The sequence below is a fragment of the Rhinoderma darwinii genome, chromosome 9, assembly GCF_050947455.1.
Source record: "Rhinoderma darwinii isolate aRhiDar2 chromosome 9, aRhiDar2.hap1, whole genome shotgun sequence".
Lineage (NCBI taxonomy): Eukaryota > Metazoa > Chordata > Amphibia > Anura > Rhinodermatidae > Rhinoderma > Rhinoderma darwinii.
The window spans coordinates 17,338,849-17,483,027 of NC_134695.1; the positions used below are offsets into that span (position 1 = coordinate 17,338,849).

General features: G+C 43.2%; 2 protein-coding genes across 3 annotated transcripts; both read right to left on the bottom strand.

Moving 5' to 3' along the window:
* Positions 1-609: 609 nt before the first annotated feature.
* On the bottom strand, positions 610-28,849 carry TUT1 (terminal uridylyl transferase 1, U6 snRNA-specific). The gene is made up of 10 exons (XM_075837313.1): positions 28,690-28,849; positions 25,717-25,907; positions 17,020-17,223; positions 8,152-8,266; positions 5,995-6,281; positions 4,274-4,461; positions 4,078-4,187; positions 3,804-3,926; positions 3,626-3,718; positions 610-2,162 (listed from the first exon to the last, which is right to left on the bottom strand). The coding sequence occupies exons 1-10, from the start codon at positions 28,793-28,795 to the stop codon at positions 1,093-1,095; spliced, it is 2,487 nt and encodes an 828-aa protein (XP_075693428.1). The 5' UTR covers positions 28,796-28,849; the 3' UTR covers positions 610-1,092.
* Positions 28,850-39,702: 10,853 nt separating this feature from the next.
* On the bottom strand, positions 39,703-110,272 carry MTA2 (metastasis associated 1 family member 2). Of its 2 annotated transcripts, none has more exons than XM_075837315.1 (18): positions 110,105-110,272; positions 60,668-60,735; positions 60,490-60,583; positions 58,352-58,469; positions 57,842-57,905; positions 57,656-57,773; positions 57,305-57,407; positions 57,083-57,182; positions 56,778-56,966; positions 55,567-55,641; positions 55,426-55,484; positions 55,258-55,355; positions 55,006-55,145; positions 53,036-53,264; positions 52,860-52,949; positions 52,643-52,767; positions 51,840-51,994; positions 39,703-40,203 (listed from the first exon to the last, which is right to left on the bottom strand). In XM_075837315.1, the coding sequence occupies exons 1-18, from the start codon at positions 110,130-110,132 to the stop codon at positions 40,035-40,037; spliced, it is 2,022 nt and encodes a 673-aa protein (XP_075693430.1). In that variant the 5' UTR covers positions 110,133-110,272; the 3' UTR covers positions 39,703-40,034. The 2 variants fall into 2 exon arrangements, with proteins under 2 accessions (XP_075693430.1, XP_075693429.1); XM_075837314.1 differs by lacking the exon at positions 110,105-110,272 and adding an exon at positions 79,486-79,583.
* Between the last annotated feature and the right edge of the window lie 33,907 nt (positions 110,273-144,179).

A 144,179-nucleotide genomic window follows, 5' to 3' on the forward strand; every position in this document is an offset into this window, starting at 1 on the left:
GAACGGCTTAGATTCCATGGTCGCTTTTGACCGCGGCCTCTAAGGGGTTAAATGGGCAGGATCCTGCTCGTCTCAGTGAAGCGTCGGCTGTGTTATACAGTGGATAGCCGCGTGGTATGGAATGGGCTCGAACGCGAGCTCGCCCCATACCCGGCTATGACGTAAGTATACGTCGGGAAGGTGTTAAGCGTGTTTTTATTATACTAAATTTCATATCTAGTTCAATCTTGATATTTGTTTGTTGCATGTTTTAAAAGGCCAACTCTCCCATTGATGTGCATGTAGGGCTCAGATTCTCATATCTCATGGCAGCACACACTGTGCAGCTTCAAAGACAACTAAATTCTTATATACATGGGCTACTTCAACGGACTATGCCAAAAAGACATTTTTCTTTTGTATATTTTTTTTCTTTAAATCTATCCATGCTTTCCCCTGAAACCATCCCCAAATTTTTAAATGAATACATGGACCTGATAGGGCACATTGACAAGGCTGTGTATTCTGGCCCTAAGTGCAGAACTGTTTTCTTTCCAATAAGGATTGGTATTTGTATCTAATGACTACATTACTGCAAAGTATCTAAAGAAAAAACAAAAACACACCAAACAGTTTTACTAACTTTACGCTAAGAGTGAACTCCCATGTGCAACTTCAACAGATGAAATACTGGTAAAAACGTGTCAGTTTTATGGTCAGAACTTCAGGAACAAAAACAGACAAAAACAATTTATATTTATATACAAATAAGACCTTATAAATCCAGTTCTGGCAAAAAACATCAGTTAGCGTGCTATAAGACGTAACTTACGACAAACAACCCCCATGGCAAGCATGATCGATACCCACTTCTGCTGCTGAGGTCATCACAGACACTCTATCCTGAGACAGGAGTTTGTTCACCCTTCTTCCATATAGAAGGGGGGCCAGAACTTCCCGGATGGATCCTCTCCTCCTTGTTTGCTATTGTGTAAGGCGGTAGAACCCTGCACATGTTGACACTGCCCACAAAGAAATAGAAGGACACAACACTGCATGGCAACAACAGGGGCTGCCCTAATAAAGTACACCACTTTGGACGTAATCTTTCATTCAGTCTCTACCATGTAGAACCTCTTTCACCATACGAGGCAAAAATATCTTTAGAAAGTGGAAAAAGTTGGCACTACAACCATAGTCATCAGAATCTGGGGAGAGATGCAGTTGTGCATTTCCGTCACTGTCCAGCTGAGTTTTTACGGTTATCTGCATTAACGGCTTGCCACCCTCTATAGTGTCTGCAGCCAAGGCCTGTGACACCGCAGTCTCCAGCTTTATGCCCTGCGCCAATATGCCCTGCATGTTCCTCCGCACCTTGCGCCTGCCCCCCCAGACCTGGTGCCAAACGTTTATCTTTATAGAGAGCACGCCTTTTTCTGTAGAGCCTTTGGGGATTTGGGATGCATTCCCTTTGTCAAGTAGAGCTTTCTCTGACATGTCTTTCTGTTGTTCGTTCACACAATCACTGCTGGAATCCTCTATCCTCCTCTTTTTTGGGCTTATGCTCTGTATTTCCTCTGTGCTTTCCCATTTTCTTTTATCCTGAATTCCACCTTCGTTCATATTTTCCCCTTTTATCGGAGTTGATTTATCATCAATGATGAGCTCACCCACACTGGGCACCTCATGGTCATTTTCCTTACTGCTTTTGACACAGACACCATCCTTACCACTACCCTGTTCATAGCTACACAATAACACCTCTACTAATACGATCTTCACGGCTAAGAAAACATCTTCCAATGATGCCTTTCCAGTAGAGATAGAAATGTCTGTCCCTTCAGCCTTCTCCCCTTCAGAACCTGAAGGCTGTATTAATAAGGTAATGCCCCAGGGGCGAGATGAGGATCGTAGCTTGTATAAAGGCGAGCGGCAAGTCTTTGCAGCAGCTGAGCACTGAGTGGAGAAGCGGCGAGCTATCCGTGAGCTAACATTACCACAGACGTTATGATTCAATTCAAATGGATCCTGAACATTAAGGGAGCCAACACGGAAACCTTTAGTCCAGAGAGGTGGAGGTGAGGAAATAGGAACGTGAAAAAGAAGGCCATCACGGGGGCAGAGAATGTTTGAATGCAAGTCCAGAGAAGAAAAATAACAAAAAAACTCTGAAAGTAGACAACCTGGGAAAAACAAAAATATTAAAAAGATTATATGGCTGAAAGATTTAGCTTGAATGCTGTAGAGGTTTTAAAAAGGATGTCACGGATTATGTTTTTTAGTTAGTTCTCTTATACATTATAGAAAACAGGATGGGTTCTCCGCTGTTCTTATGTGTAAGGCTGGCGGCATCCCATTTCCGCAACAGAATTCTGTGCGGAAATTTCGTAGCATTTACAGTAGCAGCAAAGTGAATGAGATTTAGAAAATCTCATGTCCACGATTCCGGGGGAAAAAAAAAATTAAAAAAAACGCAGAAAAGTAGCGTGGAAGGTATTTTGAAGTGCGACTTTCATTTCCGCAGCATGTCAATTTAGGCCAGGTTCCCACAGGTTGGAAACGCTGCGTAAAACTACACTCGGTACAGTCCAACGTGCCGCTATGACAATGACCGGGGGTAAGTATAAGCTTTTTTTTTTATTAATTCGAAATTAAATAAAAAACGTTTTTTCTCATTTGCGATTTTTGCGGTGGAAGTGCAGCATTTCCACTGCAAATAAACGTAACACTTGGCTATTTGTTGCGGGTTTTACATCTCCATTAAATTCAATGGGAAAAACCTGAAACAGAAGGTTTCGAATATGCAACGAATATGCAGCATAAATGGACATGTTGCAGATTTAAAATCCGCACCCCAGATCAATTATGAACGTTTTCGCTGCATTTCTTTCCCGCAGTGCGCATACGATTTCTTTATATCTCATCCACTTTGCTGCTACTGTAAATACTGCGGAATTTCTGCACAGAATCCAGTTGTGGAAATGCCGCAGCGTTAACACTCTCTATGCTGCGGGTTTTGTGTGGAGATGCTGCATGTTTGGCCCATGGACTTGAATGGGGAGAATAAAATTCCCCAACAGATTTGTTTTGTTGTGGCTTTTACATAGGTTTACGCAGCGGAAATGCAGTAAAATCTGCGGGAGCACCAATACTGTGCTATAATCAATGCTTAACACTAATTCTGCTGGTAAAACCGCAGCGTTTCCGCAGGAATTAGGTGTGGATTTCCGTGATAGATTTACCAGCGTGTTTTTGAGAGTCAACTGCAGAATTTCTGTTGCTGAAAATCTGCAGCGTATCCTGTGTGTGGGTGCATACCCTAAGAGTATGTGACACGGTCGCTGCCGAGAACCCCACCCTGGGCAACTTACGGGTGTCCCTCTACATTGGACAGGCTGAGATGTACGGACTGAGCGCTGTTGCATTATTTATTTGAGAATAATCCCGGACAACTTGTTTAAGAAACAACTTTCATTTTGGAGCTAAGCTTTTTATGAGGAACACCGTAAAAATGGCCTACATTCTTACACCTGAAATCCTACCAGTCTCTTTGCCAAAAATATGACTATGAAAATGACAAGGATAGCAGTGTGTATCTGAAGACATCATCTTTATAGAAACAGACAATATGTTAATATTAACTCACTCAGGCTCTGCAGATTTTCACTGACTGGGAATTGAGTGCTGTCAGAGGCAAAAGAACAGTCCCATCCGTCAACCACATGAGGGGCATTATCCACTGCAACGAACAACAAACAAGATGGCGTCTAGAACAGATCTCCCCGTCACAACGCACATACAGTAAATGGTTCTACAAAACTCACCAGCAATCTCTCGCAGATGACGGAGACTAGGAATTACTGGAGGACTCCTTGTTTGTAAGAAGAAAATAACAAGCAGCGTCAAAGCATAATTATTCAGCAGTGGTCCACCCCCTAGCGGGTTACCTGGAAGTCAAAATGAGAGAAATGGAGAACATGTCAAATTAGCAACAACTTGTATTTGCAATTATCCAATTTCAACACAACCCCCAAGCTATAAACCTATGATATTCTGCATGTCTGTTTTTTTCACATGTCAACTTCTATTCCTCCTCACCTGCAATCTCCTGTACCCGGGCCCAGTATCGCAGAGTGTATACAAGTTGTGGCACCCGAGGGTCCAGATCAGAGCAGAGGCGCAAGTATGAAGAATTGCATAAAGCAAGCCTGGGTGAGAATAGAAAATATATTAATTTAAATCAAGACTAGCAGATTAAGAAAGAATGAAGTGAGGGCATTCATTTGTGTCTCGCCTGTTGTTTAGGGTGATATCTCCCCTCAAGCCTGAGGTCTTGTGCTGAAAATGTATAACTGGACGCCGTGCAGAGGGAACACTCTGCACCCCATGTACACCAGGAACACACTGCCTTAATACTCTCCCAACAACATCAAGGATCTCTTCTTGGGAAAGTCCTTGCAACGACAGTCCAGGGGTTATATTCTGGAAGGCAAACACTGTTATAGTTAAGAGCACATGTTTCTGATTTACCAACCAGACTACCAGGACTTGTATGTGGATTCGCAAACATGCCCTACTGATGATCGAAGACACCATTTAACTGTAGAGAGTAGTAGAAGATGAGACATCCACATCAACAGGCCCACAAGCAACGCTGAAGTTTAGTAGGCCCGTGGCTGTAAGATGCCGTGGGGAAAGGCGCCTGCTAAAGGCACAATTCACATATGAATACAACGAACAGAGTGCATGCATATGTAAATCATTTGTATGTGAAATGTTTATCAGATTACCACAGTGCTGTGGGACTAAGGCTACACTCACGTGTGTGTGTGTGTGTGTGTGTGTGTGTGTGTGTGTGTGTGTGTGTGTCACGCACTCACAAAGCACATTTTTATATTTTTTGAACATTTTCAAAATCTAATTGATGTGCAAATCACACACCGCACGCGGATGTGCATCCGCGTGCAGTTCGTGGTTTTTATCCACCCATTGACTTCAGATCTGGATAGATTGTTACCTACTGGCAAGGGTGTAGCGAAATATTATACAATAAGCAGGGAAGGTTTGTCCTTGAGTGTTAGAGAGACTTCATTCACTCTGGAACACCTTCCTTGTCGCCAATCACTTGCTTATGCCTGGTTCTGGAATTAGTGGCTGGTTGAGCCATACTTTTTAATCAATACAATAATAAACAATTTCTTAATCGTTCTTTCAGGCGGTGAATCCAATATAGGACTTGCAGTGAGTTTCACGCAGCAGACTCTCACTGCATGAAAACCCACGCATGTTTCAACGGTCCCATTAAAATCAATGGGACTGTGTGCTGCTCGTGATTTCCATGCGCAGCACACGGACGTTATTCACACTCGTGTGAATGGGCCCTAAGGCTCCTTTTAGACCGGCCAATATGGGCCGTAAAATCGAGTGCAGATCAACGAAATCGCTCTCGATTGGTGCACATTTGCTCCTTTCACAAGGAGTAATGATTGGTTATGTATGGGGACAAGTGATCATTACTACCATCATGTCGGCGGCACATCTCCCTGTTTAATGCACCTTTAATGCTTTATGGGCAATTTTTATATTTATTTATTATTATAATTTATTTTGTTTTAAACCTTCCCCTCTTTTTTTTTTAAACCTTCCAAAGTTCTATTGTTTCTCCCATCCCTGGGTTGAACTTGATGGACATATATGTCTTTTTCAACCATACTATGAAACTATGCAAGATGTAAGTCGGATATTGCCACCAAGTCGTTTTAATGTATTCTTCAGCCCACATGGCATCAAGTAAACTACACGCCATCCCTTTGAGATGTCAGACCCAAGTATGTCTGCACATGCACAGAAAGAACAGCGATGGTAAACTACCTGATATGGGTAGATTTCTCAATCAGCATCAGCCTATGGTTAATCTTATTTCTGCTGTATGACAGAATCAGTTAAAGAACGATCTAAAATCCGTAAGAAGCGCAGACTAAAGACATAAATGACAATAGATACAGACAATCTCACCTCATCATCATCATCATCATTTTCAAGCTCTTCTGTAACTTCCATGACTAGTTCTTTTTCATCTTTCTTGGGAGATGTGTCTTCCTCCAGTTCATCATTATCTTCTACCTGATTTTCTGCATCTAAATCCTTGCCTATAATCTCCATCTTCACTTCCGCACCCTCATCTTTTCTGTCCATGTCGTCTTTTTCATTCTTATTCTCACCAAGCTCCAGATGCAAATCCAAGTCACACCCACTGATTTCCAAGCCATTTACAGAAGAACCAAATGGCAGAAGCAGACAACCTGGCAATATAGGTAAGAGACAGACTAAGCCAAACGAAGCAAGTATGTATGTACACTACCGTTCAAAAGTTTGGGGTCACACAGACAATTTTGTGTTTTCCCTGAAAACTCACACTTATATTTATCAAATGAGTTGCAAAATGGCTAGAAAATATAGTCAAGACATTGACAAGGTTAGAAATAATGATTTTTATTTGAAATAATAAATTTTCTCCTTCAAACTTTGCTTTCGTCAAAGAATGCTCCATTTGCAGCAATTACAGCATTGCAGACCTTTGGTATTCTAGCTGTTAATTTGCTGAGGTAATCGGGAGAAATTTCACCCCATACTTCCAGAAGCCCCTCCCACAAGTTGGATTGGCTTGATGGGCACTTCTTGCGTACCATACGGTCAAGCTGCTCCCGCAACAGCTCTATGGGGTTGAGATCTGGTGACTGCGCTGGCCACTCCATTACAGATAGAATACCAGCTGCCTGCTTCTTCCCTAAATAGTTCTTGCATCATTTGGAGCTGTGCTTTGGGTCATTGTCCTGTTGTAGGATGAAATTGGCTCCAATCAAGCGCTGTCCACAGGGTATGGCATGGCGTTGCAAAATGGAGTGATAGCCTTCCTTATTCAAAATCCCTTTTACCTTGTACAAATCTCCCACTTTACCAGCACCAAAGCAACCCCAGACCATCACATTACCTCCACCATGCTTGACAGATGGCGTCAGACACTCTTCCAGCATCTTTTCAGTTGTTCTGCGTCTCACAAATGTTCTTCTGTGTGATCCAAACACCTCAAACTTCGATTCGTCTGTCCATAACACTTTTTCCAATCTTCCTCTGTCCAATGTCTGTGTGCTTTTGCCCATATTAATCTTTTCCTTTTATTAGCCAGTCTCAGATATGGCTTTTTCTTTGCCATTCTGCCCTGAAGGCCAGCATCCCGGAGTCGCCTCTTCACTGTAGACGTTGACACTGGCTTTTTGCGGGTACTATTTAATGAAGCTGCCAGTTGAGGACCTGTGAGGCGTCTATTTCTCAAACTAGAGACTCTAATGTACTTGTCTTGTTGCTCAGTTGTGCAGCGGGGCCTCCCACTTCTCTTTCTACTCTGGTTAGAGCCTGTTTGTGCTGTCCTCTGAAGGGAGTAGTACACACCGTTGTAGGAAATCTTCAGTTTCTTGGCAATTTCTCGCATTGAATAGCCTTCATTTCTAAGAACAAGAATAGACTGTCGAGTTTCACACGAAAGCTCTCTTTTTCTAGCCATTTTGAGAGTTTAATCGAAACCACAAATGTAATGCTCCAGATTCTCAACTAGCTCAAAGGAAGGTCAGTTTTATAGCGCCTCTAAACAGCAAAACTGTTTACAGCGGTTCTAACACAATTGCACAAGGGTTTTCAAGTGTTTTCTAATCATCCATTAGCCTTCTAACACAGTTAGCAAACACAATGTACCATTAGAACACTGGAGTGATGGTTGCTGGAAATGGGCCTCTATACACCTATGTAGATATTGCATTCAAAACCAGACGTTTGCAGCTAGAATAGTCATTTAGCACATTAACAATGTATAGAGTGTATTTCTGATTAATTTAATGTTATCTTCATTGAAAAAAACTGTGGCTTTTCTTTCAAAAATAAGGAAATTTCTAAGTGACCCTAAACTTTTGAACGGTAGTGTACATTACAAGTGCTGTAAAGGAAAAGTGGAACAGTTGCCAGCAGCAACCAACTAGATTACAGCTCATGTTTTTCAGAGTCCCTTTTCTAAATGAAAAATGCAATCTTATTGGTTGATAGGGGCAGTAACTCTGCTTTTCCTTTGCACCAGTTTTGATAACCCGTGTTATAAAACTTTAGTGACAACCATTTCCTGACCTGGGAAGAACTCAGTAAATGTTTCCCGAAGTAAAGAAAGCAACAGTTCCCGCAGACGGCTCTCATGATGAGATGGGGAGCAGAGAGAGACAACGTTTTTCATTTGATCCCCTACCTTGAAGAGATAAATAAGAATATAAAAAATCAGTACAGCAAGCATGTATGCAAAACATTTGTATCAAATAATAAAGAGTTAATATATAGTTTTAATATTGAGCTATCACTATATAAAACATCTATACAGAGTGAAGTGAGAAAGATGGCTACATTATGCGGTTTGTTCTTTTGATTTTGTTGAACTGTTTTGTTTTTTGCCAAAGTCAAACCTATTTGGTAATAGAAGCAAAATATTCAAAAAAAGACCAACAATACTGAAAAGGTACAGGATTTATAAGACGGGGATTTTTTTTATTATCAAATTGCAACTTATGGGCTCCTTGTGCCATCCTTGCCACTTTTGTGGAAAAGGGCTGTGACTTCGGAGGAAGGGGCTGTGGCTACTACTGCCCACAAATTAGAATTTACGCCAGAAAACTAGCGTAAATGATAGTGGAAAGCATTATATAAGCGATCAGTAGATCGCATTGCGAAGTCCCCTAGTGGGACGACAAAAAAAAAAAAATAATTTTTAATCCGTTACATAAAGTTTACGAAAAAACTAAAATAAATAGATTACAGTAAAAATAAAACCATTTTTTTCCCCAAAAAGTCATTTTATTTAGTAAAAGTGTAAAAAAAAGTAACACATACAAATATATGTTACCACCGAGATCGTAACGACTCAAACAGGTAAACGCATTAATTAAACCGCCGGGTGAACGGCGTCCAAGAAAAAAACCAATGAAATAGTTCATTTTTTTCTCCCATTCCCACCATAAAAAATTAAATAAAAATCAATAAGTCCCATGCACCCCAAAATACTACCAATGAAAACGACACCTTGTCCCGCAAAAAACCAAGCCCACAAATGGCTACATCGATGTAAAACGGGGAAAAAAAAAAAAGTTACAGTTCTTGAAATGCGGTACATTTTTTTTTAAAAGGGTTTTTGTTTTGCAAACGTAGGACAACATAAAACCTCTACATATTTGGTATCCCCATAATCGTGCCGACCCATAGAATAAAAGGTAACATATTATTTAAGCCGCATAGTAAACAGCATAAATTTATAACGTGAAAAACAATGAAGGAATAGCAGTTTACTATAAATTCTTTTTACTATAAATTCTTTTCTAAAATAAAGTTAATAAAAGTTAACCAATATATTATATGCACCCAAAAACGATGCAATTAAAAAATACAACTCGTCCCGAAAAAAACAAGCCCTTATATGCTACGTCGACAGAATAATAAAAAAAAAAAAAAGTTACGACTCTTAGAAGGCAACAGTGAAAACACCAAAAATAATCCTTGGTCATTAATGCACAAAATGGCCTGGTCATTAAGGGGTTAAAGATGCTTTGACACATTTATTGTTAAGAGTTTTCTCCAGCATTTCATTCTATTAAGACCGGCGTATGAAACGTCAGTCTTAATAAATTGCCCCCAAAAAAGGTTAGTAGAAAAGAAATGGAAAAAAAGCTGCTAGATAACAGAAAGATTAAAAAAAATAAAATAAAAAAAAAAAAAAAAAAAACCTTAACCCCTTCCCGCTTCTGGACGTACTATTAGGTCATGGCAGCTGTATAGTTCGCGCTCCATGACCTAATAGTACGTCTCGGGAGTAACGGCCGTTTCGGCCGTCCTCTCGACACATACAGGAGCTGTGACAGCTGCTGTCTCGTACAGCAGCTGCCGCACCTCCTACAGCGGGGACCGATAGCTGTGTACCCGCTGATTAACCCCTTAAAAGCCGCGTTCTATAGAGATCGCAGCTTTTTAGGGGTTAAGCTGCCATCGCCGGCCTGCTACACGATAGCGGCCGGCGATGGGGACTATGGCAACCGGACACCAAACAATGGCGTCCGGCTATGCCATAGACGGAAGCTTAGTGGGTCCTGACAAAGTCAGGACCCACTATGCTTGCTGTCAGTGCATGTAGTGCAGTGTATTAGAATAGCGATCAGGGCCTCCTGCCCTCAAGTCCCCTAGTGGGACAAAGTAATAAAAGTAAAAAAAAAAGTAAAAAAAAAAAGATGTGTAAAAATAAGAAAATAAAAGTTTTAAAAGTAAAAATCCCCCTTTTTACCTTATCAGTTATTAATAAAAATATATAAACAAACAAATAAACTATACATAATTGGTATCGCCGCGTCCGTAACGGCCTGAACTACAAAATTATTTCATTATTTATCCCGCACGGTGAACGCCGTAAAATAAAATAAACCGTACCACAATCACAATTGTTTGGTCACTTCACCTCCCAAAAAATGGAATAAAAAGAGATCAAAAAGTCGCATGTACCTAAAAATGGTAATGATTGAAACTACAATTCCTTACACAAAAAATAAGTCCTCGCACGGCTTTATTGATGGAAAAATAAAAACGTTCTGGCTCTTAGAATATGGTAACACAAAAGTGAATTATACTTTACAAAATGTATTTTATTGTGCAAACGCCATAAGACATAAAAAACCTATAAACATCTGGTATCGCCGTAATCGTATCGCCCCGCAGAATAAAGTGAATATGTCATTTATAGCAGATAATAGTAGAATTGATGTTTTTAGTCACCGCGCCACTTAAAAATAGAATAAAAACTGATCAAATAGTCGCATGCACCCCAAGAAAACTACAATGAATTCCTCAAAGGGTCTAGTTTCCAAATTGGGGTCACTTTTGGGGGGTTTTCCACTGTTTTGGCACCACAAGACCTCTTCAAACCAGACATGGTGCCTAATAAAAAAAGATGCCTCAAAATCCACTAGGCGCTCCTTTGCTTCGGAGGCCGGTGCTTCAGTCCATTACCGCACTAGAGCCACATGTGGGATATTTCTCTAAACTGCAGAATCTGGGCAATAAGTATTAAGTTGCGTTTCTCTGATAAAACCTTTTGTGTTATAGAAAAAAATGGTATAAAAAGGATTTATGACCAAAAAAATAAATGTAAATTTCACCTCTACTTTGCTCTAAATTTCTGTGAAACACCTAAAGGGTTCATAAACTTTCTACATGCTGTTGTGAATACTTTGAGGGGTCTAGTTTCTAAAATGGGGTGTTTGATGGGGGTGTCTAATATATAGGCCCCTCAAAGAAACTTCAGAACTGAACTGGAACCTAAAAATTAAATAAATTAGGCAATACTTTGCTTCTTACATTATACTGATAATGAGCCGTGCCCACCCCGAGATGACCCCAGTTTTGACCGTTTGTATAAATGGAGACCCCTATTAGACCGTTTCAGTGCCCGGTTTTCCCAAGCATACACCCCCGAGAAGTGTATTTCTATTGAGGAGTCCTTGGTACATTTTAAAGGGAGGCTTCAATTCCGCCAGTACCTGCCGGGTAAGAGGGCAAGGTATGGCGTGAAGATGTATAAGCTGTGCGAGAGTGCATCAGGGTATACCTACAGATTTAGGATATATGAAGGGAAGGACACCAGTGCTCAGCCCCCAGAATGCCCCCCCCTTAATGGGAGTTAATGCAAAAATTGTGTGGGATTTGGTGCACCCACTGCTGGACCAGGGTTACCAACTCTACCTGGATAATTTTTATACCAGCATCCCGCTCTTCAACTGCCTCGCTTCCAGAAGTACTGCGGCATGAGGCACTGCTAGAAGAAATATGAGAGGCCTCCCTAAGACTCTGCTTGGGGAAACGCTCAGAAGGGGTGAGAGCAGGACACAATCTAGCAGCAACATATTGTGTGTCAAGTACAAGACAAGAGAGATGTCACACCAGTACCCAAGTACCTGTACGAGGTATGAGTACAGAGACCCCCAAACCAGACTGCATCCTGGACTACTATAGGTACATGGGAGGGGTGGACTTGTCAGATCAAGTCCTGAAGCCCTACAGCGCCATGCGGTGTGGTATAAGAAGCTGGCCGGGCACATCATACAGATGACATTGTACAATGCGTACGTGCTACGTCGATGTACAGGCCAGAGGGGAACTTTCCTGGAATTTCAAGAGGTGATTATCAAGAACCTAATCTTTAGGGACCAAGAAGGGGGGGGGGGCACCCAGTACTTCTGGAAGCGGGGCCACACACATCGTACCAGGGCAACACTTTCCAGGAGAAGGTCCCCAAACTGGCAAGAAGGGAAAAAGTCAAAGGTGCAAAGTCTGCTATAAGAGGGGGATAAGGGAGGACACAATATATCAATGTGACACGTGTCCCGAAAAACCAGAGCTCTGTATGAAAGAGTGTTTTCAAATGTATCATACATCCCTTGGTTTATAATTTACCCCAATTTTACTTACCCTGATGCACTCCACACAGCTTATCCCCCCTCGTCTTTCCCCTCTGGGCCCTGCTGTGTGCCCAGGCAGCTGAAAATATCCACATGTAGGGCATTGCCGTACCCAGGAGAACCCACAGTACAGTTTATGGTGTGTATGTCTCCGGTCAAAATGCCACTACACCTCTAGATGAATGCCTCAAGAGTGTAGTTTTTAAAACGGGGTCACTTCTTGCGGGTTTCAACTGTACTTGTACCTCAGGGGCTTCTGCATACATGACTACGCACCAGAAAATCCCCAGTAGGCCAAATGGTGGTCCTTTCCTTCTGAGCCCTCCCACGGGCCCAAACGGCAGTTTATCACCACAAATGGGGTATTGCGGCACTCAGAACAAATTGCGCAACAGAATGGGGTATTTAATTTCTTGTGAAAATAAGAAATTTTCAGCCAAAACTACATATTATTGGGAAAAATTTATTTTGTTTTAATTCCCAGCCCAATTCAAATAAGTTCTGTGAAAAAACTATGGGGTCAAAATGGTCACAACACCCATAAATGAATTCCTTGAGGGGTGTAGTTTCCAAAATGGGGTCACTTCTGGTGGGTTTCCATTGCTTTGATACCTCTGGGGCTCTGCAAATGCGACATGGCACCCAAAAACCAATCCAGCAAAATCTGGACTCCAAAGAACACATAGCGCTCCTTTCATTCTGAGCCCTCCCATGGGCCCAAACGGCAGTTTATCACCACAAATGGGGTATTGCCGCACTCAGGACAAATTGGGCAACAAAATGGAGTATTTTATTTCTTGTGAAAATAAGAAATTTTGATCACAAATGACATTTTATTGGAAAAAAATGACATTTTTTTAATTTCACAGCCCAATTTAAATAGGTGCTATGAAAAAACTGTGCGGTCAAAATGGTAACAACAACCATAAATGAATTCCTTGAGGGGTGTAGTTTCCAAAATGGGGTCACTATTGGGGGATTCCTACTGTTTTGGCACCTCAACACCTTTTCAAACCTGGCATGCTGCCTAAAAATATATTCTAATAAAAAAGAGGCCTCAAAATGCACTAGGTCCTTCTTTGCTTCTAGGGCTTGTGTTTTAGTCCACGAGCGCAGTAGAGCCACATGTGGGACATTTCTAAAAACTGCAGAATCTGGACAATACATATATAGTAGTGTTTCTCTGGTAAAATCTTCTGTGTTACAGAAAAAAAATTGAATAAAATTGAAATTCAGCAAGAAAAATGAAATTTGCAAATTTCACCTCCACTTTGCTTTAATTCCTGTGAAATGCCTGAAGGGTTAAAAAACTTTCTAAATGCTGCTTTGAATACTTTGAGGGGTCTAGTTTTTAAAATGGGGTGTTTTATCAGGGTTTCTAATACATAGGACCCTCAAACCCACTTCAGAACTAAAGAGGTACCTTAAAGAAAAGGCTTTTGAAATTTTCCTAAAAATATGAGAAATTGCTGTTTATGTTCTAAGCCTTGTAACGTCCAAGAAAAATAAAAGAATGTTCAAAAAACGATGCCAATCTAAAGTAGACATATGGGAAATGTGAACTAGTAACTATTTTTGGTGGTATAGCCGTCTGTTTTACAAGGAGATGCATTTAAATTCTGAAAAATGCTATTTTTTAAAAAATTTCTCAACATTTTGCAATTTTTCACCAATAAAAACTGAATATATCGACCAAATTTTACCACGAACATGAAACCCAATGTGTCACCAGAAAACAATCTCAGAATCGCTTGGATAGGTTAAAGCATTCCGACGTTATTACTACATAAAGTGAAATATGTCAGATTTGAAAAATGGGCTCTGAGCCTTAAGGCCAAAACTAGCCTGCGTCCTTAAGGGGTTAAAGAGGCTCTGTCACCACATTATAAGTGCCCTGTCTCCTACATAAGGAGATGGCAGGCTCAGACAAGGGCAGTAACAGAGAAAGGTCTATTAGTAGTATTGTTCCAGCCCTAGACCACACTCTCCCCTTATTATATAATGCACTGAGACCACTTGCTGAATGAGTAATCCTACGCGTTTCAGTATCGCTGGTACACGTGATACGTCATCAGGGATTAAAGTTTTTAAATTGTTTATGCCGGTTAGCACAGTTCTGTGCCGATACTCCCGGCGCGAGCACGACTCTAATGCAATGGCCGCACACGCGCCGGCGACGTTTCAGGGTAGCGGCGAGCCTCCTTTTTACCAGCCAATCAGAGCCAACTCGGACGACACTGAATCTAACTATACTAGTTATCACTAATCCTCTATAACCCTGGTCGCAAAGGATGGTGATGTTCTGGTGCGGCGATCGTTTGTTCTGAGATGTACTTAACCCATTGTACTGTATCTCCGTAAGTGTAAATATCCGCTTTCAGGTCTCCAAGGCTACCAGGGACGCCGTGTAGTCTGAGTTGGCTTTGATTGGCTGGTAAAAAGGAGGCTCGCCGCTACCCTGAAACGTCATGAGTGACGTGTCTACTTCGGATTGGCAGCTGGCCGAAAGTACGTCAGCAGAGGAGGGCTGAAGCCTGTTAAAAGACCGACAATTCGCCGGCGCGTGTGCGGCCATTGCATTAGAGTCGTGCTCGCGCCGGGAGGTAGTATCAGCACAGAACTGTGCTAACCGGCATAAACAATTTCAAAACTTTAATTCCTGATGACGTATCACGTGTACCAGCGATACTGAAACGCAAGGGGATTACTCATTCAGCAAGTGGTCTCAGTGCATTATATAATAAGGGGAGAGTGTGGTCTAGGGCTGGAACAATACTACTAATAGACCTTTCTCTGTTACTGACCACTTGTCTGAGCCTGTTATACATGAATCTGGGCTTTAAGAGCTTATTTTAAGAATCTATTAATAAAACGTATATTTTAATTGTTCTAATCAGGCAGTGAATTTAGAAATCAACGGAACGTAAGACTATATCAGTGTGCATAGGTATTTACATAAGGAGATCTAATGTAGGTGACAGCAGTGCTTTTTATTTAAAAAAAACGATTTTTACGTTAGGAGCGATTTTTGCTTTATGCTAATGAGTAGCTTAATGCCCAAGTGGGCGTATTTTTACTTTAGACCAAGTGGACGTTGTGCAGAGGAGTGTATGACGATGACCAATCAGCATCATGCACTTCTCTCCATTCATTTAGTCAGCGCATAGTGACACTGCGTTATTCACTATGTGCTGTCTTATACTAACACATTAACAATACTGAAGTGTTTAGATAGTGAATAGACATTCCACGGGATGTCTTCACAATCCCTGCACTTCGTTACTGCTTCTGTGGTAGTTACAGCAGAGGAAGCGTAATCTCGCTGTAACCTGTCATCTACAGCGTAATCTCGCGAGATCACGCTTCCTCTGCTGTAACTATCACAAACAGAGTAACGAAGTGAAGAGATTGTGAATAGACATTCCGTGGAATGTCTATTCACTGTCTAAACACTTCAGTATCGTTAATGTGTTAGTATAAGACAGCACATAGTGATCTAAAAGGAACCCTATGCGCTGACTAAATGAATGGAGAAGAGTGCATGACGCTGATTGGTCAGCGTCATACACTCCTCTGTACAACGCCCACTTGGTCTAAAGTAAAAACACGCCCACTTGGGCATTAAGCAACTCATTAGCATAAATCTAAAATCGCTAATAAAGTGGTGAAAAGAGATCGTTTTTTAAAATAAAAAGCACTGCTGTCACCTACATTATAGCGCCCAACTCTTTATGTAGGGGATAGGGCACTTATAATGTGGTGACAGAGCCTCTTTAAAATGTAGCTAAACGTTTGATAAACTTCTGACATGTCAGAAGTTTGGATTGGTGGGGGTCCGAGCACTGAGACCCCCACCAATCGCTAGAACAAAGCAGCTGAAGCCCTCGTGTGAGCGCTCAGCCGCTTCGTGTCTGTTCGGCTTTTTCCGGAAAGAGAATGTATCGGAGTACGGGCTCATAGACTTTCTATAGAGTCCGTACACCGATACATTTATTTCTGGAAAAAGCCGAACAGACACGAAGCGGCTGAGCGCTCACAGTAACGCTTCAGCTGCTTTGTTCTAGTGATTGGTGGGGTCTCCGTGCTCGGACCCCCACTAATCCAAACTTCCGACATGTTACTATGACATGTCAGAAGTTTATCAAAATTTCAGCTATTACCAATTTAACAATTGTGAAGAGCAACGTAGTCATAATTTAGAAAAAAAGAACGGATTGAAAACGAGGGAGGATGTATTTTTGCTAAACTATCAGGAAATTTCTAATTTTAGAAGCAATACAATTCCAATGATAGACAGGATCAGCGGCAGGGAAATCAGATTACCTGTGACTGCTCTCCCCAGCGCCATCAAAAAAATACAAGGAGGGAGAAGTATTGACATGATATTTGCCTGAACATAGCCCCTCTACAGTCTCCATTTACCGGCTATTGGAGCTGTAAGCTATAGATAGATAATGCCGGTTCTTTCCTCTTGTTCCTTGAACAAGATCTAGTCTTTCCCTTTAACACTCACATCAGTACAGCGCATCAGTTGTTTGCTCAGAGCTTCTGGATCAGGCGGTTGTAGGTTTCGGTGGGTTCCTCCTTTCTTATTTTTAAACTCCTTCTTTTCCCGTGGTTTCACCTTGAGACGATGACCTTCTAATGTAATGTCAGTCTGTGAAAGTACTCGGCAAACACCATCCTGGCTTACAAATTCTACAATGGCATAGAGACCCTAAAAAGTGGTAAACAGTGTTAGAAAAGGCACAAAACACACTTAACAACAGTCACTTTATTATTATTGAATAAACAATGTAACTTTCCACAGTATCAACCCCTTCCTGTCACTATTCGGTTTTTTTCATTTGTTTTCTCACCACCTTACAAAATTCAGAACTCTTTTTTTATTTTTCCATCAATAAAGCTGTATGAGGGCTTGATTTTTGCGGGACGAGTTATACTTTTTCATGCCACCGTTTATTACGTGACTTATAGTGTAATAGGAAACTGGAAAAAAGTCATTCCCTGAATGTTTTTATGGCGTTCACGTGCAATAAATAAAAATGACATGTTAACTTTATTCTGCGGGTTCATTCGATTACGGCTATACCAAATTTATAGTTTCTTTTTTTTTATGTTTTACTACTTTTAAAAATACCTGAGTTTTGTCGCAATATTCTGAGAGCCATAACTTTCTTATCTTTCCGTCGATTGAGCGGTATGAGGGCTTCTTTTTGCGGGATACAGGTTTTTTTTATGGGAAATTAAGTGACCAAAAGTCATTCTGGAGTTTTAATTTTTTACTGCGTTTACCATGCAGGTTAATGTAAACCTCTCACTACCCCATACATGTGCAGCTGAGTGCACCATGTTATAGGTCGCTGCATCACAGACCCTGTGGCACCTTGAATCACCGGTCTAGCCTCCACCGTTCTGGAGATATCCGTGCCGTTATGACGCCCGATATGTAAATTAGCCCCTGTACGGTCAGTGGGGCGTTCCTGGACATAGAAAGGGCAGGAGGGCGTGATAGTTAGCGCTCTGCCACTGTCCAATCAGCTGCAAACAGTGTTAGAGCAGCTTCTATTGTGTGATCTCTCTCGCGAGATCAGTCTTCTTATCACCGGGTGACAGGTGCTGGAGAGAGGAGAGCGCGTGCATACACAAATACACAGCAGTGATCCACAGCACAGATACCGAGGAGAAGCTCTCCTCCTCTCTCCCGCTCCTGTCAGCCAGTGATGAGAAGACTGATCTTGCGAGAGAGATCACAGCAGAAGCCACTAGGACACTGTCCGCAGCTGATTGGACTGAGTCAGAGTGCTGACTATCACGCCCTCTGCCCTTTCCATGTCCAGGTATGCCCCCACTGATAGTACTATGGTTGTCACGATACCAGAATTTGTACTTTGATATCGATACTTCGTGTAGTATTGTGATACTCGATACCAAAACGATACTTTGCTGATAATAATAATTTAAAAGAAAGTTCTTCCATTTTCTGATGTGAGGCATGTGGTGTCAATGAATTTTGAACCTACATGTGCCTCACATTAATAGTAATTAACCCCATCATGTTCCTCAGTCGTAATGGGCAACATTGGGTTAGTGTGTGAGATACATTATTGGGTTAATTACTATTAATGTGAGGCACATGGAGGTTCAAAATTCTACATTACAGCGCCGATCAGATTATGTAGGAGATATGGCAATAATAATCTGGTGACAGAGCCTCTTTAATGTTTATTGTAAAAAATGTGTGTGTTTTCTTTAACATTTTTTTTATTTTTAAACTTTAATGTACTGGCTTATATCTATATGCCAGTACATTAGCATGTGTGCTGATAGTACACAGGCAGTTGTTAGGACATACCTGAGTATGCCCTAACAGGAAATATGGTCAGACAGCCCTGGGGTCCCTCAATGGACCCTGGGCTGTCTGCCCATTTATGGTATGTCCCTCGATCATGTCACAGGGCACCCCTCCTCATTTTTCCCTTGAATGCTGCGGTCAGCTTTGATCGTAGCATTCAGGGGAATAGCGGAGAAGATAAGAGGTTTCTCCGATCTCCGCCGTTACATCTGTGTAATACACCCATTGCCACGCTTCTGACAACAAGAGTGCACGCGCAGTCAGCATGAGGTGATGCGGCCGGCGCTGCACTAATGGGCAGCGGTTGCCGCACTGAAGAAAGAACATGGAGGTGTTTTGCAGTGCGCCCGCCATATTCGGTCTTCAATGCCGGCGCTCATTAGTGCAGCGCTCGTCGCATCATGCCGAATGCACTCGCACACACTTGCCAGGAGCGGGACAATGACTGTATTACACAGCCACAGCCTTGCTGTATCTACATTCAGGCGCACAGCTTCGTATCGAAATACATGAATTAACGGTATTGAACCGTTTGAGGGTGCACGGTATCGAAATAGTATCGATATCTCGAGGCATCGTGGAACCCTAGATAGTACAGGGGCTAATTTACATATCGGGCATCAATAATAACGGCAACGATATTTCCAGAACGACTAAGGTTAGACAAATAATGCAAGGGTCCGTGCAGCAGCGCCGATAACATGCTGCACATGTAAGGGTAGTGAAAGTTTTTCTTAAAATCATGTTGAATTGTAATAGTTCAGACTTTTACGGACGCAGCAATACCAATTATGTTTATTATTAATTTAGCAAATATAAAAGTGAATGAATAGAAGAGAAACCTAAATCAAATCAATATTTGGTATGACCACCCTTTGCCTTCAAAACCGCATCAATTCTTCTAGGTACACTTGCACACAGTTTTTGAAGGGAATTTGTTCCAAACATCTTGTGATCTTCTGTGTATGTTGCTTCCCCAAATTCTTCTGGCTCTTCATGTAATCCCAGACAGACTCGATGATGTTGAGATCAGAGCTCTGCGGGGGCCATATCATCACTTCCAGGGCTTCTTGCTTCTTTACATTGAGGATAGTTCTTAATGACATTGGCTGTAAGTTTGGCGTCGTTGCCTTGCTGCAGAATAAATCTAGAGCTAATCAGACGCCTCCGCTATGGTATAGCATGATGGACAAGTATCTGCCTACATTTCTCAGCTTTGAGGACACCATTAATCCTAACCAAATCCCCAACTCCATTTTCTGAAATGCAGGCCCCAAACTTGAAAGGAACCCCCACCATGCTTCACTGTTGCCTGCAGACACTCATTATGGTACCGCTCTCCAGCCCTTCAACTTTGCCTTGTTTTCACGTCGAATGTATGGCTTTTTGGACGCAATTCTTCCATCAAGACCACTTCTGGCCAGAATTCTATAAACAGTAGATGGGTGTACCTGGGTCCCACTAGTTTCTGCCAGTTCTGAGCTGATAGCACTGCTGGACATCTTCCAATTTCACAGGGAAGTACGATGTGTCTGAACTGCTGAACTAAATTTCCTTGGCCAACCATTGCGTCTACAGTCCTCAATGTTGCCTGTTTCTTTGTGCATATTCAAAAGAGCTTGAACAGCACATCTTGAATCTCATCTGCTTTGAAACCTTTGCCTAAGAGAGACCTTGCTTATGCAGTGTAACTACCTTGTGTCTTGTTGCTGTGCTCAGTCTTGCCATGGTGGACCTGCGACATGAAAATGTCTTCCACAACCTCACCTATGTAGCAGAATTTGACTGTTCCTCATCCAGTTTTAAGCCTCCTACACAGTAGGGATGCACAATGCATCGAAATCTCAATACCATTTAGAAGCTGTGCGGGGGAAAACTATTCGATGCCACCAATTTATGTATTTCGATACAGAGCAGTGCTGCCGCACAGCTTAGTATTAAAATTAATGAAGAGAACATAGCGCGCGCACTCTACAGCACCCACGATGTTCTTTTCCTTCAGTACCCGCTCCGCTCGTCCTTAGTGCAGGCCGCGTCACAGTAGGAGGGAGGAACGCTCATCCCTCCTTTCTCTACCGCCACCAATGATAACCTGAGTATGTGAGAAGGGAGAGGGAGTGGAATGTCGAAAGCGGCACAGGCAGCTTGTGTGGAATCCGTTCTGCGCTGCATTGTAGTGACAGACCAGCCCCAGGCAGGTATTAGTTAGAACAGAGCAAAAGCTTGAAATAAAAGCACTAGAGCAAGCACTAGTATTTTTTGGCAGCCAGCATTGAGGAACATTGGGGTTAATGTGACCCACATTAACCCCAATGTTGCCATTATGCGAGGGAAATGATAGTCACTTATTAATGTGAGGCACGTGATGTTATGAATCTTGAACCTCCATGTGCCTCACATTATTAATGAACCCCATCGTGTACCTCACACATTAACCCAATGTTGTCCATTATGACAGTGAGCGAGGTACTTGATGAGATCTCTTACTATAATGGGCAACATTGGGTTAATCTGTGAGGGAAATGATGGAGTTAATTACTATTAGGGCTTATTCACATGGCTGTGTTTGATCCGTGATATACGGATCGTATGTCGCCTGCATTTCCCAGACCGAACACAGTTCAAGAAGCCGGGCTCCTAGCATCAGTTGTATACCTAAATGAAGAACACCACAGAAAAAATACCCCTGTTCATTTATTGTAGTCATCGATTTGACAAAATACATAGTGTCTATGGGGACTGAAGCATGGTAGTAACGGTGGAACCCGCTGAATAATAACAAAACCTAAAGTTCGGAGTCTGACACACCAAAATAGTAATTAAAACAAAGAAACTTTATTGAATACATCTAAAAATAAAGCATATATTAAAACCAGAGATGATTTCCACAGTGCAAAAAAAGACAACCAGATAGATATACACAATATATGCAAATACATAGGTAATGGGTGACATAATTTAACCACAGAGATAAATAATCAGCATATTGCAATTGTACAATGTATATTTAGAATTACAATACATAAACCGGCAAGAGAACCTGTTCAGCAAGCAACAAGATAATTTAACATATAATAGTATTTTAAATACATGTATATAGATCATTGCCCATCAGTAGAGCCATATGAATAAGGCAATACTACTATACAGGAGCAGGATGCATAGCTCAGTTTAGCCAAATAACGCAACACATATCACATGTCAAAATCAGGGCAGTGTCTGTAATGCCAGTCATAAGCTGAAAACGCAATAAACAATGAATATTACACTATAAATAGACCTTTTTGCTGAACAAATAGCATCTGCTGAAGAGGAACTCTTACCCATCTGTGACAGTCACCGTCTCTGGGGTGACACCAGAGACGGTGACTGTCACAGATGGGTAAGAGTTCCTCTTCAGCAGATGCTATTTGTTCAGCAAAAAGGTCTATTTATAGTGTAATACTCATTGCCGGTTTATGTATTATAATTCTAAATATACATTGTACAATTGCAATATGCTGATTATTTATCTCTGTGGTTAAATTATGTCACCCATTACTTATGTATTTGCATATATTGTGTATATCTATCTGGTTGTCTTTTTTTGCACTGTGGAAATCATCTCTGGTTTTAATATATGCTTTATTTTTAGATGTATTCAATAAAGTTTCTTTGTTTTAATTACTATTTTGGTGTGTCAGACTCCGAACTTTAGGTTTTGTTATTTTCCTAGCATCAGTTATCTATGATGCTAGGAGTCACTGCCTAGGATTACAGTCCAGGACAGTTTTCCCCCGGGGAGGCAGTGGTGTTTGGTATAATTGGTTAATCATACACCTGACTATAATACTGCAAAATTCATGACTTTGTGCAAGTGCACCTAGAAAAATTAATACTGTTTTGAAGGCAAAGGGTGGTCACACCAAATATTGATTTGATTTCGAATTAAAAAAAAAAACTTTTGATAAATTAATCCCCCTAGGGGACTTGAACCAGGGATTCTCACAGCCTCCTAAATAGGAGTACAAATATGGCAGACCCGGGGGCCTTCACTAGGCCCCCAGGCTGCCATGACAATCATCGACACCCCACCAAGCGGCCAATGGGCTGTCAGATGGGGCCGCCCCCTCTTTCTAACGGCTTAGAGGCTGCGGTCGCTTTTGATCATGGTATTTAACCCGTTAGTGACCGCCAATACGCCTTTTAAAGGCGGCCACTAACGGGCTTTATTCTGATGCATATGCCTTTTTACGGCACTGCATCAGGATAAAGTAAACAGAGCAGGGAGCGTCAAATCTCCCTGCTCTCAGCTGCTAGAGGCAGCTGAGGGCTGGGAGCGTCCCTGCACTGCCGGGTGAGATCGATATTCGTATCGATCTCACCTGTTTAACCCTTCAGATGCGGTGCGCAATAGCGTGCACCGCATCTGAGTGGTTTTGGAGAGAGGGAGGGAGCTCCCTCTCTCCCCACCGACACCCGGCGATAAGATCGCCGAGTGTCTGTGTCTCTAATGGCAGCCGGGGGCCTAATAAAGGCCCCCAGGTCTGCCTGGAGCGAATGCGAATGCCTCTGGCATGACCTAGCAGATGCCTGCCCGTTTTAAACGGACAGGCAGTAATACACTGCAATACAAAAGTATTGCAGTGTATTATAATAGCGATCGGAGAATCGCATATTATAGTCCCCTAGTGGGACTAGTAAAAAAGTGAAAAAAAAGTTTAAAGTTAAAGGAACAGTGTCACCACAAATTTTTTTTTAATATGTTAAAGATGTTAGTGCTTTATTAAAAACGTTTGGATTAATTTGTGTGTTTGTGTGTTACTTTTTCTTATTTTTTTAATTTTTTCTTCCCTATGGGGGCTGCCATTTTTTTTTCCATTTCTGTATGTGTCGATTAACGACACATACAGACATGGAATACGGCAGCTCCAGTCCCATAGGGACTGCGAACGGGGCCCGTTCCATCCACTAACATGTACGCCGCTGTGTGGGAACGGCGCATGCGCCGCTCCCACACAGTTCAATTTGAAATGCGCGCCGTCCGGCGCCATTTTCCTGTGGACCGGAAGTCGCGGCCGGACAGTAAGATTACTACTTCCGGTCGCGGCTTCCGGACTTGTGCACATGGAGCAGCGGCAGCAGACGGAGCGGATGGACCGGAGGGAGCGGCGGCGACTGGAGCAGGTAAGGGATTTCTATGTATGTTTGTGTTCAGTGTGTGTTTACTACTGTATGTAAACCTTCTACACTGTGTGTTAGCTCAAAAAATGGCGACACACAGTGTAGGAGGTTAGACCGTTCAAACCCCTCGTTTCTCCCGGCACTAGCCAGGATAAAGGAGGGGGGGATGCTGAGAGCTCACTAGAGCGAGGGCTTTTTACCCAATTTTGCAGCATAAAGCAATGTGGTTGCTTTACCACATGCAATGCTGCAATTTTGGGAATGGCTCCATCTAGTGACCAGCACTGGGAAATATTATAAATTAGAATCCAATTTATAATATTTCCTGACTCGTGAAAAAAAAAAAAAAAAAATTAGAACAATGTTTAATCACCTACACACTAATTGTTTAACTAAAAAAAAAAAAACATGTTTTGCTGGCTATGTCGACGCAAAAATAAAAAGGTTATAGCTCTTGGAATGCGACGATGGAAAAACGTAAAAAATGGCTTGGTCATTAAGGTCTAAAATAGGCTGGTCATTAAGGGGTTAAACAAGCGGGATCCGGCTCATTACAGTAAAGCGTCGGGTATTTTATACAACCGACACCCGTGTAGTACGGAGCGGGCTTAGCCTGTGAGCACGCTCCATACTCTGCTATGACGTAAATATACGCCATACGTCAGGAAGGGGTTAAGGCTAGGGCTATGCAGCGACCAAGCAGGCAACCAAAGATCGCTGTGTGCCCATGCGTGAATCGCATGTAATTGAAGTGAGTTGGGCAGCGTTGCTACCAGACAGTAACAAGAAATCCAAACCTGCAGTATTTCTTGCGACTGTTAGGTCGCGGCCAACCTGTGGATCACAACGTGGCAACATTCCCTTTTATTACGCGCGATGCACGCAGGGGCACACAATGATCATTGGCCATGTGACCTGTGCCGCTCTAGCCTTATCGAAAGAAGCAATCAGCCTCCAAATAAAAACACAACATCATGGGTGGTACATAAACTCCCTAAAAGATCATTAAATATTTAACCACTCGTAGACTTGATGTCAGCCCTGTGGATGCTATTAGACTTTTTAGCCTCCGGGTCCTGTACCTAGGAGAAACACACAGGCTTTTTTTTTTTTGTAAAAGCTTAAAAAGGGGCTGTCCCACGACAACCCCTTTGTTACTTTTCTATCCCGTCAATCAGACAGGTTATAAAAGTAAGAATGGTGCCTTTCCACTGACTTAAATAGGACTGTCGGAATTAGCCGATTAGTGCATTGCCTATTTCCAACACTCTCAAGTTGATGGAGGGGGACGGGACAGAACATACTTGTCTTCTCCCCAGCTGAGAACAGGTCCTAAGGGCTCCTTGTTCTCTGCAACTCTGGGGGTCCCAGAGATCAAACCTCAGCTGTTCTTACTTTTATAACCTGTGTGATTGAAAGGCTCTTTTCACAACTGTATCGTGGCTTTCATTTATAATGAAAGCCACGAAGCAGTGCCGGATCCATCATACGATGGATAACACCAGTGCCCATCAGACTATTGACTTACAATGGGATCAGTTGGCTTCTGTTAAGGTATCTGTAGGTTTGATGGAAAAAATAGCGATGCAGGCAATGCCATGCTTCCCATCAAGTCTGTCAGAATTTGTGATGAACATCCATTGCCTGAATGTGCAGGAGAAAATAAAATCAAGAGATGAAGTAAGTCCTTACCCGGTCTTTGTCCATCACAATATTCTTAACAGGGGATATTCTTTCAAGGACCTCTTTAATTTGCTCTTCGGAGGTGCCTTTTGAGAAGCCGCTGACAAACACACTACGCTCTTGCTGCTTTTGGCGCTTGTCTCGCTCTTCACACATTCGTTTATGACGCCGTCCCTGAAGGTGATCAGTGAGGCTTGGATCTGTAAAACAGACTTGTTAAAAACGCATAAAAATAAAAAAAAAACAAATGTCCTCAGACATAATATATAGCAATGGCACCCAAAACAATTGTTTTGTTGAAGCGGGAAGAAAAGTAACAAGTAAGACTCTGTTCACATACGCGTCGGAGGCTCCGTTAGAGGCCTGCGTCACAGATACGGCAGGGTTTAGCAGAGACAATAGTGCAGCATGCTGCGCTATTGTGTCCGGTAAAATCACGGATACCCCAACGGAAAGCCGCCGAAACCTATTAAAGTCAATGGGCTCCGTCGGCAACGTCCGTTGTGTAACGGAACCATTAGTTCCATTATTCCTTGATCTGCACCTCTGACAGAGCAGAACAAGGGAACAGAACAACGCAGGTGTGAACATAGCCTAAAGTAGAGGAAAAGGAAAGCAAGGGAAGAGGCCAGCAACAAAGCTGGGGAATAGAAGAATCTGACTACATATAGATGTCCGTGGTTTAGTATACAAAGCTGTGACTATAAGGGTATGTTCACATGCAGTGAGCAAAAACGTCTGAAAATACGGAGCTGTTTTCAGGCGAAAACAGTTTCTGATTTTCAGACGTTTTTGTAGCAACTCGTGTTTTCGCTGTGTTTTTTACTGTCGTTTTTTCAATGGAGTCAATGAAAAACGCCTTAAAAAACGAGCTGTCATTTTACGCGCCGTATTTTGACAGCGACGCGTAAAATAAAAGCTCGTGGGAACAGAACATCGTAATTCCCATTGAAAGCAATGCCCGATTTGTCTGAAACCACTGCATGTGAACATACCCTAAGAATGACATGATCCGATTGACCAAAGCACCTGTCATACCCCAGCAGAACTCAATAGTGAATATCATGTGCCATATACTATACAGCAAGTGTGTGTGTGTGTGTGTGTGTGTGTGTGTGTGTGTGTGTGTGTGTGTGTGTGTGTGTGTGTGTGTGTGTGTGTGTGTGTGTGTGTGTTGGGGGGTCAAGAAGTAATGCTTTTCAGTGTTTTGGCCACTGCAGTTGTTTACCTCAGAGCCAGATGTTACGCTGCAGCGAATAGAATTTTAGCCGAGAAAATTCGGTAATCCAGTTTCAGAAAAGAAAAATCTTATACTATGTTCTCATTTAATCTGTTAATGCCTCGCTATTCTCAATATCTCTGCTCGCACTCAGTGAATGGAAACCTTCATGGTTTACTTCCAGAGGAGGAGAGTCTGTCCGAGTCACGTAATCACACAAGACTTAAATTTAAAAAAAATCAAATGATTGCAATTGGTCTAAACTTATGAAACACCCCAAAACTGTCCAGCTCTGGCAGACAACGTGAATTGGTCAGTACACTCAGGGCCGGCCTTAGGGGTGTGCGACCTGTGCCTTTGCACAGGGCACATCACTCCAGCAGGTGGAAGGGTCTCTGCGCTGGCTCCATTCCACTGCTTGTTTCAGAAGTGCCCGGGCCCGGCGACTCAGCAGTCGCCTTTCCACCAAGGCGCTTCTTCACTCAGTGCCGTTGCTATAGCTGTAGCTAGCGGCGACACAAGCATGAGGGCGGTGGCACGGCGGTAGCAACGGCACTATAGCAGAGCAGGGAGGTATCTCCCTGCTCCGCTATCTACTAGCGCCACTGTAGCTCCCTGAAGGAGCGGAATCCCCCGTGTGGCCAGGGCTTCCGTTCCAGGAGCTCTCCACTTGATTTCTCTGTCCATATATGGACAGTGACATCAGGGGAAACTCCTGAAGCGGAATCCAAAATGGACACAGACGACAGGAGCTTCTCTCCTGGAGTGGAATCCCCGGTCACAGAGTCGGCAACGCTGTGGACAGGGATTCCGCTTCAGGAGTTTCCCCTGATGTCACTGTCCATATATGGACAGAGAAATCAAGCGGAACGCTCCAGGAGCGGGGATTCCACTCTTTCAGGGAGCTACAGTGGCGCTACCTAACACGGGGCCGTGTGGCGCTATCTACAGGGGGAATCTGTGAGTGGGGGGCTGATGGTCATTTTACTGTGAGTGGCGGGCTGATGGTCTTCAAGTGGTTTCCGCCTCTGACCTCCAATTGAAATTAATAGGAGGCAGAAAATACCTACAGCGCCCGTTTGGAGCTTTTTTTGCCTGCGTCTTTTGCATTCGCTTCAACGGGTTAAGAAAAATACGCAAAAATAAAGGTCAAACAACGCTGTCAATTCCTGAAGGAATTTTGAGGCAGATTTTTTTTGCCTTATAAAAAAAACGCTGTGTGGACATGCCCTACGAGCGGAGTGCTTGTTTTTAGCTGTTTTCGGTCTCTCAAAGTAATTTTTAGTAGGGGGGGCCCTGAGGAAATTCAATTTTTCCAGTGCTGCCTCAAGTCCGAAAAGATTGGGAAACTCTGTACTAGGCTACAGGATCACGCCGGCCTACAAAAGGATCCCGTCGTGGGAACGGGGCCTAGGTTAGTACAATTTTTGTTTTTGTTTGGGGGCACTGTATGGCACGATCTACAAGGAGGTGAGGGATTATGGCACGGTCTACAGGGGGGCACTATACTGTGTGGGGGCCACTAAGCGGACATTATACTGTGTAGGGGTACTACAGGGGGGCATAATACTGTGTCCTTGAGGGGGTTGTAATATATTATTAAACATTATTATACTGTATGGGGGCACTATAATTGTTTTATGGGGCATTTTTTTTTATAATGATTTCGATCGGGGCGCCATTTATCCTAAGGCCGGCCGTGAGTACACTGTATCCTGAGGTGAAATCACACCTCATGCTGACCCAGTCATTACGCCACTTACGGTTCGGGATGGTAACCCCGCACAAGAGGCACCGAAAGCCGCCTCGGTTAGTGGACTGTACATCCGAAGGGATGGGACTGCTGCCTCCATCTTCCACAGCCGCCATGGTACCAGACGCACAACGATGACGTCACCAGCGCTGGCTCCAACTTCCGGTGTAGACGTTCACGTCCGCCGCATCTGTATTTGGAGATCTCGACGTCAGGAATAGTCAAGCTGTAGACAGGACCAGCGAGGTGTGAGATAGAAGTCACCGGGATGTGCGCGAGTGTCAGACGGGTGGGAAATCTCTCCATCACACGTGCATGATGCGCACACCTGGGCTCAGAACTTGGGCTTTTCTTTGTTAGCTTCAGGTGAATGAATGTTTCCAGAATAGCACAGCAGAACATATATAGACACCATACAATATAGCCCACTCTATAAGCTCCACATGTGCCCTCCGAAAACTTTTGGGCATGCACTTGTTTTTTTTTTTTTAGGCCAACCTGCCCCAGCCTTGATTCACACACAGCGTTTTACTTGTGGTTTTTAGTACATCCCGATGTTATATGAAAGTCCATAGTAAAATATCAGATGCACTACAAACTGCATTTTGGTTTGTGGCGTTATTGAGACCATTTTGTGGTCAGCAGCGATTTGTTTTATTTTAGGTGTTTTCCTATAGGAATTTAAAAAAAGCCAGACGTAAAGCATGTGGACCATGACACTAAACGCATGCCTCCTTCACAAACAGAATTGTTCAGGCAATTTAAACCGCTGGTGTTATTAATGTACCATGCGTTTTGTACATGCTGCGTTTGGAGAAAAAAAAACCAAACACCAATGACCACATAATTGTATAATGCCACAAACCTAAATGCAGTCGTGGATAGAGCATTTACTATTTCACTATAGACTTTCATGGAACACCTGGCTGCACTTCAACCACTGTGTGTGAATCCAGCCTTATAGATGAGGACCACTGACACACACGGCTCTTTGGATTCACGTGGATGCGAGATTCTGAACTTACCATCTACATGGTGCAGCAGAAAGTGAGGGGTCAGACCAGGCGATATTCTTCCCAAACTCCAACTAGCCCGTATCCAGCCTCATCTGCTGCCACATCAAGATGCAACATGTCAGCTCACAATGCCATTCTGCATTTCAATTACTCATATAGTACATGGGTCCATCCCAAAAAATGTGGTACGCGGGTAATGCCACATTTCCCCCTCCAGCAGGAGACGGGCCCAGGCGCAGCTTTCAGATACTTGGAGATTTAGAAAAGTGGTTATACAGATGAGACAACCCTGATCAGCTCACATTGGCCGGCAGCTATTAAAATAGACATAGGGCTCTTCTACTACTTTCGTGCCCAGACAGTATTTTTAAACTTACAGTAGTAGTAATGCAGCGCTACAGTCTTCACCCTACCCACCTTCGTGATTTCTACCACCTGCTAGAGTGTAATTTACAGCCCTCCAGTGGCTGGTCACATGCCCACCCAGCGTATGTAAGATAAACTGCTGCCCTTAAAGAAGCTCTGTCACCAGATTATAAGTGCCCTATCTCCTATATAATTTGATCGGCGCTGTAATGTAGATAACATCAGTGGTTTTTATTTTTTTTAAAACGATCATTTTTGACCATGTTAATTTTTAGATTTATGCTAATTAGTTTCTTAATAGACAACTGTTTTTTACCAACTGGGCGATGTACAGAGGAGTGTATGACGCTGACCAATCAGTGACCAATCAGCGTCATACACTTCTCATTGTTCCAGCCCAGCTTCTTTCACTGCACAATCTCACTGTAACATTGGGCTGGAACAATGAGAAGTGTATGACGCTGATTGGTCACTGATTGGTCAGCGTCATACACTCCTCTGTACAACGCCCAGTTGGTAAAAAAACAAACAGTTGTCTATTAAGAAACTAATTAGCATAAATCTAAAATTGCTCATAACTTGGTAAAAAATGATCGTTTTTCAAAATAAAAACCACTGCTGTTATCTACATTACAGCGCCAATCAGATTATGTAGGAGATAGGGCACTTATATTCTGGTGACAGAGCCTCTTTAAAGAGGCTGTCACCAGTTTATAACTTCCCTATCCCCCTACCTAATCTAATCGGCGCTTTGAAGTAGATAACATTTATTATTGACCAAGTTATGAACATTTTTCAATTTATGTAAATGTTTTCTAAATACCCAACTGGGCGGTTTTTTTCTATTCATCAAGAGCGTTGAATAGAAAAGTGTGTGACGCTGACCAAATGAGGGCCATACCACTTCTCTTCATTCCAGCCCAGCTTGATTAAAGAGGCTCTGTCACCAGATTATAAGTGCCCTATCTCCTACATAATATGATCGGCGCTGTAACGTAGATAACAGCAGTGGTTTTTATTTAGAAAAATGATAATTTTTGACGGAGTTATGACCTATTTTAGATTTATGCTAATGACTTTCTTAACCCCTTCCAGCCGCAGCCCTTTTTCAGATTTTTTATTTTCGTTTTTTCCTCCCCACCTTCCAAAAGTCATAACGTCTTTATTTTTCCGTCGATATAGTCCTATGAGGGCTTGATTTTTACAGGACGAGTTGTAGTTTTTCGTAGCATGAAAACAATGAAATGAAAACAGCGATTCCTCCATGTTTTGTTTTTTTTAGCGCCGTTTTTTTTTTACGGAATTCACTGTGCAATTAAAAGAATATGTTAACTTTATTCTGAGGGTCAATACGATTACGGCGATACCAAATATATATAATTTTTTTCTATATTTTACTACTTTTACAAGTAAAAACCTAAGTGTAAAAAAGAAAATTTATTTTGTGTCACCAAATTCCGAGAGCCATAACTTTTTTATTTTTCCGTCGATTAAGTGGAATGAGGGCTTATTTTTTGCAGGATAAGCTGTAGTTTTTAATAATACCATTTTGGTGTACATGCGACGGTTTGATCATTTTTTATTTCATTTTTTGTGGGAGATGGGGTGACCAAAAAAAATAGAGGTTCTGGCGTTTACAATTGTTTTGGTTTTTTTATGGCGTTCACCGTGCGGGTTAAATAATGATATATTGTAATAGTTCAGACTTTTACGGACGCGGCAATATCAATTATGTTTATTTACTTTTTTTTTTTTTACTATGCTCTAGGGGGAAAATGGGGAAAAAGGTTTTTTTCCGGAAATAAATGTAGCGGTGTACGGACTCAATAGAAAGTCTATGAGCCCGTACTCCGATACATTTATTTCCGGAAAAAGCTGACAGACATGAAGCAGCTGAGCGCTCACACGAACGCTTCAGCTGCTTTGTTCTAGCGATTGGTTTGGGTCTCCATGCTCTGACCCCCACCAATACAAACTTCTGACATGTCACTATGACATGTCAGAAGTTTGTCGAACATTTAGCTACACTTTAAGGGCTTAATAGGTGCACAAAGATGGCAGACCTGGGAGCCTTCATTAGGCCCCCAGCCAGCCATAGCAATCATCGCGCCCACCCCCCCCCTCTCTTTCTAACTATTTAACCCCTTAATGACCAGCCTATTTTAGACCTTAATGACCAAGCCATTTCTTACGTTTTTCCATCGTCGCATTCCAAGAGCTATAACTCTTTTATTTTTGCGTCGACATAGCTGTATAAGGTCTTGTTTTTTGCGGGACAAGTTGTACTTTTTAATAGCACCATTTTGGGGGACATATTATTTATTGATTAACTTTTATAAACTTTTTTTCGGGGGGGGGGGGGGGAATAGAAAAAAACCTGACATTTCGCCACCCTTTTTCACGTCTTAAATCAACGGCGTTTACCGTGTGATATAAATAACACCATAACTTTATTCAGCGGGTTGTTACGATTGCAACGATACCAAATTTGTATAGTTTTTGTATGTTTTACTACTTTTACACAGTAAAAACGCTTTTTTTTCAAAATTATTTGTTTTTGTGTCTCCATATTTGAAGTGCCGTAACGTTTTTATTTTTTCGCCGATGCGGTTGTATGAGGGCTTTTTTTTTTGCGGGAAGACTTGTAGTTTTTATTGGTACCATTTTGGAGTAGATGCGACTTTTTGATCACTTTTTATAACATTTTTTTAAAGTCAGGATTCACAGAAAACAGCAATTTTTCCATAGTTTTTTATTAAATTTTTTACAGCGTTCACCGTGCGGGTTAAATAATGTTACAGATTTATAGTCGGGGTCGGTACGGACGCGGCGATACCAAATATGTGTAACTTTACTTTATTTTGGTTTTTTAATAGTAAAGCAGTTTGTAAGGGGAAAAGCTGGGTTTTTAATTTTTTTTCACTTTTTTTTTTTCATTAACTTTATGAAACTTTTTTTTCACTTTTTTACTAGTCCCACTAGGGGACTATAATATGCGATTCTCCGATCGCTATTGTAATACACTGCAATACTTTTGTATTGCAGTGTATAGTACTGCCTGTCCGTTTAAAACGGACAGGCATCTGCTAGGTGATGCCTCCGGCATGATCTAGCAGGCAGTCGCTCCAGGCAGACCTGGGGGCCTTTATTAGGCCCCCGGCTGCCATTAGAGACACAGACACTCGGCGATCGTATCGCCGGGTGTCGGTGGGAGAGAGGGAGCTCCCTCCCTCCCTCTCTCCAAAACCACTCAGATGCGGTGCACGCTATTGCGCACCACATCTGAAGGGTTAAACGGGTGAGAACGATACTAATATCGATCTCACCCTGCAGAGCAGGGACGCTCCCAGCCCTCAGCTGCCTCTAGCAGCTGAGAGCAGGGAGATTTCACACTGCTCTGTTTACTTTATCCTGATGCAGCGCCGTGAAAAGGCGTATGCATCAGAATAAAGCCCATTAGTGGCCACCGTTAAAAGGCGTATTGGCGGTCACTAACGGGTTAAAGGACGAGTGTCGCGGAATTATTATTTTTTTATATCAATTTGCTTTTAGTTTTTTATTTAAAAAAAAATTATTTATTTGTGTTTGTGTTTTACTTTTTAACTTTTTCTTCTCTATGGGGGCTGCCATTTTTTTTCCATCTCTGTATGTATGTGTCGATTAACGACACATACAGACATGGAATACGGCACATACAGCCCCATAGTGAATGCGAACAGGGCCCGTTCCATCCACTATGCTGTACACAGTCTGTGTGGAAACGGCACATGCGCCATTCCCACACAGTCCAAATTGAAGGTCTTCGGCCGAGCGCCGTCCGGCGCCATTTTCTTGTGGACCGGAAGCCGCGGCCGGACAGTAAGATTACTACTTCCGGTCGCGGCTTCCGGACTTGTGCACTTGGAGCGGAGGGAGCAGACGGACCGGAGGGAGCGGCGGCAGGAGCAGGTAAGTTATTTCTGTGTATGTACGTGTTTTAGTGTGTGATTACTACTGTACGTTAACCTACTACATTGTGTGTTAGCTCAAAAAATGGCGACACACAATGTAGGAGGTTTGACCGTTCAATCCCCTCCTTTCTCCTGGCACTAACCAGGATAAGGGAGGGTGGATTCTGTAAGCTCACTAGAGCGAGTGTGTCTTCTCAAATTTTGCAGCATAAAGCAATGTGGTTGCTTTACCACATGCCAATGCTGCAATTTTGGGAATTGCTCCATCTAGTGACCAGCACTTGGAAATGTTATAAATTAGAATCTAATTTATAATATTTCCTGACTCGTGAAAAAATTAAAAAAATGAGAACGATGTTTAATCACTTATACACGGTTTAACTAAAAAAAAAAATGTTCTAGCGACACAATACCTTTAAATGCTGCAGTCTCTATTGACCGCAGCATTTAACGAGTTAAACGAGCGCAATTCTGCTAGTTACTCTGAAGTGTCGGCTGTAACAAACAGCCGACACCGGCATCGTATGGAGCGGGTTCACTCCATGAGCCCGTTCCATACTTCCCAAACCCGACTTTGGCGTATGGATACGTCAAATGTCTGGGAGGGGTTAATGACCAACTGGGCGTGTGTTACTTTTTTGACCAAGTGGGCGTTGTGGAGAGAAGTGTATGAAGCTGACCAATCAGTGACCAATCACCGTCATACACTTCTCTCCATTCATTTACACGGCATATAAGTGATCTTATTAGATCACTATGCGTAGCCACATACACACAAATTAACGTTACTCAAGTGTACAGACAGTGAATATACATCACTACCAGCCAGGACATGTCTATTCAGAATCCTGACACTTCACTAACGTTTGTGTGTCATTTACAGCACAGCAAGCTTAATCTCGCAAGATTACACTGTAAAATGACAGCCCAGCGAGATCTCGATGTGCTGTGCTGTAAATGACACAAACATTAGCGAAGTGTCAGAATTCTGAATAGACATCACGTCCTGGCTGGAGGTAATATATATTCACTGTGAGGACACTTCAGTAACGTGTGTGTGTGTGTGTGTGTGTGTGTGTGTGTGTGTGTGCACATAGTGATCTAATAAGATCACTATAATGCCGTGTAAATGGAGAGGAGTGTATGACGCTGATTGGTCAGCGTCATACACTCCTCTGTACAACGCCCACTTGGTCAAAAAGTAAAACACGCCCAGTTGTCCATTGAGAAACTCATTAGCATAAAGCTAATATAGGTCATAACTCCGTCAAAAATGATCGTTTTTCTATATAAAAAAACACTGCTGTAATCTACATTACAGCGCCGATCACATTATGTACAAGTTAGGCCACTTATGTGGTGTCAACACTTTCTCCCGCAGGTCCTTCACCGGAGCGACTGAAGACTGAACAGAAATCGCCTCCAGCCGTGCCAGGACGTTTATCCGAATCTGCAGCCACTGGAGGCGGTCTGTTCAGTCTTCCGTCGCTTCGGTGAAGGACCTGCGGGAGGAAGTGTCGTCAGTGTGATCCTGCTGTTAATCAAGCTGGGCTGGAATTAAGAGAAGTGTATGACGCCGATTGGTCAGCGTCATACACTTTTCTATACAACACCCACTTGGTGAATAGAACAGTAGTTATCTACATCAAATCCCCTATTATAGTGGTCCCTAACCTTTTTTTGCACCACGAACCAGTTTGATGCAAGAAAATTTTTGTGGGATTAGTCAGTTCACACATTGCGTAAATACGGCATATATCTGTATTATAATACCGGTATTCTGCTGCAAAAGATCCGCAGCATAATACAGTAGCAGCAAAGTGGATGAGATAAAACAAGTCTCATCCATACTCTGCGTAAATACGGAGCGGAGAAAACGCTCAGAAATGGACCTGCGGTCCAGAATTTTATTCCACATCAAGTCGAGTGTATTTGCGTAAATGCTGCTTATTTGTTGCAGGTAAAATCCACAACAAATGGCAGCAGGGGCGTAGCTAAAGGCTCATGTGGAAGAATTCAGTTTGGGCCTCCCCAACACCACCAGACCCCTGCCTGTACCTATGCCCAGCCACCTTGCCCAACAGTCCCCATGGATGCCCCCCACAGAATAATGCTCCCAATAGCTGCCTCCACACAGTATAACACCCCCTCACAGTATTATGCTCCCCATAGCTGCCCCTACACCTCCCCAAACACCACCAGACCCCCTGCCCGCACCTATGCTCCGCCAAACAGTCCCCATGGTGGCCCCCACAGTATAAGCCCCTCCCCCCTTAGCTGGCCCATACAGTAAAATGCTCCCATAGCCGCCACCATATCAGCCCCCTACCATACCCAGTATAATGCCCCCATATGTGCGTAATAAAAAATAACATAATTACTCACCTATACCCGTTCCCACGACAGGTAGAGGATCCTTCTCCGGCCTGTGCTATGAGCGACTCGGAGCAGACCGGTGCAATGACGTCACAACATCACGCCTGCCTGCGTGGAGCCGCTCATGGCAGAGTGAATGCTGGAGCAAGGAGCTGTCACTCTTGCTCTAGCATTCCATTCACCTGTATGTGCATCCTCAGGATGCAGATGCAGTTGGAACTGTGACCAGCGGCAGTCACATGGAATGAAACATCATCCCAGGAGGCCGGCCTGGATGACATTAGAGGGCTGGCCTCCTAGGATGACTTTTCATCCCACGTGACCACCGCTGTAGCAATCTCCTGGGATGAAACGTCATCCCAGGAGGCCTGCTCAGCAGTTTTCCGCAGCGGACATTCCGGACGAAAACTGCACCATAGTTTGGTGGGTTTTTTTGCCCGAAATTCCCTGAGGCCACCGGGGCGGATACTAAATACCGCGCCCCAGTACGAAATGATCTGCGGCCCAGTGGAAATTCTGCTGCGGGAGAAACCCGTTCATACTCAACCCCCAACACAGACATCTGCTCCGGCCTCCCTGGATGATGTTTCAGGCCATGTGACGCTGGAGCGGGCACCTGGGATTCAACGTCATCCCAGGAAGCCGGACTGCAGGAAGAAGGAGGGTGTTCTGGGTAAGTATGATTTATATTTTTCTAACGGCGTTGTGATTTTTGCGGTCTAAATGCCGTGCTTACGCTGCAAAAGTCGCAATGCTTGGCTTTCGGTTGCGAGTTTTGCATCCCCAATGAATTCAATGGGGAAAACCCGCAACGGAAAATAAACTAAAACGCAGCATAAAAATTGACATGCTGCCGAATTGAATTCCGCACTGGAGACCAAGTTGACGTTTGCACGTTTTTTTTTCTGCAGCTTGGACATGAGATTTTCTAAATCTCATCCACTTTGCTGCTACTGTAAATGCTGCGGAATTTCCGCACACTATTCCGTTGCGGAAATTACGCAGCATCTACGCTACGTGGGAACCCGGACTTAGCGTTACCATTCAATGTACATGCAAGCTTTATGTGTTGCCAACGGAACAATGATACACATAGTGGCAGAGTATCCAGGGTCTGGACCAAAAGGATATTTCAAGACTGTCCAGTTTGTTCCACGTTCTAAAACCAAGCTAAGTGTCAGTTCACACTGAGTTTTTTTATGTGGAAAGCACTTCGGAATCAGGGTATAAAAAAAAAAAAAACTGCCAAAGTTACTCCCTATTGATTTTAAATGGGAGGCAGAGGCTTAAAACCCAGGCAGCTTTTGGCCGCTCGCAGGGAAAAAAAACAAAAACGGCATGCTCTTTCTTGCTGCGGTTTCCACCTCTGACCTCCCATTGACATCAGTAGGACGCAGATGAAACCTGTGGCGTTCGATTCGGAGCGCCTTTTTTTTTTTTTGCTGTGTTTTGCCCGCAGTCCTTGCATTAGATGCAACAGCAGTGTGCAAAAACGCTGCGGAAAAAAAAGCATGAAAACAACGCTGGCAGTTTAAAATCTTTTTTTCTGCCTACAAAAAGTTGTGTGAATTACCCCTTAGGATGAGGAGTCTTGACTTGTAGGTAAGCATAGAATATGCTTGAAACGTGAACAGGGCAATGAAGCCCGAGACATGCAGCCTAGAGCATAGGAGAGTTAAATCAACGATATATGTTCTGTATTCGCATGTATAAAATAACACCCCGCCCCCGCATCCAGTTTCAATTTCCTTATCCTGCCCCTATCGTTCTTGCCTCATGAGAGTGCAGTTACATCTAGACCCCATGATGACCCCAATAGAAGACCCTCCATTTTCAGCAGTGACGTGGTACAATTCATCTCAGCGTGGTATCCCATGCTTTCTGCGGTCTCAAGTCAAGGTTACGCTGCTTAATTCGGCATAGGGGGATCTCTTTTATACAGTCCAATTCAAAGTTAGCCAAATCTTTGTAGCCTGCTGCATTTTGCATTACATAGCAATAAGTCGTGGCTTAGAGGAACTGGTGGAGGAAAGGTAGCAGGAAAGTGAGAAAGAAGCTGGGGAGGAGGGCAGCGATCAAGTTAAAGAGACAGGAAAAACACGATTGCTGAGGCACTTGAGCTAGAGGTGAGCGATGGTATCCATTATCCCCAAGTCTGTATGACAGGTTATAGACAACACAAGTTAAAAATAGATTGAAAAGCAAACCACAGGATGTAAACATATTATGCTGTGTAATTCAGTGATAAAATTACTTTATATTGTCTTGTAAATAATAAAATTATTGCCATTGACTTTTGGGAATAGTATATGCTCTGTCACATAAAAAGTGTATAATGGTCTTTAAACATTGCTCTCCTGTAGGAAGAAAAATTCCAAACAAGAAACATGCAGTTACGGGTCATCTGGATAATTGGTGAAAGTCCTAAAAGGAACGAACTAAGGCCTTATTCACACGAGCGTATTTCACGTCCGTGTGCTGTCCGCTTTTTTTTCCACAGACACCACACGGACCTATGAGAATCAATGGGGCTATTCAGACATGCGTTGCTTTTCACGCAGCCTGTGTCCGTTGCGTGAAACTCACTGCATGTCCTACAGTATTTTGGTGCATTTTTGCACACCACGCAGGCCATTGAAGTTAATGGGTGCATGAAAAAAAAAACCTGGACAGCACATACATCATCCGTACAGTACACAGATGCCACACGGAACTGCAACGCAAGAAAAACACGGGTTTTTTTTACGAGCGCAAAACGGACATGCTCGTGTGAATCTAGCCTAAAGTTAATAAAAATATTGACCATTTTCTTTTGGCGTATAAATGCATGATCATATAACATTCCCATAACGTGGCATCTATGATAAAAGTACTGTTAGGGCCGGTTCACATCAGCGGTCGCTTTCCGTTCAGGGGTTCCGTCTGAGGTTTCCGTCGTGGGAGCCCACAACGGAAAGTCAAACGGAAACCACAGCTTCCGTTTGCATCACCATTGATGGTGACGGAAACATTGCTAACGGTTTCCGTTCCGGCAGGTTTCCGTTTTTTCGACGGAATTAATGGAAGCTGTGATTTCCGTTTGACTTTCCGATGAGGGGTTCCACGACGGAAACCTCAGACGGAACCCCTGAAAGGAAAGCCAACGCAGATGTGAACAGACCCTCACTATTGTTTGTCCTACTTTAGTTACACAGCCATAACAAACACACACCACCCTCCCCCGATACAAGCACAACACTTTCTTACTTTTTTTTTTTTCTTATTTTACTGGTGGACCTCAAACAGTTTCATTGTACAAAAAAAAAAAGCAAAAACTAAACAAAATAACAAAAATTTCATTGGGGACGCAAGCTGGGAGCATTAGAGCCTCCCAACAATTAGGCAAGGGAGTTATATGAAGAAAAATATATATTAAAATAAAGGACATGGGTAGAATGAAAGTGGGGAAAGCGAAAGAGCGAAAACAAGGCCCTGTCGCTGCTAGGTTGGGGGTGTATTTGGGAGCTGGGTATCAGAATGGGTGGTCTTTACTCCGGGTCCTTCTGTCCTCAAGTGAATATGCCAGCGAGCTAAGAACCGAGTGAGCAGTACTGACTAGGAAGGTTGAAGGGGGCAGAATTTTTTCTATAGGTGGTCGTTTGAGTCCCTTAGTCTTCCAAAACAATTGGTTCACTTGTACTGGCAGGATGGGGTGTAGTGAGGGAGGGCAGAAGCCCAGATGGTCGCGGGGGCAGTGGTAGCTTCAACTTCAGAGGCTGATTGGGACGTCTGGCAGCTCGGCGCATCTCCATATGCGATAAGGATTTTCTTAAGCATCTGTAGAGGAGACAATGACAACCAGAAGTAAACCAAAGATCAGCAACAATACAGGATTAGAATGTAACCTGACAATACTGAGCGATGAAATAGCAAATGTAACAGACCTGATCTAAATTACAGTAAAAGCTTTATTAACCCCTTCCCGTCGCAGCCATTTTTGGACTAAATGACAGAGCCCCATTTTTAGAATCGGACATGTGTCACTTTATGTTGTAACTTTGGAATGCTTTTCCCGTGACAAATTGTACTATGTCAGCGGTAAAATTTAGTCGATAAATTCATTGATTATTTGTGAAAAACACCAAAATGGCTTTTTTTTCTAAATTTTAATGTATCTGCTTGTAAGACAGATCGTAATACCGCACAAAATAGTTACTGGTTTACATTCCCCATATGTCTACTTTATGTTTGCATCATTTTTCGAACATCCTTTTATTTTTCTAGGACGTTACAAGGCTTATAAGTTTAGCAGCAATTTCTCACATTTCCAAGAAAATGTCAAAAGCCTATTTTTATAGGGTCCAGTTCAGTTCTGAAGTTCTTAGCTTTAACCCCTTCCCGACATTTGCCGTATAGATACGTCATGGAAAGCCAGTGCTTCCCGCATTTTGCCGTATCCATACGACAAATGCATGGCACCGGCTCAGAAGCTGAGTTGGTGTCGTCATCGCCCGATGTCAGCAGTGTATTACAGCTGACATCCGGCTGAAATGGCCGGGACCGAAATTAGTTTCGATCCCCGCCATTAACCCCTTAAATGCAGCTGTCAACAGTGATCGCTGTCGCTGCATTTAAGGTATTTGCAGCTAGACACCCCAGAAACTAAATTGCCAGGGTTCCGGTGGCTGCAATGGCAACCGGGGGCCTAATACTAGCCTCCCGGGCTGCCTAGCACAGTAGCCGTTCAGGCCCCACCTGTAACGGCAGGAACCGGAGCTAGCTCCGATCCCTGCCATTAACCCCTTAGATGCAGAGATCGCTGCATTTTAGAGGTTGCTAGCAGATCGGCAGCCCTGCCATGCAATCAGGGCTGCCAACTGCTGCTATGGCAACAGGAGGCCTAACAATGGCCTCCTGCTCTGCCATTACGGAAGCCAATTAGGCCCTGCCGGGAGGTGAAGCCTAATTGGCTTGCTGTCAGTGAATGACTCACAGATCTAATACATTGCACTACACAGGTAGTGCAATGTATTAGAAATAAATACATAAATAAGACAGTTTGACCTTCAAGTCCCCTAGTGTAAAATATAAAAAGTGTTAAAAAAAAAAAAGTTTAAAAACATTCACCATTAACTTTTTTTTATTGATATATAAACATTTAGTACAATAATTTGTGATTGTACACATAAATCCACAAGACACGTAACAAGACACACATGAAAAAAAAAAAAAAAAAATACAAAAAAGGGAGGGGCACACAGTATCTGCCAAGATATGCTTCACAACATACCATAAAATCTAGAATTGTTTTTTTTAATTAATATTTTTTTTTTCCCCCCGAGGTAACCAAAGCCAATACTGACAGGGTAGCTACCATAGAAGATAAAGGAAATCGTTTAAGGGAATTCTGTTTAATGAAAGTTTTTTCTATTTGTACCCATCTCTGCGTGGAGTCTAAAGACCACCAATCCCTCAGGGAGTCTGCAATTGCTGCCTCATGATATAAAGAAATGTTAGGGACTCCCAATCCTCCCTCCGAGGATGCCAAAAACATTGTTGACTGCGCTGCTCTAGGACGCTTTTTGGCCCATATAAAGTCAGATACCATAAGCTATACTTTCTGCAGCATAAAAATTGGGAATTTCATTGGAATGCATCTAAGTAAATACAATATTGTTGGTAGACATATCATCTTAAATGTGTGAATACGACCTATCCAAGATAATTCTAACTTATTAATTATATCCAAATCTGACTTAAAAGATATTAGGAGGGGCTTGGGATTTTTTTTTTATAGGAAGAAGGGTTAGAAAGGGAAATACCTAAGTATCGAATTCTAGATTTAGCCCATATAAAACCACAGATCTCTAATATCTGACTGTCCAGTCGGGGTGATACATGAATTGGGCGTATTACTGATATTGTAGAATTAAATTTATAATAAGAAACTCGAGATAATTGAGAAAGAAGGCCCATAACTGTGGGTAAGGAGTATAAAGGCTTTGTACACATAATAATAACGTCATCGGCATACAAGCGGATGTTATGAGATAGTGAGCCGACTGTAATGCCCTGTATATCAGGTGAACAACTAATGGCCTCCGCCAGGGGCTCCGTTATTAATGCAAAAATAATTGGTGAAAGTGGGCAACCCTGGCGGATGCCGTTCGAAATCTGATAATTGGGAGAACAAAATCCCGAGACCGGAACTCTGACATTAGGAGAGGAGTATAGAGACATTATAGCCTGGGCAATTGGGCCTTCAATCCCAAATTTAACAAGCACCGCCGCCAGGTATCCGCAGTGCATCCTGTCAAACGCTTTCTCGGCGTTAAGAGAGAGGAATACACTGGGAGTCCTGGAGTGTTCAGCCACCTGAATAAGATCAATCAGCCGGCAAATGCCATCTTTAGTCTATCGCCCAGGTACAAACCCGACTTGATCTGGAAAGATCAAAGAAGGAAGAAGAGTGTATAAGTGCAGTGCCAGTAACATTGCGTATAATTTAAGATCACAATTTAACAAGGAAATATGCCCAAAATGTTCTAATTTAGTGGTGCTTTTTCCAGGTTTGGGCAAGGTAGTAATAATAGCAGTCAAAAACTGGAAGTAGGTATGGAAATAATATTTTAGAAAAAACTTGAAAGTATTCATTGGGGAGACTGTCTGGTCCAGGTGCTTTATGAGGTTTACTAAATGAAATTACCTTTTGTATTTCTAATAGAGTAAATGGGGTATTTAAAAATTCTAATTGATCCTCAGAAACCAGAGGGAGGTTAATAGAAGATAAGAATTTTTGAATCTCTTCTAAAGAAGGTTGAATTATGCAGGGGTCATCTCGCAAATTATACAATTTAGTATTAGAGTATGTGCACACGATGAGAGGCTTTTACGTCTGAAAAGACAGACTGTTTTCAGGAGAAAACAGCTGCCTCATTTCAGCCGTAAATGCTCCTCCTCGTAATATACGAGGCGTCTGTGATGCTCGTAAATCTTGAGCTGCTCTTCATTGAGTTCAATGAAGAACGGCTCAAATAACGTTGCAAAGAAGTGTCCTGCACTTCTTTGCCGAGGCAGTCAATTTACGCGTCATCGTTTGACAGCTGTCCAACGACGACGCGTAAATGACAGGTCGTCTGCACAGTACGTCGGCAAACCCATTCAAATGAATGGGCAGATGTTTGCAGACGTATTGTAGCCCTATTTTCAGGCGTAAATCGAGGCATAATACGCCTCGTTTACGCCTGAAAATAGGTCGTGTGAACCCAGCCTTAGGGTGTGTTCACACGCTTTGGTTTCAGACGTAATTAGACCGTTGGAAAAACGGCTCCATTACGCCTACAAACATCTGCCCATTGCTTGCAATGGGTCTTACGATGTTCTGTTCCCACGAGGTGTAATTTTACACGTCGCTGTCAAAAGACGGCGCGTAAAAAGACGCCTGCATCAAAGAAGTGCAGGACACTTCTTGGGACGTTTGAGTAGTTTTTCATGGACTCCATTGAAAAACAGCTCCCATAATGTCCGTACAATATGGCGCAAAAAACATGAGTTGTTAAAAAACGTCTGAAAATCAGGAGCCGTTTCGCCTGAAAACAGCACCGTATTTTCAGACGTTTTTGGTCACTGCGTGTGAACAGACCCTAATAGGATGCGAAAGCTTCAGCGATTTTCATAGGGTCTCTGGTTTGTTCAGAATTTGAACAGTCTAGATAGTAAATTTTAGTTCTAATAGAGGTTTGTTTAATTCTTTTGGCCAACAGCGCACCAGCTCCATCTCCAATAGTATAATATTTTGTTCATATTTACAAAGTAAATGAGAGCGAAGGGCAAATCTCAAACTAGATCATTTTGAAGCGATATCAGTAGAAGGGGGCAGATTTATTTTGCTCCTTTAATGTGGCAATCTCAGTTATAAGGGAACATGATTCTTCTTTTCGTTTCTTTGACACGGAGGCTAGTTTTAACAGAATCCCCCTAATATATGCGTTGTTGGAGGCCCATGGTGTCTGATCTGAAACCTGCTTGTTATCATTAAATGAAAGAAATTCTAATAAACAATGTGATATCAATTCCACATTAGATTTAGATATGAGAAATTCAGACGCCACATAAAATGGAGCTACCGGAGAATGATGTTTTGCTAAACATAATAAAAGAGGGGCATGGTCAGCCCACGTAATATTACCAATAGAGGAAGATTGGCATAATGGAATGTTATTACAGTCAACTAGAAACAGGTCTATACGTGAGGACTTGTGTCTGGCAGAAATAAAAGAATAGTCTCTCAGTGGCGTGATGGGATCTCCAAATATCGTGTAGGTCAAATTCCAAGAGTAAGCGACCGAGTTCTTCCCTAGTTCCATCTGCTGATTAGAAATCTGGACTGTTCTACGAGACTGGCGCATTAAAGTCTCCACATAAAATTAATTGGCCTCTAGACAAATGGGTAACTTTTTTAAATATAAACTTTGCAGATCTCAATTGGGGCGTAGACAGAAATAGTGTAAAGCTTAATACATTAATACTACAAATTAATATAACATATCAACTGTCAGAGATGGTTTTCGAAACAGTAAATGCTACCGTATTTTTAATGGCAATACAGACTCCAGCTACCATTTCTTTCCGTTTTTCCTTTTGTACGTTTATACGATGTTCATTTGTATAATCTCTATTAAATATTCATACCCCATTTTCTCTGTTATATCTAAATAGAACCTCAGGGTTCAACTCTAAATAGTATTCGGCCATGTTTTACCTCTACTATAGAGGATTACTCATATACTGCTTATATTTAAAGCGTAACTAAACTTTCAATCAACTTTTTTTCTAGCAGCATGTGTAATATAAATATATTTTGTAATATACTTTATTAATGAATTTGGGCTCCTTTTTGTGTTATGTGTTTTAAATGGCCACTGACACTTTTCTACCACATTTTATTTCTTGTATTTCTCCTGTTGCTAGCAGAAATCCGTACATCGTTTGAATGTATCGGTGTACGGATTCTGCTGCCTATGAGTACGGGTGGGTGGTGCCCCCATCGTGACGTCAGGAAGGTCTCTGCCTCTATACACTACACAGTTCTCTTTAGTGTAACCTGCAGCAGCAGAGCATAGGGAAAAGACTGATGAGCTCTGCTGCTATACGGACTAGAGAGTGTGTGAGCGGCGCTTCAGTAGCAGAAGTGCAGGTCTAGCCCCCCTCACTGTCCCCTCTTCCCACTGTACTGTAACCGGCAGGGAGGGGAATGACCGCTATGTTCCTGTCCGGTGTATGGTATGTGTGAGAGGCGCTTCAGTAGCAGAAGTGCCTCTCACACACATTATAGTCCGGACAGTAGCAGAGCTGTCATTCCCCTCCCTGCGCTCTGCTACTGCCGGTTATAGTACAGTGAACAGGGGGAAGAGGGGACAGGGGGGGGGGCCAGACCTGCGCTTCTGCTACTGAAGCGCCTCGCATACACACTATAGTCCGGACAGTAGCAGAGCTGTCATTCTCATCCCTGCGCTCTGCTATTGCCGGCTACAGTACTGTGGACAGGGGGAAGAGGGGACAGGGAGCGGGTGCCAGACCTGCGCCCAGTGGCGTAGCTATAGGGGTCGCAGCAGTCGCACTTGCGACCAGGCCCCTAAGCCCCACTAATGCGGACTGGGCTGTACTGAGGAGGAGGAGCCAGGATAATCACACTGCCGCCCTCCGCGTTGTGTCAGGCTGCAGTGGTGGACTTCCATGCACTGCTGTTTTACTTCCCAGTCATTAGGATGAATTTTCTGTGCGCACTGGTCTCTGTGCCTGGATGATTCTCCCCCTTCCCTCCGGCAAAGTCTCAGGACACTGTAATCTGAGCTGCTAATTAGCATCAGATAAGACTGGGACTGCTCCGACCGACCCACGGTTTTGAGCTCCAAAAAGGTTGAGTTTCTTTTCCGTGGTCATTTGGAATCAAGAGCCTGGAAAAAAGATGCTCCTTGTATCGGGCTCTCCTGTGCGTCTGGTTCAGTAATTCCACAGAACCATTAGGGTATGTTTACACTGCCTTTTTCAGGCCGTAAACGCCAGAAAAACGGCCGAAAAAACTGAAGCAGAACGCCTCCAAACATCTGCCTATTGATTTTAATGGGAAAAACAGCGTTCTGTTAAGACAGGCTGTTTTTTTGCGCGGTCGTTTTGAAAAACGGCCGCGTAAAAAAACACTCGCGAAATAGAAGTGCAGGTCACTTCTTGGGACGTTTTTGGAGCCGTTTTTCATAGACTCTATAGAAAACAGCTCCAAAAACGTCCGTAAAAAAACACAGGTAACATTGCGAGTGGCTTAAAAAACGTCTGAAAACCAGGAGCTGTTATCCCTTGAAAACCATGCCGTATTTTCAGATGTTTTTCACTCAGCGTGTGAACATACCCTTAGATGGATTTCAATACATTTTTTGGACATACTAAGACAATAAAAGTCACTGCTGAAACGCGTTTCAACCTCGTGCTGAGGTCTTCGTCAGGCATATAACATTTTTAAAAAACGATATCTTAAATAGCCGTGTCCTATAGTTCACGCCCAGGGGAGAGTTCATTGTGGGAGTTTACTGGAGGTTCGTATATATTGTATTGTTTCTAAACCTTTTATTAGTTTCTTTGTGATTACTTTATTCGTAGTGTCTACTTGTTAGTTTTAGGATGCATCTCTCAATAGCGTAAAAAAGGCGCATATTGAGTATTGCACCGTATATTCCAATTTCTCTTGTTTATATTTATTTGTTTCCCCCCTCTCTCTCTCTCTCTCTCTCTCTCCGCACTACGTTTGTCAATAACTGACTATTTGGAGCGCAGATTTTGCTGGATTGATTCCTTGGCGCCATGTTGCCTGAGGTACCAATACAGTAAAAAACCCTGAAAGATGACTCCATTTGGTAAACTACACACCTTGTTTGAATTAACCTAGGGGTGTAGTGAGGGTTTTGACCCCACAGGTTTTTGTTGAATTTATTAGAATTGGGATGTGAAAATAAACATTTCCTAAAAGATTTAGTTCAAGCTCAAAATTTTGCATTTTCACAAGGACTATAGGAGAAAAGCACCTCAACGTTTGTAAAGCATTTTCTCCTGACTAAGGCAATACCCCATATGTGGTCATAAACGGCTATTTGGACACACAGCAAGGCTCTAAAGGGAAGGAGTGCCATTTAATATACAAGATCCGTTTCTTGACACCATGTCGCATTGAGCTAAGGTACCAGTACTGTGGAAGCCCCCTAAAAATTGCCCCATTTTGGAAACTAGATCCCTCAAGGAATTTATTTAGCGGTATTGTGAGCATTTCAACCCTACAAGCGTTTTGCAAAAATGAGTGCACAGTAGATGTTGCAGATTGAAAATTGCCATTTTCCACAGATATGCCAGTTTAGTGCCCAATGTGTTGTGCCCAGCTTGTACCACCAGAGACACACCCCATAAATTGTTAAATCGGGTTCTCCAGAATACAGTAATACCCCATATGTGTCATAAATTGCCGTTTGGGCACACTGTTCGGCTCAGAAGGACCGCGATTTTGATTGGTGTTTTACTGGTATTTCAGCTTATGTGGGGGGAGGGGGGCATATGTAAGCTGGACAGAGTACATCAGGGTATATGTAAGCTGGGCGGAGTACATCAGGGCATATGTAAGCTGGGCGGAGTATAATCAGGTTATATGTAAACTGGGCGGAGTACATCAGGTTATATGTAAGCTGGGCGGAGTACATCAGGTTATATGTAAGCTGGGCGGAGTACATCAGGTTATATGTAAAATGGGCGGAGTACATCAGGGTATATGTAAAATGGGCGGAGTACATCAGGGTATATGGAAGCTGGGCAGAGTACATCAGGGTATATGTAAGGTGGGCGGAGTACATCAGGGTATATGTAAACTGGGCGGAGTACATCAGGGTATATGTAAGCTGGGCAGAGTACATCAGGTTATATGTAAGCTGGGCGGAGTACATCAGGGTATATGTAAAATGGGCGGAGTACATCAGGGTATATGGAAGCTGGGCAGAGTACATCAGGGTATATGTAAGCTGGGCGGAGTACATCAGGGTATATGTAAACTGGGCGGAGTACATCAGGGTATATGTAAGCTGGGCAGAGTACATCAGGGTATATGTAAGCTGGGCAGAGTACATCAGGGTATATGTAAGCTGGGCAGAGTACATCAGGGTATATGTAAGCTGGGCAGAGTACATCAAGGTATATGTAAGCTGGGCGGAGTACATCAGGGCATATGTAAGCTGGGCGGAGTACATCAGGGTGTATGTAAGCTGGGCAGAGTACATCAGGGTATATGTAAACTGGGCGGAGTACATCAGGGTATATGTAAGCTGGGCGGAGTACATCAGGGTATATGTAAGCTGGGCAGAGTACATCAGGGTATATGTAAGCTGGGCAGAGTACATCAGGGTATATGTAAGCTGGGCAGAGTACATCAGGGTATATGTAAGCTGGGCAGAGTACATCAAGGTATATGTAAGCTGGGCGGAGTACATCAGGGCATATGTAAGCTGGGCGGAGTACATCAGGGCATATGTAAGCTGGGCGGAGTACATCAGGGCATATGTAAGCTGGGCGGAGTACATCAGGGCATATGTAAGCTGGGCGGAGTACATCAGGGCATATGTAAGCTGGGCGGAGTACATCAGGGCATATGTAAGCTGGGCGGAGTACATCAGGGCATATGTAAGCTGGGCGGAGTACATCAGGGCATATGTAAGCTGGGCGGAGTACATCAGGGCATATGTAAACTGGGCGGAGTACATCAGGATATATGTAAGCTGGGCAGAGTACATCAGGGCATATGTAAGCTGGGCAGAGTACATCAGGGCATATGTAAGCTGGGCGGAGTACATCAGGGCGTATGTAAGCTGGGCGGAGTACATCAGGGTGTATGTAAGCTGGGCAGAGTACATCAGGGTATATGTAAGCTGGGCAGAGTACATCAAGGTATATGTAAGCTGGGCGGAGTACATCAGGGCATATGTAAGCTGGGCGGAGTACATCAGGGCATATGTAAGCTGGGCGGAGTACATCAGGGCATATGTAAGCTGGGCGGAGTACATCAGGGCATATGTAAGCTGGGCGGAGTACATCAGGGCATATGTAAACTGGGCGGAGTACATCAGGATATATGTAAGCTGGGCAGAGTACATCAGGGCATATGTAAGCTGGGCAGAGTACATCAGGGCATATGTAAGCTGGGCGGAGTACATCAGGGCATATGTAAGCTGGGCGGAGTACATCAGGGTATATGTAAGCTGGGCGGAGTACATCAGGGCATATGTAAGCTGGGCGGAGTACATCAGGGCATATGTAAGCTGGGCGGAGTACATCAGGGCATATGTAAGCTGTGCGGAGTACATCAGGGTATATGTAAGCTGGGCGGAGTACATCAGGGCATATGTAAGCTGGGCGGAGTACATCAGGGCATATGTAAGCTGGGCAGAGTACATCAGGGTATAATAGGATGATGTAATAATGGGGAGAATGAATACTCTATGGATTGGGGTGGTACACTTTGAACCAATCCTTTATGCACAGGCCGGGTTTATTAGATATTATACAAAATATCTGCGCTCCAGTATTGCCTCATGTTGGACTTCTTCACGAGCCCTATAAGCTGCATCTACAGGTCGACCTGTGGGGTGCACCAAATGTCGATGTGGGGTATTTAGTGAAAAACTACTGGACCTAAAAAATTTGTCTGAACCGTCATTTAGCATCATTGCGTTTTGAGAGCCATAACTTGTTATTTTTCCATTGACTGAGCGGTGTGAGGGCTTGTTTTTTGTGGAACGAGCTGTCATTTTTATTGGTTGGGGTAACTGCGATTTTATCACTATTTATTACATTTTTTGGGAGATGAGGAAACGAAAAAACAGCAATGCTAGCACGATTTTGTTTTTTTCGTTTCTACAGTGTTCATCATGCAGTATAAACAACATGTTAACTTCATTCTGCGGGGCGATACGATTACAGCAACACCACATTTATATAGTTTTTTTTTTTTTTACGTTTCACTACTTTCCCACAATAAAAATACTCTTTTCTAAAAAAAAAACATGTTTTAGTGTCGCCATTTTATGACAGCCATAACTTTATTTTTCAGTTGATATCGCTGTGGGAGGGCTTGTTTTATGCGTGATGAATTGTAGCTTCTATTAGTACCATTTTGGAGTACTTGCGACTTTTTGATCACTTATTACATTTTTTTGAGACAAGATCACCAAAAAATTAAAATACGGTCATTGTTTTTTTTTTACGGTGTTCACCATGCGGTAAAAATAATGTGATATTTTTACAGTTCAGGCCGTTCCGAACGCGGCGATATGTATTATGTATAGTTTTTTTAGGTTTTCATTTATAAAGGACTTGATCAGGTTAACAGGGTGATTGTTTTTATTAGGTTAAACTTATTTATTTTTCTTTAACTTTTTTTTTTTTTACTTTTCTTCACTTTTTTTTCTTTTACACTTACCTGAGAACTTGAAGATCTGATCTTCTGATCCCCTGTACTATACACTGCACTACTTATGTAGTGCAGTGTATTGGAGCGGTCATTCTTCATCTGACAGTTAGCCTATTAGGTCCTGCCTTGGGCAGGACCTAATAGGCTTCCGTTCCTGGCCAACAAGGAAGCCGTTGCTATGCTTCCTGGTTGCCATAGCAACCATCGCCACCCGCAATCTCTGCAGGGGTGGGCGGTGGGGGTGTAGAGGAAGCCCCTTTAATGCGGCAGACACTGTTGACCGCAGCATTGAAGGGGTTAAATGGTGGCAATCGGCGGAAACGGCCATCGCCGCCGTTGCAGCGGGATGTCAGCTGTGTATTACCTGTGCCCGCCTCATCTACAGGGCGTGACTGTACGCCCTATTGCGGGAATGCACTGTAAATCAGGATGTACAGTCACGCCCAATAGCGGGAAGGGGGGTAAGGAGTTATCAGACAACAAAAAAAAAAACAACTGTATAACCCCTTTAATCTTGCACCATGGCCAGAAATCACAATAACCCTGCATGTGACAAAATTAGTCCCATGCCAGATTAACAGAAAATTCCGGTAGTCCACTGCAACAGTCCATTAGTCCTCATCAGCAAGTCCTTAACCTCCATGGTGGGTAATGGCAGGCAGAGGTGCTTAGCAGTAACGGTTTATACCCTGGTGTGGGCCTCAGACATACAGAATATTTGGGGCCTACATTACTAGCAGGAGCCTCAGAACATCTACATTCTGTAAGCCATGCTGGGTCTACACACTACATGACCAGTGACATTTCAAAGGACAACACGGCAAGTATAAACATGGTGTGTGTTTGTGGGAAAATTCCAATAGTCTGGAGATTCCGTTATTCCAGCACATCAATTGTCCTGAAGATGCCAGATTATCAGAGGTTTTCCTGGTTTCTACACAGACAAAAATGCATAAGTAATTCTAAGAACTGTAGTCACCTTGTGTCTTTAGTTGCCACAAAAACAACAGGATTAGGGGCATCAGCAATATTGAGTTTCTGCCTCTTGACATTGGGTTGATTGCTTGAACGGACACCAGATGAGAAAGAGCGACCATTGGCAGAGAATGGAGGAACTACCCCCACACCGGATACCTAAAAGGGAAGGTAACAGAAAATATAGTATAAAAAAAACGAAGAAAAAAAAAAAACATGCATAAAGGTGAAATAACGGGAAGAGAACAAGAACACAATCCTTACCTTTATTAGTGTGCACTACTTCATAGAGATTAAGAATATTTATACACGAATGTATAATGTTAAAATAAACTAAATGCTGAGAGGTTACTAATAGGAGGCCTAAAGTGTGAATTACTTTACAAAAAAAAACCTTTATGAACCTAAGTTGAAGCTCCATTTTATAGCCACTGTAAATATATGTTCTAAAATAAACAGGAACCGCACTAAGAGCAACTCCCTAATATCATATAAAGGGCTGCAGAGAAACCAAGCTCTGCGCTGCTGCCGTACACAACAGTAATACTAATAAATTGCAATACGCTGTGACTGGCACTGCATCAGGCTCTTCAAGCAGTCTTTTCACAGACTACAGGCTGCAGTAAGCTGCTTCCCACAGGGCAACAGCACAGAAACTTCTTCATAGCCCTGCAGGACTAGGATGTGTCGCTCCCTGAGATTACAAGAACATGGAATTGCCTTTACGTATGATAAAATTTGCACCAACAAGGATCAGAACTATTAAAAATATTTAGCAGATACTTCACCAGTAAACCCTTTACTTACTGCTTCAAATGCTCGTTTGGCGGGTAGTACACCAATACTACTGACTCTACTCTGACTCAGTTGATTACGGTTTATTGGAGTTTTTGTTCCACGAGGAGTCTTCGGTTTCAGTGGTGCTTGGGCAGCTAAAACAAAATAAAAGTTTAAAAAGATCATAAAAACCAAAAATGCACAAAACAAAAAAAAAAACTCAAAAAAAAAAATATCTGGTTCTCACCAAGTTCTTTTACAATGGCTGCCAAAGGTGGGCGCACCAAGGTAGTTATTTTCAGAGGAGCTTTAGATGCTTTCGGTAATCGAATGGAACCTAGCAAGAGAGTTTACCACGGTAAGTTGGAGAATTAGAAGGGGTGGTGAAAAAAAATCATGATACTTTGTACAATATTGGCTCACATTCGGCTTTAATGGAATTTGAATTGATTGGGGCATAGGGTCGGCGTGCAGCTCGCCTAGGCTGCAAGATATCTCTGCACATACGACGTGCAATGCGGGTTAATTTGGTCGTCTGCAGAAGAAACGTCTGACGGTTCTTTGCCAATAGCTTCGCGCGGTTTGCACTCGTGGTATATGGGGACAAGCTCTGAGCTTCAGGCCGAGACAGATGGCTACGAGGGTGGGCCTCCTAAAGTCAAGAGGAGAGAAACAAAAACAAAACTCCTGTTATAGCAGGTGTGAATCTTATTACGGACATCCACGTTCCCCTTCCATCCTTTGAGAAGGATTTTTCTCTTTTCTGATCAATTTCAATTTTGGCAAAATAAAAAATTATACATACACTAGTCAATGAATTAGAATATCAAAAAGTTAATTTCAGTAATTCAATTCAAAAAGTGAAACTCCTATTATATGGATTCATTACGCACAGAGTGATCTATTTCCAGCATTTTTTTATTTTAATGTTGATGATTACGGACACAGGGAATGAAAACCCAAAATTCAGTGCCTCAGAAAATTAGAATGTTATAGAAGCCCAATTTCAAAAATGACTTTTAATACCGAAATGTACAGTATCTGCCCTCAATACGTGGTCGTGGTTCCTTTTGCATGAATTACTGCATCAATGCGGCGTGGCATGGTGGCGATCAGCCTGTGGCACTGCTGAGGTGTTCTGGAAGCCCAGGTTGCTTTGATAGCGGCCTTCAGCTCGTCTGCATTGTTGGGTCTGGTATCTCATCTTCCTTTTGACAATACCCCATAGATTCTCTATAGAGTTTGGGTCAGGCGAGTTTGCTGGCCAATCAAGCACAGTGACACTGTAGTTATTAAACCACGTATTGGTACTTTTGGCAGTGTGGGCAGGTGCCAAGTCCTGCTGGAAAATGAAATCCGCATCTCCATAAAGCTTGTCAGCAGAAGGAAGCATGAAGTGCTGTAAAATGTCTTGGTAGACGGCTGCATAGACTCTGGACTTGATATAACCCATTGGACCAACACCAGCAGATGACATGTCCCCCCCCCCCAAACCATCACTGACTGGAAACTTCACACCGGACCACAAGCAACTTGGATGGATGCCCCACCACTCTTCCTCCAGACTCTGGGACCGAGATTCCCAATGAAATGCAAAATTTACTTTCATCAGAAAACAGGACTTTGGACCACTGAGCAACAGTGTTGGTCCACCGCATTATATCAAGTCCAGAGTCTACGCAGCGTCTACCAGGACATTTTCCAGCACTTCATGCTTCCCTCTGATGACCAGCTTTATGGCGATGCCGATTTCATTTTCCAGCAGGACTTGGCACCTGCCCACACTGCCAAAAGTACCAATACCTGGTGTAATAACCACAGTATCACTGTGCTTGATTGGCCAGCAAACTCACCTGACCTAAACCCCACAGAGAATCTATGAGGTATTGTCAAGAGGAAGATGAGACACCAGACCCAACAATGCAGACGAGCTGAAGGCCGCTATCACAGCAACCTGGGCTTCCAGAACACCTCAGCAGTGCCACAGGCTGATCGCCTCCATACCATGCCACGCCACATTGATGCAGTAATTCATGCAAAAGGAGCCCCGACCAAGTATTGAGGGCAGATACTGGACATACTTTTCAGTAGGTTTACATTTCGGTATTAAAAATCATTTTTGAAATTGGGCTTATATAATATTCTAAATTTTCTGAGGCACTAAATTTTGGGTTTTCATTAACTGTTAGCCATAATCATCAACATGAAAAGAAAAAAAATGCTGAAAATAAATCACTCTGTGTGTAATGAATCTATATAATAGGAGTGTCACTTTTTTTAATTGAATTACTGAAATTAGCTTTTTGATGATATTCTAATTCATTGAGAAGGACTAGTATATGGATGGAAACACAAACCCCAGATGTTTATGGCAAGAATGTTAAGAGACCTACCCCTATATTCCGAGTTGCACCTTCAAGCTGTGTCGGGGTTTTAAGTCCTCCATACTTCTTCCAATAAATCCAGCAAGAAGCACATAAGCGACACTGCATGTTGGGTGGACCCCATGCATACCACTGTGCCGAAACGGTGGCTGTAAGAGGGGGAAATGAATATCCGAGAACAAACAGCAATGGACAACAGCGAAATATGCAGAGAAAAACTGACAACCATAAGAATAGCTAGGAAGTGAAGAGTGAACTTACTGTGGCAGCTTTCACACGTTAGACCTTTCTGGAATCCAGCTCCATTCAGTCCAGGCTTGGCTCCGACAGAAATGATCTGATTGGGGTTGGGTTTGGTGCTAAATAGGAAAACTTGAGTTATAAGTACATATACATATATTATATAGGAAACAAATAAGCTTTACTCACTAGGTTGGGATGTAGACTTGTTTCAGTTTGCTATCTGCTTCAGCTGCCTTCAGACGTTTCTGCAGGAAGAACTTGGATGGTTAGAAGATCCTTTTCAAATTTAGTGTACAATTCGCTTACCTACAATTATACAGTTCTTACCTGCTGAATATATCTGTCTGTGGTTTTCCACATATAGTAGAATTGAACAATACTAGCCAGAGACTTCCAAGGCAGCTTAAGAAGAGGACATAAGGGCGTTTAGTTTCTATGTTTAAAAGACAGGTTAAAAAGAGTGACTGCACGTTCGTCAAACCTTTGATATGTCAGCAAGACATATCAAAAGTTTGGATCGGTGGTGGTCCGGAGACCCCCACTATTGCTGAAACAAAACTACAGAAGCCCTCAGCTGAGCACCCTGCACCTTCAGCTGTGATCAGCGCTCATCATTAGACTGAAGGCGGCTTACATAGAAGATCTATGTACGTAGTCTTCAGCTTGACAGGGAGCGCTAATAACAGCCAAAGGTGCAGGGCGCTCAGCTGGGGGCTTCTGTAGCTTTGTTTCAGCAATGGTGGGGGTCTCAGCATTCAGACAAGCACCGATCCAAGTTTTGGTACGTCTCTAACATATTAAAAGTTTAATCAAAGTGTAGATACGCTTTAAAAGAGACGGTCACCAGTTTATCAATTCCCCATCTTCTAACTAATCTAATAGGCGCTTTGCTGCGGATAACTACAGTGTGATATGTTTTAAAAACACGTTTATTATATTTGAAAAGTTATGAGCATTTTTCTAAATATGCCAACGTGGCTAATAGGCAAATAGGAGGTGACTCTTTTCACTCTGGGCGTGTAATGTTTTCTGTATGACTCTGTCCAATCATCATACAGCTTCTCCCCCTTCCCTGCCCAGCCACACATTGTGATCATATAGTATACAGCTTCCATTCCCGACTGTGTATTCAACTGGTGATATCTCCGGTTGTGTCACAGATAGAACTGCGATCCTTGTGTCATATGAAAGATTAGAAGCGCTCTTCTAGGTGGTCCACAGCCCGAGATATGGCTGTTTGAAGTGATCCCCCTTCCCTCCAGCTTTAGTTTCATACGGTGTGTGAAGCAGCTTCATGCTGATAGGACAGTGTCCGAGGCGGTGAGGAAGTTCCACCTCAAGAGAATCACTGCGGTCACCTCCCATTTGTCTAATAAAGGCTCATTTACATATTTTAAAAAATGCTCAGAACTTTGTAAATAAAGTTTTTTACAACAATTCACTGCAGCAAATCGCCTATTAGATTAGTTAGGAGATACGGAATTGATAAACCGGTGACAGTCTCTTTAAGCACATATCAAGGCGTTCATTGGACTTACAAAGTCTTGCCGAATGTCATTGAAATCCTTTCCGTATTTTTCCAACGCTTCCTCAAACAACATGGCTTCTGACGCAGACCACTCCTCCATCTCATCCCGGCACAGAACAGGACCTCCTTGAGGGACAAGAGTGGACATGGCACGAGCAAGATCATAACCATTCCTCTGTAGTGTATCCATTGCATGGAACTAGAAAAAGTAGCAGCAGAGATCAACACAAAGCTGATAAAAGAATCAGTATTTGCACAAATTTACTTTGAGGGGGGAGAAAAAAAAAAAAAGGAAGGAATGAACTTCATGCTAACCAGCGTGATGTCTCGAGAAGCAGCTGCTGCACTCATATGTAAACTTGGCTGTCTTATTGAGCTGCTGCAGTCCAATGCTCTTGCGAATGTGCCAACAGCTCTAAAAAGAGATATGTACAATAGTGTGATTAGGATAAGCGGCACTTGAAAGAGCAGATACCTAGCTTAACGGGAAATACAATGTCAAACAAATGATATAAGCATGAAAGTAAAATCATTTACCTAGCAACAACAAGAAATTGGTCGATTTGTCTGTCTGTCAGAGGATTCTCTGGATCCCACACTTTCATTTCCATTTTTTGTTGGTTTCGATTATCAGATTCACCTGAAAGACAAAGTAGATTAAGCTCTGGAAACTTACTAAAATGTCAGACTATCTACAGCTGCCCATATGTAAAAAATGGAACAAAACTAACAAACTGCAGGAGACAAACCTTATAAATGGTGGAAATAAATTAGGACTCAACCACCACGATTTGGGTAAATTCACACGTGGAAATAGTTGCAGAAATTTCTGCAACTGAAAATCTGTTTGTGAGTATACTCTTAGAATAGGAGTTTCTAGTTACTTACCCTCTGCTAACTGGTCAGGAATTTCTGCCTGATACTTGGAACCCACTCGTATCTCCCCTTGATCAGCCAACAGAGTCTTCTGTACTGGGTCAAACACCAGTGAATAGAAGAAGCAATCCTAAAACCACAAGTAGAATTAGTACAGCGTGACAAAAACTAACATAACAAATGACAAGATGAGATTACCTCTTTTTCCAAATACTGGCTCAGAAGGTCAGTCTCATTTAGCAGAGTTACACTACATTTACCCCTGTAAAAGAAAAAACAACAACAACATTGGTTGATACAAGTATACCACAAGATCTGCACCCCTCCCCTTTGTTCACTAATAATAAATAAAAGCACGTATCCAAAAGATAGAATTGTGTTATGTCATTATTTTAGGCAGCGCATAGAGAGGTGTCAATGGATTCCACTTAAAAGGGCATATCCACGTTTGAATACCATTTAAAACGTTTACATCAGGTATAATCTACCTGAAAGGTTGAGCAACTTTGCAAATACCTTACATTATTTATCTTGTACTAATCAGTAATAGGAATGTATTTATTATTGCCAATATTAATCCACAGTTGGATGGCGCAATTATCAGTAGGAGTAAGAATTGAAGATATAAGTGGTCATAGCATTTACGGAGGGCAAATAAAAAATAAATGAAAAAAAAGTGAGGTTACTGTGCCTTTAACATGCGAATACCTGATGTGTGTAGCAGGCAATGATTCAAACTGCCGGGATAGAAAGAGCTCGCGGTGTTTCAGCTGGTGTCTCGGTTGTTCGGCCACTGACGGCTGCTTAGACTCCTCCTCAAATTCCCCTGCACAGTGGCAGTAATGACGGGCAGTGTTAGCAGTAGACCATTGCAAAGTGATCATCAATACTAGTGGTACTAAACATAGAAAATAGAAACCAAGGTGGCACTTGGATGAATGATCCTTTACTTACCCATGCAACATTTCAGGAGCCATCCTCAAGCTTCTATGTGAGCTGAAACATTGCACAGAAAGAAAACAGGATCGTTCAACAGGAGTGCCGCCTTCGTTTCTAATTTCTGGATCACAAAGATACTTTGGACCGTCCTAGGCGGCATGCATATAGATGGTGTGATAGATATATATATATATATAAATAAATGTGTAACAAGGTAACAATCACATGGGCTAAATAAAGGAAACCTCACTTTGTGCCTGCAGCTCTTTACCAGAGTACTATTAAGAGCCATAGAAAATCCTAGCTTCTAACCATCCTATTATTATTATTTTTTTTTTAAACAGTATGAGCACATAGAGTGCTTACACCCAATATTCACATGGTCAACTAACATTGAAAGGACATTCTCATTTTGCACAAATTAATGGCATATCCACGGGCTCTTTCTGTAACTGTTGGAGACCTCAACTCTCCATTAATGTTAATCGGGAAAATGGCCCCGTGTGGATGCGCCATAAATGTACGAGAGGGGAATGCTCTTTAAAATTTTAGGAAGGCAAACCATGTCTACAGCTGAAATACAATGGGTCCAGCTGCAAAAAGGGACCTGGACGGGGGCCGCAAGGCTCCCACGTGGAGGATCCACATGGACATTATCAGTTTGGTATAAAAGCAAGAACTGGCAAGGCAACCACACGAGAATCGGTAGAAGACGACTTCATTCACATTTGCAGTGCAACAATTCAGCTCAGGTGTCTTGAGGCAAAATGTTGCACTGCAAATGTGAATGAAGAAGTCTTGATACCAGTGTGTTTGCTGCTGCCAGTTCTTGGTTTTCTACGTCCATGTACATACAGATATTTACATTGATTTCAATATAAGCATCTAGTGATCAGGGACAGTTTTGCAGGTTTAATGACAATTTTTTAGCAAGACTTGGTTAAAGAGGCTCTGTCACCACATTATAAGTGTCCTGTCTCCTATATAAGGAGATCGGCGCTATAATGTAGGTGACAGCAGTGCTTTTTATTTAGAAAAACGATCTATTTTCACAACGTTAGGAGCGATTTTAGCTTTATGCTAATTAGTTTCTTAATGCCCAAGTGGGCGCGTTTTTACTTTAGACCAAGTGGGCGTTGTACAGAGGAGTGTATGACGCTGACCAATCAGCGTCATGCACTTCTCTCCATTCATTTAGTCAGCGCATAGTGACACTGTGTTGTTCGCTATGTGCTGTCTTATACTGACATATTAACGTTACTGAAGTGTTTAGACCGTGAATAGACATTCCTTCCTGCCAGGACGGGATGTCTATTAACAATCCCGGCACTTTATTAACGTTTGTTTGGTATTTACAGCAGAGCAAAGCGTAATCTTGCTGTAACCTGTCATTTACAGCGAGATCTCGCGGGATTACGCTTGCTCTGCTGTAAGTACCAAACGTTAACGAAGTGCAGGGATTGTGAATAGACATCCCGTCCTGGCTGGAAGGAATGTCTAGTCACGGTCTAAACACCTCAGTAACGTTAATATGTCATTATAAGACAGCACATAGCGAACAACGCAGGATCCCTATGTACTGAGGAAATGAATGGAGAGAAGTGTATGACGCTGATTAGTCACTGATTGGTCAGCGTCATACACTCCTCTGTACAACGCCCACTTGGTCTAAAGTAAAAACACGCCCACTTGGGCATTAAGCAACTAATTAGCATAAAGCTAAAAATCGCCCCATACGTGGTAAAAATAGATCGTTTTTCTAAATATAAAGCACTGCTGTCATCTACATTATAGCGCCCATCTCCTTATATAGGAGATAGGGCACTTATAATGTGGTGACGGAGCCTCTTTAAGTCACAGTAAACATTACTAACTAAAAATATTGAGATTTATGAACCAAAACTTACTTGCATTACTGTCTGCTAAGCTGTTCAGACTGCTGGAGATATCTCTGCGACGGAACAGACAGACCACTTTGGCTTCTACATTACCATTCGCAGTCTACAATAGGAGGACGACACATTTTAGTCTTGTGCTGCTCAAAATCCATTATATAGAGAGAGTCCCTGAATGGAGTTCAATTACCTTGTTAAGCTCTTCTATTCTGCGGATCAGGTATGGGTTACTTGAGGAGTTTTCAAAATATACATAATCTGCAAAGACGACAAAGACTTTCATTTACATCTTTGATCAAAGTAATATTCCACGCAAACAACCTATAATGCACTAGCCATATAACATTCAGAAAGTGACAGTAACTGGTTAAACTAGATCTACACAATAAATCCAATCCCTACAACCTTACAATAAGCCCAACGCAGAGCAAGGTGGCCTCAGATATTACACTAAGGCCCTATGCACACGAACTTGCTTTTGCGGCCGCAATTACCCCGAAAATCCATGGGAGAATTGCGGCCCCATTCATTCCTATGGGGCCATGCACACGACCGTCAGTTTTGCGCGCATAAAAAACATGCAGCTTTTTTTCATGTGTTGCAGTTCCGTGTGCCATCAGTTTTTCATGTCCATGTCGGTGCACATTTTTTTATTTATTTTTTCTCTGAATTTCTTTAGCAACTGTTGCGTGAAACATGGACAGCACACCGATGACGTTCGTGTGCTGTCCGTGATTTTCACGCACCCATAGATGTTCCTTAAGCGCGTGGTCCGAAAACACAGACTAGAATAGGACATGCAGTGAATTTCACGCAACGGAAACTCACTGTGTGACAAATCACGCATGTCCGAATAGCTCCACTGAATTGCATAGGTCCGTGTGCTGTCCGTTGTTTTAACAGACAGCACACGGACGTATACAACGTTCGTGTGAATTAGGCCTAAGGGCATAGCTGCTTGTTTGAGCAGTTTAGCATTCCCTAAAACCTAAATGTTATTAATAGAAACAGCTCTCTAAAGATCATGCATTACGCTCATACACGAATCTCCATGGTCCACGTTTCAGAGCAAGTTCTGTTATCTACTGCATAAAGGACAGTGAGAAAAAGCTGCTGACTAAAACCCACCATAATGCAAGAACTTGTGCCATGCTGAACAGAGTTAAAAGCACAGATTTTCCACAAGAAAAGCAATACTGGTGAAACAAGGTGGGAAGAATCCCAAAATATGGTTGTATTGTTTGCACTAACTATTAAAGAGGCTCTATCACCACATAAGTGCCCGATCTCCAACATAATCTGATCGACGCTGTAGTGTAGATAAGTTTTTTTATTTTGAAAAACGATCATTTTTGATCAAGTCATAAGCAATTTTAGATTTATGCTAATTCGTTTATTAAAGCCCAATTGGGCGTTTTTTAGCTATTGACCAAGTGGGCGTTGTAAAGAGGAGTGTATGACGCTGACCAATCAGCGACATACACGTCTCTCCATTCATGTCCATTTGTACTCAGCACAACGTGATCTCGCGAGAACACGCTGTGCTGTCACATACACCCACATTAACTTTACTTAAATGTCTTGAGAGTGAATAGACATCACCTCCAGCCAGGACGCGAGGTCTATTCACACTCCAGACACTTCGGTAAAGTTTGCGAGGGACTTAAATAGCTGCAAAGCGTGATCTCGCGAGATCACGCTGTGCAGCGATTAAGTCCCACACAAACTTTACCGAAGTGTCGGGAGTGTACAGCAGACAATGGCTGTGAACTCATGCTCCTGAGGGACCGTCACGTTGTAGAAAAATAAAGCGCGTCTATATTTGTCCCAGCGCTATATGTGATGGTCCTGTGCGTCACTCGGACAATGTCATGTGCTAGCCTCCTCTCACTAGTCACACATATTGCTGCAGAGTATTCCCTCCATCCTCCGTGATTGTCCACATAATGGCCGCGCTCGGGTTACATGCAGTACATGACAATGAGAGCAGCAGCCGCTTGTTGTGATTGAGGGCTGAACACGTAAATGGGAGGCTGACAGGGAGGAGCAGCACAGTCGGGCTCCACATTCTTTTGTTCTCCTGCAGGGAAGCATACATCCGTGCCCCTGCCATGTGTTTCACTCTCTAAAGCGCTGGTGCTGGGGATAGCCTTGAACTTGGGATGGGTACGTACACGGCTGCTGAGCGTGTGTGACCTGAGGTAGATAGAATACCAACTCCATTCCCTGGAGTATATGAGCAAGTTCTCAATGAGAAGCATGCGGTCATTCACAGCGTGATCTCGCAAGATCATACTTTGCAGCGAAAAGTCTCACACACACTTTACCGACGTTTCGGGATTGTGAACAGACATCGTGTCCTGGCTGGAGGCAATGTCTATTCACGCTCAAGACACTTCAGTAAAGTTAAAGTGGGTGTATGTGACAGCACAGCGAGATCACGCTGTGCTGAGTACAAATGGACACGAATGGAGAGTAGTGTATGACGCCGATTGGTCAGCGTCATACACTTCTCTTTACAACCCCCAGTTGGTAAAAAGGTAAACACCCAGTTGTCTATTAAGAAACTAATTAGCATAAATCTAAAATTGCTCATAACTTGCTAAAAATTCATTGTTTTTCAATATAAAAAACACTTATCTACACTACAGCACCGATCAGAATATATAGGAGATAGGGCACTTATAATCTGGTGACAGAGCCGCTTTATAGAGGACACTTTTTGTTCACAAGATTGAACAACCGATACAATTATACCATCTGTCTTTTCTAATATTTGTAGGGAAAATTCACATTGGTAGTGTGAACAGAGCCTAGTGGACCAAATCTTAGACATTGATGCAACTGTTTTTATACGCTATTATAATAGTACAGCGGCCCTCCCAAGTGACAGCATCTTAGGTCACCTCTATCCATTTTCCTGTCGGGTGGCTCCTGGAACACAAGTCTTCAGTATGTGTCCCAGATTAAATACATGCAAACGCAATGGGGCTCTGCAAACAAACTACTCTACACGGCAAGTCAGGAAAGTTGTATAAAGCAGCAGATAAACAGTATCGATCACAGCGAAACGAGCGGCTACAATCCTGTCAATTATGACTCCGCTCCTATTAACAATACAGCCTTGTGTGCAGAAATGACAAACACTACAAAAGGTGTCAGCATAAAGACTGCACAGAAGCCTACCGGAGAAAAACACCAGAAAAATCGCCATATCTACAGCACGTGGCATTTTGATAAAAATGCCACTGACCCCAAAGACGCTAAAAAACGAAACAAAAAAAACCAAAGCTGTGTATGTAAACTTTTCTATATTTTACTATGGACTATGAAACTTGGATCCGATCGCCGTGTTTTTGAAAAAAAAATAAAAGAAATCTCGCAAAAAAGCCCATTGTTGACAATGGGGCGGGATTTACAGTGGTTGGACCCCCTCTAATTGCTAGAACAAAACAGGAAGTGGCCCTAGGAAAGTACTCATTTTCCAAGGATGGATATCCAGAATAGTCAATTTCAAACATTTTTTGCACTTCTGTGAAAATTGCAGCACAAACTCAGCAGCTGGCCAGTAGATTGTGATAGTTATCACAGAGAGAAGAATATTCAGGATTCCTGGTTGCATGGATCCTGAACGTGCTGCCAGTAGTATTCTACAGGCCCCTTCCAAACATCCATGTCCCTCAGATTTTCATACTATATACAGGAGGCCTTCATCTGCTGAAGCAGCTGAATATACACAGCCTAAGTCACGTTATTATGATCACCTCCTACTTTTGACATCGGCAGCGCGTAGCCCATGAAGGAAGTGATGTGTGGTGGGCAGGCTTGGTGGGTATATAAGGTGTGTGATGGGCTGTCTGAACACATATCACTCGTCATTGCCATGGGTAAAAGGGGAGATTTATCAGAGTTGCAAAAGGGGATGATTATTGGCTTTTGGGCCACGGGTGGCAGTATTCCTCAAACAGCACAGTTTGTGAACTGTTCACGTGCCGCTGTGGTGAAAGTGTATCATGAGTGGACAAATAGCACCGTTGGGAACAGACGTGGAAACTGTGGAACACCACGTGCCATTGATGTAAGAGGTGAACATCAACCACGAAGGTGCGTGAGGGTCGAACGACACACTACAACTGAGCAGCTCACCATGAAAATCAACCAGGGACTACCAGACGTGTGTCCAAAACAGTTCAGCGAACCCTACTCCATATGGGGCTCCGAAGCAGACGGATGGTCATTGCTCCTAACAAAGGTGCATGGGGAAAAAAAGGCTTCAATTTGCACTGCAGTATCGGAATTCTATGATGTCACGTTTTCGGTTTCAACGAACGGATGGACATTGGCGTGTCAGGCGAGAAACATCAGAGAACAAACACCCTGCAACCATTGCTGGAAGAACACAAGCTGGTGGCGGCACCGTTATGGTCTGGGAATTTTTTTTTCATGGCATGCTCTGGGCCCTCTGATCCATGTGGAAGGCACTCTGAACCGATTTGGGTCGGAATCCATCGTTGCAGATCACGTCCACCCAATTCATGGGGTTTGTCTTCACTGGGGCAGATGGAATCTTCCAGCAAGACAATGTGACACGTCAAACGGCTAGAAATGTCAGCCAGTAGTTGGAAGAGTACGACCAGGACTTCCAAGTACTTCTCTGGCACCCTAATTTTCCCGACTTGAACCCAGTTGAGCATCTGTGGAACCACCTTGATAGTCTTGTTCCCTCTATGGATCCTCCCCAAGCAAATGTGGTAGACACTGCAGTCAGCATGGCTCCAGATACCGAAGACAACCTACCAGCACCTTATTGAGTCACTACCAGCCCATCTAGCTGCTGCCCGTGCTGCACACAGAGGTTACTCTGGATATTAGCTGGTGGTCATAATAACGTGACTGTGTATTAATAACTCTGCACAATTGTAGTCTATGGCTACGTTACAGTATACAGGCATACAAGTCTGGTGTGACTAGACTACTACTAGTTATTTCTGATTCTTCTCTTATAATTTTCCTGACAACAGCAATCATGTAGAGCTTGTCACCCAGCTTTACCATACTTTTGAATGGCTAAAGCTCTGTTCGCATTACATTAGAGACCTACATCAGAGGTATATGTCTGGAGGAAACAATATATACTGTCAGAAGGCTGAAACATATCACACTGGATAGTTGCAGTTAGTACGGTTGAAAAAAAAAAAAAAAAAACACATGTCCATCAAGTTCAACCAAGGGATGGGAAAAGGGAAGGTAAAAATTTCTACACATAGGAGCGAATATTTTTTTGTTCCAGGAAATGATCTAACCCTTTTGTAAAGCCATCTACTGTCCCTGCCGTGACAGCTCCTGCGGTGACTATTCCATAGATTCACAGTTCTCACAGTAAAGAAGGCTTGTCGCCTCTGCAGGTTGAACCTTTTTTTCTCCAGACGGAGGGAGTGCCCCCTTGTTTTTTGAGGGGCTTTTACATGGAACAGGATTTCACCATATTTTTTGTATGCGCCATGAATATATTGATATAAGTTAATCATGTCCCTCCTTAGTCGCCTCTTTTCAAGGATAAATAAGTTTCATTCTTTCCTCATAACTTAGATTCTCCATGCCCCTTATTAGCTTCGTTGCTCTTTGTATTTTTCTAACTCCAGGGCATCCTTTCTATGGAGATCCTAACTGGAGCCCAGAACTGAACTGCATATTCTAGATGAGACCTCACTAATGCTTTGTAGAGTGGCAATATTACATCCCTGTCCCGCGAGTCCATGCCTCTTAATACACGACAATATCTTGCTGGCCTTTAAAGCAGCTGATTGACATTGCACGCTGTTATTTAGTTTATGATTTACAAGTTCACCCAGATCCTTCTCAACAAGTGACTCCCCCAGTGTAGCTCCCCCTAGGACATATGATGCATGCAGGTTGTTGGCATCCAGATGCATAACTTTACATTTATCTACATTAAACTTCATTTGCCAAGTGGACGCCCAAACACTTAGGGTATGTTCACACGAGGGCGTCCGTTACGGCTGAAATTACGGGGATGTTTCAGCCTGAAAACATCCCCGTAATTTCAGCCGTAACGGCATGTGCAGGCGCTTGAACGCCGCGTCCATTACGGCTGTAATTAGCGCTGCTATTCATTGGAGTCAATTAATAACGGCTCCAATTACGGCCAAAGAAGCGACAGGTCACTTCTTTGACGCGGGCGTCTATTTACGCGCCGTCTTTTGACAGCGGCGCGTAAATTACGCCTCGTGTGAACAGACAAACGTCTGCCCATTGCTTTCAATGGGCAGATGTTTGTCAACGCTATTGAGGCGCTATTTTCAGACGTAATTCGGGGCAAAAACGCCAGAATTACGTCCGTAAATAGGCCGTGTGAACATACCCTTAGTGTGTCCAAATCAGCTTGCATTTTACGAACATCTTCCATAGACTGAACTATATTACATAGCTTAGTGTCATCTGCAAAAATAGAAATAGTGCTATTAATCCCATCCTCTATATCATTAATAAATAAGTTGAATAATAGTGGTCCCAGCACTGAACCCTGGGGTACACCACTTATAACCGGGGACCATTCAGAGTAGGAATCATTGACCACAACTCTCTGTATACGGTCCTTGAGCCAATTCTCAATCCAATTACAAGCTATACTTTCTAAACCTAAAGGTCCTTAATTTACCCATTTGATGTCAACGAGGGACAGTTTCAAATGCCTTTTCAAAGTCCAAAAACACTATATTAACAGCAGCCCCTCTGTCTAGGCTTGCTTTGCCAACTTCTGTCCTTAGTATAACTGTGCTGGCTGTCACTTGTAATACTATTTTTTTTTAGTCATAATCCTGTATATAGTCCCTCAAACATTTTCCCCACGATGAATGTTAAAGAGGCTCTGTCACCAGATTATAACTGCCCTATTCCCTACATAATCTGATCGGTGATGTTATGTAGATAACAGTGGGTTTTTATGTTGAACAACGATAATTTTTGAGCAAATTATTAACAAATTTAGATTTATGCTAATTAGTTTCTTAATGCCCAACTGGGAGTTACTTCTCTTTACAACGCCCACTTGGTCAAAAGTTAAGTGTATGACGCTGACCAATCAGCGTCATACACTTCTCTCCATTTATCATCTGCACAGCGTGATCTCGCAAGATCGTGCGGTCACATACACCCACAGTAACTTTACCGAAGTGTCTTGAGTGAATAGACATTGCCTCCAGCCAGGATGCGATGTCTATTCACACTCCCGACACTTCGGTAAAGTTTCTGTGGTACTTACTCTCACAGCACAGCTTGACATCGCGAGATTACGCTGTGCTGTGAGTACAGATGAAAATAAATGGAGAGAAGTGTATGACGCTGATTGGTCAGCGTCATACACTTGTCTTTACAACGCCCACTTGGTCAAAAGTTAAGCAACGCCCAGTTGGGCATTTAGAAACGAATTAGCATAAATCTAAAATAGTTCATAACCTGCTCAAAAATGATAGTTTTTCAAAATAAAAACCACTGTTATCTACATTACAGCGCCTATCAGATTATCTAGGGCACTTATAATCTGGTGACAGAGCCTCTTTAACCCCTTCCCGCCATTTCACGTACAGTTACGTGATGGACGATGGTCTTTTCCCGCAACTCCACGTAACTGTACGTGGAACAGATGAAGCTGGCTCAGGAGCTGAGCCAGCGACATCACCGCCGGTTGACAGCTGTATGTTACAGCTGGCACCCTGATATATCGGCCAGGACCGGAGCTAGGCTCCGATCCGACCGATTAACCCCTCACATGCTGCGTTCAATAGAGATCGCAGCATGTGAGGAGTTTATAGCCACCAGCACCCCAGCAGCGTGATCGCTGGGTTGCCTGTGGCTGCAAAGGCGATCGGAGGGCTAATACTTACCTCCCGGTCCGCCAGTAACGGAATCCTCCTATGCCCCGTCGTCGGCGGGGCCCAGGAGGCTTCCGGTACCATCGGCAAGATGGCGCCGGATCAGCTTCCGGCTCAGAAGCTGAGCCGGCGTCATCAGCAGTGGGTGTCCGCTGTATGTTACAGCGGACATCCCACTGTAAAGGCAGGAACCGGAGCTAGCTCCGACTCCTGCCATTAACCCCTTCGATGCAGCGATCCATTGTGATTGGCGCATCCTAGAGGTTTGTAGCAAATAGGCAGCCTTGCCCTAACAATGGACTCCTATCTGCCATTACGTAAACGGATTAGGCCCCGCCCAGAGGCGGAGCCTGATCGGCTTGCTGTCAGTGAACTGACAGTTCCAATACATTGCACTACATAGGTAGTGCAATGTATTAGATCATCAAACAAACAGTTGGACATTCAAGTCCCCTACTGGGAATAAAAAAAAAAGTGTAAAAAAAGTAAAAATAAAAGTTGTAAAACATACAATAAAAGTTTCACGTAATAAAACACAATCGCCCTTTATCTCTTATCAAGTCATTTATTATTGAAAAAAATAAAGCCATACATATTTGGTATCGCTGCGACCGTAACAACCTTAACTATAAAAATATTATGTTATTTATTCTGCACAGTGAACGCCGTAAAAAAACAAAACACTTTGAAATAAAAAAGTGATCAAAAAGTCGCATGTACCCAAAAATGGTACCTATAAAAACTATAACCCCTCTCGCTAAAAACAAGCCCTCATACAGCTCCGTCGACGGAAAAATTAAAACCGTTATGGCTCTCACAACTTGGCGACAGAAAAAAATCCATTCTCTTTACAAAAGTTATTTTATTGTGCAAAAAGTTGTAAAACATAAAAAGTGCTATAAATTGGGTATCACCGGAATCGTAATGACCTGCAGAATAAAGGTAACATGTAATTTATAACGCGTGGTGAACGCTGTATAAAAATTATCAAAAAACAGCAATTCTGGCATATTTTTTTAGTTACCTTGCCTCCCAAAAAAAAAAAAAAGGATAACAAGTGATCAAAAAGTCGCATGTAGCCCAAAATGGTACCAATAAAAACTACAGCTCGTCCCGCAAAAAAAAGCCATCATACAACTACGTCTATGAAAAATTAAATTAGTTAAGGCTCCAATAAGCCAGGAAACAAAAATATGCAGTTGTGCGGGCCCGAGGGGAACGTTTCTTCCATTTCAAGTGGCGAATTATCAAGGCCCCTAAAATTAGGGAACCAGGAAGGGGAGGGCCCAAACAAATCTGCTGGAAGAGACGGTGCCCGTATTATACCAGGACAACACTTCTCAGCAAAATTCCTCAAACTGCAAAGGTGCGGAGTGCGGACCAAAAGGGGAATAAGTAAGGACCATTTATTAGTGCGACACCAGCCTGTGCAGAAAGGATTGTCACAGCGTAACACACATCTATGGATCATTTTATTGTTTTTTTTTTTACCCCATATGCCCCTTATATACTCCGGCCGGTTTACATGTATCCCCACATTATAAACGGAAACACCAGTAAGACTCCAAACAAAACTACTACAAGCAAAATCCACGCTCCAAAAGCCAAATGGAGCTACCTCCCTTCTGAACCCTACAGTGTGCCAAAACAGCAGTTTACTTCCACATATATGGCATCACCATACCTGGGAGAACCCTTTTAACAATTTTTGGGGTGTGTGTCTCCAGTGGCACAAGCTGGGCGCCACATATTGGCATATCTATGGAAAAAATCCCATTTTCACTCTGCAACATCGAGTGCACACCAATTTCTGCCAATCACCTGTGGGGTTAATATGCTCACTACACCCCTAGGTGAATACCTTGAGGGGTGTAGTTTCCAAAATGGGGTCACTTCTGGGGGGGGATCCACTGTTTTGATCCCACAGGGACTTTGCAAATCCGACATAGCGCCCAGAAACCAATCCAGCAAAATCTGTACTCCAAAAGCCAAATGGCGCTCCTTCCCTTCTGAGCCCTACTCTGTGCCCAAACAGCAGTTTATGACCACATATGTGGTATTGCCATACACAGGAGAAGTTGCTTTACAAGTGTTGGTGTGCTTTTTTTCATTTATTTGTTGAGAAAATTAAACATTTTCAGCTGAAACTACGTCTTATTGAAGAAAAAGGATTTTTTTTTATTTTCACTGCCCAATTCTAATAAAATCTATGAAACACCTGTGGGGTCAAAATGTTCACTACACCCCTAGATGAATTCCTCAAGGGGTGTAGTTTCGTGAATCGAGTCACTTTTGGAGAGTTTCCACTGTACTGGTACCTTAGGAGCCTTGCAAACCAGTGACATGGTGTCAAGAAACCAATCCAGCAAAATCTGTGCTCCAAAAGCCAAATGGCGCTCCTGTTCGGATCCTTGCCGTGTGCCCAAACAGCAGTTTATGACCACAAATGGGGTATTGCCGTACTCCAGAGAAGTTGTTTTACAAAATGTTGGGGTTCTTTTATTCCTTTAGTTGTTGAGAAAATGAAAAATTTTGAGCTAAAGCTACGTCTTATTGGAAAAAAATGTTTTTATCTTCACTGCCCAATTCTAATAAAATCTATGAAACCCCTGTGGGGTCAAAATGCTCACTACACCCCTAGATGGATTCTTCAAGGGGTGTAGTTTCCTAAATGGAGTCACTTTTTTGGTGTTTTCATTGTTTGGTCCCTTAGGGGCTTTGCAAATGCGACATGGTCTCCGCAAACCATTCCTGCTAAATTTGAGCTCCAAAAGCCAAATGGCGCTCTTTCCCTTCTAAGCCCTGCCGTGTGTCCAAACAGCCTTTTATAACCACATGTGGGGTATTGTTTTACTCGGGAGAAATTGCTTTACAAAAGTAGTGGTGCATTTTCTCTTTTTAGTCCTTGTGGAAATTAGAAAAAATTAGCTAAACCTACATTTTCTTTGAAAGAATGTAGATTTTCATTTTCACGGCCCAATAATTTCTGCAAAAAACCTGCGGGGTCAAAATGCTCACTATACCCCTAGATAATTTCCTCAAGGGGTATAGTTTCCAAAATGGGGTCACTTATGGGGGATTTCCACTGTTTTGGCGCCGCAAGGGCCTTTCAGACCCGACATGGTGCCTAAAATATTTTCTAATAAAAAGGAGGCCCCAAAATCCTCTAGGTGCTCCTTTGTTTCTGAGGCCTGTGCTTCAGTCAATAAGTGCACTAGGACCACATGTGGGGTATTTCTAAAAACTGCAGAATCTGGGCAATAGATATGGAGTTGTGTTTCTCTGATAAAACTTTGTGTTACAAAAAAAAAAACTGAAATTAATTTCTGCAAAAAAAAAAAAAAAAACACATTTGAAAACTTCACATCTACGTTGCCTTAATTCCCGTGAAACATCTAAAGGGTTAAGAAACTCTCTAAATGCTGTTTTGAATACTTTGAGGGGTGACGTTTTTAAAATGGGATGACTTAGAGGGTTTCTAATATAGAAGGCCCTAAAATCCACCTCGCAACTGAACTGGTCCCTGTGAAAATAGCCTTTAGAAATTTTCTTGAAACTGTGAGAAATTGCTGCTAAAGTTCTAAGCCTTGTGATGTCATAGAAAAATAAAAGGATGTTCAAAAAAAAACCAATGCCAATCTAAAGTAGACATATGGGTGATGTTAATTAGCAACAATTTTGTGTGGTATTACTATCTGTCTTACAAGCAGATACATATAAATTGAGAAAAATGCTAATTTGGGTGTTTTTCACAATTAAATACTTAATGTATCGAGCAAATTTTGCAAGTAACATAAAGTCCAATGTGTTACGAGAAAACAATCTCAGAATCGCTTGGATAGGTAAAAGCATTCCGAAGTTATTACCACATAAAGTGAAACATGTCAGATTTGAAAAAATTGGCTGTGTCCTGAAGGCCAAAACAGGCTGTGTCCTTAAGGGGTTAAACCCTTCCCGCTTTGGCCACTTTTGACCTTCCTGACCGCCTGATTTTTCAAATCTGACATGTTTCATTTTATGTGGTAATAACTTTGGAATGCTTTTACCTATCCAAGCGATTCGGAGATTGTTTTCTTGTGACACATTGGACTTCAAGATAGTGGTAAAATTTGGTCGATACATTCAGTATTTAATTGTGAAAAAAAAAAACCTTTGCATTTTTTGTAATCAATTTAAATGTATCTGCTTGTAAGATAGGCTGTTATACCACACACAATTGTTGCTAATAAACATCCCCTATATGTCTACTTTAGATTGGCATTGTTTTTTGAACATCCTTTTATTTTTCTATGACATCACAAGGCTTAGAACTTTAGCAGCAATTTCTCACATTTTCAAGAAAATTTCAAAAGGCTATTTTTACAGGGACCAGTTCAGTTGTGAAGTGGTTTTGAGGAGCCTACATAATACAAACCCCCCACAAGTCACCCCGTTTTAAAAACTGCACCCCTCAAAGTATTCAAAACAGCATTTAGAATGCTTATTAACACTTTAGACGTTTCACAGGAATTAAAGCATTTTTTTTTTTTGTAACAAAGTTTTACCAGAGAAACGCAACTCAATATTTATTGCCCAGGTTTTGCAGTTTTAGGAAATATCCCACATGTGGCCCTAGTGTGCTTATGAACTGAAGCACAAGCTTCAGAAGAAATGGAGAATCTAGAGGATTTTGGGGCCTCATTTTTATTGGAAAATATTTTAGGCACCATGTCAGGTTTGCAAGGCTCTTGAGGTGCCAAAACAGTGGAAACCCCCCACAAGTGACCCTATTTTGGAAACTATACCCTTTGAGTAAATTATCTAGGGGTATAGTAAACATTTTGACCCCACAGATTTTTTGCAGAAATTTTTGGAATTCGGTAGTGAAGATGAAAGTCTACATTTTTTCAAAGAAAATGTAGGTTTAGCTAATTTTTTCTCATTTCCACAAGGACTATAGGAGAAAAAGCTCCAACATTTGTAAAGCAATTTCTCCCAAGTAAATCAATACCCCACATGTGGTCATATACGGCTGGTTGGACACACGGCAGGGCTCAGAAGCGCCATTTGACTTTTGGAACTAGAATTTAGCTGGATGTGTGTGTGGATGCAATGTTGCTTTTGGTATAATAAAGGGGTTAATGAATCATGAATTTACCAATTTATGGATGTATGGTACACTTTGAAGCAATCTTCGATACACAGGCCTGGTTTTTCAGGGCAGGTTTCACAGTGGTAAATAGGGTCTTTTCTAATTCCCTTTTGGAACACACTGCACCATTTTTGTGTCCTTCTCTTCTTTGCAATTTGGGCACTTCACTGTGGAAAATGTTGCCCTGGTACAATACGTGGACCATCGCTACCAGCAGATGTGCTTGGGCTCTCCCCTGCCTGGTTCCCAAATATAAGCACCTGGATCACCACCTCTTGAAAGGAAGGTCCCTGTCCGGCCTGCACATCGGGATAGCACGTAAGCGTTATACATTGGCAGCTGTAGAATGCGCACGGCCAGCTTTTTGTACCGTCTCTTTGCTTTCCGTAGGGCTATAAGGCTTCGGTACTTGACCAGAGCGATCAACTCCGCCTATGTACTTATTGTGGCCCAGGATGCAATTTGGCTTATGGGTCACTGTGGTGGTACCTCGTTCAGGGAGAAGGGTGCTGCCACTGCCATCAATTGTGGTCAATCCCCTCTTGTCCTTATATTTGACGAACAGAATGTTCTCGCTGCATAGTTCCCTGCTCTCACCCCTTCTGAGGCTTTGGCTAAGCAGTGTTTTAGGGAGGTCTCTCTGATTTTTGCGCACAGTACCGCATGCTACAGTACTTCTGGCAGAAAGGCACCTAAATAGTGGGATGCTGGTATAGAAGTTGTAACCCTTGTCCAGCAATGGGTGTATTAAATCCCACATTTTTTTCCCACTAACTCCCAGGACGGGGTGGGGCGCGGCCTTCTTGGGGTTCAATAATAGAGTCCTTCACTTCGTAAACCCTAAACCTGTGTGTATACCCAGATGTACTGTACTCTCACATAGTTTGTACAATTAAATTTCATACCTTGCCCTCTTATTGGGCAGGTATTCGCAGAATTTAAGCCTCCCCTTAAAATTAACAAGGGACTCGTCTATGGAAATATATTTATCGGGGGTGTACACAAGTTTTTAACTGTGTCTGCGTGTCAAACACAGTTGAAAATGGTACCACCAGCAGGTGGCCTGGTGCAGATATATCATTTACCCTATGGTTTAATTGGCCCTGGCTTGGCATGCCTGAAGTCATGGCAGAAGTGCAAGAAAACAGTTAGACAGAATTAAGGCATTTCTTCATATAGCAGATACACTTTTCAAAAGTCAATTTTATTTCCATTCAGACTTGCACCTGATTTCCAGGACACCTACATAAAAGTTATCCGTGTGCACACTGTTTTCTTACAAGATCACCAACCACACATACATTTATACACAGCGAGCAGACAACCGGGCCTTTTAATACAGGAGTTATTTATCATGGAGTTGGACAGTGAAAATTAGAGCGAAGTTTGGCTTACGGACTCCACAGCCCTGAAAGGAACACATGCGAGATCTCCGTACATCCCTTCCAGTTAACGGTGCCATGTACATGGAAATCACAGTGATCAATGAAAACTTAGCCTTGTAGAATTAAGCGTTTTACACAGCACTTCTACATGCCAGCACGCTCTCCATAAATACTGGTACCACAGCACAGGCTGGCATTTCTCAGCTTCAGAAGCTTCCACCCCTGAAAACTTCCAGCCCTTGGATAACATTCTTCCTAAGATGGTTGTCAGCCTGCCTAGAAAAGCCCAATAAACAGACAATAGAAAAGGCCCTTTTACACGGGCCAATGATCGGGTGAACGAGCGCAGATGTGTAAACAGGGCAAAGATCAGCCAATGAATGAGCAAACGCACATTCAACTGTTGGCATCTTTTAGGCGGCCAAAAAAAAACGGTCTCTAGTCCGCAGCACATCTCCGAATGTAAACAGCGAGATGTGCTGCTGACATGAGGCAAATTAATGGCGAAGAACGATCACAGTAACTTGCTTGGAACGATCGCTGTGCTTTAAAAATGGAGCAAACAAGTGCCGATTGACAAGCAGTAATGTTGATCGGCGCTTGTTAAAGGTGGTTAAACACAAGCGATATCTGCACATGTAAAACCAGCTTAAAGGCTATGTAAACCTTTGCATACTCTTTTTAAAAAGAAATAAAACAACTTATCATGGTATTTGAAACAACTTTTTTGTATAAAAAAAAAAATATAAAGTTTACTTTTTGAGATATATCCTGGATCCATAGAAGCTGTATTTCACACAAACCCGAATCTATCAGGTCAGCAGTACTGACAGCGGTCCTGCATGTCCCTGACACACCTGTTCTAGATCAGATCTAAGGCCTCCTTCACGCACAGTACTTTTCTGGCGTTTTAACCTTTCAGGACCGAGCTCATTTTGGCCTTCAGGACCAGCGCTATTTTTCAAATCTGACGTGTATCCCTTTATGTGGTAATAACTTGGGAATGCTTTTACCTATCCAAGCGATTCAGAGACTGTTCTCTGATGACATATTGTACTTTATGTTAGTGGAAAAATTTGGTCGATAAATTTACTGCTAATTTGTGAAAAATACCAAAATTGAGAATTTGCAAAAATTATGATTTTTCGAACTTTAAATGCATGTGCTTGTAAAACAGATCGTAATACCACACAAAAAAAAATAATTCATTTTACATATTCCATATGTCTACTTTATGTTTGCATCATCTTTTGAACGTCGTTTTATTTTTCTAGGACGCTACAAGGCTTAAAACTTCAGCAGCAATTTCTCACATTTTTAAGAAAATTTCAAAAGGCTATATTTTCAGTGACCAGTTCCATTCTGAAGTGGCTTTGAGGGGCCCATATATTAGAAACCTCCATAAATCTCCCGATTTTAAATATTGCACCCCTCAAAAGTATTCAAAGCTGCATTCTGAAAGTGTTTTAACCCTTTAGGCGCTTCACAGGAATGGAAGCAAATTAAAAAGGTAAAATTTACAAATTTCATTTTTTGGGTGAAAATAAATTTGTAATACATTTTTTTTCTGTAACACAGAATGTTTAACCCAAGAAATGCATCTCAATATTTATTTATATGAAGTTTCTTAACCCTTTAGGTGTTACACAGGAATTAAAGCAAAGTGGATGGGAAATTTGCAAGTGTCATTTTTTTTTATTCGTTTTGCAGAAATTCTATTTTAATCCATTTTTCCTGTAATACTGAAGGTTTTACCAGATAAACACAACTGAATATGTATTGCCCAGATTCTGCAGGTTTTAGAAATATCCCACATGTGGCCCTGGTGTGCTAATGGACTGAAACACAGGCCTAAGAAACTAAGGAGCACCTAGAGGAGGATTTTGGGGCCTTCTTTTTATTCGAATATATTTTAGGCACCATGTCAGGTTTGAAAAGGTCTTATGGTGCCAAAACAGTGGAAACCCCCTAAAAGTGACCCTATTTTGGAAACTACACCCCTAAAAAGGAATTTCTAGTGGTAGTTAGCATTTTGACCCCACATGTTTTTTGCTGAATTCATTGCAATTAGGCCGGATTTACACGAGCGGCGGCATTTTGCGCGCACAAGAAAAATCCAAAAGATTCAGAGTGATTTCCCGCAATAGGCCGTACACTCATGCCCAAGCTTTAAACTGTCACTGTGTCAATAGACACTGTGACAGTGTCGTGATCGTAACGGTCAGAGGAAGTTGCAGAGCAGGTCTCACGGCACAGCACCAATCAGAATGGTCCCGTGCCGGCAAGCGCTGTGATCGGCCAGTCATAACCCTAATTCATCGAATACAGAAGGGTCGCTGGTCTGTTCTTGCTGCTCAGTTGGGGGTGGCGGTGTTTTTTTGTTTAAAAAAAACACAAAAAATAAATAAAAAATAGTAGCTGCACTTTGTAGTCAATTACTCAATATGGCCAAAAGATTCTTCTCAGCCGAGGAAGCATATCAAACAATGTTTACGGCATAAAAATGTACAAATTATGTAAAAGTCCAGCGATTACACCCACTCTTTTAGAGTTTATGAGGGGAAAGACTCCCATATAAATCCCCCTGAATGCCCCAGCTTCCTAGGAATTAGTGGAAAGATCGTATGGGATCTTGTTCATACTTTGCTCGGCAAAGGATATAATTTAGATCTGGACAACTTTTACAATAGTGTCCCATTGCTAAAAGTTCTCGTCCAGATCCACCTTGGTGTGCGGCACAATCTGGCAAAAATCAGAAGGGCGTCCCCAAAACTTTGCTTGGTCAGATCCTAAAATTAGGAGAGAGCAGACCCGTCTGCAGCGACGATCTGTTGCTCCTGAAATATAAGAATAAAAGGGACATCCTGATACTGACCAGTATTCATGACAGAAGTTGAAGCCTTGTCCCTGTACGCGGATCCACCACCCAAGTCCCCCAAAACATTTTGTGTACAAGAGTACAACAAATATATGGGTCGCGTTGACCTTTTTGACCAGGTTATAAAACCATTCAGCGCCATGCGCAAGACCTAGGTGTGGTATAAAAAGCTGTCTGTGCATCTTACACAGATGGCTTTATACAACACCTTTGTCCTCTGCAGATATGCCGGCAGTAGGGATACGTTCCTGCAGTTTCAGGTAAAAGTCATCAAGGCCCTGATATTTGACTAGGAAGGGGAGGGCAGTTGATCTGGTTCTCCCGTCAGCAGGATAATTCCCAGCCAGCATTAACCCACAGAAATCCCACCCCATAAAAAATTTGCTGTGTGTGCGCCAAGCAAGGCATTCATAAAGACACCACATACCAATGTGAGACATGTCCCACAAAACCCGGCCTGTGCATGAAACAATGTTTCAAAATATATCACACCTCCTTGGATTTTTTATTTACCGTATTTTTCGGACTATAAAACGCACCCAGGTTTTAGACCACAGAAAATTGTAAAAGTAAAAGATGAAATTTTTTCCTAAGAAAAAACTATTGGTTAAAAAATGAGCCATAACTTATATTTTTCCATCGTTTGAGCGGTGTGAGGGCTTGTTTTTTGAGGGACGAGCTGTAGTTTTTATTAGCATCAATTTTTTGGTACATGCAAATTTTTTTATTTCATTCTTTTTGACCAAAATACAACTATTCTCGGGTTTTACATTTTATTTTTTACGCCATTCACTGTGGCAGTCAAATAATGCTATATTGTAATAGTTTCGGACTTTTACGGACATTGCGATTTTTTTCATTTTTACATTGTGCTTGAGGAAAAGGTTGTTTTTTTAACTTTTAACATTTTTTTACACTCCTGAAAATCTATCTAACTTTTTTTCATTTTTTACACATTTTATCAGTTCCCCTAGGGGACTTGAACCAGCGATCATTAGATCGCTGGTACAATACTCTGCAATACATGGATGAGTTACAGAAACCGCGTAACTCGCTGAGCTACGCTGTTTCCATAACTCCCATAGTAGTGAATGGCAGTTACAGAAGCAGAATAGAATGCTACGCTGTTTCTGTAACTACTAATCAGTTCTTTGGGAGTTATGGAATCTGCGTAGCTTAGTGGGTTACGCTGCTTCCGTAACTCGACCATGTAACCAGGAAGTAGCCGGAAGACAGCGGAACCGGGTAAGATAGAACTGGGTTTAGGGGGCCCCATTCTAGAGATAGATGCGAGTCCCAGAGGTGGGACCCGCATCTACCTGACATTTATGACATGTCCTGTGGATATTATAGCAGATATTCCACAGCACTCTCTTGCCCAGACACCCTCCACCTCAATCTTGAAGAAAAGATGCAAATTCCTTGTCCAGAAATCTGATCCAAACAAACGACTGATAAATAAAACTTGAGGACAGCATCAATATGCCAAAAAAAATTATTTAGTTAATAAACTTATTCGAAAAATATCAATACAGCTACGTTTCGACTCTGCAGGAGTCTCTCAAGCATAAAATACATATGAAAAATGTGGGCTATAATAAATATATCTCCCATGAGTGAATACATCCAATCCTAAGGTATTACAAACACTCCTAAGCACATGTGAGAACAATAAGAGTAACACATATTACATAAATCAAGTGCTAAACACGGTGTACTTACTTATTGCATGTTGTAGGATGTCGCTGCTGCTCTCCAAGACACTCATCAGTCTCGGCGTTCACAATTAGTTACTGCGCATGCGCTAGCCTATAGCGATCAATGGACTTCTTAGTTCTACTGCGCACGTGCGGAGGCCATCTTGGCTACTGGCTAGAGCCCATACTACTGTGTAACTGCGCCTGTGCAACAAAATCACTTTCGGTGTTAGCGTTCGGTCGCCTAGCAACCTCATCTGTCAATCGCTGAGCCTAAATAACATATAGAGCTGAACATTAGAACTAACTCTTACGGCAGTATTATTCAAAAGAATCTTCATCTGACAATGATCTTCCAATAATAACTAGGTACTAGATTTATATATAGATTTAAGAAATATACCTCAGACTATAAAATCAGTAAGTCAATTAGGAGGAATAGAATATATAAATCAATCCCTACTAATATGTAGACAAATGTATGGCAAATAGACAGTTTGGAAGAGAGATCATAACATATTTGTTTATTAAAGGGAGATCAAATGGTTATATATCTACTATATTGTTAGTAATTTATAGTAGCACACTTTCGACCACCAGGTGGCGATCAGATCACCATCGAGTGGAATGTGTAAAAAAACCATCTTAAAGAGGCTCTGTCACCAGATTATAAGTGCCCTATCTCCTACATAATCAGATCGGCGCTGGAATGTAGATAACAGCAGTGGTTTTTATTTTGAAAAAAGATCATTTTTGAGAGTTATGAGCGCGCCCCCCAGCGCTTACACTGTCCGTAGCAGTGACACGCCCCCTTGCCAGTTCGGCAGACAAAGTACAAGACTGATCTCTCGCAAGAGCTGAAGAGATGAGCGCGCTCACCTCTCCACAGCTCTTACACGGTACGTAGCAGTGACACGCCCCCTTGCCAGTTCGGGTGAAAAGACTGATCTTCAAAGTTGAAGAGTGAGAGAGCGCACACTCTATCTCTCCTTGCTCTTGTGCTGTGGCTCTGTCCATATCGGATAGGACAGTATCACAGCCAAAGTAACACGCCCCCTTGCCAGTACACGCCCCATTGACTGTTCAGGGGGTTATTTAAATATCGGGCGCCAAATAGAACGGTACCGATATCTAAATAACGGAGGGAGGTAGACATTTTTTTTAAAGTGCCCCAGGGTTTTTGCAGCCCTCCCCATTACATGCTGCATATGTATGGGGAGGTGAAAGGTTCTCTTTAATATTAAATATTACCCAAAATGTTAATAAATGGATCTCATCTTATCGAACTTATCATATAGGGCCTTTCTTTGTTTTGTGATTTATGTAGAGAAAAATTATTGGAGAAAAACTAGTCTACTAAAAAGATTCTAATGACGCCATGTGATGTCCATAATCTTTATTTTTTTATTATAACTAATTTACAATACATCAAGTCCCTGTATGAGACCATTATCAATGTATGCTTCCTTCACAATTGGGTCCAAGTGGAGCAGCATCCAGACATCCTCAGACATGCGTGAACTATCTAGATTTTTTTTTTTTTTACAAAATAAAAACATAATTAGTGAGTGTATATACCCATTAAAAAAATGAAAGCGCTTAACTGGTTCCCGACCGCTGGCTGTGTATTTACAGCCAGCGGTCAGTGTCCTTAAAACCCGCGCCATAGACTATTTACGGCGCGGCTTTTAACTTGCTGCCCGAGAGATCGGGCAGCTGAATGTCGGGTCTCCAGCAGTCCGTGACCCTGAGGAGAAGAAAGAAGGAGCTTTCGCTGCTTCCATCTTCTCTGATCTCTTTTACACAGTGCTCAATGAGTGGAAAAAGATTGTGTAAAAGAAAAAAAATATATAAATATATATATATATAGTCCCCCAAAGGTCTTTTGTGACCTTTGAGGGACAGACCATAGTAATAAAAAAATAAAAGTGAAGTACAGTGCAAAAAAACACACACACACACACACAACACACACACACACACAACACACACACACACACACACACACACACACAGTGTGATTGTGCAGTGAAAGATGCTGGGCTGGAACAACGAGAAGCCCAACAAATAAAAAAAGGTCCTGAAGGCTCAAAATAGCCCGGTCCTGAACTGGTTAAAGAGGCTCTGTCACCAGATTATCAAATCCCTATCTCCTATTGCATGTGATCAGCGCTGCAATGTAGATAACAGTAACATTTAGTTTTTTTGAAAAACGATCATTTTGGGCTAAGTTATGAGCAATTTTATATTTATGCAAATGAGCCTTTCTAATGGACAACTGGGCGTGCATTGTGTTTTTAGCAACTGGGCGTGTTTACTTCTTTCACTGCACAATCACACTGTGCTGTGGATCATGCTGGGCTGGAACAATGAGAAGTGCAGGACACTGATTAGTCACTGATTGGTCAGCGTCATACACTCCTCTGTACAACACCCAGTTGGTAAAAAAGCAAAAAAACACGCCCAGTTGTCCATTGAGAAACTCATTAGCATAAATCTAAACTAGCTCATAACTTGCTCAAAAATGATCGTTTTTCAAAATAAAAACCACTGCTGTTATCTACATTACAGCGCCAATCAGATTATGTAGGAGATAGAGGCACTTATAATCTGGTAACAGAGCCTCTAAGCAGCAAGAATTGGCTCTAGCCATAGGTGCCTAAGGCGCATTCCAAATGAAGACCCTTAGGTTGTAAACCGTCTAACTGAAATATGAATTTTAATTCCTTTTCTTTCAAAAGTCTTTGTTTGTCCCATCCTCTACGCAAAACCGGTACGTGGTCTGAGTATTTCGATTCTATAAAGTGTTTCGCCACTGGCAGGTCAATCTGTTTTCTCTGTCTCGTACTCTTGCGTTTATTAATACCATCCTTTACCTCATTGGTAGTTTCACCCACATAAACCATACCACATGGGCAGGTAATCATATAGACCACAAAAATAGCGGCACATGTGAATCTACAGGGTATATTGAATATTTTGAATAATACTGCCGTGAGTTAGTTCTAATGTGCAACTCTATATGATATTTAGGCTCAGTGATTGACAGATGAGGTTGCTAGGCGACCGAACGCTAACACCGGAAGTCATTTTGTTACACAGGCGCAGTTACACAGTAGTATGGGCTCTAGCCAGTAGCCAAGATGGCCTCCGCACGTGCGCAGTAGAGCTAAGAAGTCCATTGATCGCTATAGGCTAGCGCATGCGCAGTAACTAATTGTGAACGCCGAGACTGATGTGTCGGAGAGCAGCAGCGACATCCTACAACATGCAATAAGTAAGTACACCGTGTTTAGCACTTGATTTATGTAATATGTGTTACTCTTATTGTTCTCACATGTGCTTAGGAGTGTTTGTAATACCTTAGGATTGGATGTATTCACTCATGGGAGATATATTTATAGCCCACATTTTTCATATGTATTTTATATAATGTGGATAGGTCATAAATGTCCTTCATGGGAAAACCACTATAAATGCCGCGGTCGCTATTCACCACGGCATTTAACTTGTTAAACGGCCAGGAACAGCGACATCGCTGTTCCTGGCTGTTAGAGCAGCGTGTCAGAAGCGGACACCTGCAGTGTATGGAGCAGGCTCAGCGCATGAGCCAGCTCCATACATCATCCCCTCCCCATGATGTGCCAGCACATCACGGGTTGGGAAGGGGTTAAGTAAGGAGCGGTCAGGGGGCCAGGCGCAGCCAGGTCCCTTGACTACCGACTATAAGACGCAGGGACTTTTTAGCAAGATTTATTCTTGCTAAAAACTGAGTCCTATAGTCCGAAAAATACGGTATTTATTCAGTATCCACCTTTTTCTGTCTCCAATATTGGCCATGACAAATTATTTCTTTTTTTACTGACCAGCCCCATGTAAAATTTGTAAAAAAAGGAACCTAAAAATTCTCACTATATCAAGAACCCGAGGTAGTGTCTTTCTCATCCAGGTTGCAAATCTGGGTGAGAAGAATAAATCCAGATGAGATTGGTTGTCTCAGCAAATCCATTTTTGCTGAGGCCTTTGATTTATTTTTTGGGCTGGACTTTATGGAGTAGTGGGTAGGTTGGTAGTGGGACCCGCCATTCCCTCTCCCTCCATTTTGGGTTTTCTAGGTTGACCTCCTTAGTTACCAAAATGAAAGCAACTCTTAGGGTATGTTCACACACACTATTTACGGACGTAATTCGTGCGTTTTAGCCCCGAATTACGTCCGAAAATGCGCCTCAATAGCGTCGGCAAACATCTGCCCATTCATTTGAATGTGTCTTACGATGTTCTGTTCAGACGGTCATTTTTTTTACGCCCCGCTGTCAAAAGGCGGGGCGTAAAAAAGACGCCCGCGTCAAAGTACCACCGTTCACTTCTTGGGACGTAATTGGAGCCGTTATTCATTGACTCCAATGAAAAGCAGCTCCAGTTACGTCCGTATTGGACGCGGCGTTCAAGCGCCTGCACATGCCGTTACGGCTGAAATGACGGGGCCGTTTTCTCCTGAAAACAGCCCCGTAATTTCGGCCGTTACGGACGCTGTAGTGTGAACATACCCTTATTAAACCCCTAGATGAATACCTAGAGGGTTGTCACTTCATAACTTGAAAATCCTCACTATACCCCTAGATGAATACCTTGAAAGGTGTTACATTACAATCTAAATCTTCTCACTAAACCGCTAGATTAATTCTTTGAGGGGTTTACTTTCCTAAAATGGGGTCACTTTTCTGGGGTTTCTAATATTTTGACACCCCAGAGCCTCCGTTTTCATGACACAGGGCAGTAAATGCCACCATAGTAGGCCTCAGATGTTGCATGGTGCTCTTTACCTTCTGAGCCCTGCCATGTTCTCAAACAGCAGTTTATGGCCACAAATTGGGTATTGCCGTATTCAGGAGAAATTGCGTAACAAACTGAGTGCTGTGTCTCCTTTAAACCCTTGTGAAAATGATGAATTTGGGGCTAAAGCAAAAATTTCAATTTTCTTTTTTTACTGCCCAGTCAAAAATGCTCACTAAACCACTTGAGAAATTCCTTGATGGGTGTAGTTTCCCAAATGGAGTCCCTTTTGGGGGGTTTCCACTGTACTGGTACCTTAGGACCTTTACAAATGCAACATGGTGCAGAGAAATCAATCCAGCAAAATCAGCGCTCCAAAAGCTAAATGGCGCTCCTCTTCTGAGTCCTGCCACAACATCAGTTTATGACCACGTGTTGGGTATTTCCGTACTCTGGAGAAGTTGCTTTACAAATGTTGGGGTGCTTTTCCTCATTAATATTTGTTGAAAAAAATTACACGTTTTGAGGTAAAGTTACATCTTATTGGAAAATAATTAAATTTTTAATTTTCACTGCCCAATTCTAATGAAATCTATGAAACACCTGTGGGGTCAAACTGCTCACTCCACCCCTAGATGAATTCCTCAAGGGGTGTAGTTTCCAAACTGCCGTCTTTTTGGTGGTGTTTCCTTTGTTTTGGCACCACAAGACCTCTTCTAACCGGACATGGTGCCTGAAATATAATCTAAGAAAAAGGAAGGCCCTAAAATCCACTAGGTGCTGCTTTGCTTCTGGGGCATTTCTTTCAGTCTATTAGCACACCAGGCCACATGCCGGATATTTATAAAAACTGCAGAATCAGGTCAATACATATTCAGTTGTGTTTATCTGGTAAAACCTTCAGTATTACAGGAAAAGTGGATTAAAACGGAATTTCTGCAAAACGAACAAAAAAAAAATGAACCGTGCAAATTTCCCATCCACTTTGCTTTAATTCCTGTGTAACGCCTAAAAGGTTAAGAAACTTTCTAAATGCGGTTTTGAATACTTTATGGGGTGCAGTTTTTAAAATGGGATGATTTGTGGGGGTGCCTAATAAAAAAAGGCCCTCAAAGCCACTTCACAACTGAACTATGCCCTAAAAAAATGTCCTTTTGAAATTTTCTTGAAAATGTGAAATTGCTGCTAAACTTATAAGCCTTGTTACGTCCTAGAAAAATAAAGGGATGTTCAAAAAACGAAGCCAACATAAAGTAGACATATGGGGGATGTTAACTAGTAACTATTTTGTGTGGTATTACTATCTGTCTTACAAGCAGATACATTTGAATTTAGGAAAATGCTAATTTTTGCAAATTTTCTATAAATGTGTTTTTCACCAAAAAAATATTGAATTTATCGATCAAATTTTTTCACTATCAAAGTACAATATGTCATGAGAAAATAATCTCAGAATCGCTTGGATAGGTAAAAGTATTCTAAAGTTATTACCACATAAAGTGACATGTCAGATTTGAAAAACGAGGCTCTGTCTTTTGGTCCAAAAGCAGCGGATGCGGGAAGGGGTTAAAGGGGTATTCCCATCTTGACAAAAAAATAAAAATAAAGCTCCTCAACTAAAAGTTATGCCGTTTTGTAAATACCTTGAAGCAGAGCGGTTTGATCGACATCAAGCATCTCACGCCCCCATTTAGAAAATATAACAAGCGGTAGCTGCGTTGGAAGGCTTAGAGGCTCTGTCATCACATTAGAAGTGCCCTAATGCCCTAAATCGGCTATGTAATGTAGGTGACAGCAGTGCTTTTTATTTAGAAAAACGATCTATTTTAAACCACTTTATGAGCGATTTTTAGCTTTATGCTAATGAGTTTCTTAATGCCCAAGTGGGCATGTTTTACTTTAGACCACGTGGGCATTGTACAGGAGTGTATGACGCTGACCAATCAGCGTCATGCACTTCTCTCCATTCATTTACACTGCACTAGCGATATAGTTATATCGCTATGTGCAGCCACATACACAAACACTAACATTACTGCAGTGTCCTGATAATGAATATACATCACTACCAGCCTGGACGTGATGTTTATTCAGAATCCTGACACTTCTGTAGCGTCTCTGTGAGATTTACAGCAAGGCAAACGTAATCTCTCGAGATTACGATGTAACCTGTCATTTCAAACGAGATTACGTTTGCCTTGCTGGTAATCTCACAGAAAAGATTCAGAAGTGGTCAGGATTCTGAATAAACATCACGTTCAGGCTGGTAGTGATGTATATTCATTATCAGGACACTACAGGAATGTTAGTGTTTGTGTATGTGGCTGCACATAGCGATATAACTATATCGCTAGTGCAGTGTAAATGAATGGAGAGAAGTGTATGACGCGGATTGGTCAGCGTCATACACTCCTCTAACAATGCCCACTTGGGCATTAAGAAACTCATTAGCATAAAGCTAAAAATCGCTCATAAAGTGGATTAAAATAGATCGTTTTTCTAAATAAAAAGCATTACTGTCACCTATATTACAGCACCGATCTCCTTATGTAGGAGATAGGCTACTTATAATGTGGTGACAGAGTCTCTTTAAAGGGAATGTGTCGTAGAAATAATTGTTTAACTAAAAAAATAAAAAAATATTTAAGTGATTACACATTGTTTTAATTTTTAAAAATGTTTCACAAGTCAGGAAATATTATAATTTAGATTCTAATTTATAACATTTCCATGAGCTGGTCAATAGAGGGAGCAGTTCCCAAAATTGCAGCATGGTCAATGTGGTAAAGCAACCTCATTGCTTTATGCTGCAAATTTGGGGTAGACACACTCGCTCTAGTGTCCTCACACAATCCCCCCTCCCTTATTCTGGCTAGTGCCAGGAGAAGGAGGGGGTTGAATCTTCAAACCTCCTACACTGTGTGCCGCCATATTCTGAGCGAATGCACAGTGTAGGAGGATTAGATACAGTGCTCAGCAGACAGTATAACACGAACATAATACACGCATCACATACACAAACAAATTACCAGCTCCTGTCGCCGCTGCTGCCTCCGCTCCTATGCCTTGCGCCTTCGCTTCCTTGAACATATGGCCGGAAGCCGCGGCCAGAAGTTGTCATCTTACTGTCCGGTCGCGGCTTCCGGTCCACATGAAAATAGCGCAGGATTTTGCTCTGCTAACGAGCTTCGTTTTGGTCTGTGTGGGTGCGCCGCATGCGCCGTTCCCACAGACGGCGTACGCTGCAGTGAATGGAACGGCTCCCGTTCGCATTCTCTATGGGGATGTATGTGCCGTATTCCATCTCTGTATGTGTCGTTAATCGACACATACAGAGATGAAAAAAAAATGGCAGCCCCCATAGAAAAGTAAAAATAAGAAAAAAGTAGAACACACGAACAGAAATAAATAAATTTTATTTTTTTATCATACTAAAAGCAATATGATAAAAAAAAAACACCTTCCCTTTAAAAAAAAAAAAAGTTAGAAAATGAATATAAAAAAAAAAGTATTTACATGATTAAACTAATAATTTGCAGTAGGTTTAATATTCATGAAAAAAATAAGCCTTCATCTGGGAATAACCCTTTAATGTAAAATTTTGCCGCACTACAAAAAGCACCACAAAGCGCTGTCTAAAACCACCACCAAAAACGCGGTGTGTGAATCCAGCTTAATCAAATGAGGGTTACCTGCAGAAGGACAATGAAACTAAGGTCATGTGTGGCAGAGAGGTGAAAGGGGGAAACTTGAAGTATACAGCCAGGTCTACACCTAGACTTTTTATAATGCTACTGATTCATTTTAACTATTAAAGGGGTTGTCCACTTCCGGACAACTGATAACCTATCAGTACGTACGGAGCCAGAAGCAGTTGACTCCGTACATTCAGCTGATGTGCAGCTCTGCTCCTATTCATGTGAATAGGGGCTGAGATGCAGCTTGGCCGCTATTCTGTGGCCGGTGCAATCTGCTTCCGGCATGAACGTCCAGTGCATGGAGGCAGCCGGAGAAGCAGATAGGTGTGGGGTCCGGGTGTCGGACCCCCACCTATCATATACTGAGGACCTATCCGGTAGATAGGTCATCAGTTGTCCGATAGTGGAAACCCCTTCAAGCTACAGCTGCAGGCCAAATAAATACATTGTGTTGCATGCAATCTTGTGGTCTGCAGCTGTCACTTTAGGGTAAGGGTATGTTCACACGGCCTATTTACGGACGTAATTCGGGCGTTTTTGCCCCGAATTACGTCTGAAAATAGCGCCTCAATAGCGCTGACAAACATCTGCCCATTGAAAGCAATGGGCAGACGTTTGTCTGTTCACACGAGGCGTATATTTACGCGCCGCTGTCAAATGACGGCGCGTAAATTGACGCCCGCGTAGAAGAAGTGACCTGTCACTTCTTTGGCCGTAATTGGAGCCGCTATTCATTGACTCCAATGAATAGCAGCGCTAATTACGGCCGTAATTGACGCGGCGTTCAAGCGCCTGCACATGCCGGTACGGCTGAAATTACGGGGATGTTTACAGGCTGAAACATCCCCGTAATTTCAGCCGTTACGGACCCCCGCCGTGTGAACATACCCTAAGGCCACACCGAGAGGCACGGACCTGGCCACCAGGCAGCCAACAACCGCGCCAACATCATGTTCGGAGTATCTGTCAAATAGCCTGTTAATGTCCGCACAAAACTGCACTTTACCTGTAAAATTGTGCGTCCCTAAAGGGTGTATTAATTAATGGCCGCTCGATTTTGCAGGTAAAAGGTTGCCAATAACAGGCGGTTTGACAGCCACATTGGGTCAGTGCCGCTCCATGTGGCCTTAGGCCCCATGCACCGGACCGTGCACTATTTACGGTCTGTAAACGCGGTGTGTCAACTGCATTTGCGAACCGTGCTCACAGTCATAAGTATAGGAGAATGCGAAAAATAGGACGTCCTATTGTTTGTGGGTCATTTCTACGGCCCGGACATACACTCGTAAATGTACGGGAAGGTGTCCGCGGACGATAAAATACTGACATTAATTTCTATCTGCAATCACGGATCCGTAATTGCAGATAAAAGATACGGTCATGTGGCCTAACTATAAGGCTCCATGCACACGAACGTGCTTTAGCGGCCGCAATTTCCCAGAAAATCCACGGGAGAAGTGCAGCCCCATTCATTTCTGTGGGGCCATGCACACGACCGCTTGTTTCCTCGGTCCGTGCATGGCCCAGGAGCCTGGACCGCAGAAAGAACGGGCATGTCTTATTACGGCAGTGTTCTGCGGTCCAGGCTCATAGAAAATAATGGACGCGGCCACGTGCACAGCTCGCGGGTGACACTCCACTGCCGGCTGACCCGAGAATCACGGCCGTGCACATGGCTATGGTCGAGTGCATGAGGCCGTGGAGTTAAAAATCAATCAGTAGTACTACAAAAAGTCTCATTGCAGTCCTGGTCTAAAGGGCCTTTTACCCCTGCCGATATTCTGCCGATGCAGCGACAATGACAATATGTCCCTTTTTTAACCCCTTCAGGACTGAGCCTGTTTTGGCCTTCAGGACGAAGCCGATTTTTCAAATCTGACATGTGTCACTTTATGTGGTAATAACTCCGGAATGCTTTTACCTATCCAAGCGATTCTGAGATTGTTTTCTCGTGACATATTGTACTTTATGTTAGTGAAAAAATTTGGTTGATAAATTCAATATTTATTTGTAAAAAACACCAAGATTTGGAGAAAATTTGCAAAAATTAGCATTTTTCTCAATTTAAATGTATCTGCTTGTGAAACAGATAGTAATACCACACAAAATAGTCACTAGTTAACATTTCCTGTATGTCTACTTTATGTTTGCATCGTTTTTTGAACATTGTTTTATTTTTCTAGGACGTTACAAGACTTAGAACTTTAGCAGCGATTTCTCATATTTTCAAGAAAATTTCAAAAGGTGATTTTTACAAGGACCAGTTCAGTTCTGAAGTGGCTTTGAGGACCTTATATATTAGAAAGTCCCCATAAATCACCCCATTTTGAAAACTGGACCCCTCAAAGTATTCAAAACAGCATTCAGAAAGTGTATTAACCCTTTAGGCGTTTCACAGGAATTAAAGCAAAGTAGAGGTGAAAGTTACAAATTTCATTTTTTTTTTACAAAATTAATTTGTAATACATTTTTTTCTATACCACAGGAGGTTTTACCCGAGAAATTTAACTTATTATTTATTGCCCAGATTCTGCAGTTTTTAGAAATACCCCACATGTGGCCCTAGTGCGGTCATGGACTGAAACACCGGCCTCAGAAGCAAAGGAGCACCTAGTGGATTTTGGGGCCTCCTTTTTTTTAGCATATATTTTAGGTACCATGTCAGGTTTGAAGAGGTCTTGTGGGGCCAAAACAATAAAGACCCCCAAAAGTGACCTCATTTTGGAAACTACACCCCTCAGGGAATTTATCTAGGGGTATAATTAGCATTTTGAACCCACAGTTTTTTTTGCTAAATTTATTTGAATTAGTTTGTGAAGGTGAAAATCAACTTTTTTTTCTGAAAAAACGTAGAAATTTGTAATTTTTTCAAGGAATAAAAGAGAAAAAACACCCCAATATATGTAAAGCAATTTCTCCTGATTATAGCAATACCCCATATGTGGTAATAAACTGCTGTTTGGACCCACAGCAGGACTCAGAAGGGAAGGAGCACCATTTGGATTTTGAAATTCTGATTTTGCTGGTATAGTTTTCAGTGCCATGTCGCGTTTGAATTGCACTGGAGGGAACAAAATAGTGGAATCCCCCGGAAAGTGACCCCATTTTGGAAACTACACTCATCAAGGAATTTTTCTAGGGGTAAAGTTAGCATTTTGACCACACGGTTGTTTTGCTGAATTCATTGGAATTATTCTGTAAAGGTAAAAATCGACTTTTTTTCTGAAAAAAGGTAGCCATTTTTAATTTTTACAAGGAATAAAGGCGAAAAAGCACCCAAACATTTCTAAAACCATTTCTCCCGATTACGTAAATACGCCATATGTGGTAATAAAGTGCTGTTTGGACCCACAGCGGGGCTTAGAAGGCAAGGAGCGCTATTTGGCTTTGGGAGCTCAAATTTAGCTGAAATGGTTTTTGGGTGCCATGTCGCATTTGCAAAGCCCCTGAGAGGCCAAAACAGTGGAAACCCACCAAAAGTGAAAATTACACCACTTAAAGAATCTATCTAGGGGTATAGTGGGCATTTAGACCCCACAAGTCTTTTGCAGGATTTATTAGAATTGGGCCATGAAAATGAATATCAACATTTCTTCCACTAAAATGTTGAATTTTTTTCAATTTTACAAAGGATAAAGGGGGTAAATGCACCCCAACATTTGTAAAGCAATTTCTCCCGAGTACGGCAATACCCCACGTGTGGTCATAAATGGTTTTTCATTAGAAAGTAATTAACCCTTTCTGGACTGATCCATTTTTTTCTTTTCCTTTTTAGTTTTTTCCTCCCCGCGTTCGAAGAGCCACAACTTTTTTATTTTTCAGTCAATAGAGCGGTATGAGGGCTTATTTATTGAGGGACGAGCGGTCGTTTTTATTGGTACCATTTTTTGGTACATACAACTGTTGGAGCACTTTTTATTACATTTTTAGCTAGAGCGAAGGTGACCAAAAAAACCGATTTTGCCGTTTTAAATTCTTTATTTTTCACGTGAGACGCTCCATACATCACCCCCCACACTAAGACATGCTATGTCGTGGTGCGCGAAGGGGTTAATGCGCAGCGCATGGTGCGGAGTGAAAATTAAAATTTTCCACTCATATGCCACTTTAGTGCACTATATGTTATGCCTAGTTTGTGCCACTGAAGACAAATACCTCATAAAATATTAACCGGGTTCTCCCGGGTATGGCGATGCCATATCTGTGGACGTAAACTGGTGTTTGGGCACGCTGCAGGGCTCAGAAGGGAGGGAGCGTCATTTGGCTTTTGGGGTGCAGATGTAGCTTGGTAGTTGTTCTGTTTGGGGTTTTACTGGTGTTTCAGTTTGTAATGTGGGGGCGTATGTAATCTGTGCGGGGTACATCAGGGTACATGTTATCTGTGCGGGGTACATCAGGGTACATGTTATCTGTGCGGAGTACATCAGGGTATATGTTATCTGTGCGGGGTACATCAGGGTATAATAAGAGGGTATAATAATGCAGTAAATAAATAATAATCCGCAGATATGTGACCGGTGTCGCACTGGTAAATGGCGCCCGATCTTATCTGCTTTTGGAACACTCCGCACATTTTGCATCGCCATATTCTGAGAGCCAGAACGGTTTTATTTTTTCTCCACCGGAGCTGTGTGAGGGTTTATTCTTTGCGGGACAATCTGTAGTTTTCATTGGTACCATTTTGGGGTACCAGAAATTTTTTTGATCACGTTTTATTCCATTTTTTGGCAAGCAAGGTGACCAAAAACCATCAATTCTGACAATGTTTTTTATTCGTTTTTTTATGGCCTTCACCCTGGGCTATAAATGACCATTATACTTTATTCTGCGGGTCGATACGATTACAGCGAGACCAGATGTATATAATTTTGTTATGTTTTGCAGCGTTTGTGCAATAAAATCACTTATTTATAAAATAAATACATTTTTGTGTCACCCTATTCTGAGAGCCATAACGTTTTTATTTTTCAGTCAAAAAAGCGATGTAAGGGCTTGTTTTTTGCGGGACGGGATGTAGTTTGTATTGGTACCATTTTGGCGTACGTGCGACTTTTTGATCACTTTTTATTGTATATTTTGGGAGGGTTGGTAACCAAAAAATTGTGATTCGGGCACTGTTTTTTGTTTATTTTTTTTGCGGTGTTCACCGTGCGGGAAAAATAATATTACAGTTTTATAGTTGGGGTCGTTACGAACGCGGCGATACCAAATATGTGTACTTTTTTTAACGTGTTAATTTTTTTCCTATAATAAAAGACTTATTATAGGAAAAAAAGCATTCTTTGTTTATGTCACGTATAACTTTTATTTTTACACTTTTTAAAAACATTTTTATTATCTTTTTTTTACTTTTTTTACTTGTCCCACTAGGGGACACTTAGACTGGCAGCTCTGATCGCTGCTGGAACACATTACACTACACACGTAGTGTAATGTGTTCTAACTGTCATTGTGACGTAACTGTCACACTGACAGGAAGCAGAGGAGGAACGGCCGGAGGCTGATCCTCCGAGGCTTCCGTACATGGCAACCCGGAGGTCATTGTCTGGCCTCTGGTTGCCATGATAAGGATCGCCAGCCCCCGCAAATACATGTGGGGGGCTGCCGATCCGCTGTAAACCTCTTCGATGTGGTGATCGCAATCGACCACCGCATCGAAGGGGTTAATTGCCGATTTCAGCGGCGACAGGCCGCTGATCGGCAACGGGGAGAGCAGGGCTGACACCCTGCACAGTTAACCGCCGCTGCGGTGTAGCGCCGCGCGGCGGTTAACTGTTAAAGCGCGGACGTAACTGTACGCCAAGGTGCGCAAAGTTACTGCTCACCTGGACGTACAGTTACGTCCAGGTGCGGGAAGGGGTTAAAATAATAAGATCAGCAGATGATCGAGCGTTTGCTCGTTCATCGGCTGATCGCTGCCCTGTTTACACAGGGCAATTATCGGGAACGAGCGTTCTATGAACGCTTGTCTGCCCGATAATCGCCCAGTGTAAATGGGCCTTTAGAAATCGGTAGGTAAACAAGACAATACGGGTGGCAGTCACACGTGGCGTATTTTCCTTGTATTCTGCAAGGCAATGTAAGCCTATGGGAAAAATAATTAGTAACGCAAAAAAAAAAATTTGAATTCTGTCTTGAGTTGTGGAATATTTTTCCCGTTTGACATTACACAGCTTTCTGTAGTGTTTTTATGCTGTGGAAAATACAAGGCAAATACGGAATGTTTGACTGCACCCCAAGGCTGAAAATCTTAAAAGGAGTCACTTTCAACAAAAGGATGGCAGTAGCCAGGAGAATAGAACCCATTACATAACCCACAAACATCTAATCGATATGCCATCAAAGTTTGATTGGTAGAACTACCAACACTTTGACCCCAAACGATGCCAAGAATAAAGGAGCCATCAATGGTTAGGCCCCATGCACACGACCGTAAAAATCGTATTGTTCACGGACACCTTCCCGTTTATTTACGGGAGGGTGTCCGGGCCGTAGAAGTTTTTCAATATCTTTTGCTTTTTACGGTCCGTGCTCCCACACTTTGTATGCGGGCGACTGTCCACAATCATCCGTGCCATGCCGCGTGCATGAGGCCTTAGTGGGGGGAATATCTTTTCAACATCTTGTAAATAAGGTACAGTGACAGTATTTTTCTGGATGTAATTATAAAAATTATAGACACAATAAATAAATCAGGGACTGTTTTGCCCTTAGGCCAGTTGCACACGACCGAGTGCCACTCGTGCCATTTTCCACGGCATCAGAGTGGCATCCGATAGTTTTTATGGACTCACTTTAGCATTTAAAATCGGGTCCGTGAAAACACGGTCGTATGCATTAGGCCTTAAAGTGCGTCTCCAGTTTCTGATAATTTACTTATGCTCCATTAGGGCCCTCCATTTCAGGTTCCAACAAAAATACCGGAAACAATAGCACAGCACGCTGCACTATTGTTTCTGGTAAAATAACAAACACCCTGATGGAAACTCGACGGAACCCAGTCAATGGGTTTTGTCGGGCGCCGGTTGTCTCCGTTGTTCAAGGGTACTTGCACTTCCGGCATTTTCGTTGTTCTGCTCCTCTGACAGAGCAAAGCAACAGCATGCCAAATGCTGATGTGAACAGGGCCTAACAGAAAATACGCCATATATGTTATTAACCTACAATGCCTCATTGTTTAGCTAAAACTGGGAGATTTTCCTGCAGTCTGTATAAATACCCACAGTAATCTATTCACTATGACTGCTTCTTATCACAGACAAACTCTTAACAGGTTCCCGACCGCTGGCTGTATTTATACGGCCAGCGGTCAGGGTCTCTGAAGTCCGCCGTATAGACTAATTACGGCGGCACTTCAGAGACTGCACGCGCGATCGTGATCTATGCCCTGGCTGTTGCTAACAGCCATGGGCACTGGGCAGAATGTCAGGGGCCAATCTTTTGGCCCCTGAACATGTGATCGCTGTGACAACCAATCACAGTGATCACATGCATTTCTGCGTATAAAACAGTGTGCACGTGATCGCGTGCACACAGCCCTGTGCCCACGCTGTTACCAACAGCTCTGGGCACTGGGCAGAGTATCAGGGACCAATCTGATGGTCCCTGAACATGTGGTCGCTGTGAAAACCTATCACAGCGACCACATTTGTTTTATTTTGACTTTTTTGGCAGCAAATCTCCTGCCTCTTTTCTTCTCCTCAAACATTGTTTCAGTTTGGAGGAGAAGAAGAGACTCGAGAGAATTGCTGCCAGAGGAATACTGTGAAAAAAAAGTGTTAGGCCTCATTTACACGAGCGTGTGCGTTTTGCGTGCGCAAAAGGCACTTGACAGCTCCATGTGTCATCAGTGTATGATGCGCGGCTGCGTGATTTTCGCGCAGCCGCCATCATAGAGATGAGGCTAGTCGACGTCCGTCACTGTCCAGGGTGCTGAAAGAGCAAACTGATCGGCAGTAACTCTCAGCACCCTCGACAGTGAATGCCGAACACAATATACACCAACCTGTGAATAAAATAAAGACGTTCATACTTACCATGAACTTCCTGCTTCCTCCAGTCCGGTCTCCCGGCCGTTGCCTTGGTGACGCGTCCCTCTCGTCATCCGGCCCCACCTCCCAGGATGAGTCCATGTGTCCGCTGCAGCCTGTGATTGGCTGCAGCCTGTGCTTGGCCTGTGATTGGCTGCAGCTGTCACTTGGACTGAATTGTCATCCCGGGGAGGTCAGACTGGAGGAAGAAGCCAGGAGTTATCGGTAAGTCAGAACCTTTTTTTTTTTTTACACGTACATGTATATTGTGATCGGAAGTCACTGTTCAGGGTGCTGAACCAGTTTAACTCTTTCTGCACCGTGGACAGTGACTGTCTCCCGACGTCGCGTACCGAAAAAATTTTGGCCGGGTTCGGTCAAAACGAGTTCGGCCGAACCCAGTGAAGTTCGGTGCGCTCATCTCTAATCTGACACTCCGTTTGGATGTTTGTAAACAGAAAAGCACGTGGTGCTTTTCTGTTTACATTCATCCTTTTGACAGTTCTTGCGCGAATCACGCAGTTCGAACGGAAGTGCTTCCGTGCGGCATGCGTGGTTTTCACGCACCCATTGACTTCAATGGGTGCGTGATGCGCGAAAAACGCACCATTATAGAACAGGTCGTGAGTTTTACGCCACGCACAGCGCAAAATTAACGCATCGTCTGCACTGCCCCATAGAGTAATATAGGTGCGTACGACACGCGTGAAAAGCACGCGCGTATATTACGCTCGTGTAAATGAGGCCTTACACTGTAAAACATTCTCTGTATAGATAGATTTCTATCTATCTATACAATCTATCCATCTATCTATCTATCTATGTTTCTTTCTTTTATTCTATTAGAATAGGCAGGTAGGGAGTATATAATTATATATATCCACATATATATAATATATATAGCAATAGCGGTTTATTTTTTTGTTAGCGGTAGTGTAGATATATATAGCAGTTAGTTTGTGTGTTTTATAAAAAAAAAAAAAAATTTGTTTCGTTAGTGTTAGTGACGTTATGGCGAGGAAGTTCTTTAGCGCCGAGGAGGCATACGCCATGCTGTGGTCTGAGTCGGAGACCGCATCAGAGATGGCGTCAGAGATGGAACCTGTTTTGGGCAGTGACGATGATAGCGTCACTTCAGGTTCATCTTCAGGGGACGTTGTCCCTGATGCAGTTGAAACTGCAGAACATGAAAGCGCAGGACCAAGTAGCGCTGTAGCACGGGACAGCCTGGTCCCTCCAGTCCAGGCTCTTGTATGGGCACCTGCCCCATCTTTTGGGCCTAGAATCCACGGATTTACTGCCACTCCTGGCATAACCGTGGACAATACAAATTTTGCCCAAATGGATTACTTCCATTTATTTATAACGGACGACATCCTAAATCAGATTGTCCACAAAACAAATTTATATGCCACTCAATATATAAGGCAGAAACCTTCATCCACCCATGCCAGAGATTGGACGCCCACCAATTTGCAGGAATTAAAAAAAAATTTGAGGCTCACCCTAAATATGGGTATTGTCAAAAAGCCCTCCATTAGGTCTTACCGGTCAACAAGACACGCCCAAGCCACCCCAGTATATTCTGCAGTAATGCCCAGGTCTCGTTATGAGACAATGCGGTTCCTCCACTTCAATGACAACGCACAGGCCCCCCCAAGTACCGATGCAAACCGGGATTGGTTGTTCAAAATAAGACCGCTAATAAATTCCCTGAATAATTTATTTCTGCAACTCTACACCCCTGAGCAGAATGTAAGCGTGGACGAATCCCTCCTCAACTTCCACGGCAGACTTAGCTTTCGCCAATATCTACCTTCCAAAGGGGAAAGATATGGCGTTAAGCTCTACAAATTGTGTGAAAGCGGGTCAGGATATACCACCGCCTTCAGGATTTATGAAGGGCGGGACCGCCCAATAAATGTTCCTGGATGCCCCCCTGATCTTTCCACCAGCAGTAAGATCGTGTGGGAGATAATGCAGCCTCTGCTTCACAAGGGGTACCACCTGTACTGCGACAATTTTTATTCTAGTGTGTCCCTGTTTAGGCATTTGCATGCTGCAAGGACTGGGGCATGTGGTACAATGCGCAAAAACCGAATTGGTTTTCCACAGCAATTAGTGGGGAAGCGCATGGTAAAGGGGGACTCCTGTGCTTATGCATCTGAAGAATTGCTGGCGGTCAAGTTCAGGGATCGCAAAGATGTGTATGTGCTAAGCACGATTCATACCGCAGGAACAGTGGCAGTGAGGGAAAGAGGGGCAACATCGGACAAGCACAAACCAGTGAGCAGGTCCGAATATAACAAGTACATGGGGGGGGGGGGTGGATTTAAGCGACCAGGTTTTACAGCCCTATTTAGTAAAGCGAAAAACAAAAACCTGGTACAAAAAAGTGGCCATGTATTTGTTACAGGTGGCCATCCACAACTCATTTGTGCTCTACAAGAAAAACAGAGGCAGAGACACATACCTGGATTTCCAGAAGAAAATTATTGAAGGCCTCATATTTGATGTTCAGGACACCCGAGAATGCCCCCAGTCTGAGGATGTCACGCGACTGACTGAAAGACACTTCATCAGTCGGATTCCCTCAACACCAACCAGAAGCAACCCCCAGAAAAAGTGCCGCGTCTGCAGAAAAGACGGGCACCGCAAAGATTCCCGATATTTCTGTCCCTCGCAACCAGGCCTGTGCATTGAGCCATGTTTTAAAAAATACCACACTGTTCTGCATTATTAGATTTTAGTTAATTCGTTGAAAATATATATTTGCCCTACATTACGTTTTTATTTTTCCCCTGATTTTACTCCAAGGGTGAGGGAGGGAATGGGTGGGTGGGGGGTGGATGTCATGTTTGCATATTCTCTAAAGTTCATCTGCTGGAGAGCTCCATTTGCATAAACCTGCAATTTCTTATTTTAGAAAACCCCAAATAATAAATTCCTATTATACCCCTAGATGAATATTTTGGGATTTCTGCTTCAAGAGCAGATATTTTGGAAGTGTTATAGAAACTCTGTTGAGTTTTGTAAAACCAACTTTGAAAAAAGGCGATTTGTGAAATAAGCTTCTTCTATCGTCCGCCCTCCTACTTCTCTATGTGATAAATAAGGCCCACATATTTGGCATCCCCATGCAAGGGAGAAGTGGAAGAATGTGAAAGGAGATGAATTTTGTCCGTGGTCCATACTGTGTGTGAAAAATGCTGGCATAAACTGACGCAATTGCTAAATTCTTGCATTTTTTTCCAATTTTGCCCACTTTAGAGAAAAAAATAAAAATGATATATACTGACAAATGCCACTAAAACAAAGCCCAATCTGTCCTTTAAAAAGAGTGTAAAATTCAAAGATGAACTTTATTCACCTGCAGAGTTCTAGTCATCTAAAGAAGCGCATAGCAAAATTGTAAAATTTGCTCTGGTCATTTAGCTGTAAAACAGCCTAGTCCTTAACCGGTTAAAGGAAGGGTGTCGCGGGAAAAAAAATTTTTAGATCAATTTGCTTTTAGTGTTTTATTTTAAAAAAAAATATTTATTTGTGTGTTTGTGTTTCACTTTTTTTTTTTTTCCAAAACTTTTTCTTCTCTATGGGGGCTGCCATTTTTTTTTCATCTCTGTATATGTCGATTAACGACACATGCAGACATGGAATACGGCACATACAGCCCCATAGAGAATGCGAACAGGAGCCGTTCCATTCACTATGCTGTACGCCGTCTGTGTGGGAACGGCGCATGCGCCGCTCCCACACAGTCGAAATGGAAGGTCTTCGGCCGAGTGACATCCGGCGCCATTTTCTTGTGGACCGGAAGCGGTGGCTGGACAGTAAGATGACTACTTCCGGTCGCGGCTTCCGGACATATGTTCTGAAGCAAGCACTTGGAGTGGAGGGAGCAGACGGAGTGGATGGACCGGAGGGAGCGGCGGCGGCAGGAGCAGGTAAGTTATGTCTGTATATGTTCGTGTTTTAGTGTGTGATTACTACTGTATGTAAACCTACTACACTGTGTGTTCGCTCAAAAAATGGCGGCACACAGTGTAGGAGGTTTGAACATTCAATCCCCTCCTTTCTCCTGGCACTAGCCAGGATAAGGGAGGGGGGATTCTGTGAGCTCACTAGAGCGTGTGTGTTTACACCAAATTTGCAGCATAAAGCAATGTGTTTGCTTTACCACATGCCAATGCTGCAATTTTGGGAATTGCCCCCTCTAGTGACTAGCACAGGGAAATGTTATAAATTAGAATCTAATTTATAATATTTCCTGACTTGTGAAACAATGAAAAAAAATTCTAACAATGTCTAATCATGTATACACTAAGTAAAAAAAATAATTTTCTAGCAACACATTCCCTTTAAGAGGTGGCATAAATTAAGGCGCACCCACAGTGAATATGGAGGCGATCAGGAATTTAGTGAAGATGTACACAGATTTACTGATCTGCCCGTTTGTATATTTTATCTGAAAAGGGAGGTGTATGGCAGCACAGAGGCCGCACTGCTCCCTGTAAAAGTGCCTTATGCCTCCCTGTGTGCAGGATCCTTTAGGTGACGAATATACAGGATACATATAGAGGCGAATACATCCATACATATAAAAACTGTATAAATTGTAGGCATATGAAGGTACAGTAAGGGCCCATACACTTGTACAGAGCCATGTTATTGTACGGAGATTTAATACAGCCGTGTGCACGAGCTCGAAGTCAAACCTTTGCACTCAATATGCTCCCACTTTATAATCTGTAATGTAGGGATCAAAGCTACACAATGTACATCCAGAGCGAACGTCCGTGGATAAGGCGTATATAGCTGCGGACCAAAAGAACACATCCTTTATTACAAAGTCTGAGAACATACTATGCTCATTCTCACACACGGAGTTTCATTTCACTGTTAGGCTGTGCTCACGCTGTGCGTTTTTTGCTATGGTTGATGAGCTCCCAATGAGAGATATAGGAGTTAATTTATTAAAAAAAATAACGCAACAAAAACGCATTGTTAACGCAGCCTATGGCCGGTTTCCCAAGGGTCGAATACGCTGCGTAAAAACTGTGCAGTGTATCGGACATGAAAGCCGCACCTTCTGTTTGAAAAACAGCTGCGGAAGGCAGAACTGGGAGGGAAAATAAAAGTTCACATTTACCCCCGCCTACTTTGTACGTAGTCTGGCCTCCTAAGAAGACATTGCAGGCCATGTGACGCTGCAGCGGTCACATGGGATGCAACGTCATCCCAGGTGGCTGGACTGCAGGAAGAAGGAGAGCGCTCTGGTTAAGTATGTTGTTTTTTTTTCCCTGTGTTCCGATTTTTGCGGCGGAATTGCTGCGATTCTGACGCAAAAGTCGCAACACATGGCTCTCTGTTGCGGCTTTTGCATCCCCATTAAATTTAATGGGGAAAACCCACAACAGAAAAGCAATGAAAGCGCAGCATAAATTGACATGCTGCGGATTTAACCCCTTAATGACCAGCCTTTTTTAGACCTTAATGACCAAGCCATTTTTTAAGTTTTTCCATCGTCGCATTCCAAGAGCTATAACTTTTTTATTTTTGTGTCGACATAGCTGTAGAAGGTCTTGTTTTTTGCGGGACAAGTTGTAATTTTTAATAGCACCATTTTGGGGGACATATTATTTATTGATTAACTTTTATTAACTTTTTTTTTGGGGGGGGGGGGGGGAGAATAGAAAAAAACCTGAAATTTCGCCACTCTTTCGCGTCTTAAATCAACGGCGTTTACCGTGTGATATAAATAACGCAATAACTTTATTCAGCGGGTTGTTACGATTGCAACGATACCAAATTTGTAGAGTTTTTGTATGTTTTACTACTTTTACACAGTAAAAACGTTTTTTTTTATAAATTATTTGTTTTTGTGTCTCCATATTTGAAGAGCTGTAACGTTTTTATTTTTTCGCCGATGCGGTTGTATGAGGGCTTTTTTTTTGCGGGACGACTTGTAGTTTTTATTGGTACCATTTTTGAGTAGAAGCGACTTATTGATCACTTTTTATCACATTTTTTTAAAGTCAGGATTCACAGAAAACAGCAATTTTTCCAGTTTTTTATTACATTTTTTACGGCATTCACCATGCGGGTTAAATAATGTAATAGATTTATAGTGGGGGTCGTTACGGACGCGGCGATACCAAATATGTGTAACTTTTTTACTTTATTTTGTTTTTTAAATAGTAAAGCATTTTGTAAGGGGAAAAGCTGGGTTTTTTTAAATTAAAGAGGCTCTGTCACCAGATTTTGCAGCCCCTATCTGCTATTGCAGCAGATCGGCGCTGCAATGTAGATTACAGTAACGTTTTTATTTTTAAAAAAACTAGCATTTTTGGCCAAGTTATGACCATTTTCGTATTTATGCAAATGAGGCTTGCAAAAGTACAACTGGGCGTGTTGAAAAGTAAAAGTACAACTGGGCGTGTATTATGTGCGTACATCGGGGCGTGTTTACTACTTTTACTAGCTGGGCTTTCTGAAGAGAAGTATCATCCACTTCTCTTCAGAACGCCCAGCTTCTGGCAGTGCAGATCTGTGACGTCACTCACAGGTCCTGCATCGTGTCGGCACCAGAGGCTTCAGTTGATTCTGCAGCAGCATCGGCGTTAGCAGGTAAGTCGATGTAGCTACTTACCTGCAAACGCCGATGCTGCTGCAGAATCATCTGTAGCCTCTGGTGCCGACACGATGCAGGACCTGTGAGTGACGTCACAGATCTGCACTGCCAGAAGCTGGGCGTTCTGAAAAGAAGTGGATGATACTTCTCTTCAGAAAGCCCAGCTAGTAAAAGTAGTAAACACGCCCCGATGTACGCACATAATACACGCCCAGTTGTACTTTTACTTTTCAACACGCCCAGTTGTACTTTTGCAAGCCTCATTTGCATAAATACGAAAATGGTCATAACTTGGCCAAAAATGCTCGTTTTTTAAAAAATAAAAACGTTACTGTAATCTACATTGCAGCGCCGATCTGCTGCAATAGCAGATAGGGGCTGCAAAATCTGGTGACAGAGCCTCTTTAACTTTATTAAACTTTTTTTTTACTTTTTTACTAGTCCCATTAGGGGACTTTAATATGCGATTCTCCGATCGCTATTGTAATACACGGCAATACTTTTGTATTGCAGTGTATTACTGCCTGTCCGTTTAAAACTGACAGGCATCTGCTAGGTCATGCCTCCGGCATGATCTAGCAGGCATTCGCTCCAGGCAGACCTGGGGGCCTTTATTAGGCCCCCGGCTGCCATTAGAGACACAGACACTCGGCGATCGTATTGCCGGGTGTCGGTGTGATGAGAGGGAGCTCCCTCCCTCTCTCCAAAACCACTCAGATGCTGTGCACGCTATTGCGCACCGCATCTGAGGGGTTAAACGGGTGAGATCAATACTAATATCGATCTCACCCGGCAGAGCAGGGACGCCCCCAGCCATCAGCTGCCTCTGGCAGCTGAGAGCAGGGAGATTTGACGCTCCCTGCTCCATTTACTTTATCCTGATGCAGTGCCGTAAAAAGGCATATGCATCAGAATAAAGCCAGTTAGTGGCCGCCGTTAAAAGGCGTATTGGCGGTCACTAACGGGTTAAAGAGGCTGTCACCACATTATAAGTGGCCTATATTGTACATGATGTGGTCGGCGCTGTTATGTAGATTACAGCTGTGTTTTTTATTTAGAAAAACTATCATTTTTGACAGAGTTATGACCTATATTAGCTTTATGCTAATGAGTTTCTGAAAGGACAACTGGGCGTGTTTTACTTTTTGACCAAGTGGGCGTTGTGGAGAGAAGTGTATGACGCTGAGCAATCAGTGACCAATCAGAGTCATACACTGCTCTCCATTCATTTATACAGCACATAGCGATATAGCTATATCGCTATGTGCAGCCACATAAACACACTATAACGTTACTCATGTGTCATGACAATGAATATACATTACCTCCAGCCAGGGCGGGATGTCTATTCAGAATCCTGACACTTCTGTAGCATCTCTGTGATTTACAGCATAGCAGGCGTAGTCTCGCGAGATTACGCTGTAAACTGTCATTTACAGCGAGATCTCGCTGTGCTGTGCTGTAACTCACAGAGAAGTGCAGAGTAGTAGTCAGAATTCTGAAAACACATCACGTCCAGGCTGGAGATAATGTATATTCATTATCTGGACACTGCAGTAACGTTATAGTGTGTGTATGTGGCTGCACATAGCGATATAGCTATATCGCTATGTGCTGTATAAATGAATGGGGAGAAGTGTATGACACTGATTGGTCAGGGTCATACACTTCTCTCCACAACGCCCACTTGGTCATATAGTAAAACACGCCCAGTTGTCCATTGAGAAAGTCATTAGCATAAAACTAAAATAGGTCATAACTCCGTCAAAAATGATCGCTTTTCTAAATAAAAAACACTGCTGTAATCTACATTACAGCGCCGATCACATCATGTACAATATAGGCCACTTATAATGTGGTGACAGAGCCTCTTTAACCCCTTAACGACCAGGCCTATTTTGGCCTTCATGACCAATCATTCTTTTTTATTTTTCTCACCTTCACATTCCAAGAGTTATAACTCTTAGGGTATGTTCACACGGCGGGGGTCCGTAACGGCTGAAATTACGGGGATGTTTCAGCCTGAAAACATCCCCGTAATTTCAGCCGTACCGGCATGTGCAGGCGCTTGAACGCCGCGTCAATTACGGCTGTAATTAGCGCTGCTATTCATTGGAGTCAATGAATAGCGGCTCCAATTACGGCCAAAGAAGTGACAGGTCACTTCTTCTACGCGGGCGTCTATTTACGCGCCGTCATTTGACAGCGGTGCGTAAATATACGCCTCGTGTGAACAGACAAACGTCTGCCCATTGCTTTCAATGGGCAGATGTTTGTCAGCGCTATTGAGGCGCTATTTTCAGACGTAATTCGGGGCAAAAACGCCCGAATTACGTCCGTAAATAGGCCGTGTGAACATACCCTTATTTTTCTGTCAACATAGGCGTATGAGGGCTTGTTTTTTGCGGGACGAGTTGTGTTTTTCAATGGCACCATTTTTTGGTGCATATAATATATTGATTAACTTTTATTAACTTTTTGGGGGGAAGGGAATTGAAAACAAACGATATTCCTGCATTGTTTTAACATAAATACCATGTTACCTTTATTCTATGGGTCGGTGCGATTATGACGATACCACATATGTTTAGGTTTTTTTTGTGTTCTACTACGTTTGCACAATAAAAAACCTTTTAAACAAAAATACATTCTTGCATAACCGCATTCCAAGAGCCATAACTGTATTATTTTTCCGTTGATCTAGCCATATGAGGGCTTGTTTTTTGCGGGACAAGGTGTCGTTTTCATTGTTACTATTTTGGGGTGCATGGCACTTATTGATTAACTTTTATTATATTTTTTTGCTGGGGGAATGCAGAAAAAAAAAGTGATTTTGACGTTGTTTTTAGCGGGTTTTTTGTACGGCGTTCAGTATACCGTTGTATTAACGTGTTAACTTTATTCTTTGTGTTACGATCGCAGCGATACCATATACTTTTCATGTTTGTTTTTACACTTATGGAAAAAAAATGGTTTTATTTTATTTTTACTGTTCACGTTTTTTTTTTTATATACGTTTTTAAAAAAAACTGACTGTTTTTAATTATTTTTTTTAGTCCCACTAGGGGACTTCACCATGCGATCTTCTGATCGCAGATATGCCTGTCAGTGTGAAACTGACAGGCAATCTATTAGGCCATGCCTCTGACATGGCCTAATAGGCATACAGCCAGGGCAGTCCTGGGGGTCTTTGTTAGACACACGGCTGCCATGGCAACCCGTTGGTGGCCGGAGATCGCATTCGCAGGCTGCCGATGGGTGAGCTCTCTCCCTCTGTCAATAGATTTAAATGCTGCGGTCGCTATTGACTGCAGCATTTAATGGGTTAAACGGCTGAGATTGAAGGTTTCTTCAATCTCCGCAGTTGCAGCGGGAGCCCGGCTGTCAGTCATAGCCGGACTCGTGCGGCGATCGTGCGGGCACAGCTTCTGTGCCCGCATGATCTCCATCACGTACATGCGCGAACAGGCTGCATTCCCCGACGTGCTTGTACGTGAAAATGCGGGAAGGGGTTAAATAAAGCACCGCAGGTCAATTTATTAACGTTTGCGCTGCATTTTTTTCCCCCGCAGGATGGGCATGAGATTTTCTTAATCTCAACCACTTTGCTACTACTGTAAATGCTGCAGAATTTCCACGCAGAATTCCGCAGCGTTTATGCTACGTGGGAACCCGGCCTAACAGACAGTAATAACAGCCACCAGTGGTGGTCAATCTCAAAGATTATAGGCTTTTCAGGGGCAGCCCACACATTACATTCCCTCGTTTGCAGCAGAGAGATGACTACCAGCAGATGTCACGCTTTAATATTATCTATTGGGGATAGAGAACCAGCTGAGTGAGTACGGTATCCATATTTCCCCTGCACAATGGTAACACGTTGTTTCTTGAGGTGGATTTTGCTGCAAATGCGATCTCTAAGGCCTCGTTCACATCAGCGTTGGATTCCGTTTGGGGTTTCAATTCGTCCAGAGGAACATAGCTTCCGTTTGCATTACCATGGATTTCAACGGTAATGTTTCCGTTGCAAATGGTTTCTGATTTTTTTTTCTCAAGGAAACAATAGCGTAGTCAACACCGCTATTGATTTCGCAAAAAAACCTTACGGAACAGAAACTGAAGCCATTTGCAACGGAAGCATTACCAGTGAAATCAATGGTAACGCAAACGGAAGCCATGTTCCCCTGACGGAATGGATGTACGGAAACCCCAAACAGAACCCCAGACTGATGTTAACGAGGCGAAAGCCCTGTTCACATCAGCATTGCCCGTCCATTGAGGGGTTCCGTCTGAGGTTTCCGTCAGGTTAACCCCTCAACGGAAAGGCAAACGGAAATCTTAGCCTCCGTTTCCCTCACCATTGATCTCAATGGTGACGGAGACGTTGTTAATGGTTTCCGTTGGTCACCGTTGTGACAGGGTTCCATTGTTTTGACGGAATCTACTGCGCTATTGATTCCGTCAAAACAACGCAACCCTGTCACAACGGTGACCAACGGAAACCATTAACAATGTTTCCGTCACCATTGAGATTAATGGTGAGGGAAACGGAAGCTAAAGTTTCTGCTGAGGGGTTAACTTAATGGAAACCTCCGACGGAAACCCTCAACGGAAGGGCAACGCTGATGTGAACAGGCCCTTAATCACTGCAAAACTGATGCGTTTTTGACGCAATTGTAGCACAAAAAATAAAGACTGATTTAAACATATCCTAAGGGTAGGAACAACACTAGGCAGAACGACTGCAGGTTTTCCACAATAGATTTTGCATAATACAGCAGCAGGAGTTTGGGTGAGATTTGAACAAATGACCTGTGGTGCGGTTTCTGTCGCTGCTCTTGTTTCGGGAGTTTTATTTTCAAATAAAAAAAGTTCATACTTCATCCCCGCCGTAGTCCTAGTGACGTAATCCTCTATTCTGAGCACAGCCCAGCCTCCTGGGAGGATGTTTCATCCCAAGTCACTGCTGCAGTGGTCACATGGATTAGTGTCATCCCAGGAGGCGGGGCCACGTGCAGAAGAGACGCGTCGCCATGACTACGGCAGGGTAAGTATAAACTTTTTTTTCATTATTGCTGCATTATTTACGCAGAAGACATGCCGTCCGAAAAAAACACACCACAATTTGGTGCTGTTTTTTGAACGGAAGTTTGCGAGCGGCTATCTGAGCGGATACACGGTGTAGTTTTACAAAGTGTATCTACCTAGTGTGTTCCTACCCTAATGCCTCACGCACACTAATGTGTTTTTGCGTCCGCAATTCATCCGCAAATATGGATGAATTGCGGACCCATTAATTTCTATGGGTCCGTGCACACGACCGTGGTTTACACGGATCGTGTGGGGGCCGCAATTGCGGACCGTAAAAACTCAGGACAAGTAATTTTACGGTCCGGTCCCATTGAAATAAATGCGCATCTTCTGTGTGCACGGTCCGTGATTGCGGTCGGCCCACGGATGACACTGAGCGGCCAACCGTGCCGTAATTACAGCCCATGCACGCGGCTATGGTCGTGTGCATGAGGCCCAAGGCTTCGTTCACATCTGCGTCAGGGCTCCGGTCTGATGTTCCGTCTGAGCTTTCAGTCAGAACGGAGCCCTGACTGAAACAAACGGAAACCACAGATTTAGCATCACCATTGATTTCAATGAATAATGAGTATTGCTTCCGTCAGAACGACAGAACCCTTGCACGACTGAGACAAACGGAAACCATTTGCACCGGATCTGTGACCAATGAAATCAATGGTGATGCAAACGGAAGGCTATGGTCTCGGTTTGTTTCCATCAGGGCTCCGTTCTGACAGAAACCTAGGTCGGAAATTGAGCCCTGACGCAGATGTGAACAAAGCCTTAGAGTGAAGCGAGACATGGCAGATTGGGGTGCGGAATCTGCATCACAATATCCACAGCAATTTACAGCTACAATACAAGTGGATAAGATTTTCAAACCCCCATCCACATGTAGCGGGAAAAAAAAATATCTTTGATTTTCAAGTCTGTAACGTGCTCACACTTGTCAGTGTGGGCACCAGACAGACAAGCCGCAGATTTTCACCATGGATTTCTCTCTTTGCAACGCGTAGGGTGAAACCCGCGACAAGACGTTGCTGCAGATTCAGAAAATTGTCCGCCAGGTACCGGATTTGCAATAGTGTAAAAAAAAAAAGTCAATATGCTGCAGATTTTCCAATCCGCAAGTGCAGATGGAAAACATGCAGTGTGTTCGCCACGTGTGGCCACCTCTGCGCAGAAGATCGGTCTTATTTACCTTGAATCTGTGGGCAGGTTTGTATGACTATGTATACTAGATGGAGAAGTGGAGCTAGGGGCACCTGTGCACCCCCATTAACCCATTACTGTGCTAGGATGCAGCATAGTACATAAATGATAAAAACGCTAAGAAATGTGCCGCAATGGCAACCAAATGATCCCGGTCCTATAACAACTTCTAAAATCGCACATTGATGACCGGTTAATGATAACTTGTTTAGCAAGATGCAGGACGGTTTAGATATTTATCATTATTTATACAGTGCCAACATATTCCCCAACGCTGCACCAAGACGGCCACCCATCAATCAGCCCCTCCCCCACACTGGCACTCACATCCTATATCAGGCATATGTATCAATGCCAGTAGAACAGCCTCCCCAATGTAACTACATCCAATACAACTTCGGTCGTCTCATTTTGTTGGTATTTGAAAAAGGGCTGTGACTCAAGTCTGCTACTGATTTACTGACATTTACCCCCAGTTTTCAGTCAGGCTCTGTTCACACTTGTCATTTATAACAAAAGCCATGATGCGGTTACTAATCGGTTTTCCAATAGATCCAAATAGACACTGATGGACCTCAATGGACTATTACTAGCAAGGCTAGCGCTGCTGTACTCTTGCTATCAAAACCACCAGAAAGGGAGAAGGAACCACTGACAATGCAAGTGTGAACTGAGTCTTTCCTTGCCCAGTAGCGGTGCCCTATTCCTTAACAGGGGGCACAATACACTACAATTACACACGACATTAGTGATCCCCATGTTGTGCCATGTTCCCAGCACCCTGGTTGTGAAACACTAAACGATGGTCTGACCACTCAGAAATCAGACCCTAGACTTGGAAAACATTTAAAGTTTTATTGTAACCAAACCCTAGAACACCCGCGTCTATTTGTGAGGTATCGGCCTCTGTACTAGAAGTGCAGGTGCCGCTGTAAACACTGCGGTTCTTCCTCATACGCCCCCTGCAGACAGGGCAGGAAATACAACCGTCTGGTGCTGGGCAGAGTACAATATACGGCACCATGCTGCTCAGCCGCGCCGGGATTCGGGTCAGTGCACACTGGTGTGTTTCTATGCGGTTTGCACAGCGACCCTCAGCCAATTATAATGTGCGGACTGTATAGAGAAACGTACGCGCCTCGCCCGCCCTCCCCAGACACTGCTCGCTGTACACCGAAGCTACTTAGGGGCCTTTCTTATGTCCCTAAACGTTGAAAAACCGGTACTCACCGCCCACCCGGTACATATTCGCCGCCATCTTTCTCTCTCCCGCGCACAATAACTCGGGGCGCCGAGTGTGTTTCCGGTGCCCGTGGGGGGTGGGAGAGAAGAAAGGGGGATACTTCCGGTAAGAAGAAGAAGAAGAGGGGGGAAGGACTTCCGGATTAAAAAATAAGGAAAGCTGTTTGGAAGAATTACTTCCGGCGGCGAAGACGAGTAACTACGGAAATACACGAACGTGGTTTAACGGAAATAGCCGAAATTGGCTGATGGCAACGATTAGCTGGCAAAATAGCCAATCAGATGGAAGCAATACAATCACGTGGTCTGTAATAGAAAATCCGTAGTGATGGAGGGTCAGTGTGGGCTGATGCAGCTGCGGGGCTAGTGGATGGCTACGAAGTGTTCGTGAATGTCTGACTCATGTAATGTGTGGCTCAGTACATTTATTCTTCACATTTTCATTCAATACTTACACGGACAGCTCCGGATCATTGTTGCAAGAGCGTGCGCCATTATCACGTCACCAGATATTATTGATGGGGGACGAGACCACCACCAGCGATCGCTAGAACCAGATGTGTAATGACAGGTTCACAGCGCTCCTACCACACTCCAGAGCAGAGCTCACACTCGGCCGGGTACACAGGAGAAATGGGAAGTTGACGGGTCGGATTACTTTTAAATTTGATACAATACAAAATTACTGTTAATCAATTCGTTATTTACGATGCTGACGATGGTTTCTTGTTCGCGTTTTCAGTATTTTTGTTTTTTTATGAACATATTAAAGTGAAAACATGTTAATAATAAAATACGTTGCACTATGCTGCCCAGAAGTGAAAACACTCTAAAACAGCCTAAAAACAGAAAGCTGGCACAAAGATGGGCATCAAAGTGGACAATGCAAAGTGTGATGTATAGGGTTAAATGACTTTGGGCCGCTGATATCACACTGCCAACATACGGAGAGGGATGCCCCGCGTTAAAATCAGTTTGAGATCAGCCTGGCCAGAACAGGTTCTGGGCATGAAAGCTGGCATAAAAGTGGGCAAATTGAACATTTTTCCAGACTTGAATAAGTAACTGATATTTTTGAAGGGTTAAATGACTTTGGGCCACTGATCTCACACTGCCAACATACAGAGAGGGATGCCCTGCGTTAAAATCAGTTTGAGATCAGCCTGGCCCGAATAGGTTCTAAGCATGAAAGCTGGCATCAAAATGGGTAGACAGACACTTTTTACAGATTTGAACAAGTAACTGGTGTTTTTAAAGGGTTAAATGAATTTGGGCCATTCATTTCACACTGCCAACATACATGAGAAAATGTCCCTCATCAAAATCAGTTGAGATCAGCCTGGCCCGAACAGGTTCTGGGCATAAAAGCTGGCATCAAAGTGGGTAGACGGATACATTTTCCAGATTTGAATAAGTAACTCATGTTTTTGAAGGTTTAAATGAGTTTGGGCTGCTGATCTCACACTGCCAACATACAGAGAAGGATGACCCGCATCAAAATCAGTCGGGATTAGTCTGGCCCGAACAGTTTCTGGGCATGAAAGCTGGCATCAAAGTGGGTAGACGGACACTTTTACCAAATTTGAATAAGTAACTGGTATTTTTAAAGGGTTAAATGACTTTGGCCCACACAATTCACACTGCCAACATACAGAGAGAAATGACACGCATCAAAATCAGTTGAGATCAGCCTGGCCCGAACAGGTTCTGGGCATGAAAGCTGGCATCTAAGTGGGCAAATTGACTATTTTTCCAGATTTGAATAAGTAACTGGTTATTGAAGGGTTAAATGACTTTGGGCCACTGATCTCACACTGCCAACATACAGTGAGGGATACCCTGCATCAAAATCAGTCGAGATCTGCCTGGCCCAAACAGGTTCTGGGCATGAAAGCTGGCATCAAAGTGGGTTCACGGACACTTTTTCCAGATTTGAATAAGTAACTGTTATTTTTAAAGGGTTAAATTACTTTAGGCCACACAATTCACACTGCCAACATACAGAAAGAAATGACACGCATCAAAATCGGTTGAGATTAGCCTGGCCTGAACAGGTTCTGGGCATGAAAGCTGCCATTAAAGTGGGTAGATGGACATTTTTTACTGATTTGAATAAGTAACTGGTGTTTTTAAGGGGTTAAATGACTTTGGGCCACTGATCTCACACTGCCAACATACAGAGAGAAATGACACGCATCAAAATCAGTTGAGATCAGCCTGGCCCGAACAGGTTCTGGGCATGAAAGCTGGCATCAGTGGGCAAATTGACTATTTTTCAGGATTTGAATAAATAACTGATGTTTTTCAAGGGTTAAATGACTTTATGCCACTGATCTCACACTGCCAACATACAGAGAGGGATGCCTAGCATCAAAATCACTCAAGATCAGCCCGGCCAGAACAGGTTCTGGGCATGAAAGCTGGCATGAAATTGGGCAAATTGAACATTTTTCCAGATTTGAATAAGTAACTGATGTTTTTAAAGGGTTAAATGACTTTGGGCCACTGATCTCACACTGCCAACATACAGAGAGGGATGCCCGCATCAAAATCAGTCGAGATTAGCCTGGCCCGAACAGGTTCTGGGCATGAAAGTTGGCATCAAAGTGGGTAGACGGACACATTTTTCAGATTTGAATAAGTAACTCATGTTTTTGAAGGGTTAAATGACTTTGAGCCACTCATTTCACACTGCCAACATACAGAGAGAAATGACATGCATCAAAATCAGTTGAGATCAGCCTGGCCCGAACAGGTTCTGGGCATGAAAGCTGGCATCAACGTGGGCAAATTGACAATTTTTCCAGATTTGAATAAGTAACTGATGTTTTTGAAGGTTTAAATGACTTTGGGCTGCTGATCTCACACTGCCAACATACAGAGAGGGATGACCCGCATCAAAATCACTCGAGATCAGCCTGGCCCAAACAGGTTCTGGGCATGAAAGCTGGCATCAAAGTGGGTAGACGGACACTTTTTCCAGATTTGAATAAGTAACTGTTATTTTTAAAGGGTTAAATTACTTTAGGCCACACAATTCACACTGCCAACATACAGAGAGAAATGACACGCATCAAAATCGGTTGAGATTAGCCTGGCCTGAATAGGTTCTGGGCATGAAAGCTGGCATCAAAGTGGGTAGATGGACATTTTTTACTGATTTGAATAAGTAACTGGTGTTTTTAAGGGGTTAAATGACTTTGGGCCACTGATCTCACACTGCCAACATACAGAGAGAAATGACACGCATCAAAATCAGTTGAGATCAGCCTGGCCCGAACAGGTTCTGGGCATGAAAGCTGGCATCAAAGTGGGCAAATTGACTATTTTTCAGGATTTGAATAAATAACTGATGTTTTTCAAGGGTTAAATTACTTTATGCCACTGATCTCACACTGCCAACATACAGAGAGGGATGCCTAGCATCAAAATCACTCAAGATCAGCCCGGCCAGAACAGGTTCTGGGCATGAAAGCTGGCATCAAATTGAGCAAATTGAACATTTTTCCAGATTTGAATAAGTAACTGATGTTTTTAAAGGGTTAAATGACTTTGGGCCACTGATCTCACACTGCCAACATACAGAGAGGGATGCCCCGCATCAAAATCAGTCGAGATTAGCCTGGCCCGAACAGGTTCTGGGCATGAAAGCTGGCAACAAAATGGGTAGACAGACACTTTTTACAGATTTGAACAAGTAACTGGTGTTTTTAAGGGTATGTTCACACGCTGAGAGGCAGTTACGTGTGAAAAGACAGACTGTTAACAGCTGCCTCGTTTCACACGTAAAAGCTCCTCGTAATTTACGAGGCGTCTGAGACGCTCGTAAACCTTGAGCCGTGCTTCATTGATTTCAATGAAGAACGGCTCAAATTACGTGGCAAAGAAGTGCCCTGCACTTCTTTGCCGAGGCAGTAAATTTACGGGTCGTCGTTTGACAGCTGTCAAACGACGACTCGTAAATAACAGGTCGTCTGCACAGTACGTCGGCAAACCCATTCAAATGAATGGGCAGATGTTTGCCGACGTATTGTAGCCATATTTTTAGACGTAAAACGAGGCATAATACGCCTCGTATACGTCTGAAATTTGGCCGTGTGAACATACCCTAAAGAGTTAAATGAATTTGGGCCACTCATTTCACACTGCCAACATACATGAGAAAATGTCCGTCATCAAAATCAGTCAAGATTAGCCTGGCCCGAACAGGTTCTGGGCATGAAAGCTGGCATCAAAGTGGGTAGATGGACACATTTTCCAGATTTGAATAAGTAACTCATGTTTTTGAAGGGTTAAATGACTTTGATCCACTCATTTCACACTGCCTACATATACAGAGGGATGCCCCGCATCAAAATCAGTCGAGATCAGCCTGGCCCGAACAGGTTCTGGGCGTACAAGCTGGCATCAAAGCGGCCAAATTGACAATTTTTCCAGATTTGATTAAGTAACTGATGTTTTTGAAGGTTTAAATGACTTTGGGCATGAAAGCTGGCATCAAAGTGGGTAGACGGACACTTTTACCAAATTTAAATAAGTAACTGGTATTTTTAAAGGGTTAAATGACTTTGGGCCACACAATTCACACTGCCAACATACAGAGAGAAATGACATGCATCAAAATCAGTTGAGATCAGCCTGGCCTGAACAGGTTCTGGGCATGAAAGCTGGCATCAACGTGGGCAAATTGACAATTTTTCCAGATTTGAATAAGTAACTGATGTTTTTGAAGGTTTAAATGACTTTGGGCTGCTGATCTCACACTGCCAACATACAGAGAGGGATGACCCGCATCGAAATCACTCGAGATTAGTCTGGCCCGAACAGTGTCTGTGCATGAAAGCTGGCATCAAAGGGGGTAGACGGACACTTTTACCAAATTTGAATAAGTAGCTGGTATTTTTAAAGGCTTAAATGACTTTGGCCCACACTATTCCCACTGCTAACATACAGAGCGAAATTACACGCATCAAAATCAGTTCAGATCAGCTTGGCCCGAACAGGTTCTGGGCATGAAAGCTGGCATCAAAGTGGGTAGACGGACACATTTTCCAGATTTGAATAAGTAACTCATGTTTTTGACAGGTTAAATGACTTTGAGCCACTCATTTCACACTGCCTACATATACAGAGGGATGCCCCGCATCAAAATCAATCGAGATCAGCCTGGCCCGAATAGGTTCTGGGTGTACAAGCTGGCATCAAAGCGGGCAAATTTTTCCAGATTTGAATAAGTAACTGATGTTTTTGAAGGTTTAAATTACTTTGGGCTGCTGATCTCACACTGCCAACATACAGAAAGGGATGACCCACATCAAAATCAGTCGAGATTAGTCTGGCCCGAACAGTTTCTGGGCATGAAAGCTGGCATCAAAGTGGGTAGACGGACACTTTTACCAAATTTAAATAAGTAACTGGTATTTTTAAAGGGTTAAATGACTTTGGGTCACACAATTCACACTGCCAACATACAGAGAGAAATGACATGCATCAAAATCAGTTGAGATCAGCCTGGCCCGAACAGGTTCTGGGCATGAAAGCTGGCATAAAAGTGGGCAAATTGAAAATTTTTCCAGATTTGAATAGTTGCTGACTTGGAAGAAAAAGATGCTCCTCTAGACGTGCGCTCAGGTGTGAATGGAATAGTATTTTCACAAAATCTTCACAGTTTGAAACAACGATTTTATTGATTGTTTAAAATAATAAATAGACAGTGCTGCAACGCGTTTCGACCACGCACTGTGGTCTTCATCAGGCATATGATATGAAGGGAGGCGCAGCTCATCCTATCCTGGTCTTCACGGACCACAAGAACTTGACCTACCTACAGACGGCTCAATGGCTGAATCCTCGTCAAGCCTGGTGGTCATTGTTTTTTGCACGTTTCCGGTTCGAACTCCACTACCGACCTGCCAAAAAGCAAGTGAGGGCCAATGCCTTGTCTAGGTCATTTAAGACAGAGGAGACTCTGGAGTCCCCACAGAATATTATCGATCCTTCCTGCATCTACTTTATTAACCCTCTGCAGGTTAGAGACATTCCTCCGGGAAGAACTTTTGTACGTCTGGCTGACCGAGGAAGAATCCTTCGCTGGGGTCACAGTTCCAAGCTGGCAAGTCATGCGGGTACCCGTAAGACCCGAGACCTAATTGCCCGTCAGTTCTGGTGTCCGACGCTGCCCAAAGACGTCATGGACTTTATCTCCTCCTGTACGGTGTGTGCAGCAACCAAAGTTGCCCACTCCAGACCAGTCGGTCTGCTCCAACCACTGCCTGTGACCGAGGCCCCCTGGCAGCATATTGCTATGGACTTTGTCACAGATCTGCCTCTCTCTCTCTGCGGGATACAGTGTGATCTGGGTGGTGGTGGATAGTTTTTCTAAAATGGCTCATTTTGTTCCCCTGACTGGCCTGCCTTCTTGTAAAGGATTTGCCAGACACAGCTTCTACCTTCAGGGACTTTCTGCAGATATGGCAGCAGACGCAATCTTCTATTCTGCTGGCGGTGGACCGCATGAAGAGAAAGGCAGACACTAGAAGATGAGAACCTCCCCAATTTCTTCCAGGTACTAAGGTCTGGCTGTCTTCCAGGAATATCCGGCTGAGGGTGCCATCTTGCAAGTTTGCCCCCAGGTTCCTTGGACCCTTGGAAATTCTGCTACAGATCAATCCTGTGTCGTACAAGCTTCGACTGCCTCCTACCCTCAAGATCCCTAACTCCTTCCATGTCTCCTTGCTGAAACCCGTGGTCCTGAACCGCTACTCCAGGACTCCTAGCTCCGCATTGGCTCCTGGCGGTTCATCCGGAACTTTCGAAGTGAGGGAGATCCTGGCCACCAAGAAAATGGGAGTAAGGACGTTTTATTTGGTGGATTGGAGGGGATTTGGTCCAGAGGAGAGGTCTTGGGAGCCAGAGGAGAACATCGATGCCCCTGTCCTCGTGAAGAAATGTCTTTCCCGCTCTGGTCCCAAGAGGAGGGGGCGTAAGAGGGGGGATACTGTAACGTCCATGGCCGGGGGCCGTCGTTCAAATTTACCCTCTGACGGCTCGGTCCATGGACATCTGTCTTTGCGGCGACAGCTCCCTCCAGGGAGACGCCGGCACTCACTTCCGGGCCCTCTGACTTTTCCCCGCAGGGCGCGTGCGCCGGCGCATTCACGGCCTTAAAGGACCAGTACGCGTCCAGCTGTCACCCATCAATAATTAGCCCAAATGGCTGCTGGACTATACAAAGGGGTTCTGTCCACGCCTGAGCGTTGTTGTATACCTAAGTTTGTCTTGCAAATGGTCTCCCAGTGTTTTCCAGTTCCCAGTGTTACCCGTTCCTACTGCCTGTACCCCGTGCTATAGTATCTGCTGAGAAAGTCAAGTCGTGTCTTCCGCTGCACCCACGGTGCCACCTGCTGTAAAAGTCAAGTCATGCCTCCTCTACTGTCTACATTGCCTCAGGTACCAGTTACGAACTATAGACATTGTTTTTTACCTTGTTGGCCAGCTTCTACCCCGCTACGCTGTACGGCCCAGTGGGTCCACACCCCGCACCGTGACAGAATCCTTCGCTGGGGTCACAGTTCCAAGCTGGCAGGTAATGCGAGTGCTCATAAGATCTAACCGCCCGTCAGTTCTGGTGGCCCACGCTGCCCAAAGACGTCATGGACTTTGTCTCCTCATGTACGGTATGCGCAGCAAATAAAGTTGCCCACTCCAGACCAGCTGGTCTGCTCCAACCACTGCCTGTTCCCGTTGCTCCCTGGCAGCATGTTGCAATGGACTTTGTCACGGATCTGCCTCTCTCTGAGGGTTGCAGTGGGATCTGGGTGGTGGTGGTGGATCGATTTTCTAAAATGGCTCATTTTGTTCCCTTGACTGGTCTGCCTTCTGCTGCGCGATTGGCCGACCTCTTCATTCAACACATCTTCCGTTAGCACGGCTTGCCTCTGCATATTGTCTCGGATCGAGGGGTCGAGTTCACCTCGAAGTTTTGGAGAGCACTCTGCGGTCTACTCGGTGTAAAGTTGGACTTTTCTTCGGCCTATCATCCCCAATCCAATGGGCAAGTCGAGAGGGTTAACCAGATTATGGAGAACTATCTGCGTCACTTCCAGACGGCATGATGACTGGGTGCAGCTGCTCCCGTGGGCAGAGTTCTCCTATAATAACCACACTAGTGAGTCCACCACCTCCAGTCCGTTCTTCATTGTCTACGGCCAACACCCTCGTATACCTCTTCCTGCCTCTACTATGTCCCAGGTGCCTACAGCTGACTCTACCTTCAGGGACTTTCTGAAAATATGGCAACAGACCCGATCTTCTATTCTGCTGGCGGTGGACCGTATGAAGAGAAAGGCAGATACTAGAAGACGGGATCCTTCTCAGTTTCTTCCAGGTACGAAAGTCTAGTTGTCTTCAAAGAATATCCGGCTGAGGGTATCGTCCTGCAAATTTGCTCCCAGGTTCCTCGGACCCTTCGAGATCCTGCTACAGATTAGCCCAGTGTCTTACAAGCTGCGGCTGCCTCCTACCCTCAAGATCCTTAACTCCTTTCATGTCTCCTTGCTGAAGCCCGTGGTTCTGAACCGCTACTCCAGGACTCCTAGTTCCGCAGTGGCTCTTGGCGGCTCGTCAGGGACTTTTGAAGTAAGGGAGATTCTGACGATTAAGAAGGTGGGAGGAAGGACGTTTTATTTGGGGGATTGGAGGGGATTGGTTCAGAAGAGAGGTCTTGGAATACAGAGGAGAACATCGATGCCCCTGTCCTCGTGAGGAAATTTCTCTCCTGTTCTGGTCCCAAGAAGAGGGGGCATAAGAGGGGGGATACTGTAACGTCTATGGCCGCGGCCCGTCGTTCTGACTTACCCCTCGACGGCTGCGGCCATGGACATGTGAGTTCCCTGCAACGTTGTCTCCTTGTGAGGCGCTGGCATGGTCTTAAAGAGCCAGTGTGTGCATAATTGCATGAAGTCTGCAATCAAGCCCAGAATGCTACTGGACTATAAAAAGAGCTCTGCCCTCTTGTTCTTTGCCTGAGCGTTGTTTGTTACCCAAAGTTTGTCTTGCAAATGGTCTCCTAGTGTCTTCCAGTTTCCAAGTGTTCCCGGTTCCTGTCTCCTGTATCCCATGCTATCCTAGTCAAGTGCCGTGCTCAGCTGTTGTCGTGTTGTGCTGTATTCCATGCCTGTTCTGCTACTCCACTCCTGACGTCTACCTGCTGCCTGGTCCCAGCCGGGCCTGCCTTGCTACTGTCCGAGTTGCCATAGGTACCCTTTCTGGACTATAGACTCTGTACTATACCTGTTTGGCCAGCTGCCATCCCGCTACGCAGTACGGCCCAGTGGGTCCACACCCCGCATCGTGACACTTTTTACTGATTTGAATAAGTAACCGGTGTTTTTAAAGGGTTAAATAAATTTTGGCCACTCATTTCACACAGCCAACATACTTAGAAGTATATCCCTCATCCAAATCAGTCGAGATCAGCCTGGCCCAAACAGGTTCTATGCATGAAAGCTGGCATCAAAGTGGGCAAATTGTCAATTTTTCCAGATTTGAATAAGTAAATGATGTTTTTGAAGGGTTAAATGACTTTGGGCCTCTCATTTCACACTGCCTACATACAGTGAGGGATGCCCCACATCAAAATGAGATCAGCTTGGCCCGAACAGATTCTGGGCATTAAAGCTGGTAGAAGGACACTTTTTCCAGATTTTTGATAAGTATGTCTCTCATCCAAATCAGTCGAGATCAGCCTTGCCAAAATAGGTTCTGGGCATGAAAGCTGGCATCAAAGTGGGAAAATTGTAAATTTTTTCCAGATTTGAATAAGTAACTGATGTTTTTGAAGGGTTAAATGACTTTGGGCCACTCATTTCACACTGCCAACATACAGTGAGGGATGCCCCGCATCAAAATCAGTTGAGATCAGCCTGGCCCGAACAGGTTCTGGGCATGAAAGCTGGCATCAAAGTGGGTAGATGGACACATTTTCCAGATTTGAATAAGTAACTCATGTTTTTGAAGGGTTAAATGACTTTGAGCCACTCATTTCACACTGCCTACATATAGAGAGGGATACCCCGCATCAAAATCAGTCGAGATCAGCCTGGCCCGAACAGGTTCTGGGCATGAAAGCTGGCATCAAAGTGGGTAGATGTAATGACGGGGTAGGGAGACAGACAGGTGAGCCCTAATCTACCCGCCACTCAGTCCCTGCCTACTTGCAACGACCCGTCCTAGGCGACTGGGTACAACTGGGCGACGGTCCCTACGCTCAGTATGTGCACGACAGACAAACAGACAAGGGTACACAGAAGCTAGGGAAACGGGGCAGCTGCCCACGGAGACACCGTGAGCAACGAGAGTAGTGAACGAGCCGAGTCAAACCAGGAGTGCACGAGGTACAAAACGCTGAGCAGGAGAGTGGTCAGTAAGCCAAGGTCAATAACAAGCAGAGGATCAGTAGTTCAAGCAGCAGCAGCAGCAGAGCCAGGAAACAAGCAGAGCAGAATCACAGGCAAAGGAGGAACAGGAAAGGCTGGTATAAATAGACAGTGGGCGGGAGCTAGCTCCGTCTGGCCAGGCTGTGATAGGCTCCCCCACTCCTAAGCCTGCCATCCTGAGTGGTGGAAGATGGAGTCAGTCTCACAAACATAGGAGCAGGTGCAGACTGATTACCCACGGGCGTCGACACAGAAGCTGTGTCTGCCAGATCCTTAACAGTACCCCCCCCTTTTATGAGGGGCCACCGGACCCTTTCTAGGTGGACCTGGTTTATTGGGGAAACGAAGGTGGAACCAACTGAGCAATACCCCAGCGTGAACATCCCGGGCGGGTACCCAAGTCCTCTCCTCAGGCCCGTATCCTCTCCAATGGAAAAGGTACTGGAGGGAGCCTTGGACCATCCTGCTGTCCACAATCTTGGCCACCTCTAATTCTATCCCCTCAGGGGTGAGAACAGGGACCGGAGGTGTCCTCGAGGGAGCCAAGGACGGGGAGCAGCGTTTAAGGAGGGAGGCATGAAACACTTTGTGTACTCGAAAAGACGGGAGCAACTCCAGTCGGAAGGAGACAGGGTTAAGGACTTCAATGACCTTGTACGGCCCTATAAACCGGGGAGCAAACTTCTTGGACGGGACTTTAAGGCGCAAATTTTTTGAAGATAGCCACACCAGATCCCCGACCACAAACAAGAGGTTAGCAGAACGTCTTCTATCTGCCTGAGTCTTCTGTATGCTCTGGGACGCCTCTAGGTTCTTCTGAACCTGGGCCCAGACTGTGCCCAGTTCCTGATGAACGACATCTACCTCGGGATTGTTGAAACTACCAGGTGAAACGGAGGAAAACCGTGGATTAAACCCAAAATTACAGAAAAAGGGGGAGACCCCTGACGAGTTACTGACCCGGTTATTAAGGGAAAATTCGGCGAGGGGAATGAATGAGACCCAATCATGTTGACATCAGAGATAAAACACCTTAAATATTGTTCTAGAGACTGATTAGTCCTCTCCGTTTGGCCATTAGTTTCAAGATGGAAAGCCGAGGAGAAGGCCAGATCAATCTCCAACTTTTTACAGAAGGCTCTCCAAAACAATGAAACAAATTGTACCCCTCTGTCAGAAACAATATTGACAGGGTCCCCATGGAGATGCAGGATGTGTTTGACAAACAAGGTAGCTAACATCTTAGCATTGGGTAGTTTCTTGAGGGGCACAAAGTGGCACATCTTACTGAAGCGGTCTACTACAACCCACACCACCGACTTGCCTTGAGATGGAGGCAAATCGGTGATAAAATCCATGGAGATATGGGTCCAAGGTCTCTGAGGAATGGGCAAAGAACATAGTAAGCCCGCTGGTCGGGACCTGGGAGTCTTGGACCGAGCACAAACCTCACAAGCGGAGACGTAGGCCTTAACGTCTTTAAGCAACCCAGGCCACCAGTAGTTTCTGGCAATGAGGTGCTTGGTACCCAGGATGCCTGGATGGCCAGATAGTGAAGAGTCATGATTTTCCCTAAGTACCCTTAGCCGGAATTGCAGGGGAACAAACAGCTTGTTCTCAGGAAGGTTCCCGGGAGCTGAACCTTGATCAGCCGCAATTTCGGAGACTAAATCACAATCAATAGAGGAAATGATTATATCTGGAGGCAAAACACAAGCAGGATCTTCCTCCGAAGGAGGGCTGGCCATGAAGCTACGCGACAGTGCATCAGCCTTAATATTTTTAGACCCAGCCCTATAGGTGACCAAAAAGTTGAATCTGGTAAAAAATTACGGCCATCGAGCTTGTCTCGGGTTTTAGCAGATTCTAAGAAAACCAGATTCTTGTGGTCGGTAAGGACCGTTACCTGGTGCCTAGCCCCCTCCAGGAAGTGGCGCCACTCTTCAAATGCCCATTTAATGGCTAAGAGTTTGCGGTTGCCAATATCATAGTTACTCTCAGTGGGCGAAAACTTCCTGGAGAAGTAGGCACAGGGACGGAGATGGGTGAGGGACCTGGTACAATGGGACAAGACAGCACCCACTCCCACCTCAGAGGTGTCAACCTCCACGATGAATGGCTCCATTTGGTTGGGCTGAACCAGCACTGGGGCCGAGATAAAGCACTTCTTAAGGACCTCAAAAGCCTGGACCGCCTCTGGAGGCCAGTGGAGATCAGCACCTTTGCGAATCAGATCCGTAAGAGGCTTAGCGATGACCGAGAAGTTAGCAATAAATCTGTAATAATTAGCAAACCCCAGGAAGCACTGTAACGCCTTCACGGAGGTAGGTTGGACCCATTCAGCCACAGCCTGGACCTTGGCAGGGTCCATGCGGAATTCATAAGGAGTGAGGATTTGACCCAAAAATGGTATCTCCTGCACCCCAAACACACATTTTTCGGTTTTAGCAAACAATTTGTTTTCCCGAAGGTCCTGGAGCACCTTTCTGACATGCTCAATGTGCAAGGACCAGTCCTTGGAAAACACAAGTATGTCGTCAAGGTACACTACAAGAAATACTCCCAGGTAGTCTCTTAAAATCTCATTTATGAAATTCTGGAAGACCGCGGGAGCATTACACAACCCAAAGGGCATGACGAGGTATTCGAAATGACCTTCGGGCGTGTTAAACGCAGTCTTCCACTCATCCCCCTCTTTGATGCGGATAAGGTTATAAGTCCCCCGTAGATCAAACTTAGAGAACCATTGGGCCCCCTGAACCTGATTGAAGAGATCAGGAATCAAAGAAAGGGGATACTGGTTCCTTACAGTGACCTTATTCAAGTTTCGGTAGTCAATGCACGGCCTAAGACCACCATCCTTCTTCCCTACGAAGAAGAAGCCAGCACCTACCGGAGAAGTAGAGGGGCGAATGTAACCCTTGGCCAGGCATTCCTGGATATACTCTCTCATGACTTCACGTTCGGGACAAGAGAGATTAAATATCCTACCCTTAGGGAGATTAGCTCCTGGTACCAAATCGATTGTGCAATCGAATTCTCTATGAGGAGGTAACACTTCGGAGGCCTTTTTAGAAAAAACATCAGCGAAGTCCTGAATAAACTCAGGTAGAGTGTTCACCTCCTCAGGGAGAGAGATAAAATTAACAGAAAAACATGACGTCATGCATTCATTACCCCATTTGGTAAGATCCCCAGTGTTCCAGTTAAACGTGGGATTATGCACCTGCAACCAGGGAAGGCCTAAAACGAAATCGGACGATAATCCCTGCATCACCAGTACAGAGCACTGCTCCAAATGGATGGAACCAACAAGGAGTTCAAAAACAGAGGTATGCTGCGTAAAATAACCATTAGCAAGAGGAGTGGAGTCGATACCCACTACCGGGACAGGTTTAGGCAAGTCAATCAATGGCATAGCTAGAGACATAGCAAATTCCACAGACATAATATTAGCAGAAGACCCTGAATCCACGAAGACACTGCCGGTGGCAGACCTACCCTCAAAAGAGACCTGAAAGGGAAGCAAGATCTTATTAGGTTTCATATATACGGGAAATACCTGTGCGCCCAAATGACCTCCCCAATTGTCACTTAGGCGCGGAAGTTCTTCCGGCTGCTTATTCTTACGCCTAGGACAGTTGTTCACTTGATGCTTGTCATCCCCACAGTAGAAGCAGAGACCATTCTTCCTGCGGAACTCTCTACGTTGTTGGGGAGAGACGGAGGCCCCGAGTTGCATAGGTTCATCCGAGTTTTCCATGGAAGAATGAAGCAACGGAACCTCGGGAGCCATCATGGGGGGGGTCAGAGGGGAAGGCACAAAAACGTTCCAGTCATCGTTCCCTGAGACGTCGGTCAAGACGTACCGCTAAAGCCTCAACCTGATCTAGGGAGTCAGAAGAGGGATAGCTAACTAACAGGTCTTTCAGGGCGTTCGACAGACCCAATCTAAACTGGCACCTTAAGGCAGGGTCATTCCACCGAGAAGCTACACACCACTTCCTAAAGTCAGAACAGTACTCCTCAACGGGTCTCTTACCCTGACGTAAGGTCACCAGCTGACTCTCGGCAAAGGCAGTCTTGTCAGTCTCATCATATATGAGCCCGAGAGCGGAAAAAAAAAGATCAACAGAGGAAAGTTCAGGGGCGTTAGGAGCCAAGGAGAAGGCCCATTCTTGGGGCCCGTCCTGGAGCCGGGACATAATTATACCCACTCGCTGGCTCTCAGAACCTGAGGAGTGGGGCTTTTTAACGGAAATAGAGCCTACAACTCTCCCGAAAGGAGAAAAAAGTATTCCAGTCACCTGAGAACCGGTCAGGCAACTTGAGGTGGGGTTCAAGAGGTGAGGTGGGGGGCACTACCAGGGTAGCATCATGCTGGTTGCCCTTCTGAGCCAGGGCTTGGACCTGTAGGGAGAGGCCCTGAATTTGCTGAGCCAGGGTCTCAAGGGGGTCCATAGTTGTGTCAGGGACCAGGGTAGAAAAGGTATATGGGCCTGTGATTATGTAATGACGGGGTAGGGAGACAGACAGGTGAGCCCTAATCTACCCGCCACTCAGTCCCTGCCTACTTGCAACGGCCTGTCCTAGGCGATGGCGTACAACTGGGCGACGGTCCCTATGCTCAATAAGTGCACGATAGACAAACAGACAAGGGTACACAGAAGCTAAGGGAAATGGGGCAGTTGCTCACGGCAACACTGTGAGCAACAAGAGTAGTGAACGAGCCGAGTCAAACCAGAAGTGCACGAGGTACAAATCGCAGAGCAGGAGCGTAGTCAGTAAAGCCAGGGTCAAAAATGAAGCAAGGTCAATAATCATAGCAGGAGCAGCAGAGCCAGGAAACAGAAAAGAATCACAGGCAAAGGAGGAGCAGGAATTGCAGGTATAAATAGACAGAGGGCGGGAGCTAGCTCCGTCTGGCCAGGCTGTGATAGGCTCTCCCACTCCTCAGCCTCCCAGCCTGACTGGTAGAAGATCGTGTCACTCTCTCAGACTTAGGAGCAGGTGCAGACTGATTACCCACGGGCGTCGACACAGATGCTGTGTCTGGCAGATCCTTTACAGGCCGTATATTGGAAAATATATATATGTATACTTGGAAATTGATCTAGCTATGAGAGTAACTCTGACATCTTTGGAGGCACAGCGAGATATCCAAGTCAAGCCTTCATGGACTGAACGGAGAGGGAATTTCCCCAGTACGGGAACGCTAACCACGGGTAAGTAACCCTTAAATGGCTACTTTCCCTTTCTGTGTGGGAAGTCCCTTGTCAGTGCAGGGAGGAATCGGGAACTCTCAAGGTAGATCTGTATACTTTTGTTTTTGAATGTTGCTGTTTTACTAACTTGACTTGAAATACCAAGGCGTGTGACTGAGTGATTGATTGTATAAACTCTCTGTGTGTAGTATGGTTATTCTTGTGAAGCTGGACGTCCAATAGATAAGAAGAGATTAAAACCACTGCTTATCTGAGGGAATTGTATGACCATCTCATCAGGGGCTATTTGAAGTGACGGGTAACCACTCCCGCCCACGTTTTGGGATAGTATCTCTGCAGTTCCCAGGTTGAACCTGGTCCGGGCTTCTTGGGTCAGGGATAAGTGTGTTGTTCGTCCAGTACTGTTCTAATACATGAAGAATACATTGGGATATCAATAGGGATCCTTTTACTTTTGTTTGTATTCACCAATCTTTGTAACGCTATATATGAGAAAGTTAGGCAGGAGCGTAAAGCAGTGCAGTGTCTTATAGCCTAGGAACAGGTTCTGGTAATTGATAGGAACTGACAGATTTTACATAGCGGATTGATCAAGAACAGGGATCGCTACTCCTAGTATTTGATCGCTATGGGAAACTTGCCTACCAAGTCAGGATTAGAGCAGACTGAGGGTTCACCAACCAAGATGTCAGCCAGAAATAGAGCAGACTGAGGGTTCACCACCCAAGATGTCAGCCAGAGACATGGTTAGGGAAGAACATGGGCAATTAAAGACACTGATAAAATACTGAAGGCAGGAATGCCCTCTAAGGGATGTCTAGATGCAGAAAAATGGATCATCTTTAGTCACCAAAATACCTAGTCCAATACCTACTCTGTAGCCTTCCTTACCAAGAGCCCCTGAGCCAAAGAGACAGGGAGGGTGTGGATGGGAGTGTTGAGTGTGTGGACATTGTAAGCACCAGGATGCAAGTGTATGTGTGAAATGTCAGGACTTGAGAGTTAGGGATGAATCAGATTGTACCTTGCACACAGGAAAACAGGAGAGAGATTATGAAGCCCCACAGAAAGCGCTGACTACCAGACTAGCAGACACCCTAATGAAGGCGTTAAAAAATAAGAGTCCAGCTAAGCCTAGGCCATTAAGATCTAATACCTGGGTGTGCAAAGGCGCCAGGGACTGGAAGGCTGATGGTCCTAAATTCTGCCAATACTGTGGTGCTAAGAACCCCATGTATACACAGATCCTTATGGTTGGAGATTTTGGGGAATTACCTCCTTATGAGGAATCATTAATGTACATCCCACAAGCATCAGCCCCCACTGCCCCAGCATATCCAGTAATAAAACAGACCACTACAGTGCCACAGTCTGGCTATGCAGCAGACAGGATAGAAACCACTACTTGGTAAAAGGCTTGGAGTCAGAGGTGAGCAACTTGCGATGGCAGATAGACTGCCTGACCCTTATAAAAATTCTACAGGATTTTGTAAACAGCTCCACAGGATCCAACAAAATTTTGATGCCAGTTGGAGTGATTTGGCAAGTCTTTGCACTATAGCTTCAGTAGCGCCCTTTACCAACAGGGTGCAGACTGTGTTGTATAATGACCAAGCATGTCAGCCCCCTCCAGAAGACCAAAAGACTAGAGAATCAGGTCAGAACATGCTCTAAAAAATAAGCAGAGCAAATCCAGACCATCAGCTATGCATGTAATGGGGACAGTAAATACAGCTCTATGAATGACAGCATCAGCTGATGTGGGTGGAACTCAACCTAAGACAGCATTTAGGCAAAGGCCAAGGATAAATGTGGAAGAGTATAGAAAGAAAGGACTCTACTTTGGATGTGGGGGACAGGGATATATGAAGGAGACTGTCCCTCCAAGGGACGGACGACCAGACCAGCACCTCAAATACAAACCCAGGCAGTTGAGGTTGCTGGGTATGATTCAGACTAGGTAATTGGCAGACTCCAATCGTCCCCTGTGATAATGATCTCCCCAAATACCAGGTCCACAAGTAGCAGTGAAACTGACATTACCAACAGGGGCAGCCTATTTATGATCTAATAGCAACCTGTAACAAGGGAGGAACTTTCCAAATGACTGATGAAACTGAAAGCAGTTTCAAACAGCTAAAGGAAGCAGTGCTGGCAGCACCAACACTAGGAATTCCCAATTACAACTTGCCCTTCACACTTTTCTTTCATGAACACCAGGGACACGCACAAGGTGTGTTGACCCAGCATCATGGGGGTAAACAGAGACCTTTGGGCTACTACTCGACACAACTAAACTCAGTTTTCAGAGGAGCACCCTCTTGTACTGTATAAGAGCAGTAGCAGCCTGTGCGGTGCTCAAAGACAAAGTTAGTGACATTGTACTAGAACATACACTGGTGATACAAGTACCTCCCTCAGTACAGGAATTGTTGTCACAAGCGAAGACTAAATATTTGTCAATGGCCAGACTAACTAAGTATGAGGTGGCCTTACTCACGCCACCTAATGTCAGGGGCCCCCCAGGCTATTGCCTGGGGGACACATGGTCGCACGGCCCCCCATAAGTTGTTAATAAAATATGTTTTTTTGCTTAGTATGTTTTTCTCTCCCCCTTTCCCTCTTTTCTCCATTTGTTATTTTATATTAGAATGGTACTTACCATCGTGGTGTCCCCCGGGTAAGCTGTGCTGGTGGCACGAGCCGGTTTCCAGATGTTTCTGTCTCTGGGCAGTTTGGAGTTGGTCCCAGCTGATTGGACCTAGGTCAGCTGTGCAATTGCATGAGCAGGTTCTGGCAGATTCTATCTCCAGGCAGTTTTGTGGAAGGCCAGCTGATTGGTCATTGATAAAATCCTAAAGGCGGGAAAATTGGACATAAAAGGAGCAGTTCATCGTGGTCAAGCAGCCAGTTTTTGAAGATTGGACCGTCGCCATGGATGTCCTGCTGATGGAGCTGATCAGAAGAGCGGAGTCGGAAGGAGGAGAAAACTGGCTGAGGTAATGCCTAGCAGCAGCGCCGTCGAGGGAAGTCGAGGGAAGAAGCGAACTTGCTGGGCTGGAAGACGACATAGAGGAAGCAGTGTCTCCTGCGGGGTCGTCGCTCGAGGTGCCGTCATCAGCTGCAGCCAAGAGGATGAAGTCTGCAGCAGAGTCATCACTGAGGGTGGAGCGCAGTTCCGGACGTTCGCTCCAGGTGCCGGAGCTTGAGAGGAGGCGGCCGACCGTGTCATCAAAGAAGGTGGCGCACAGTGCCGGAAGTGCGCAGCAAGTGCCGGCGCAATTGGCTAACCCGCTGGCCAGAAGTTTAGTCAGAGAACGGGAGACAACAGGTTGGTCGGGTACCCCCTCCTGTTCCAAGGATGGTGTGGAGGACACAGCGGAAGCGCCGGCCTCACTGGTTTTAGAGGCGGCGCAGGACTTTTCTTCAGAGCTGCAACCGAGGAAGAGGAGCCGGAAGACTAGGGTGGCTTATTCCCCACCCCCGCCAGTATCAAGGAGAAGAAGAGGTCCCAGGAGTCAACTTTCCTGTCAGCAAGTTTCCCCAGGATCTACAGGCACGCAGCAGGAGGTAGCAGAAGCGGTGCACGACCCAGGACAGGTGGAACAGAGTGGTGAGATGCCAGCTACCCCTTATCTGTCCCACCCCATCCCCCCTCCCCTCAATTCTAATGTAATGTTTGATATTTTAAAATTATTAGCTGATTTGGTCAGTAAGTCGGCTGTTCCTGCTAGTTCCCCCGCTGATGTATGGAAGCATAGTAGTCAGCATTTACAGAATGCTGGTTTTAGTAATATTCCTGTTTTAGAGAAAGGAATTGGTGTTTCGGAAACTTGCTGTAAGGAAGTGATGTCTTGCGATATTTCGCCATTAGGTTTTCATTTACAGCCAGCAATTAAGGAGCGTATTTGGAGGAACGAGTTTATAGATCTATTTTCTTTATTACCATCTGCGAAGGAGACTCTTGTCAAGCAGGATGGTAAGTCTGATAAAGATGAGGATAAAAAACGTTCTCCTCCTAAGTCTTTCTTTAACTGGCTACAGGCGTTCTGTATCTATGCTTCAGTTTTAGGGGAAAAGTCTTTCATTAATTCTAGTAATTTATTTCAGCATGTAGACATTATTCTTGAGGCTTACCGCCAGTTTGGTGGTTTAGCATGGTACAATTATGATGAAATGTTTCGCCAGAAGATGGCAGTGTACCCTTCATTAAAATGGGGCACTAAGGATGTTGGTTTGTGGCTTAGTTTAATGCTTCCACAAAGGTCAGTGCCCAAGCAGCAGCCTAGTTCTCAGAATACGTTGAGGAAAGGAGTTTGCTTTGCTTATAATGAAGCTCAGTGTAAATGGTTGAACAATTGTCGGTATAAACATGAATGTTCCTTTTGTGGGGGTTCGCACCCAATGTGTCGCTGTTTTAAAAGAGCAAACCAGTCTCAACCCCCTAGTTCCAAAGAACAGTTATCCAAAAGCATGGACGCCAGTGAAATTAATAAGAATGGCGCCATGGCTAGAAATGTTCCCAGACAGGGAGAAAGCTAATTTAATTTTTAACGGTTTTAAGTTTGGTTTTGATATCCCTTCTTTCAAAGGATCTGGTTGTTGCTGGGTGGATAATTTGAAATCCATCCAGCAGCATAAGGATATTGTGCATCAGAAAATCCTGAAAGAGCTTGAAACTGGCAGGATCGCTGGTCCTTTTATACATCCGCCGTTTACAAACTTTAGACTTTCACCTTTAGGAATTGTCCCTAAGAAGGAATTGAATTCATTCCGTTTAATACATCACCTTTCTTACCCGTTTAAGGCTTCATTAAACGATGATGCTGACAAGTCTAAAGCGACAGTACACTATGCTTCGTTTGATCAGGCTGTCTCTTTATTGAGACAGTTTGGTCAAAATGCTTTTTTAGCAAAAGCTGATATCAAATCAGCTTTCCGTTTACTACCAGTTAACCCTGCAGGTTTCAACTCTCTAGGTTTTCAATTTGAAGGTGATTATTTTTATGACAAATGTTTACCAATGGGTTTTTCTTTATCTTGTTTCTATTTTGAGGCATTTTCATCCTTTTTACATTGGGTAGTGCAGAAGCAAATTCCGGATGGAGGTGTTCTGCACTATCTTGATGACTTTTTGTTTATAGGTGATGCTAGTTCTGAGTTATGTTATTCCTTATAGTTAAAATTTGTCGAGTTTATGAAATTTTTTGGTGTTCCGTTAGCTGAAGAGAAGACTGTGTTTCCATGTAGGTCATTAGAATTTTTAGGTATTAGAATAGATTCTGAGAGAATGGAATTTAGTTTACCAGAGGAAAAATTGTTAAAGTTAAGGGTTTCTTTAGTCAGTATGTTAGCTAGGAAGAAATGTTCATTACGTGATATGCAGTCACTGTTAGGGTTGTTGAGCTTTGCCTCTAGAGTTATTCCTATGGGAAGAGTTTTTTCAAAGCGGCTGTATTTTTCAACAAGGGGTCTTAAGTCACCTAGGTCCCATATTAGGTTAACGGTTCAGCTAAAAGAAGATTTAGCTGTATGGCTAGAATTTTTATCTAAATTTAATGGACGCAGTTGCTGGCAGTTTAATTTTGAGGATTCTGACTCTTTGTCTTTATTTACGGATGCAGCCGGTAGTATGGGCTACGGGGCATTCTTTAATGGTCAATGGTCGGCTGAGTTATGGCCCAGTGCTTGGCGTGTAAGCAAAGTTACTTCAAATATTGTCTTATTGGAATTATTTCCGGTTTTGGTAGCCATAGTTGTATGGGGTCATTATTTTAAGAATAGAAGAATTTTGTTGTTTACGGATAACAAAGGTGTGGTCTTTGCAATTAACACATTATCTTCAAAATGTGAATTAGTAGTTAAGATATTAAGACATTTAACTTTATGTTGTCTGAAGTTGAACATCTGGTTGAAAGCTAGCTATATAGAAGGAAAAAAGAATGATATAGCAGATTCATTATCTCGTTGTCAGTGGCGGAGGTTCAGAACGATGGCACCAGAAGCGGAGCTTTGTGGAATTCCGTGTCCTCCTCATTTATGGAATCTGATTTGGGACTAATCTATGTTAATATTCAGAGATCCTTGGCTCCAAGAACATGGGCTGATTATTCAGCTGCTTGGAAGGAGTGGGTTAATTTCTGTGTTAATGAGAACTGTAATTTCTTTCATAATGAGGTAGGTCTAGTTTTAAAATTTGTATGTAGCCTGATTAGTAGGAGGCTGTAATTTGCCTCCATTTCTAAGTCTCTGGCAGGCATCTCTTTCTTTCTTAAATTAAACAGTTGTCCGGCTATTTCTTCGCTCTTCCCAGTTAAGCAGCTTTTGAAAGGTTACCATAGGTCAGCTCCGGTTGTGGAAAGACGAAGGCCTATTTCATTAGATTTGTTGTTAAAATTATTCAATGTGTTACATTTAGTTTGTTTTAGTAAGTTTGAAGTGTGTTTGTTTAGAACAGCATTTGTGTTAATGTTCTTTGCAGCCTTGAGAATAAGCGAACTGGTGGCAGAGAGTAAAGTTTCAGTCCCGGGCCTTTCATTTCAGGATGTTAGTTGCAAAATTGACCATGTTTTGTTATTGTTAAAAAAATCTAAGACAGATCAATTAGGAAAAGGTCGTTTGGTTAGAATTAATCAGTTTTCGGGTTCTGTTCTTTGCCCAGTTTCTAATGTTAAACATTGGTTGTCAATCAGGCCGAGTCTTGGGGTTGCTTTCCTGATTCATCAGAATGGGGATCAGCTGTCCAGATTTCAGTTTAACTCTGTTTTGAAGAAATGTTTGAAGTCCCTGAAGTTGGAGCATTTAAAAATATCCTCCCATTCGTTTAGAATAGGTGCAGCTACGGAAGCTGCACAGTTAGGAATTGATGAAGGGATTATAAAAAGAATTGGAAGGTGGGAGTCTAATAGATTTAAACTTTATGTTCGACCAGACTTGTTAGTAGTGTAATTATATATCCACAGGTAAGCGTTTGGTTGTTTGGATCCTTGGCCACTCTTTTATATTTTGGGCACAGAAGAGAGCCGCGAGAAGGTCCTATACAGAAAATTTGTCTATGGATCCGCTAGTTTTTTCGTTTTTTTGGCATGGGGTAAGGGGTTTGCAATGGAGAACGTGTTTTCTTTAGTTAAATCACTGAGTTCTTATTGGCCGGATCCGAATTTAATTATCATCCATGCTGGAGGCAATGACCTAGGTAAAGAAAAGACTTTGGACTTACTTTGGGAAATGAGAAGGGATATAGCCTTGATAAAATGTCTTTTCCCTGACGCTACTATTTCCTTTTCAGAGATTATTCCAAGACTGCTATGGTCCTCTGGAAATTATACGTTTTTGAATCGAATCCGTAAAAGGATTAATAGAGCCATGTCTAAATACATGTCGGTCCTCGGTGGTCTTTCTTATAGACACAGTGACCTTGAAGACCTCACAGACGGGCTGTTCAGAAATGATTGTATACATCTTTCTGATGTGGGTATCGACATTTTCAATTTGGGCCTGCAGAATTTAATTGAAGAATGGCTGCGGTGTTTGGGGGGGGCCATGTCTTGGTAATGTCATGGCTTGTGGGGTTTGTCACCCAGCTAATGCTGGGCGGACTTGGTTTTTATTGGTCAAAATATTTATATTTTATTATTTATTCGATTATTTATGGTTATTCTCTTCGAATTATTTTATCTTAGGTTACCCTTAATAAACACCGTGGCCATTTTTATCCAAAGAAACTGTTGTCATGTTTTATTTCATTTTGATTGAGTATTGTGGGGTTTGTGCTACCATGTCAGGGGCCCCCCAGGCTATTGCCTGGGGGACACATGGTCGCACGGCCCCCCATAAGTTGTTAATAAAATATGTTTTTTTGCTTGGTATGTTTTTCTCTCCCCCTTTCCCTCTTTTCTCCATTTGTTATTTTATATTAGAATGGTACTTACCATCGTGGTGTCCCCCGGGTAAGCTGTGCTGGTGGCACGAGCCGGTTTCCAGATGTTTCTGTCTCTGGGCAGTTTGGAGTTGGTCCCAGCTGATTGGACCTAGGTCAGCTGTGCAATTGCATGAGCAGGTTCTGGCAGATTCTATCTCCAGGCAGTTTTGTGGAAGGCCAGCTGATTGGTCATTGATAAAATCCTAAAGGCGGGAAAATTGGACATAAAAGGAGCAGTTCATCGTGGTCAAGCAGCCAGTTTTTGAAGATTGGACCGTCGCCCACCCTCCCGCCCTATTGTTCTTAAATTCCTTCACGTCACGTTGTTTGTTAGAGGGGTTTGTCACCCAGCTAATGCTGGGCGGACTTGGTTTTTATTGGTCAAAATATTTATATTTTATTATTTATTCGATTATTTATGGTTATTCTCTTCGAATTATTTTATCTTAGGTTACCCTTAATAAACACCGTGGCCATTTTTATCCAAAGAAACTGTTGTCATGTTTTATTTCATTTTGATTGAGTATTGTGGGGTTTGTGCTACCATGTAACCATCAAAAGATGTGTCACTTTGAATCCAGCTACTTTGCTCCCAGTGACACTAGAGCAAGGAAATCAAGAACATGATTGCTATAAGTTGATGAAAATAGAGACCATGGTGTTAGATAACGTACATGAAACTCCCATACCCAATGCTGATCTAGAACGGTTTGTAGATGGGTCCTGATATTATAAAGACGGGAAACCATACACTGGTTATGCCATAGTTACCCTCCATGAGTAATTAACCCCCTTAAGGACGCAGCCTAGTTTGGGCCTTAAGGCTCAGAGCCCATTTTTCAAATCTGACATATTTCACTTTATGTGGTAATAACGTCGGAATGCTTAAACCTATCCAAGCGATTCTGAGATTGTTTTCTCGTGACACATTGGGCTTCATGTTCGTGGTAAAATTTGGTCGATATATTCAGTGTTTATTGGTGAAAAATTGCTAAATTTAGAGAATTTTTTTTAAAAATAGCATTTTTCAGAATTTAAATGCATCTGCTTGTAAAACAGACGGTTATACCACCCAAAATACTAGTTCACATTTCCCATATGTCTACTTTAGATTGGCATCGTTTTTTGAACATTCTTTTATTTTTCTTGGACGTTACAAGGCTTAGAACATAAACAGCAATTTCTCATATTTTTAAGAAAATTTCAAAAGCCTTTTTTTTAAAGTACCTCTTGAGTTCTGAAGTGGCTTTGTGGGGCCTATGTATCAGAAACCCTGATAAAACACCCCATTTTAAAAACTAGACCCCTCAAAGTATTCAAAACAGCATTTAGAAAGTTTTTTAACCCTTCAGGCATTTCACAGAAATTAAAGCAAAGTGGAGGTGAAATTTGCAAATTTCATTTTTCTTGCTGAATTTCAATTTTATTATATTTTTTTTCTGTAACACAGAAGGTTTTACCAGAGAAATACTACTAAATATGTATTGTCCAGATTCTGCAGTTTTTAGAAATGTCCCACATGTGGCTCTAGTGCGCTCGTGGAATAAAACACAAGCCCTAGAAGCAAAGAAGCACCTAGTGCATTTTGAAGCCTCTTTTTTATTAGAATATATTTTAGGCAGCATGCCAGGTTCGAAAAGGTGTTGAGGTGCCAAAACAGTAGGAATCCCCCAATAGTGACCCCATTTTGGAAACTACACCCCTCAAGGAATTCATTTATGGTTGTTGTTACCATTTTGACCACACATTTTTTTCACAGCACGTATTTGAATTGGGCTGTGAAATGAAAAAAATTTCATTTTTTCCAATAAAATGTCATTTGTGATCAAAATTTCTTATTTTCACAGGGAACAAAATACCCCATTTTGTTGCCCAATTTGTCCTTAGTGTGGCAATACCCCATTTGTGGTGATAAACTGCCGTTTGGGCCCATGGGAGGGCTCAGAAGGAAAGGAGCGCTATGTGTTTGTTGGAGTCCAGATTTTGCTGGATTGGTTTTTGGGTGCCATGTCGCATTTGCAGAACCTCAGAGGTATCAAAGCAATGGAAACCCACCAGAAGTGACCCCATTTTGGAAACGACACCCCTCAAGGAATACATTTATGGTTGTTGTTAGCATTTTGACCGCACAGTTTTTTCACAGCACCTATTTCAATTGGGCTGTGACATTAAAAAAATGAACTTTTTCCAATAAGATGTAATTTTTTATCAAAATTTCTTATTTTCACAGGGAACAAAATACTCCATTTTGTTGCCCAATTTCTCCTGAGTGCAGCAATGCCCCATTTGTGGCGATAAACTGCCGTTTGGGCCCATGGGAGGCCTCAGAAGGGAAGGAGCGATGTGTGTTCTTTGGAGTACAGATTTTGCTGGTTTGGTTTTCGGGTGCCATGTCACATTTACAGAGCCCCAGAGGTATCAAAGCAATGGAAACCCGCCAGAAGTGACCCCATTTTGGAAACTAAACCCCTCAAGGAATCCATTTATGGGTAATGTGACCATTTAGACCCCATAGTTTCTTCACAGAACTTATTTGAATTGGACTGGGAATTAAAAAAATATATATTTTTTCCAATAAGATGTCATTTTAGCTCAAAAACTCTTATTTTCACAAGAAATAAAATACTCAATTTTGTTGCCCAATTTGTCCTGAGTGCGGCAATACCCCATTTGTGGTGATAAACTGCCGTTTGGGCCCATGGGAGGGCTCAGAAGGAAAGGAGCGCTATTTGTTCTTTGGAGTCCAGATTTTGCTGGATTGGTTTTCGGGTGCCATGTCGCATTTGCAGAGCCCCAGAGGTATCAAAGCAATAGAAACCAACCACAAATGACCCCATTTTGGAAACTACACCCCTCAAGGAATTCATTTATGGGTGTTGTAACCATTTTGACCCCATAGTTTTTTCACAGAACTTATTTGAATTGGGCTGGGAATAAAAACAAAATTATTTTTTTCAAATAATATGTAGTTTTGGCTGAAAATTTCTTATTTTCACAAGAAACAAAATACCCCATTCTGTTGCGCAATTTGTTCTGAGTGCCGCAATACCCCATTTGTGGTGAAAAACTGCAGTTTGGGCCCATGGGAGGGCTCAGAAAGAAAGGACCACCATTTGGCCTACTGGGGATATTCTAGTGCGAAGTCATGTATGCAGAAGCACCTGAGGTACCAGTACAGTTGAAACCCGCAAGAAGTGACCCCGTTTTAAAAACTACACCCTTAAGGCATTCATCTAGAGGTGTAGTGAGCATTTTGACCGGAGACCTACACCCCATAAACTGTAATGTGGGTTCTCCTGGGTACACAGCAGGGCTCAGAGGGGAAAGACGAGGGGGGATAAGCTGTGCAGAGTGCATCAGGGTAAGTAAAACTGGGGTAGATTAAAAATCAAGGACTGTATGATACATCTTAAAACACTTTCATACAGAGCTCTGGTTGTTCGGGACACGTGTCACATTGATATTTTTTTTTTATTGATATATTGTGTCATCCCTTATCGCCCTCTTATAGCAGACTTTGCACCTCTTTTGACTTTTTCCCTTCTTGCCAGTTTGGGGAACTTCTCCTGGAAAGAGTTGCCCTGGTATGATGCGTGTGGCCCCGCTTCCAGAAGTACTGGGTGCCCCCCCTTCTTAGTCCCTAAAGATTAGGTTCTTGATAATCACCTCTTGAAATTCCAGGAAAATTCCCGTCTGGCCTGCACATCGACGTATCACGTACACATTGTACAATGTCATCTGTATGATGTGCCCGGCCAGCTTCTTATACCACACCGCATGGCGCTGTAGGGCTTCAGGACTTGATCTGACAAGTCCATCCCTCCCATGTACCTATTGTAGTCCAGGATGCAGTCTGGTTTGGGGGTGGCCTTTCCTTCATATATCCTAAACCTGTAGGTATACCCTGATGCACTCTCGCACGGCTTATACATCTTCACGCCATACCTTGCCCTCTTACCCGGCAGGTAATCGCGGAATTGAACCCTCCCTTTAAAATGTACCAGGGACTCATCAATAGAAATACACTTCTCGGGGGTGTATGCTTGGGAAAACCGGGCACTGAAACGGTCTAATAGGGGTCTCCGTTTATACAAACGGTCAAAACTGGGGTCATCTCGGGGTGGGCACGGCTCATTATCAGTATAATGTAAGAAGCGATGTATTGCCTCATTTATTTTAGGTTACAGTTCAGTTCTGAAGTTGCTTTGAGGGGCCCATATATTATAAACCCCTATCAAACACCCCATTTTAGAAACTAGACCCCTCAAAGTATTCACAACAGCATTTAGAAAGTTTATGAACCCTTTAGGTGTTTCACAGAAATTTAGAGCAAAGTAGAGGTGAAATGTACATTTTTTTTTGTCAGAAAATCCTCTTTATACCATTTTTTTTATAACACAAAAGGATTTATCAGAGAAACGCAACTTAATACTTATTGCCCAGATTCTGCAGTTTTGAGAAATATCCCACATGTGGCCCTAGTGTGATAATGGACTGAAGCACCGGCCTCCGAAGCAAAGGCGCACCTAGTGGATTTTGAGCCCTCCTTTTTATTAGGCACCATGTCCAGTTTGAAGAGGTCTTGTGGTGCCAAAACATTGGAGACCCCCCAAAAGTGACCCCATTTTGGAAACTAGACCCCTTGAGGAATCCATTGTAGTTTTCTTGGGGTGCATGCGGCTTTTTGATCAGTTTTTATTCTATTTTTAGGTGGCGTGGTGACTAAAAAACAGCAATTCTACTATTGTTTTTTTATTCTATTTTTTTTACAGCGTTCACCGTGCGCTATAAATGACATATTCACTTTATTCTACAGGGCGATACGATTATGGCGATACCAGATGTTTATAGTTTTTTTTATGTCTTATGGCGTTTGCACAATAAAATACGTTTTGTAAAAAATCATTCACTTTTTGTGTTACCTTATTCTAAGCGGCAGAACTTTTTTATTTTTCAATCAATAAAGCCGTGCGAGGACTTATTTTTTGCGTAACGAACTGTAGTTTCGATCAGTACCATTTTTCGGTACATGCGATTTTTTGATCTCTTTTTATTAAATTTTTTGGGAGGTGAAGTGACCAAACAATTGTGATTGTGGTACGGTTTATTATTATTTTCTTTTACGGCGTTCACCGTGCGGGATAAATAACAAAATAATTTTGTCGTTCAGGCCGTTACGGACGCGGCGATACCAATAATGTATAGTTTATTTGTTTGTTTATATATTTTTATTAATAATAAATGACTGATAAGGTAAAAAGTGAGACTTTTACTTTTATTACTTTTAAAACGTTTGTTTTCTTATTTTTACACATCTTTTTTTAACTTTTTTTTAACTTTATTACTTTGTCCCACTAGGGGAATTGAGGGCAGGAGGCCCTGATCGCAATTCTAATACACTACACTACATGCGTAGTGCAGTGTATTAGAACTGTCAGCTACTCACTGACAGCAAGCATAGTGGGTCCTGACGTTGTAAGGACCCACTAGGCTTCCGTCTATGGCATAGCCGGACGCCATTGTTTGGTGTCCGGTTGCCATAGTCACCATCGCCGGCCGCTATCGTGTAGCAGGCCGGCGATGGCAGCTTAACCCCTAAAAAGCTGCGATCTCTATAGAACGCGGCTTTTAAGGGGTTAATCAGCGGGGACACAGCGATCGGTCCCCGCTGTAGGAGCTGTGACAGCTGCTGTACGAGACAGCAGCTGTCACAGCTCCTGTATGTGTCGGGAGGAGGTTAAGCAGGAGGCACTTCCTAGTAGTATGTCAGCATTTGGCATTGCACATGACTATGGTCCCATTTGGCGCAGCAGAGATTTTGTTGCGTCCTCAGGAAAACCCATTAAGAATGCGAATATGGTAGCCCAGCTCTTCAGAGCACTCGAGCTGCCTGCCAAGGTGGTAATAGTTAACGTGCAAGCTCATACTGAGGAGCAAACACGTGAAGCAGAAGGAAATCGAAGAGCAGATGCCGCTGCTAAGGCAGCCGCATTGCTCCCCCTCCCGTGATGATGTGTATTGTGGAAGCCTTGCCAAATGCAGCAGAGGTGGATTTGGATCAACTATGTAAGTTTCAAAACCAAGTCTCCAACAAGGAACAATGAGAATGGACAACAAAGGGTGCACAGTAAAGTGAGAATGGGCTATGGGCTGTAAGTACCAAACTTTGCCTGCCAAGGGTATTATATCCTATGATGTGTGCCCTCTCACATGGCCCTACTCACCAGTCAAAGGAAGCAACGGTAAGTATGGTAAGTAAGCACTGGCTATCCCCGGGATTTAACAATGCTACTGCCAAGTTTGTCCAGGGGTGTGTTGTCTGTGCTTGCCATAATGCAGGGAGAACTGTGAAGGTGCCACAAAGATGCACGCCCAGGCCATTGTACCTGTTCCAGAGACTGCAGATTGATTTTATACAATTGCCAAAGTTGGGTACCTATGAGTATGTGTTGGTATGCCTTGATCTTTTGTCTGGATGGCCTGAGGCATGGCCTACTACCGAAGCCACAGCAAAAACAGTAGCAAAACAATTAATGTCAGAAATAGTGTGCAGATATGCTGTACCTGAGGCTATAGAACGTGACAGAGGTACACACTTCACTGGAGATGTACTTCAAGAAATAATTACAACCTTAGGGATCACACAAGCATTTCATACACCATACCACCCACAAAGCAGTGACAAGGTTGAGAGATTAAATGGAACATTAAAGCTGAAAATTCAGAAATCAAAGACAGTGATGGGAAGACCATGGACAGAGTGTCTCCCACTTGCACTGCACTCAGTTAGAACTACACACAATAGAAAGACTACACTTAGTCCTTATGAAATGTTGTTTGGTGGACCACCAAAGACAGACTTTTACTTTCCAACGCAATTGCAGAATTTACATTCAGATTTGACTACATATGTGGGTGCTTTACAAAATAATTTATAACAGGTGCATCACCGTGATTTTAGTTCTATTCCAGATCCGGACTGCATGACAGGTACCCATTTTCTCGAGCCTGGAGATTGGGTGACAATTAAGAGGCATGTCAGGAAAACACTGGAACCCAGATTTGATGGTCCATATCAAGTCCAGCTTATCACACCTACGTCTGTAAAGGTGGAAGGCAAGCCTATGTGGATCTACACATATCACTGTAAAAGATTTCTGAAAAAGCCTCTCAGTGAACACACATAATAAAGTTGATTATATGGCTCTTTACCATTGGTTTTTGCTTTCTACACACACATTTATATGCACCAGGTTATACTTTAATATATGTGCCAAATTCTGGTAGAAGAACATGGGGTTGGATAAACTCCACACATGACCGAACTCAAGACAATTTTACGTGTTCAGCCAATTCCCGCTGCACAGTAGTTAATGTTACTGTAACAGGGATAAAGACCTTATAGAAGTCAGTAGAAAAAGGATTCCCGATTCCAATAAGGGTGTTGATAGTACCAAAAGGGAACTTGATTAAAGTGACACTACATAATGACACTAGGATAAAATGTTGCATTTTTCACAACTCCTAGTTATCCATCCGAGGGACACAGAAAATGACTGATTGAAAATATCTGATTGATAGATGCCAAAATAGTAGTAACAATTATAACACAATAGCTTGAATCCATGGATTTTGTGTTTCTCTTAGAAGTATATCCACAGTATGTTTGTATTGTAACTTCAGATCATAGAACTACTAGTGTGTTTCATTTGGCTAACCATTTTTATGGATGTTTGTTTAATGTTATTAATCTTACTTGAAACAATGAAACTTTCTCTTTTCTACCTGACTTGAATCAACAAGTAACTTTGTACCATCAACCTGATTCATACCCTGGTTCTAATATTACTCTTTCTCACGAGGAAATGATTAAGATAATCAATCGTACAAAGCAGCTTGAGCAACATTTGCAGATTAGGAATAAAACGCTGACAGAGAGACCGATATACACGACCTTTGTTGGGATAGATACGGATACCCAGCATCATTGGTATGATGTCTTCAAGGGATGGTCCTCAACGGCAAAAGGAGTTTTTAACTGGATTTTCTACCCAATACTTGTCATTTTAATTATCCTTATACTTCTCACTTGTTTTAATTGGTATATCCTTTGTATAATAAGAGACCAGTCTAGTTTAAAGGGAATGTGTCGCGAATGAAAGCTTTTTTTTTTTTTTAAAGTAAGTTACTTATTTCTATTATATTTTTGACATTTTTTGCTGTATTTTTTTTTTCTTCCACATGGTGGAAAGTATTAAAAGTTAAATAATAATTTGGCATGTTTTCCTATGTTGGCCACTAGAGAGAGCACTTCCCAGAATTACAGCAAGGTGAATAAGGCAAAGCAACCTGACTCACAGCTGCCGTAAATGTGGGAGGGAATCTAACCCCCCCCCCCCTCCTACAAGCCAGGAAAAGGTGTCTTCAAATTGCTAAGCAGTGTCCGGCTGCCATTTTGGGTGTGATTGTACAAATGGCAGCTGGCAGAAGCTATAGAACACACCAAAAATCTAAGGTTATGTTCACACACTTACTAAACAAAGGGAAAACAGTTCCTGATTTTCAGCCATTTTTTTAATCAAACTCGCGTTTTTGGCGGCGATTTTTACTGCTGTTTTTCTATAGTCAATGAAAAACCACTCCAAAAACATCCCAAGAAGTGATATGCACTTCTTTTTGGTGGGCGTCTTTGGAACAGAACCGTATTTCCCACTGAAACCAATGGGCAGATGTTTGTAGGCGTTTAGCTTCCGATATTTCAGCCATTTTTCAGGACGTTTACGGCCCGAAAAATGGCTGAAAACACTACATGTGAACATACCCTTAGAATGATGAAAGTGAAGTGAATGACTTTTCAGTTTGACAGGTTCACACGGCGTTTATTTGACACGTTTTTTTTTGCGCATTTTACGTGCCAAAAAACAAATCAAAAGACGCTTGATTTTGCATATTTGGGGGGGATTTGTGTGTGTGTGTTTGGGGGGGTGCTCGCCGCTGATTATTCAAAACGGCTGATAAGCGGCTATGAAGGATCAGCGGCGCCCAAGCATACTCTGCTGCACAAAGATAGGACACAGCTCTGCTGCTTACAATACACACACAGCTCTGCTGCGCAAGCGCACACACACAGCACTGCTACGCGCAAGCGCACACACACAGCTCTGCTACACACAGACACACACACTCAGCACTGCTACATACAGACACACACAGCTCTACTGCACACAGACACACACAGCTCTGCTACGCGAGCGCACACACACAACTCTGATACACACAGACACACACTCAGCACTGCTACATACAGACACACACAGTTACAGCAGGTTTGGGCGCCGACAGGGGGGGCAACGGGGGGGGGGTCATGAGAGCGCGGGTCTGTGAGAGAGAGGGACAGACAGAGACACACACACCTTACCTGCAGTTCAGCCGGTCTTCATAATGGCGCCTGCTATCTCCCTACAAACCAGCTTTTCTGCTGGGCGGCTCTGAACTGCGCCTGCGCAGTACAGAGCCAGATGGCAGATTCAATGAATGGCTCCCGTTCATTGTGTCCTATGCACTGTGCTGCCGTATTCCATCTGTGTATGTGTCGTTAATAGTAAGAAAGTGTTAATAAAAGAAAACTTTGTGTGTGAAAAATTAAATAAAGTCAATATAATATTTTAATAAAAACACAAATTAATTTAAAAAAAATAATCATGACACTGTCCCTTTAACTTCGTTATGTAGGGTAAGATGTGTTTAGGAAGGGAGAGATTCATGTGTGGCCGAAATATTCTTTATTTGTTTAGATAAATGATTTACAGCTGATCTGTGGGAAAGGATCTCAAGGCAAGTTTAATGATCCCACAATTTACACAGCTACCCGTGTTAATCCGTGCCATACCACAGTATCCACTGTAACTCATGAAAGGTAGATTCCCCAATCTAATGGCCCCTATACTAGTGAAGGAAGGGATAGGAAGATCCAAGCTTCCATATGGGTATCGAGTAATTGAGATTACGTTTTTTTAACCCCTTCCCGACATTTGCCGTATGGATACGTCATGGAAAGCTAGTGCTTCCCACATTTTTCCGTATGCATACGCCAAATGCTTGGCACCGGCTCAGAAGCTGTGCCATCATCGCCAGATGTCAACGGTATCTTACAGCTGACATCCGGCTGTAATGGCGGGGACCGAAATTAGCTTAGATCCCTGCCATTAACCCCTTAAATGCAGCGCTCAAATGTGATCGCTGCATTTAAGGTGTTTGTAGCTCATCAGAACACCAGCAATGAAATTGCCGGGGTTCCGGTGGCTGCAATGGCAACCGGAGGCCTAATACTGTCCTCCCGGTCTGCCTAGCATGGAATCCGTTCAGGACATGCCTGAACGTCTTCTGTAGCCGCATGTATATTACAGCTGACATCGACCTGTAATGGTAGGAACCGGAGCTAGCTCTGATCCCTGCCATTAACCCCTTCGATGCATCGATTG

What these genes read in the sequence shown, in the direction of transcription:
- TUT1 (XM_075837313.1), bottom strand. Translation starts at nt 28,795, where the DNA reads ATGGCGGCTGTGGAAGATGGAGGCAGCAGTCCCATCCCTTCGGATGTA. An exon ending in AACTGATGCGCTGTACTGAT is followed by an intron (nt 8,267 to 17,019) that starts GTGAGTGTTAAA and finishes TATCTCTTCAAG; the next exon opens with GTAGGGGATCAAATGAAAAA. An exon ending in CCGGGTACAGGAGATTGCAG is followed by an intron (nt 3,927 to 4,077) that starts GTGAGGAGGAAT and finishes TTTGACTTCCAG; the next exon opens with GTAACCCGCTAGGGGGTGGA.
- MTA2 (XM_075837314.1), bottom strand. Translation starts at nt 79,531, where the DNA reads ATGAGTGTCTTGGAGAGCAGCAGCGACATCCTACAACATGCAATAA. An exon ending in CTTCTCGAGACATCACGCTG is followed by an intron (nt 56,967 to 57,082) that starts GTTAGCATGAAG and finishes TACTTTTTCTAG; the next exon opens with TTCCATGCAATGGATACACT. An exon ending in CAGACAGATATATTCAGCAG is followed by an intron (nt 55,485 to 55,566) that starts GTAAGAACTGTA and finishes TTCTTCCTGCAG; the next exon opens with AAACGTCTGAAGGCAGCTGA.